General features: G+C 40.2%; 7 protein-coding genes across 10 annotated transcripts; 3 read left to right on the top strand and 4 right to left on the bottom strand.

Annotated features, from left to right (window-relative positions):
* Window positions 1-26,645: 26,645 nt before the first annotated feature.
* Window positions 26,646-35,633, top strand: LOC143119132 (uncharacterized). 2 transcript variants are annotated; one of them, XM_076280417.1, is made up of 14 exons: window positions 26,646-26,841; window positions 28,982-29,041; window positions 30,749-31,039; window positions 31,120-31,443; window positions 32,277-32,339; window positions 32,687-32,833; window positions 33,104-33,223; window positions 33,479-33,565; window positions 33,661-33,732; window positions 33,928-33,996; window positions 34,217-34,294; window positions 34,529-34,615; window positions 34,731-34,838; window positions 35,107-35,633. In XM_076280417.1, exons 1-14 carry the CDS (start codon window positions 26,790-26,792, stop codon window positions 35,244-35,246), a joined length of 1,698 nt encoding a protein of 565 aa, XP_076136532.1. In that variant the 5' UTR covers window positions 26,646-26,789; the 3' UTR covers window positions 35,247-35,633. The 2 variants fall into 2 exon arrangements, with proteins under 2 accessions (XP_076136532.1, XP_076136533.1); XM_076280418.1 differs by having other exon boundaries at window positions 33,482-33,565.
* cfap418 (cilia and flagella associated protein 418) lies at window positions 35,322-40,345 on the bottom strand. Its single transcript, XM_076280419.1, has 6 exons — window positions 40,014-40,345; window positions 39,291-39,411; window positions 39,073-39,125; window positions 38,932-38,997; window positions 38,410-38,505; window positions 35,322-36,386 (listed from the first exon to the last, which is right to left on the bottom strand). Exons 1-6 carry the CDS (start codon window positions 40,139-40,141, stop codon window positions 36,227-36,229), a joined length of 624 nt encoding a protein of 207 aa, XP_076136534.1. The 5' UTR covers window positions 40,142-40,345; the 3' UTR covers window positions 35,322-36,226.
* A 16,476-nt stretch (window positions 40,346-56,821) lies between these two features.
* lag3 (lymphocyte activating 3) lies at window positions 56,822-61,841 on the bottom strand. Its single transcript, XM_076280420.1, has 8 exons — window positions 61,642-61,841; window positions 61,161-61,287; window positions 60,617-60,837; window positions 59,730-59,984; window positions 58,988-59,338; window positions 58,417-58,662; window positions 57,946-58,070; window positions 56,822-57,372 (listed from the first exon to the last, which is right to left on the bottom strand). The coding sequence occupies exons 1-8, from the start codon at window positions 61,694-61,696 to the stop codon at window positions 57,244-57,246; spliced, it is 1,509 nt and encodes a 502-aa protein (XP_076136535.1). The 5' UTR covers window positions 61,697-61,841; the 3' UTR covers window positions 56,822-57,243.
* Window positions 61,842-71,986: 10,145 nt separating this feature from the next.
* Window positions 71,987-74,839, top strand: mrpl51 (mitochondrial ribosomal protein L51). The gene is made up of 4 exons (XM_076280427.1): window positions 71,987-72,115; window positions 72,575-72,670; window positions 72,757-72,864; window positions 74,416-74,839. Exons 2-4 carry the CDS (start codon window positions 72,580-72,582, stop codon window positions 74,610-74,612), a joined length of 396 nt encoding a protein of 131 aa, XP_076136542.1. The 5' UTR covers window positions 71,987-72,115; window positions 72,575-72,579; the 3' UTR covers window positions 74,613-74,839.
* Window positions 74,840-74,930: 91 nt separating this feature from the next.
* On the bottom strand, window positions 74,931-77,063 carry tfpt (TCF3 (E2A) fusion partner). 2 transcript variants are annotated; one of them, XM_076280426.1, is made up of 6 exons: window positions 76,993-77,063; window positions 76,483-76,713; window positions 76,235-76,305; window positions 76,068-76,137; window positions 75,649-75,801; window positions 74,931-75,551 (listed from the first exon to the last, which is right to left on the bottom strand). In XM_076280426.1, the coding sequence occupies exons 2-6, from the start codon at window positions 76,711-76,713 to the stop codon at window positions 75,477-75,479; spliced, it is 600 nt and encodes a 199-aa protein (XP_076136541.1). In that variant the 5' UTR covers window positions 76,993-77,063; the 3' UTR covers window positions 74,931-75,476. The 2 variants fall into 2 exon arrangements, with proteins under 2 accessions (XP_076136541.1, XP_076136540.1); XM_076280425.1 differs by having other exon boundaries at window positions 76,841-77,047.
* A 22-nt stretch (window positions 77,064-77,085) lies between these two features.
* On the top strand, window positions 77,086-83,360 carry ndufa3 (NADH:ubiquinone oxidoreductase subunit A3). The gene is made up of 4 exons (XM_076280428.1): window positions 77,086-77,122; window positions 77,692-77,763; window positions 82,124-82,201; window positions 83,163-83,360. The coding sequence occupies exons 1-4, from the start codon at window positions 77,113-77,115 to the stop codon at window positions 83,252-83,254; spliced, it is 252 nt and encodes an 83-aa protein (XP_076136543.1). The 5' UTR covers window positions 77,086-77,112; the 3' UTR covers window positions 83,255-83,360.
* Window positions 83,361-86,531: 3,171 nt separating this feature from the next.
* Window positions 86,532-101,990, bottom strand: LOC143119142 (BAR/IMD domain-containing adapter protein 2). Of its 2 annotated transcripts, XM_076280431.1 has the most exons (16): window positions 101,477-101,990; window positions 98,450-98,572; window positions 98,106-98,181; window positions 97,287-97,373; window positions 95,935-95,996; window positions 95,118-95,189; window positions 93,555-93,692; window positions 92,114-92,266; window positions 91,443-91,622; window positions 90,718-91,276; window positions 90,346-90,574; window positions 89,855-89,932; window positions 89,047-89,230; window positions 88,153-88,207; window positions 87,695-87,735; window positions 86,532-87,245 (listed from the first exon to the last, which is right to left on the bottom strand). In XM_076280431.1, the coding sequence occupies exons 2-15, from the start codon at window positions 98,495-98,497 to the stop codon at window positions 87,725-87,727; spliced, it is 1,932 nt and encodes a 643-aa protein (XP_076136546.1). In that variant the 5' UTR covers window positions 98,498-98,572; window positions 101,477-101,990; the 3' UTR covers window positions 86,532-87,245; window positions 87,695-87,724. The 2 variants fall into 2 exon arrangements, with proteins under 2 accessions (XP_076136546.1, XP_076136545.1); XM_076280430.1 differs by lacking the exon at window positions 88,153-88,207.
* Between the last annotated feature and the right edge of the window lie 265 nt (window positions 101,991-102,255).

A 102,255-nucleotide genomic window follows, 5' to 3' on the forward strand; every position in this document is an offset into this window, starting at 1 on the left:
GTGTACGTAATCTAGATTTTATACACCTGTGGAAAGGGACCTGATGAAACCCATGAATAGAACCTTTAATCCTTACAAGAGATGCTGTAAAAAAGGGCAAGAATCTCAATAAAGACAATACATATAAAGCCATATGCAAACTTAAAGGAACAGGCCACCCAATGTCAGTAGTAATATATGTTCTTACCTTAACTTTCACGAGTTGAGTCATACCATATGATAAGTTTTGCTATGCAGTTATGGTTGAAATAATAGCCCATCAGCGCATCTCTAGTGTGTGTGCCTCTCTCTCGCTCAGAGGGGAGGGAGAGGCTGAGGGTCGATCCATCATGGATTCTAAACTCTGTGGTGGATAGGATCTACAATTAGGTGTTAACAATACTACTACGCTAGGTCGAAGTACTCCCAAGTGCTATTGCGCCACACATTGTAGTTCTCCGGTTTATTCGCTTGGAAAATCGCCACGTTTCATGTTGCGTGGCCGTAGCATTTCCATCAACTACTAGTGCAACTGTATTTAAGTCGGGAAAACGTGGATGTTTTTGATTACTTCTACGCTTAGTTACCGTCAAAGCCCGCTAGCATAGCAACATGCTAACACAGTCCAGCCGCGCACCAGAGCGTTTGAGTGCACGTACCGACACGGGAGAGGTATGACTCAACTCGTGAAAGTTAAGGTAAGAACATATATTACTACTGACATTGGGTGGCGTGTTCCTTTAAATGGAACTGGTGGTGAGTTCATCCAAGCCCCCTAACTGGGATTTAATATTTTGTACAGTCAGTCATGTCATCTCACTCAAGATTGCTTAGATTATAGAGTTCTGAACACCCGTGTGGCATGTGTTTCACATACAGCCTGGCTGCCACAGATGGTGGGCAATCAGTTCTGAATGACAAGGGCTGGTCATTGTTTTCATGCCATCTCTCAGAGCTCATGGTCACTGAATTGCCAAGGCTGGAAAATATGGATGCATTTATACTTGTAGAGATGAGTCAAGGTCTCTGAAGCCCTAAGATTACCGGTATGTCCATTTTCTTAGCTTATCTGCAGAACAGGTCAAAGATTCTACAGTTTGAAATGGCAAGGGCACGTTTTGAACAGTATCTCCAATTCTCTTTCTGTCAGAGAAATTGAGAAAAATAAGAGAGCATTTACCAGCTATAAAGAGCAACATTTTAACAAAGTTATGTTTTCCATATGAATTATGTATTGCTGATGCCAGAGGACCAGTTAAATGGGAATCATACCCACAAGTGAACACAGAGGCCATCGCTCTAGAGCACTAATATAAAATATTTACTCCGATCATGCAAATGAGCATTTTGTTCAATTATGTAAAAAAAAAGTATGGTTGAGAGGGAAGTGCATGAATCAATAAGGCTTTTAATAGTTTCAAAGGATCAAAGTTTTAACAAGATGTACTGCATAGCGGTACAAAATATTACCACTGCTCACAGCTCTGGGGACCAAATGTTTATTTTCCATAAAAGTCTAGTGGGGCTACACGCCCACCAAGTTGCATTTGCTCTGGTGTGTCGGTGTCCTGGGAATCGTTGATCCAAAATTCAAGAAGTTGACGGGAAAAAAAAAACTTTCAAAAAACTCCTATATGACTAGCTACATTAACGGCGGTCATAATAAATCAAATGGCTTAAAGCACAGTCAGCCATTCTCTAAAACTGAAACCAGCAATAAGGTCTGTTCTTTAAGTCTGAATTTATAGTCTGTCAACACTGTCTGGATTCCACATACCAAAAGCCCTTCTGTCTCATCAAAACAGACTGGAAGCACCTGGGCTCGCCTAATGGACATTTCACCCAATTAAAGGAGCACTGTGGTCTAACCACACATTTGCTGGCAAAGCATCATTTCGAACCCAAACAAAGGATTATGTGATGGATGGAAAAAGAGATTGCAAATGGAAAGATGTGCCTTTGTAGCTGCTAATTTCATAATTACTGAATCATTATCAATATCGTCTACCAGTTAACAGACTAAACATGCTTTTGGATATTATGACAGGCTGACAGAATTTGGATACACTAATTATCTTAATGCATAATCCTACTGCCAGGCATATTTAGATAGGAAGGACTCAGAAGTAGGCATGGGAGCATTCCGCAGATTCAAACAGTAGATCTCAGCAGGGGATTATACAGGATCTGATATCATGTTGGTTTTTGAGTCAGATTATTGAAGAGGCAAAAAGGCTACCCCTTAGTTTACTGCTATCCGGTCGCTGAGGAGAAGTAAATTGGAGTCCCTCCTACATTGCCAATCTAAGCCTCGTTCAACTGCTAATCTTACTCTGCGGGAACTGAGCCATTCAAATGCTACGCCGTTCGCCACGTTCGCACAGGTTGGTGGGTGGGAAGGTACCTCAGCTGTCGCTTCAGAAAACCATTGTGTGAGTGTATATCCTCATGACAGCCCCTCATGAATGCATAATTAGCGACTTGTCTTCCTCAAGTGTGTGTCACAGGCACTTAATGTGCTCACTCACCCTAAGAATGTGAATTGAAGGACAAGTCAAATTAATTGTAAGTTTATGCATTTATATTTAGATTTAGACATACTTTATATTCCAAAAGGTAACAGATTTTTTTCTTTGACAAGGATCACATTTAAAACATTCATACAGATATAAAGAACACACGCACACGCAGAGCTATGTCAGGAGTTGCTCCAGCAGAGTAGCGCCCCCTTGCTCAGTTTTATTAAATGGCACTGGTGGTGCCCTTCCAATTCCTTTTAAAACTTCATGTGCCCCCTTCCATTTTTATTAGTCCACATATCTGCCACCAGCAAGACATGTCCAAATTAGCATTGTTTTTAACCATGGCATTGTTCTTGTCTGGGTTGGCTGCTGATACAAAACTGCCTTTAAGTGTGTAGCTAAGAAAATAAGCTCAAGATTTGTCCCCCATCTTACCTCACTTGTTTTACACTGACATATGGAGCATTTCACTCAACTAATGATTTCCTTGTTGGAGTGTTTCACAAAATCAAGGGTGTGTGCAAATGTTGTTGATGGATCACAGCTGTTTAGATTTTTTATTTGGGAACCCAACAGGTGGCACGATTGCATCCTGCCGTTAACTGTCTTTGTACTCAGACCTCAAGGTGTGCTTTTAGTGGCTTGGATTTATTTTTGCTCTCTCGCAGTTGCTCTTTGGATAAATGGCTTTTTATGTATCGTCCCAGTGAGCTCCAAGAACACTTACACTCTCTTGCTGCTCTGAACTTTTCATTTAGTGAGTGTGTCATCTGCTGTGGTTTTTCCTGTTGACATTTTGTTGTTTACGTTTACCAAGATTACCAAGATTTTCTTGGAACATTTTAGTGATGTGTTTGGACTTGACCTTAAGAATTGTATTATTGTGTCTTTCTTTCAGAATGTCAATTCATTTGTGAAAAATGGTTGAATTTGAGTATTATTATGACTGTTAATAGCCATCCCTCAGTAGCTATAGCCTATAGTAGTCTAAAATCTTGTTATAATGATTATGGTCTTTAAGATGATAATGGTCTTTAAGATGTTCTTTGTTCTTTTAGTTGGCTCAAATACGATAGCTTGCAGACAGTAGCTGACTGTGTTGCATTCAATGAGTTAGATATGGGCACTGACAGAAAGAAGTTTAGAAGCTTAAACAGTTACACAGGATAAGCTGATTTTTTTTGCCCCAATTTGACCTCTTATCTCTCCTTTCCTCTTGTCTGTGGAGGTTTAAGATTCCTGGAGGCTCTTGGAAACAGACACTCTCGTCTCTCCCACATTAGCTTTCATCCTCCGTTATCCTGCCTCCCCTTCTTTGTAGCCAGCTCCTCATCACACACACACACACACACTCACCGCATACAGACTTACACAGACACACACACACACAGCACACAGACATATACAGACACACACACACACACACCGCATACAGACACACATTTACACACACACACACACACACAACACAGACACAAGCGCACGCACGCACACACACACACAGACATAGTTATTTCTTCCTAGATCACCAGCTCCTACCCATCTCCTCCTGCTCTGTTTAGTCTGGGGCCTCTCTGCTGTGACTCCATCATTTATCTGCCCCTCACACACCCCATTCAAGGTGCCAGCATTCAGCGACACCTCAGGCGAAACACTGCTCCTCACACACACACACACACACACACGTAGAACACAGACACTTAAATGCACACACACACACCAGGCAAGACAGACACAGACACAGAGGAACACGCTGTGAGAAGATAGCTTTAAAAATGAATCGCCCTTGCCGAGTAGCCTACGAATGTGTTATTTTGAAGGTTGTGTTTTGGACAATTATTTCAGTTCAGTAGAGAAATGGTCACGCACTGTCAAATAATGTTAAACAACACACACGCACGCAGCCAGGCACGCACGAACGCGCACAGGCAGGCATGCACACACCCACTCACAGCTTGTAAATTCACATATGACTAAAATAACTATTTGATATTTGATTTAACATAGTAGCTAAAGTCACATATAGTGTTTGAAGAAACAAACAAATTGAGGCACTTTTGTATACAAATAAAAAGCCTTTATTAAATACCGGTACTGGTGTCATCATAGAACTGGAAGTCAAATGGATGGCATACATGCTTGATCTTCTGGATATCCGATGCTCTATATTTGTGATAGATTGTGTCCAAACTGATGCTTGAAGATGGGTTGCACGCGCACATGGCAGTGCTGCGCTATGAAACACATTATTTTCAATGGCTTGCATTCTGTCGCTGCGACGAGCAAAGCGCAGCGCAAGCGTCATTTCGCCGCTTTGCCGCTCCTGCGCGTGCCGTGGTCGAAGTTCAACCATGTCCGTGCTTGAAATCATAGGTCTTTTGCGCTGAGCCCTGCAGCAACCACAACAAAAATCTTCAGGACATTATACCTCAAATAAGAGTAACCTAGCGGCGAGCGAAGCGCATGTCGCATGTAATGTGAAATCCCCTTGAGTGGGTGGAAATCAGTTATCATCATCATTAGCAGATTAAAAAGTCTAGTAAAGTTATCATTGCAATCATGAGTTTCAAATTGCAGAGGTCAAGCACTTCAAGCTGAATCTCCTATATAGCAGCGCACAACGGGAGAAACGGGAATGTTGGGGAGGTAAGAGATAAGTGCCATTTTAGGACTGTTCAGTTTTGTCACAAAGTGAGAACATGAAGGCATCCATATAGGGGGATGCCTCCCACACAGGTTATTTCTCATACAAAAAAGGGTAACACTCATCAACTGTTCTCTTCTCTCTCTTTTTTGGGAGAAAGACCCACAAGCTGATGAAAGTAGACAACCTCTCTATGTCTAATAATTCATGAGGCAGGTACAGCTTCCACTTCAAAGAGACAGTGCCTCTTTCAAATGTGTTTTTTTTTCTCTCTCTCTCTCTCTCCCTGTAAATGTCCCTCGTCAACATGTGTATGGAGGCTGGCTTTATGTCTCATTTGTTCTCTCTGTGTTGTCATTCATGCAGCATTAACACATGGTGGAGGCAGGAACACAGTGAAGACAGTGAGATGGCACAAATGTACTTGATTGCCTTACACAACAGAAGTAGGTAAGCTATGTTGCCTGATTTAATACCCCAACAGTGACGAGGCTCGTCTTTGTTCATATTCAATGTTCCTTGTCAGTATTGTGGCTGCTCTTTTGAAATGTCATTTGGGGCTATTCAGCTCTTGAAGAAAAGCCTGATTAGATTTCTTGACAATGCAGACAAGAATGCATCTTGAGTCTCTGTGTCTGTGTCTTGGAGTGGCTGGGACACTTTCCATCTTATTCTCATTTATTCTTCCAACCAGACTAATAACTAGCATTACCATATGCAATATTAAAGCTAGGTGTGATATAGTAAGTAGCCCAATGAAGTGGTTAACCCATAGTGACACAACACAAGCATTCTACTTTACATACAACAGCGATACATTTTGAATCACAGTAGTGGCCATTTGCTATTTCAGATATGTATAAACTGCTTAACCGCTACTACAATATGATGATTGTAGCCTGATAGCACTAGATGCTGCTCTAGTGTAGGCCAACATAGAAACTATAATCACTTAACAATTAAATTGACATCTTTAGTAATAAACATAACTTATTCACCATCATATACTGTACTGTAATTAATGTTCCAACAATTACATGGACACTCAAACGGCACCCAAACAGAAGCACACTACTAAATCAGTTACCCTATATGAAAAAAAAATGTTATAGTTTTTTGGAACAAAATATTAAAGTGATTTTATAGGAATACTATAAATAATATAGGAATCTTATTTGGGACATACTAAGGGCTGTACTGTAAGAACACTAGAGGGCATTATAGATATAACAGAACATCATAGTGACAACCGAAGATTCTAGAACAGAGCTAGATAGATCAGTTACGTCATAGGCATGAAGTACACTCTGAGCGCGACAGGGCGCCATTTTGGTAAGCTCAGCGCAACATTTCATAATACAGTTCCAATTCTATGAGCCCACCTGAACAGCTGTTTTTAACGTTGCCAGCTGTTTTTTTTTTTTATGAACTGCAAGAACTGACAGTGTGAAAGACCTGATTTATCTTTTGGGTAAGGCTATTTGCACCCCTGGTACAATTAGCAGTGTATGCTATTCGTAACCTGGTGCAATAAGAAGTGAATTCTATTCGTACCCCGGTGTACACAGCAATGTGTCCTATTAGTACCCCGTCGGGTACAAATATCAATGTATGCTATTCGTACCCCGGTGCACACAGCAATGTGTCCTATTAGTACCCCGTCTGGTACAAATATCAATGTATGCTATTCGTACCCCGGTGCACACAGCAATGTGTTCTATTAGTACCTTGTCTGGTACAAATATCAGTGTATGCTATTTGTGCATTTAATCTGGCATATTGATCACACAATGTAATATTTCTTTTTATTTATTTTTTTAAAACAAGCAACATGTTTTTTGTTGTTACATATTAACAGAGTGTGAATAGCTCAGCTGTGTAATCACTCTGAATACTGTTTGCATCAATGTACAGTTAGAAGTGGATGCTATTCGTACCAAGGTGTTTATAGTACTGCATGCTATTTACACCCTGGTGCATGAACTAGCTAATTGTTGCAATCAAAACTTCCGTTTGCGAACCGATTTCTTATTCAAATTGCGCGTCTTCTCTCCAGAGACGTTGGTACACATGCACACTCACTCCGCCAAAACGCATCACACGGGAATCGAACCCCGGTCTCCCGCGTGTTAGCCATTGCCTGTCACCACTGCACTATCTGCTTCAACAAGAAGAAGAAGTTCGCAGGTAAACTTATAGTTTAGGGGAGAGTGGGGTGATTGGTGCCAGCGGAGAAGTTGTGCCACCCCCTATTTCTAGGGAACCATATAAAAAATTGGTCATGTGACCACACATTTTTGAAGACTCAGCCATTTCAATCATCCTGCAGAGAAGAGAGCCTCATTGCATGACAGGTAAGCACATTTAAGTTGAAAAAACTGTTTTTTGCCTTTCAAAGTAAAATTTCTATGATCATGTTTTTTTGATTGTTGTGTCAAAACAGTTATAGACAAGTTTGAAAAGATTTCACACATGTTTTAGTGCTTTGGTAAGCTACATTATGAGTCTATACAGCTAGCATGATGTTAGCTCAAATCTGATGGATGATGCATTTTTTCCAAAATGGTGGGGTTGGGGTGATTTGTGCCAAAGGGCCTGGGTTAAGTTGTGCCAGTGACACAACTCACCCCCACTTATAAATAATGTTTTAAACATTTTATTTTATTGCAATTGTGCATTTTATTCTTACATTTTATCACTAAAACTATGTGACAGTCTTAATTTTAGACCAAAAATAGAAATATACCATCATGCCACAGAGTTATAAGAGGAAGACAGGCAGAGCATACTGTATGTATAAGTATATATACTTTTTTGATCCCGTAAGGGAAATTTGGTCTCTGCATTTAACCCAATCGGTGAATTGTGAAACACAAACAGCACACAGTGTACACACAGTGAGGTGGAGCACACACTAATCCCGGCGCAGTGAGCTGCCTGCTACAATGGCGGCGCTCGGGGAGCAGTGAGGGGTTAGGTGCCTTGCTCAAGGGCACTTCAGCCGCAGCCCACTGGTTGGGGCTCGAACCGGCAACCCTCCGGTTACAAGTCCAGAGTGCTAACCAGTGGGCCACGGCTGCCCTGTATGGCGAAGGAGCTGGCAGAACATATAAAGGCACTAGCAGTAATGTTTAATGTTCTAAGTCCCATGAAATGCTGTGAACTTGCTCTTGAGTACGCAAAAAGAAATGACATCGATATCCCTGCCAGCTGGATCAGAGAGGAAAAAGCATGTTTGGTTAAGTGTGCATTTATAAATAAAAAGGGAAAAAAGTAAAAGGGAAGTTTAACAATTATTTCCCAGGAATGCTCAATGCTCATGCAGATAAGAGAAGCAAAATTGGGTACTTATTTAGTTAACTTATCTAAACACAAGGGACTCAAGGGCTCAATAAGGGACAATTTAAGAGATATGCTAATAATACTAATACATTTTTAATATTTTCTAGGATGTGATTGGTTTGGAGCCTTAAAAGCACGCCGTCATTTGTCATGCCGCACTTCTGAAGCAACCTCTGTTGGTAGAGCTACCGCCATTAATAGGCACAACGTGGGGGAGTTATTTGATAACCTAAAGTGATGGACAGGTAATCATATGGCTTTGACATGTCAGCCCCAGAAAGACACTCCTGTGTACAGGACTCTCTCTATCTCTCCCTTTCTCTCTCTCTCTCTCTCTGTCTCTCTCTCTCATACTCTCTCTCACACACATATACTCTCTCTCTCACACACACACTGACCAGGAAGCCTGGGAAGGAGAGGGGGAACATCATCTCTAGGAGAGTTGACATCTACACAACCACATCCAACCACCTAAATCTGCTGTAAACTTCTCTGATCAACAAAACTTTAATCTCATTTCAGGTATGACTTCCCTCCACACAAGATCTACAACATGGATGAAATGGTGTGACAACGGAAAATTACCTTTGATGTGCTCATGTGGCGCAATAGGCTTGTAGAAAACTGGCCTTTGATGTTGTAAAATAACTTTAAATAAACCTTAAATTAATAATTTTGTATTGAATTTGTCTAGCTTTTATAAAACATTACAGTGTCTGAGATCAAAATATACTGTTTTACTTCAATAATCAATGGCACAATTTACCCCAATGCATTCTCTTCAAAGGCACAACTTACCCCGCACCGGGGGCAAGTTGTGCCACAAGACCACTTTTTTTCAGAAAGCTATATCTCTTAAATACTATATTTCAGATCGAAAGTGATTGTTCCCAGAGATGCACCACATCCTGAAATATATGTTCATATTGTAGTTGAAAGCATTGCTATCATGGCCTCCCTTTAAAGTCACTTTAAGTAAAAACTGGCACAACTCACCCCACTCTCCCCTATAGGCCTGAACGTCATATTCACGAAATTTCTGTTAGCTAACAAACTGACGGTTGTATGTGTTCACTGAACAAAGATTATGAAAATAAAACACAACTTTTCCATCTCAACTTTAATTTGAACAGATATTAGTGCTGAAACCGTTCAGAATTCTTCACTTTCTGCTGACTAAAAAAACGAATGTCGGCCATGTTTTTTGGGCACGCGAGCAACATGTTTTTGTTGTTATGTAACAGGGTGTGAATAGCCCAGTTGTGTGGCCAAGGCTATTCGTACCAGGGGTACGAATAGACACCCCGTTATCTTTTTCCAAGTTTACACTGAATAAGGAGAGGCAAATAGGCCTAGCCTATTATTTAGACAGAGAGGCCCTAATGTAGGCTGCACTGGTAAATAGATTACATAAATTCCCATTGAGAGACTAAACTAGGCAAAACTAACTTGGCTAACGTTATATTATCACCATTTTTGTTTTTCTACCTGTAGGCTAAGTTAACCCTTTGTTCACGGCCTGCTTAAACACAGCGCATACAATATTATCAATCACTAATAAGGTCGAGATTTCATTCAAGCCTCTGATGTTCATAACTTAAATAAATGCAAATGGTAGGCCTAGGCTAAACACAGCCATGCTTGACACTAATTATTATTGTTTCCATGCAGTCAAAAACTGAAAAATGGCTTGCCTATGTGAAATGCATATGACCACAGAAGTTCGTTTTCCAAAAATAATTTTACAGGCTTAAAACATGTCCAGATAAATCTAAACGTTGAACTTAATTTGTGCAATGATAGCCTATGTTATAATAGGCTATACACATGCTGGGTTATTTCTGCACCCAATTACTGGGTTGTGGCAGTTTGACCTGTTCTAGAATCTTTGGTGACATCACACTATTCTAGTTATTAGTTATTTTTCATAAGGGCACTCACAGTCACTCTACCTCTGTGATATGTGGTATTTGTCATTTCTGTAATTCCTTCACTGGCTTTTAAATGGAGTGGCTATTGTGCATTGTCCACTCACTTTACCCTTAACTTCACAACAATATTAAAGAAAAAAAAGATAGGTAAGGTACAATGTACCATTGTACCTTGATGCTCGCCGACAGAATTTTAGAGTATGTAAAATGTCCGTCTCTGTAGAGCAGTTCAGCTTGTGGTTGCCTAACAATGAGGTCTGTAATGTTATGTGTTTTAAAGCAAAGGCTTTCTAGACAACTAAACATTGCAGGGAACAAACCATGAAAGCTTAATATTAGTATCTGGTTCTAATTAAAGGAGTGATTGACAGGCTTGCTTCATACACATTCTGACTAATTGGACTGAGAATGTCATAGTGCATTTCATAATCACCAAAAGAACACTCCTTGGAGGGTTGTGGTTAACTGGGGTACCTCAGAGTGCTAATGGGTGTCCATTCCTCTGATTCTATGGCAGCCTGTAGGCAGTCAGCAAGTCAAGTCATGTAAATCTGGATGAATGGCATTAGTATTAGTGGAGATTGTGGAATATTGTACAGTGTCCCCTTATGGGGAAACACTAACAAGCAACATTGTTATGAAGCTGCACTCTAAAAAATACTGGGTTTGGAATCATGTCACCACCATCACCACCCACTGTTGCTGATCAGCATATCAACTGAGTTTAGTTATCCCTGCCTAGATCATCCTGATGTCATTTAGAATAGCATTGTATGGATGGAACATGGTGTGTGTTATTTGTCAGAAATCTCCTTGTAAGTGTCAGAATACCCCACTGAGTCCTTGTTACTGGCATAAATTAGACTCACTCATTCAGCACACTGGATAGAGGTGGCTTCTTTTTTTGTAAAATTACCTCAGATGATGTGTTGTCAAAGGTAGTCTAAAAATGAATTCCTATCTCGTTTGATGGAAATGACAGGACTGTATTTTTTATCTCCCCCTGAGCAATTTCAACAAAATTACAGACCTGACACTGTCCTGACACTAGCTCCTGGTTTTTCAAGATTTGTTAGTTTTTCAATTTTAGGCTAAAATGCTCAAGAGCCCTGTGGAGGGACAGTGCTCTTTGGTACTCTCTTAACCTCCATGCCCATTCCTAATTCCCTCCTTTGACAGAGCCAAGCTCTGAGGAAGAGTTCACATCATTGGGCTCTCAGTGAACCGTGAAACATTTTAGTGCCGGCCTATAATGACTCAACTTCACAAGAAGACATAATTGCATAACATTCTATGATCACCCATCATATAATTGTAAGACCTTTATCATACAATAATTACACAGTAGAGAAACCTAACAGTCACTTCCGGCAGATGTATGCTGGGTTACGATCTGAGTTACACCCTGAGCGGTCTACACTTAAGTGACTGTGCTATTACACTTTTGATGATGATGACAAGACTGCTTAATCTGTCTGTCTCCAACAACCACTACCTGTCAAGAATAATTGCATAAAATATTAGCATCTGTGGAACAATAGTACCAGAAAAGACTGCCTATTCTTGAGAAAATTATAAGATATGAATAAATGAAGAAATGACAAACTAAAATGATAAGATATGAATAAATGAAGAAATGACAAACTAGAACTCTGATTACACACATTACATCTGATTACCGCACATATCACTTAAATTCTGAATTCTACACAATAAGGCCATAATGTAGTTTGAGACATTTTCCATATCTTACAGAATAACTGATGCATAAAAAACAAAAAAGTCAATTAAAAATCAGTCAAGGACATCTTCCTCTATAGTGTTTAAATTAAATGAATTATGGCACAGGGTTTGCTTTGTACTGTTAAATTAAATGAAGGATGGCACAGGGTTTGCTTTGTACTGTTATCTCTTGACAGGATGTTTGTTGCGCTTGTATTTTTTCTAGCAGGTATTCTACCTGATTATTGCTCATTAATGGTTTTTAAAAAGTCCTTATGTGATGTCCTTATTATTTGCAATCAGATACCAAAATGTGTTGCTAAGCAACCTCCTGAGTCAACCAAGACTTCTCCCTCTTCTTTTCTTGTATCAGAATATTACCCACATTTGAACCCAAGTAAATATAATCTTCAGCTCCAGACAACTTGGTCCATTCAATGGCTTGAATTTTTGGGTACACAATAGTACAACTCTGCACTTGCTTTGCAGTAACACAGTTACAACTCAGTGTAGTAACACAGTTGTTACCTATGACATATTTAGCCAGTTGCCTACAATATCTGAGTAAAAGGAGATGCAACATGTCAACCAGGAAGTTGACAAGGTAAACAAAAACAAAAAAAAGGATTTAGCATCAAGTGGTTTTACTTTATGCAGCAATCAGCAATTATGAGCTTTTGAGGTCATCCATCTTAAAATCCCAGGACACATAACAGTTAATGTATGATGTTTCAATTCAAGTTAAACATTGAAGTACACTCATAAATCTATTCTTGTACCAGGCTTTCTCTCATTCCATCTGACAGATACATCTGTTTGATGAAGGCATACCCTGTATGACAAGCGATGTACTCGCCTCAGCATCTGTGTTGCTAGGTTGTCAGGGCAACTGAAGAGCCCTTCCGCTTTATTTTTTGAACACGCTACAAGTAAACCACATTAGGCTGAGAGCAATACAAAGTGCTGTGCCGTGCCATGCTGTGAAGTGTGATGTGCGACTTGTGTCATGCGTCGACACTTGAAGCTTCTTGAGTGAATGAAAGAAATTATTTAAGAAACACACTTTCTTTTCATTTTAAGCTTTAGGACAGCCACATGAAAAAGTAATACCTGTCTGGAATAAAGGTTTTGGAGCACAATGCAAACGTCACAGGAGGGCTGACAGGTTTAGCAAAGCCCATAAAAGTCCTGGCAGGAAGCGATTACATCAACATTTTTTGGTATATCCAGTTTTTAATATTTTTTTCCGAAGTATTTACAACTTAGTGTTAACTAATAATTGTTGCAAACTGGTACTACAAACAAAATATTAGTGAATTCCTGGATCTACATCCTTGTGCATGCTTCCTGCCAGGACTTTTACGGGCTTTTCCCAAATCACGGAAGTAATGTCGACGCAGCGGTATAGTAGCATCCATCAGGCAAGTGTTATTTAAATAAACTCCTGGTGTATTTACAAACTTTTCAATGCCTCGTTTTATGAGTAAAGAACATAGTTGTACTACTGTAGAAGTTTCGTACCATTCAGGGCATTATTAGTGGGGTAATTTACGAGATAAAAGTTGGCACCATTACGACTGCAGAAACTCGTTTCTGACAGCGCTCGACCAGGGTTTGACCAAGGGAAAACAGGTTCTGAGAGGGTGTTTGGCTCGGGGTCATGGTGCAAAGGACCCTAGAGTGAAATTACTCCGAACCATCGCTTTAAGCTGTCTACTTGAGGGGTATGGTTTGCTTGGTTGCTTTTCAGAGGGAAGGTTACTCTGTTGTTGGCTGTGACACAAACAGCCAACAACAGAGTAAAGACAGACTGCGTTAGAAATGTTGGGTATTGCAGGAGTGAACACCAGACTTCATTATAGAACTGTCATTTGATTGAAGTTATTTGCCATGGACACATGGCATGTATTTGGATATGCCAATATCTGCTTTATTTAAGGGTGCTAAACAACACTCATTGAAAAGCACATTTTTAAGGAATGGCTTAAAGGAATTATCCGGAGTAAAATGCACTTTAGATCGATTTCCGGATGATTGGGGGTACGTACGTTGAGTTGACATCAAAATTATGTCATTCGGATGTGTTTTGAGAAAGTTCGATTGTACCGTTTTCAGTCACAACTCGTAGCCTGGAAGTGAGCGGGGCATTTCAATTGCGCCGCTACAAAACGCTATTTTTATACCTCTTCTACAGTTCCAAACAACATAACACTTACGTGGTAGTGAGTAGAGGGTCCCTAAAGCCAAACCGAAGTATCCCGAGGTCTTTATGTGGTCGAATAGAGAGTCCAGAATGAATTTCATCAAGCCAGTACCTTTCCGGGAATGTTGCCATCTTTGCCGCCACCTTGAGGGGAAAGTCCGTAGGAGTCTTATTGCTGTGTAACACGCTCTGGAAATTCACAATTTCGTCGCCGTTTTAAAAAAAAAAAACATAGTCCAGTCCATACAACTTCATTTCAATTTCGAAAGAAATACTGGACTATGTTTTAAAAAAAAAAAAAAAAAACGGCGACGAAATTGTGAATTTCCAGAGCGTGTTACAACACACTCAGCAATAAGACTCCTACGGACTTTCCCCTCAAGGTGGCGGCAAAGATGGCAACATTCCCGGAAAGGTACTGGCTTGATGAAATTCATTCTGGACTCTCTATTCGACCACATAAAGACCTCGGGATACTTCGGTTTGGCTTTAGGGACCCTCTACTCACTACCACGTAAGTGTTATGTTGTTTGGAACTGTAGAAGAGGTATAAAAATAGCGTTTTGTAGCGGCGCAATTGAAATGCCCCGCTCACTTCCAGGCTACGAGTTGTGACTGAAAACGGTACAATCGAACTTTCTCAAAACACATCCGAATGACATAATTTTGATGTCAACTCAACGTATGTACCCCCAATCATCCGGAAATTGATCTAAAGTGCATTTTACTCCGGATAATTCCTTTAATTGGATTCCTCTTACTGTTTAAAGGCTACATGTGTCCTCATGCCATTTGCGTAAAATATGATTCAATATGTTCTAATACTATACTGTAGGTCCATTGAGTTAGTGTTAAAGGAATACGCCACCCCTAGGTGAAATTGGGTCTCTCCCCGCAGTCCCTAGAGTTGGATGAGTGAGCCAAAGCGTTTTATAGCCGACCCAGCCATTGTCCTAATCTAGAAACGGCCCGGTTAGCTTTAGTTTAGCGTAGTCGCTGTAATCCGGCGCTGCCAGCTAGCATGTCGTTGCAAAAGTGAATCAAATAACTCAAGATTTTTTATAATTATTTCTCGTAACCTGTACATTCACATCGAGTACAAATATCAATGCAAATTAACACGAAGGGATTTACTAGACCAATTTAGATTTGGAACTATTTTCAGGCATAGCACCGGCAAAGCACCGCTGCCAGGCGCAAAGACATCACGCAGCATCTGAAAACCCTCAACTTCACGCAATACACCAGTGTTAGTATTTTGAAGTTAGTTTCACCGAAGGACTTTGGTTTCACATCTACTGGGGAAAAATGGCTACTTGCTGTGTGAAGGGCTGCGGTAACAAGCAGAGGACACGAACATAATGTTTCACAGAATTCCAAACCCAGTGGAACGAAGAAATCTTTGGCTTGCTGCCCTCGGCATTCCTGCAACAACTCCAGTGGATATAATCAATCAGTATCGTGTTTGCGAGGAGCATTTCAAACCGGAGGACTACAAAGAGAAAATGCAGTAGGCCTATGCTACGAGAAAAATGCTGTTACATCTGAAGGATACGGCCGTCCCATCCATTTTCAGTACAGAGGCAGAACAGTGTTCATCATCCATGCCTGTAAGTATAATTTCTATCCTTCTTTAGGTTATACGTTGCTAACGTTATAACTGAAACGTTAGTCTGACTCACATTGTCGCTTCCAGTTTTATTGTATAACTTCATTAGGCTGCCGTTTCACCCTATTGACAATATGACGACTTTACCTTTTACCGTTACCTATCAGTCGGCATGGGTTGGCACACTCCACACTCACACCACCTGTTAGTGTTTGCTCTCGTTCGCTCATCCGACTCGCCTTGACCAGTCACAACGTCCTCTCTTCACAGATCCAAAGCTCGCAACTCCTCTTCAGTGAACTCAGGTTCGAAAAGGTAGGGTCTTGGATCTTGGTAGTCAAAGTCATCATCTTCGTCTATCGTGTAATCTTCCATATTCATCGGCATTAGAACTCTTAGAGAAAGCCCACCTGTCAGTGTCAGCCTAGTAGCAGAGAACTTGGTAGTCATGCTGGTGTATTGCCGGAAGTTGAGGGTTTACAGATGCTGCGTGATGTCTTTGCGCCTGGCAGCGGTGCTTTGCCGGTGCTATGCCCGAAAATAGTTCCAAATCTAAATTGGTCTAGTAAATCCCTTCGTGTTAATTTGCATTGATATTTGTACTCGATGTGAATGTACAGGTTACGAGAAATAATTATAAAAAATCTTGAGTTATTTGATTCACTTTTGCAACGACATGCTAGCTGGCAGCGCCGGATTACAGCGACTACGCTAAACTAAAGCTAACCGGGCCGTTTCTAGATTAGGACAATGGCTGGGTCGGCTATAAAACGCTTTGGCTCACTCATCCAACTCTAGGGACTGCGGGGAGAGACCCAATTTCACCTAGGGGTGGCGTATTCCTTTAAAGGTGCCATGTGTAAGAATTGAGGTAAAAATATCCCAAAAAATGAGCTACACGCATCAAAAGAATGAGAAGAAATAAGGGTGATGATGTCATTAAAAAAATGACAAGGTATAGTACTGCAGAGATATCAACCTGAATTAGCATGCTAAATTACTAGCCACAGCCCGACAGGTGTCATAATACCAGTTTCGGCCATGGAAGGCGGTATGCGGGCAACATAACCGCCAGCCAAACTGCAATATACGTGTCTCGGTTGTTACTCTAGGGTAGACCAACTCACTTTCTGGAGGTATACTGCCCCCATCTTTTATGGAATGTGGAGTATGAATTGATTTTTTGGCGGACATTACACATGGTACCTTTAAAGTGCTAATTACATTTGCATCTAATTTGATGGTAAAATGCATAATGTGTGAGACTGGGGTGACCTTTTAGTCCACTTACCACTTATGAGACAGGTGAGACAGGTCTTCAGGTTTTAAAAAAAGTTCCTTATGGTCTACAATTGCAAGAGGCTGGGTGTCATTCTTTAAATTATGGTCCTGTGTATTAGCGACATTGAATATAACAAGTAGGCTATAGCCTCTGCCTCCGGGAAATTGTAGGTTATGTTGGGAATTATGTAGCCAATTGCATCTATGGTGGTAGCAGCAGTAGTAGTAGCAGTAATAGTATGGCTAGTAGCAGTAGTAGTAGTGGTAACAGGATGGCTAGAAGCAGTTGTAGTAGTGGTAACAGGATGGCTAGTAGCAGTAGTAGTAGCAGTAATAGTATGGCTAGTAGCAGTAGTAGTAGCAGTAATAGTATGGCTAGTAGCAGTAGTAGTAGTGGTAACAGGATGGCTAGTAGCAGTAGTAATAGCAGTAATAGTATGGCTTGTAGCAGTAGTAGTCGTGGTAACAGGATGGCTAGTAGCAGTAGTAGTCGTGGTAACAGGATGGCTATTTACTGAAGAAGAGACACAAGTTCATGAGTAGGCAACATTAAAATGAGCCATCTCATTTCTACTGACACTAATTACCCACCCAGGCACAGGCACATTGAGCACTGACAGCCCCTGACCAACCCTCGCAGAGGATTACAGCTATGCTATGCAATAACACACTCTCACACTGTAGCGTAGCTTAGCATAATTCACTAGAAGTGGGTTAGGCCTGCACCAGTTAGCCTAATACTATAGCGTATGCCAGTATAGGGATTTCAGCCATCTCACCATTCCACTGCTGACAACTCAAACCTGTTTTATGCATTTGGATTGCATCTCTAATCCTAATTCGTCCTAATTCGCTCTAATAGAAATCTACATGGTAATACCGTACCATTTGCATTACCTTTACCTGTTAGACCTACTCACTACGCTACACAGTGCTCTATACAGTCGAAAAGAGAACAGTAAATATAGGCCTAGCTAATTGTTTTAAGACCATTAGTCAATACATTTGCCTCTTTGTATTTCATGATTGAATTATTAAATGATTAAAGAGAGAGAAAATTTCAAAATGATTAAAGAGGAAGGAAATAACATAATTATGTTCTTTATTTTATTGATTTCACATCTTAATTAAAATTTAGTGGGCAAAAGCTGAATAAGTAGACACATACAGGCTGAGTTATAAAATATAAAATGCAATGACACATTATATTCACACACATTATATTAACACATTAGAAGAATAAAAGAATACATAGAAGTTAATGCACTGAGTCGAGTCAGAGGCACATGGTTATTGGCTTTGAAGTGGGGAGGGGGTGATAAACAGCTATAAAAGTGGTTGCAAAGTCATTTGGTTGTCCAGCAGTTGGTAATGAAGACAGAATCCAATTGCTGTCAGAATGATTCTCTTCGGATCAACAATTGTTATCAAAATATTTATACTCGCCACAATTATATTGTTCTTCCCAGCAAACACTGTGATCACACACAGTCGACATCAGTTGACAACAACCTGCTGCTAAAATCCATATTCAATACCCAGTTATTTAGTCATGTGCATTCAAAGCATAAATTGCTTGTGTATAATTTGCTTGAGGAGAAGCATACAATTACCAGAGGGTCAGAGCAATGTTTTCCCATGAGGGTGTCGGGGAGAGTCTGAGCACGTGACACACATTGTCTGGTAAGAACAGTCAAATGTTGTGTTTTCCAGTGAAGCCATATTTATTGCACACACACACACACACACACACACACACACACACACACACACACACACACATGCCTCTCATCCAGTAACTACTGAAGCCAGGTAAAGCTATGAATAATGAGGCCGTGAACAATGACACCATGAAGCCGAGGTTTCTACAATAAAATAAAAATAGACAACAAATATATGAAATATTATACAATCTGTACAAATGAAATGTGATACAGCAGGCAGGAATGAAAAGTACTAATGTAGTTTAATTGCACTTAAATTAACACCAAATAAATGATATATCTGATTGCAGATGCAGGCATTATAAATACAATGAAGAAGATTTGATTAAGTTATAACTACATTATGAATTAGACCCAAACCACATTTAGACCCCAGCTGTGGATTAGCGAGAATGTGTCATTATATGTCTTTAAGAATACACGCCACATTGCCAGTTTAACAGTTGCAATGCACTGCAGCCCTCAATAGCCCTCAAAATCTAAGACAAATTATTACTTATCTAAGCATACTTGTACTGAAAGGCGTTTTGGGTATGTAGTTTTGGGTATTTTGGTGAGGAGCTCCCCCTAGAGTGGCGAAATATTTATATTTTACCTTGCCAATCTGGACATATGCAATTTGCCTTATTCACCCGGCGGCCAGAACAAGGCTTAAGGGTACACAAGGCTAAAGGGTACACTTGCCATTACACCTCAGTCCAGCAGATGGTGGTAATGCACTCCGTTTGCAAACTGCCAAAAAAAAGCTCACCGAAAAAGAAGGGTTCGCTGGCCTGTTTGGCAGTTTGCCAACGGAGTGCATTACCACCATCTGCTGGATTTAGGTGTAATGGCAAGTGTACCCTGTAGCCTCGTTCTGGCTGCCGGGTGAATAAGGCGAATTGTTTTGGAGCCGAAGCAACAGGCGAAGACAGTTTCTAAAGAGTTATATCTACTGACCAGGTAATGTTTCACAATTTTCGCGAGATGTGTCTGGGTCGATGACACTTATTGCAAGGCTAATTCTAATGCTGGCAGCTATGCTCTATGGCTATGCTAGGTGAACTCTACGCTAGGTGAACGATTCCAGCTATGCTCTATAGCTAAATGTTACCAGCTATGCTCTACAGCTATATGCTAGGTGAACGATTCCAGCTATAAATTATGGCTATGCTAGGTGAACGCTACCAGCTATGCTCTATGGCTATGCTAGGTGATGCTAGCTAGGTGAAGGCTGCCAGCTATGCTCTATGGCTATGCTAGATGAACGCTACCAGCTATGCTCTATGGCTATGCTAGGTTAACACTGCTAGCTATGCTCTACGGCTATGCTAGGTGAACGCTACCAGCTATGCTCTATGGCTATGCTAGGTGAACTCTACCAGCTATGCTCTATAGCAGGGGTGGGCAAACTTTTTGGCTCAAGGGCCACATTAGGTTTTGAAAATTGGCCGGCGGGCCGCACAACAACCAACCCCCCAAATTGTAGCCTAGAATTTAGTATCAAAAGTATTTGTTTTAAAATATTAATTGCTTAGAAAATACTGCTGATTTGATGCTGTTGAACAAATGTATAAATTGTGCACTGTCACTTTAACGTTTTTAAATTCACGTAATTCACGTTTAAATCTCAATGACCTTCTGCCTGCTCCGCTATGGCTAGTGCTGTACCTATGGCTGTGCCCTCTCACAGTTTTTAAATGGTCAGTAGTGAGAACTACTGTTGCCTTCCTTCATGATTTCCTTTTAAAAGTTTCTTATAAGGAGATATCAATTATCAACAATGACAAGCCAGCTGGAACCTGCCACTCTCTCTCCCTCTCGTGAGTGCAGACGTGTTCCCAATTAAATGGATCGCATCACGTTCACATTAGATCTGCTGCAAAGGCGATAACTAAGAGTAGGCCTATCATCTCTATTTAACATGATGTTTTGACATTGACATGGTAATCGTTCTCTGAGGAGAGTGAAAAGCAGTTTGCATTAAAGCTAACCAACGTCGTCTCTACCGCAGGAAAAAAAATATCGAGCAGCCTGATAACCAACTTAAATGCTGGGTGGGCCGGATTTAAGTGCTTGGCGGGCCACAGTTTGCCCACCCCTGCTCTATGGCTATGCTAGGTGAACAGTTCCAGCTATGCTCTATGGCTATGCTAGGTGAACGCTGCCAGCTATGCTCTATAGCTATGTTAGGTGAATGCTGCCAGCTATGCTAGGTCAACGCTGCCAGTTATGCTCTATGGCTATGCTAGGTCAACGCTGCCAGCTATGCTCTATGGCTATGCTAGGTGAACTCTACCAGCTATGCTCTATGGCTATGCTAGGTGAACGATTCCAGCTATGCTCTATGGCTATGCTAGGTCAATGCATATCATCAAAATAGCTTCAAAGTTGTTATATTAAGGTACAAACTTGCATAGTGATGCTTTAAAACTTGATAAGACATCTTAGAATAAGACAGACTGTCCATAACATTAAGTCAAAATGATCTTACTGAGAAAGCACTAGATACGTGTCTTTATACTAAAAACATACCAACTAAGATTTGTGATCTTAAGTAAGTAATAAGTTAAAAATATATAATACGATGTAATAAGATAACACTTAGATAAACAGTTTTTGCAGTGTGCACATAGAAGGAATGGAGTATTGGCCTGTGCCGCTATAGTAGCCTACTTGCTGTGCTGCCTTAAGTAATAGAGTTATATACCTGTTACAGATATTGCGAAACCCCTTGATTTCTCTGGAGCAGGTGAATATCAGTGAGAAGCTGAGAGAGAGATATAGAGAGAGGGAGCAAAATGAATTGACAGTGAGCCACCCTCTCTGACTCTCTCTGTGTGGATTTATCCAGGAGCAGAAAGCAGACACCAGGGCTGGTGCCTGTCCCCTTGGGTGTCTGTGAAAAAGAAGCCTCGTTCTCGGGAACTCTGACACACCAACACCAAACCACATCCTCCCAGAGATGTGTCTCGTTCCTCAAGGCGGAGAAAAGACCTTGCACTCAGACTTCACAGGGTGGGGGGAGACCTCATGTCTCTCTCTCTGTCTGGGAGAGAGATTCATTATATACCCTTAACTTTAAAGTTATGTCAGGGGTGTAAGTAAGTAAACTCAACACACACACACACACACACACACACACACACAAAGCACACATACCGGTACACACACACAGATTATTTACTTTATATTGGACAAAATATTTCAAATACTTGATCATTTAGTTGACTTAAATGTAAACCTGATTAAAATTGTAACTGACTATGAAGATGATATAGTGCTATAAATGAGTATTATATGAGTGGCAATTGGGGGATAATAACGACCTTCAAGGTAAATACGGATATGGAGTTGTGTACCCGATATACAGAATTAACGGACTTGCGCCGCCTCTATTCCCATAGATTGGGACACTCGGCAGGCAGCCGTTTTCCCTAAGCCTACCTATTTTTTCTCTGATAAGCATTAGCACTATTCAGGCTGTACAGTATAGCCTGAACGATATGTGTCACACTGACACCTTGTCAACAACTTGTCTCCAGTGTAACTTTATATATAGGTCAAGGTCAACACAATATCAGTAGTGGTAGTAGTACAAGGTAAGTGGGTACAATTTTCTGTTGATAAAAAGGGCCAAATAGGCTATACTCAAAATGGAGAAAAAAGATTTGTGTTAAATTTGTAATGCTAGAAACAGAGTTCAAATAGTGGTCAATGGGATTCATATGCTCTATTTATAGACTCATTATTTTGTCATAGTGTGATGCTAATGTTGGTCAGTAAATAAAACAGGTAGAGGTGGAGGATTCTGGCCGCACCCTCAAGCAGCTCTTAAAGTGTGTACATCTGACAAACAAGAAGTAGGCTAAGCCTCCTTTAGTGACAGTCCAAACACTCACAGTATATCTATTTAACAGGCTTAGTCACTCACAGGGTATAATACTAATTTATTTCAAGTTATTTAAAAAACAAAACGAAACAAAAAACCCTTTACTAAGGATATACAGTTACTTGTATGCAGAACTGGTAGCGGAGGCAAGGGAATGTGGCCGGCAAGCACACCAAGATCAGTAGAGAAAAATATTATAACAAATATTAGATTTTTGTTTTTGAGGACGGTCACTGAAGGGAGTTGTGAAACAGTTATCTGAGGCTGCGGAAAAGACAGGTCAATGGCTATGGCTGAGGTCTTCACAGACTACTTGGGGACATATTGTCTGAATTGACTCTGAAATGTGTGAAATGTTGCCGTTTTTCGAATTTTCAATGGATAATGTCATGTTGGTCAAAATGCGCTATGCACTATCCCTGCTGAATAGTCTACCCCCCCCCCCCCCCCAAAAAAAACAAACAAACAAAAAAAATAGCTTGTGTCATAGCTTGTGTCATTATTCAAATGTAGATAGATAGATAGATAGATAGATACTTTATTGATCCCTAAGGGGAAATTCAAGAAATGTGTTGAACTAGCTGTCATATAGTCTGTTTAGCATATACAGTACTGTGACCTGACAGACAACGTCAGGATGTATAGAAAGATGTGGTGCATAGCAGGAGTAGGCTGGGTGAACCCAGCCTGATCTAACGGCGGTTTCTTTTCCGCCCTGCAGCTCAGGCTGGAAACCTGTACATCTCTTTCCCCTGCTTCCGTTACACTTTTGCGGGGGCCAATCACAAACTGGCTTATCCACCTGGCGCGCAGGTTTAAAACGATGACGATAGCGGGAGACCCTGGAGTTTTCGCATCGCTCTGCAAACGTCACCCGGTTTGTTGGTCAGATTGGTGAATGACTATCCAATTACAAAGTCATCTGAACTATGCCCGTTGATCACGCCTCTTGTGCAGTAGAAAATACATAGTGGACTCCCCAGACTAATGTTCAATCTTAAAAGATTGAGCTTGGTCTGGTGAAAGCCAGACTATAGCAGGGGTGTTTTACAGTTTATTGGTCATTTTTCATTTGCACAATGCTGTAAAAGCCTTGGTTTTCTTTACAGTCACAATGTCTGTCAACAGTAAAAACTTTAGAACATATATCCACTGTTTTTCAATCAACCCCCCTCCACACACAATAATGTGTAACTTTGTAGTTTTGAGAAAATAGTGCTGCCTTGAGGCATTGTTCATTAGTTACTTAACAGAGTAAACTATATTGACAACAAGACAAAACAGTTTGACTATCTTGACATAAATGAAGGCATCATGACTTCATTTATGTCATTTTGGCATCATTTTGATTGCACTGACCATTTCGTTGGCATAAATATTTGCTTTTTGAGGCATAAACTAAGGACTTTGAGCAAGATATGCGCTTTTGCAGGTTATCCACTAATTGATTTGAGAAATGTACTAACTGTTGTGCAAATGTTCCTTATGATTCGAGAAATGCACCAAAGCGACTGAGAAAAACTGTAATTACAGTATTCAGACAGCATTCATTAACCTTCAAAACATTCTTACACAAATAATGGCCAAAGACCTGTTTGCGTTGTGAAGTAGTTGGAATCTGAACAAATCTTTATGGCTTTTAACCTTCCAATGTAAAATCAATGATCAAAAAGGGACATCATGTTTTGTGAATGGTACTGTGTGGAATACACCCCTCAACGTAACCTAACATCAGTGAGAGAACATCCTGTGAGAAGCAAGATATTCACAAAGGAATACAGAGAGACAGATAGACAGATAGATAGATAGATAGATAGATAGATAGATAGATAGAAAACTGATTTGAAAAGGAATGTAGCAAATAATTTATGCTGACATGTATGTATTTGATGTAATTTAGAAGACTGGAGAAAACAAGTCCATTTTTATTTTGATGGGTCCAACATTCCTGGTTTTAGTTCGATCAGGTTATGGAGAGGTCCAGCGGAGGGATGCTTAGATCAGGTTATGGAGAGGTCTAGCTGAGGGAGGGTTGATTAACTTCTTGCAGATGATCATCACACCATTGCCCATTAATGCAAATTGTAATTGGATTTTTGAGACCGCAAAACCTCCTACTGTCATCTGTAATGTGAGTGGACATAGCTGATCCTTTTGCCAATTTATACCTCTGTGGTCATTCAAGTCTTCTAAGATGGATTGTCACAGGCAGCGAGGATCCAGGGGCCGCACACATGCCGAACAGTATCTATTTCTACAGATACAGATACACATATTTACAAACAGTGTGTCTTTCTATATGTGTGGCAGCCTACACACACCTCAGTTGGATTTGTCTGACGTCATTCCATCAAATTACCTTTTTTTATGGCAAGCAATGTGCTGTGGGAGCCTGGACTCAAAACAAATACCATCCCTATAGTTAGTATACAACATGGCAAATGGGGACTCCACAAAGCTATTTTATCAGGTGCCAGATTAATACACAGAGAGAACTGAGAACAATCACTGTGGTGCAAAATAACAGGTGCCAAAGCCCCCCCCCCCCCCCAGAAGTGTTACATAATCGTCACCACCATCACAGAGTAGCATATTCACAGCTATCCTGTTTATAATCAACATATCCTGGCACTTTAGTGAACACCTCAAACACAATTTCTACCGCAGAGTTACAGCCTATACTTTAGTATACTGACATGGTCTTATTATCAACAGAACTCTAGCAAAGGTTGAAAGTTTATGTATAAAGGCAGAAAGAACAACAGTGCCCTCCACTGTTAAAGCTGTGAATGTTAGCTGAGCCACTTCTTTTGCTCAAAACGGTACAAGAATCAGTCACCGCAACGCCCTCTCATGAAATGTCAGGAAATAAGTGCAAGCAACAGAACTGCCTGTATGTTAGCATGCGATAACAACTGTCCTATGTTTCTGGAAGCTTAAAAAGGCTGAGATACTTTTTTTGTTCTCGTAAAAAAGTGATGTAGATTCTGACATTTAATTAGGATAGCAAAGTAAATGGCAGGACTTTATACTCGCTCGGTCATTACTATATACTAGGACTATATCGGTCATGTAACATGCCAGTTGGTTTTTGGCCTGACTCCCCAATGGCCAGCGGGAAAAGGACAATTAGATGATACTGGACATCATACTGGAGATTATTCTCTCTCTCTCTCACACACACACACACACAAACACACACACAATTACAAATACTCACACACAACTGGGTTTAATTCAAGGATTTAGGTTCATCCATACCTGTAATGCTTAAAGAAGCAGCAACATCTTTTGGTCTATACTAGCAAGATAATACCAAAATCTGCACAAAACTTTTGTAAGCACCAACAACACATGAACACACGACAATATGGCAGTAAATGCTGCTTTGGTGATACAGGTGGCATCATCAGGGTGCGAAAAAGTTTTCTTATTTTCACAATATTTACAATTCTGACAACGGACCACAACAGAGACGGTGCATTGCCTGGGTGGCTTGTGAGAACAGCATTTGTGTTTGTCTGCCGCCATGATTATAATTAGAAAGTAATCAAAAACATCATTATCAAAAATTATTTGAAGATGAAGGCAAAAACAAACTGCCTCTAATAATTCAATCAATTCAATAATTCAAAAAATGGCAAATTCCAGCATAATGTTGTTTAACTATACTACCCATCACTATTTTAAAACATGAATGTTTTAATGAATGTTTTGACCCTTTCAGAGGATACGTTTGAGTGATTGTGTGTTTGATACGAATATGTGTGAAAGCCCCGGAATGAAAACCACACCATGCAGAGGTGCAGATGCAGAGAGAATGTGTGTCTGTGTGTGTGTGAGAGAGTGTGCAGGGTCACACATTTGCTCATGCGATGACAGATAAGGTTGGTATCACAGAACTGACAAGTAAAAAAGATCAGAGAGGCCATTTTTATGAAGTGGGGAGAGGCTGAAAGAAATGGAACTGCTGACAGCTGTCGTTCTACTACAAGTTTTGGGCGCCTTTCAAGGTAACAGCATTTTATAAGATTCTCATGAGTGAACTTTGGTCAGACAGCTTTGTTAGTGTGTTGCATAGCAAGGACGACCATGGATTAATGGATTAACATATTTCGTATATGTACAGGACCTTTAAATCCATTCCGTACTTCACAAAAGAGTTTTCAACTTATTTTCATCAACGTTTTATCTTACCAATACCTTGCAACTAAATGTTAAACCTTACATTACTATCTGACCCCACCGCACCTAAACATCAAACCACCAGGATTACAGTCACAGCATAAATAAAATACTTAACACTTTACCATCTATATTTACAGTTAGATTCAGAGTTAAACTAAGCCATCTTACACAATACTCTTGTCATGTCAGAGTGTAAGATACAATAGCGCATTATGGACATAAAATATCAATGGTCTTTTTTTAAATGCCAAACTAGTGTTTTTCAGTCATGTAATCAAACACTTTTTTAAGCACTTGCTTAGTAATGACCATTTGGTGTGATGATACACTTGCCTTACTGCCTCCTAGAAAATCACTATTACATTTTACTGTAATAATCATTTATTGTGTTTTTGTGTGTGTTCAAAACAAGAATAGGAGTGTTTAACTTTGTGATAAACTCAATAAAAGTGACAAATACACTCTTAAAATGAATGTGTTGTCTCTATCTAGACAGAGAAATGTGTTAAACAACAACGCAAGTTGTGTTATTTTCAACACATATTGTGTAACAATATCTGGACACAGAGAGTTGTGTTGTTTTCAACACATTTGATTCAAGAGTTTAGCCACACAAAATAATTTGTGGATATATTCAGGCCTATGTTAGGCTTGCCTATATTTTGTTTGTCTGAAATCAAATAATCAATTTTTAAGTAATTTATCTGTTGATCTATCCTCTCCACATTTTACTCAGTTATGAGCTTATGGCCTGTCCAGGAAGCATCAGCGTCCTAATAAATTTTATACTTGAGAATTACACCTATTCCTATTATCTCTGTTAAAGTAACACAACAGAGGAATTCCCTTTTCATAAATTTTCAACGCACCATGTACTGGTTTTGCGCCAAGGGGGTAACCAATTTGTCTAAAACTGACAAAAAGGGTCATTCTCCTATAACAACAGTCTTACAGTACATTATGTATTACCAAGCATCCCAGACGTGCATTGGCAATGTCCATTTTATTGTTGCCATGTGCCACCAAAATGAGTTTAAAAACATCACTTTAAGATAAAAGAACATCATGTTGTAAACGGTCACTCAGATTATTGTCAGGTTATACAATACTTAAAGAACAGAACAATAATTAAAATAAAAAGATAAAATTAAAATAAATAATGAGTACATTCTTGTTCAACACTCAACAAAAACTGTAAAATGTTGAAATTGCTGTTATTTTTATATATATAGTATCCGTTTATTATCTTATAGTCATATGAATTACATTAACAGGGTTGAAATATAATACAGGATTTTAAAAAAGGAGTGTTTTTAACAGTATGGTAAAATAGTTTAATTTGGAGGTCATACAGTTATGCCACATGTTAATACGTTTAAACATGTTTCGTGTTCCGGGTTTGACAATCTGCAAAAACGTAACAGCAACTTTTACAGCGCAATGTTTTTGATGAATTGTATCCATGAAAGACATAATTTAGCAAGTCCGCGTCCTTTTAGCAGTGTTATTGGTGCTATTTTTGGTATATGGTAAGTTTCTGTCTGTTATCTAACTAGTTCGCTATAGTTTCAAGAAAAAAAAAAATTAGACCAATTTCTGTAATGTCTCTTTTTAAAGCAAATACGGTCATTTTCTTTGGAGCCAAGCACACAAGGATTCCCCCATTTTGCCCATAAGAAGGGCTCTCTCAATCCCATCTGTATTCAGTGATGGCCTGTTTGACCCATGAGGCCATAGCACCCCTTGCCCAACACTCCTTTTCAGTCAGATGCATCAAGGGCAAACATTTTAAGATGTATGCACCTTTATTAGACCTATGTGTTCCTGTGCTGAAAAGGGTTGAATAATAAATGCATCTCACAAAGGTCATATATAGGCTACAATGGTCCGCACACAATCGAAAAACTACATTTCAAGATGTCCTCCCGAGTCACTGCTAACACAATCTCATCTTTTCTTACACAGCCCTTCCAACCACAAGTTATCCAGTCCTCCAGTGGAATAATACTGACATTCCGAAGCCAAGTAAGTCCCTGCTTGCTGATACGGTTATAAACTGATGGATGGTTTTTGTTTAGTCTTATTAACATTGCAAGTACAGCGCGACTTCAATTCTGAAACAATATTGGGACATAAATATGTTGTTATCGACAAAAAGCTTATCTTAGCCCATCTGTGAAATCAATCTCTGTGAGATATGGCGTGGGGTTGTTGTGAGTGTTGTTGGCAGAAGTAACTACTTTTTTGGCATTGCTTTTGATTTTGCGAGTATTTTTCAATATCATGAGGATTTTATTACTCCTCAAAGGTTTGTTGTTCAAAAATTGCAAAAAGTCGTTGAATTTGCATGGATTTACAACCCACACACACTCTCTATATACTTCAGTTAGATTCTGTGAATTATGCACATACACACAGATTCTTTATTTGAATCATCCAATCATATGTCCATATTCATATTACCTGAGTGGATATGTTATTGTTTTACCTTTATGGGCAGAGAAAACTGCTAAAGCTGCGTCTAGCTATTCTTTGGAGGGCTACTAACCATCAACCGTTGAATATACTGATGGTTACGATGATCAAACTACAATGACAACACTGACACGCGCACGCACACACACACACACACACACACAGACACACAGGTTGAAATGAATTAGATGTTGTGGTATTTAAGTGGTTGTCAATTGGGGTACAAGTACTTTACTCTAAATAATTCTAATTGTAACACACTCTCATACCTTCACTTTTTACGCTATACGCTCACGCTTTAGAGACATATAAGGTGTACATCCTATGCAATGAACACAAAGAAACACAATCGGAAACACACACACACACACACACACACACACACACACACACACACACACACACACACACACACACACACACACACACACACACACACACACACACACACGGCCCTGCTGTGGTGCAACTGGCTACAGGGCCATACCACATTTGGGTCCACATGCCCCACGGGGACCCGGGTTCAAGTCTGATCTCAGGTAATTTCCCGACCCCACCCCATCTCTCTCTCCTACTTGCTTCATGTAACTCTCTTTACTGTCCTCTCAGATTAAAGGCATAAAAGCTCCCCAAAAAAAAAAAAAAAAAAACACGCACATGTACAGTTAAGTCAAAAATAAATCAATTTGGAAATGAAATCATTACTTGTGCAACTGTGGAAATCGTGAACGCTGCTTTATCCTCCAGAGTCCTGTATCCAAAATGCCAAATGTATTCTCTTCTCGAAGGACTAAAAGCTATTGAGTTTCTGTGTGCAGTTTCTACAACAAACCTAATGTTTTGCTCTACTACAAATCTGAGAACATCCCCCCTACCTCAGCACAACCACACCACATTAAAAAAAAAAAAAAAATTGGTGGCGGAGAATCTAAAAAAAGTTTTCTTTTTTGCTTTCCTCGGTGTCCTCCTTCAACACTGCCACAACTTCACATTTCCACAGGAAGTGAGTCACGGGATGTGGCTCTTGTGCTCTGCCGTGCTGCTGGTGCTGCTTCGCACTGCCGTGTTTTTGCGTACACACAGAAATATTGGCTCACCGCAGAGGGGCACTCACTGTGTGTACACCTGAACATAAAACATCACTACTGCACAAAGATGCACTTTTCCACTAGGTCTATATTTCACCTTATTAACAGCTCTGCATTGTGCAACTTTCTGTGTCAAATGCTACTCTAACAAACTTGTTTCCATGTTCAGGTGAACCTGACCATTTCAATCTGTCTGGCACCTGCGCCGGGGTGGTAATGACTCACACTCACACCCATGGATGGATACCAGCTGACCTCAGTCTGACCAATCGCAGCACTGTAGCCCAACACATATGCAGACACCTGGGCTGTGGGGAAGTGCATGAGGTCAGACAAAACGCAACCACAGTAGTACTCAACAGCACCTGTGCCACTGACTGCGTCTTTGAAGAGCCCAAGCGTCTCCACTGCAACGAGAACACCAATGGCACCTGTTTGAACATCACTGAGATACACTGTAGTGAGTATACGCTTCTCCACAGCACAAAGACGACACTGGTTGTTCTTTATGTTCTTGTTACGATCTCATTTATCCCTCAGCTCACCAAGCTATCCGACTGGCCAACGGCACCAACCCCTGCCAGGGCCGCGTGGAGGTGTACAGCAACAGAACGTGGGGCTCGGTCTGCGACGACGGTTGGAACTTGGCGGCTGGACATGTGGTGTGCGCCCAGCTAGGCTGTGGGTCGGCCCGTAAGGTCACCGGAGAGGAGAGGCAGCCATTCCCGTCCGGTTCCGGGCCCATTCACCTGGACGAACTGAACTGCACGGGGACGGAAAAGCACCTGTGGCAGTGCAGGACCCAGAGGGCTGGACATGCTCACGACTGCGGCCACAAAGAGGACGCTGGGGTGGTGTGCACAGGTAGGTCCTCCGGGACGCTGGGGTTAGTCTGCACAGGTACAGCACTGCTGAGGGCCTATAGTGTGATACTGCATGAGATGGCCAATATGCCTTACAGAGCGTCATTAGCACACAACCAGAGTTTGGCATTTAGTTCATCCTGGCCTCAGTTCACTGACCTCTTTTCTCATGTCCTCCTTAATGTGGCTGAGTGCAGGCTGTTGTGAAATGAATGGATATAAATATTGAATGCAGCCATTTCCAGCTGTCTGAAGCGAGTCTGTAGCCTGAGGCATTTGATATTCAGAGTTAGGTTCCCACACTCTCATTATTCAAAAGTCAGCAAACAGATGGTCTCTTCTAAAGGGCTTATGGTTCAAAGCCATATTTGATCTGGGCTTGTTTCTCAGAAATAGCACTTTGGACGTGCTTAAGTGTAAACCACTGCAGTGTTTCCCATACATTGACTTATTTGTGGCGGCCCACCACAATATCAACATTGCCCACCACACAATGATTTTCCAGGTTGTACTAAATTGTGCTTAAATCTGGTTAGCATCATAACCACGTTGTGCTAATTTGTTAAAAACTGTTGCATTCAAGTTAATTCTGCAAACCTACCACCACAAATGGAATTCAGTTATCTGGGAAACACTGCACTGATAGCACAGAGCTATTTGTTAAGCACTAAGATGAACATAGATTTATGTGTAAAGAGTTCTGACAACAGCAACATATAATGGACAAATATGAATACAAAATGTAAACTAAACTGAATGGAAAATGAAAAAGCAATCATAACAACATCTTAGAGGGCCACATGAACCACAAATCCTTTGCTTTTTGTCACATAGGAGGCCTCCCTCCCCTCTCTATTGAACAGCCAACCACGCGGTCTCCACCCAACTGGACCACAGGTACCGTTTATCCCACTTGTTATGTATATCATATGTAGTATACAATTATTAACCATACTTACACTCTGCCCTACCCTTACTTCTGATCAGCATTCTCACATATACATATATGCCAATCTGCCCTACATGCTCTCCGGTCCTTTTGAAGTATGGCTTCATTAATTCAGTTCTATGTTTACATCCCTTTCATTCACACTTCTGACAGAGACTACTAGTACAGGAACTAAACTGCAGTCCTTCAATGCCCACACCACACAACGCAAAACACAGCCTGGGAAAGTGCTACGACGACAGCACTTGTCTGCAGCATGTTGCAAATGCAAGCCGTTTCCTTTCCCGTCTCATAGGTGCAGCCACCTCGGCCTCCATGGAGGCAGCCCCGGCCACACCCGGACTGCAAGCTGCAGTAGCAGGCTGCATCGTGCTGTCGGTGGCTCTGATCTTGGTGCTAGCCTCCAATGTCATACTCTGTGGGCGGCAGAAGAGGAGAACTGGTGAGATGTCGTTTTATGGCCTCTTTTGTTTTAGACAGCCATTAGTCGAAACTCAGTTGAAGTCTTGTGAAAAGTGATGATAGCATCATGAAGACATCTATGAAGGAAAATCTGCTCACAATTGCATCACAATAATCTGCTCACAATTGCATCATACTGTTTCCGTAAATAGTTCTAATGAAGAACACCTTGCAGCATACGTTCTGTTTTGATGTTTGATGTAGTAGTGGGTTCTGAAGTACTGAAAGGGACATTCTTTTCACCTGATAGCACGTGTGATCCATCAAACATACGATGGTTCCACCTCAAACATTATAAGGGAACGGAGTGAGCAGGAAGAGCCTGATGTCAACCTGCTCAGAGTCACAACAGAATACGGTCCAAATGAAGGTCTGTCCTTGCTTCCTCTGCCAGAAAGAGCCAGAATAGGCTTCACTAACTATCCCAAATGTTAAATTTTTTTATACACATGACCAGTATACTTTCAAAGTGAGATTAGTGGCATCAAATTTGACAGAGCTGAACGTTGGTAGACTATTTTCTTTAACTTTTACACACTACAAGCTTCAAGCTCTACATACGACTTCTCATTTTGTAGTGTACCCTCAACTCCAAAATTTTCTGTTGCACACCGGCCACCGTCAGCAGACGACAGCTCCTCCACCAGCTCCTGTGACTCAGATGAAATGAATTACTACATAAAGCCTATTGGTACCATGCCAAGCGTTCAGGGTAGGTCTCCATTCATGACATACAAAGCATTTAGCATGAAAGAGAGGTTGGCTTTTGGCCAGTAGTATTGCTGAGGTGATTTATTTCCCTTCTAGCTCCCGAGGCTCCACACAGCCCAGGCCCAGTATCAAAGGAAATAATCAATGGGAATGATAAACCAGGAGGCGGTAAGCCTTTCATTCATTCATTCCTATTTCCTTTCTGAAAGAACAGTTATTCTGCTGGTGTGGTCATATAGTATTAGAGAGATTAGACTAAATAAATGCCAATGGTGTGTGTGTAGTACACACAGACTCACACTCTCAAACAGTCACAGTGAACCACACCAACAACCACAGTGGATTTTCCTTTCAATGTTTCAGACTCGGATTTGGAGAGCGGAGAGGACTATGAAAACACAGGCATAGAAATCCACAATCTTTTAAAGTCAGGTCAGTTTTTCACGTACTGTTGAGCTCAGTCACATCTTTTTAAACAGGCCTTTCACTCTGGATATCAATTAAATTCAGTCCAGACCAATATACGGTATATAAATATATATATCTTAATCCCCCGTGTTGGCCTTTGTCGATTTTGATTACTTGACATGTGTTTCTCATTTGACACGTCTGACTGACTGCTAATTAATTGGCTCATTTCTGTTAAAAATAGAGACTATTTTGACTCCGAATGACTTACAGAACCACCCATCTGTCCATGACCCACACAACTTGCAGAGGGCAGCAAGCAGTGAGTATGAAAAATTGTAATAAGGAACCTATTTGACAGCAATTCAATTGTAATTGACTATTAATTTGGGCATTACTTTGCTAATAATTGGCCATACTAGTACAAATTGTTTAGTTAAACATTACCCACATTAAAATTATTAAAAATTCGGTTTTGAGTGGATGTTTTTAATTTAATGGTAAGACCCATAGTTCGAGTCTGGCAACACTGATGATTCTCTTCTTTGCCACACAGCCGAGTCTTTGGGGTCGAGTGGCTCATCCTCTGAACAGGACTATCAAAACATGGCCTTTCACAGGGAGATGACTCTTCCATATCCAGGTGAGATCCATAGGAAGTGCCATGTGTCTCTAGTTTGAAAAAAAAAACCACTTTCCCTGAAAAACCTAAAGATATTTTAGAATATAAGAATGCTTGTTTTGCTATTCTTCACAAGAATGCCAGCCAAGCTCGGAACAACTAACGTCTTTACCTACAAATGAAAACTATAGTGGATTCAATCACTACAACAGGGGCCATATCCCTGAAAGCTACTGTGATCAAGGTCAGTATATCCTGTTGACATTTAATTTGTACTTTTAAGTTAATCCCTTTACATACTGCAGCCATAATAACAAGGCACTGAATGCAGTTATGTTATGCGACAGGGAAGTGAACTCATAGAACTAAGAACTGTGATATTAATTTTCTCACTGTCAAATTTTAAATCTAAGTATGTAAATGGCATACTCTTTCAGGGCCTTAAGATTGAAATATTTCCTAAAATTAACTAAGTTTAAGAATCCTAAATTATCTTTTTGGTCTCTCTCTAGATGACTCTTGTAGCACATCTTCGGGGGATTCCTATGTGAACGTACCGGCAATAAACAAGGCAGACTGCTCCTGTTCAACACACGAAGACCCAGCAGATCAGTCGTCTTCAGACAGCGATTATGACGAGGTGGCCACATGACGCCGGCACTTTAACTTATTATGGACATTTGAAGATTACGGGAGCAGCTGCAACAAAATGGCAGACAAGCACAGCCAGGGTTCCGTAGATAGTGTTATTTATTTGGTCTCCGTCATACGGACACATCTGTTGTTTTATTTACTTCTCATAAACTCTCTCTCACTCACTCATACACAACTAATGCAATGAAAGATGATAAGTATATACAAAAACAAACCTGGCCAATTTGCTCTGTATCTTTGCCCCCCCCCCCCCGCCCCCGCCCGAAGAAATTAGATTACAGGTTTGAAAAAACAAATGTAACACTTAAGTTCTCAAAACAAATCTACACTCACACACAGTCACAGTTCTCAGTGAATAAAACATAAGTTTGGTTGTATACATGTATCTGATCTGTACCTCAACTTATTTGGTCCAGGAATCCATTAAGATGAATTACTGAGCAATTTAACATCCTCTTGCTGAGTTGCTGCATTGCAAGGAGTTATATATAAAAAATGTATTGTACCCTCTATCCCCTACAGATGGTAATTATCATAATACTGTGAATGCGCAATACAGTAAGTAATTCCTTTACATGCACCTTCCTCAGTGAAAGAAACCGTTTCCATTTTTCCTCGTAATGAGCGGCCTTCAAAGCCAGTGTTAATGATACTTTATTATTAGACCGAGGTCTGAATCGGTCGCCTCTTCTTGAAGAAAGAAAGGCTTTCATTTACTGAGAAATATATGGAAACTATGTGAAAAAAGAACACAACACAAAGTGTGCCGCAACGGTAAAAAGAAGACCTGTGCCCAATCACTACAATTCTTTGCTACATAGGTAAAAGACAACAGAAAAAAAAACACACATCTGATGTTGCCAACACATGAAAACTTGAAAGTGCACAGAAAGGGAAAAAAAAAGAAAAAAGACATACACAGACCCGTGTTGAAATGATGCTACACACAAAACGCAGCCTTCTTTTGGGGGTTGAATGTCACGTATCGTGCTTGCCGCAGACCCACTTGAGCTGGGGTTGGTCCCTGAGATCTGTGAGCGCCAGGGCTGAATGCCAGCTGCACTGGCACGCGTATGCCCGCGCTCCCCTACGTCTCCTCAGCTTGGCCCGCAGCCGGTGGCAATCCGGCATATTATTCCTGGAGATTAAAAAAAATAGTAACTAATTAAACTCTCTTCATTGCGCGCACGCACACACACACACACACACACACACACACACACACACACACACACACACACACACACACACACACACACACACACACACACACACACACACACACACACACACACACACACAATAACTGACATGGTCTCATTGTAGCTGTCCAAAATACTTTAATAAATGCAAAAACTCAATACATACAATGATGTACCATAAAATTAGTATTCAATGGAAAATACCAATGGCATTGTTCCTCCAAACAGGGTTATTTGTCTTCCTAACTATCCAGTCTTTTCGTTCAAAAGTACAGAACTTTAGAACTTAGTCATACCAGTTTCATAGGCTTTCTTGACCATCCTCGTTTTTCTCAGGTGTTTTTTTTCCGGACCTGCTCTGGTTGACAGGTTGTCGGTGTGGAACAATTAGCCTGGACTACTTTAAAGCACCTTTTTTACGTGTGTGAGATACTCACTGATGACACAGATAGGATGCTTTGCTTCTTTGTGCAGGAGTGCAAGCAGCAGGCTTGCAACTACAGTCCTAACCCACAACACAGTGTGAGTGATTCATTGTGTCTGAGGCTAGACTAAATAGAGCCAATGAAGAGATGCAGACATGTGGAAAGTGCTATTGCACGTTTATAAAGAAGGCAAGATAAGGCACCAGAAATAGAATTGAAATCTTGAGTCTGTCGAGTCTGGGACATTTAAAAAGTTACGCTTCACAAATGGAGGAGATGCACAATTTCACAAAAGACGTTTCATTACCGGTAAAGATATTCATGCACAGCCATCTGATCACTTATCTAACTCTCCTTTTGCTGAGTGGAAAGGATGTCTGCATGTGCAATGCAATTGTTATTACCTAATAATAACAATAATAAAAAAAAAACCCTGCAATCTGATATTCTACACCAAGCATTCAATGCCTCACAACCAGGCTTGGAATTTCACCATTTTAGGGGCAAGGCCACTTGGCCTTCAGTTGGGCATATTTGGTGGGGGGCACAAAGGCCACATGTCCGGGCACCAAGGCCAAAGGTAACTATACAGTAGTAGGCTATAAAAATGATCAAAGTTGTATTTAGCCTATTCACAACAGTAGACCTGCATCACTGTATGAAACATTACAAAAACATGAAACATGACATATTACATAGAACTGTAAATCATCTGATCATCTTACAGATATCTAGGCTATATTTAACATTTATTTTATATTTGGCCTGTTTTGAAATCATGTATTGAACAATTTAAGCACAGGTCAGCTTAAATTGCCTAGGTGCATGCTTAGCATTTTTTTGATCAGTAAGGCTACTTTCACAAACTCTTAGTCAGCTGTATATCCTCTGATTTTAATATTTACCGATATCTAGGCGATATTTGTAGCATTTATTTTGTATTTGGACTGTTATGAAATCATGTAGAAAAATGTAAACACATTTGTAAATGTAAAGCCCAAATTTGGATGCATGTCGAAATTTGCTGCAAATTCAACCGGATTACTCTGGAACGGCTAACTGTACAGGGGACTGCTTTACACCTTTGTGTTCGGTAAGGTCTGCTGTTTATTTTGATATATGGTTTGTCATGTGTTGAACGAAGGGTTCGTGAAGTATTCCACTGAGATGAATGGGTAGGGAGATAGGCACAGAACCTAGAATTTATGATTCAATTTAATCATATTTACTTGTCTCGCGAACCGTTCACCACAGCAATTAGCAGATAACATTGTTTAAAAGCTGAGAAAAAGCTCTTTCATGTGATGTGATACTTGTGATGTCTGTATGATGAGTAGGCTACTTCGCGAGTAGTTCAACTGAGAAGAATGGGTGAATTTGGATGCACTTTCTTTCTTGCCGTGCGCTGTCACTTTCTCTACTGCGTAAAAGACTAAATTAGTTTGGATATAAATCAATATTGCTTTCCAGTGGTAAGATAAAAGAAAAAAGCTGATATCACGGTGGTTGTGTAGGACAACATGGTACATCTTACCTAAAGAAGAGGTAATCACATGTGGAGTCCCACTCCTGATCATCAAATGAAGCAATTCGAAAATCACAGGAGATGCACCTGAGCTGGTCACATACCCTACGGTACAGAAGGCAAGAAAGGAGGACAACATGGATCCTAAAGCTAAATGCAGTCAGACATGGTGGTATTCATCATAACTTACTGGGCAATGGTCATTTTAGTTTACAATACTATGCAACAATTATGTCACTTACTGAGGTGCTTTCATCAAACAACTAAGTTTGGTATCATCTTCAAATTCATTTTGGTCATGTCATGTGAAGGACAGATAAAAACACATGTCTTTTCCCACCACCAGCCATCCAGGAGATACATTATGCATTACAGTGTTCTAGGTAGGAACACACTGAAAAACTGAAAGAAAACCTTTGCTGCACACAACAGCACAACATTGTTGACTATGTTGCCAAAAGACACCAGTGTGTAGGAATAAGGGAGAGTGGGAGGGGAGTGGCAAGAACCAGATATCTTTCACAGACCTACCTTTGTGAGTTGCTTGTTCCTACACCTGATGGTATGGTACTGCCACCCACAAATACTGGACAGCATCTGTGAAACACATGAACTGTGATCAGACACCACACGCGGAAGGCTCATGCTACGGTCATCAGTGGCATAACCTACTTTCTTTTCTGTGTCACTTGGTCCTTGGGTCCACTTCTGACTGCTTTTCCAACCTGAGAAACGAGGACGCTTTTATAGCCACCGCAAGAAGCATTACGTTTCAAAGTGATATTACAATCCTTCATCCTCAAAGTGTGACCTTTGATCACAGAAAACAGCATCACGTTCATGACAATGAAGGTAACGTTAATAACGTTAACGTATCAACATTAGCCTACTTTAGAACTGGCTGATCTGTTTTTGACATTATCTTCATTGTTGTCGTCAAGTAACTCATCAAGCAGCGTGTCAATGTCGTCGTCGTTTTCAACTCTTCTGGTTACGTCCTGCTTGATTTTGCTTCAAAATAAGAAATGTTAACATTAAACACGTAAATCGCACTTTGTCCACTGTAGAAATAACAACCAATGTAAGTTAAACGTTAGCTAGCACTACTAAGGATTTCTTGTCTGGGGAACAAGAACAGAACAAGAACCCACACCAGTCAATCTGAAACCAAAGCGCGACCAAACGTTAATTCTTCCATGCAAAATACCTTGCCTGCTATCTTACACGTTACTATCCAGACTCAGTCATTTGAAGCAGCCTAAGCCATTTATTGAGGCTAGCTAGTTTTGTGTTACACTAGCTTAGCTTAGCCTCTGACAGGTCCTGGTCTGGTCCTGATATAATGTTAGTAATGTTCACATTAGCCAAGTTTGTTGCAGCATAGAAAAAGAAATTCGGTGACGTTTTATTTTTAAGTTAGCCTTTGTGTCCAGTCTTGCGTTGGGCTACTTTATGATAGGCCACGTATTGTAGTTTAGTGTTCAACGTTAACGTTACACTGTACATAGCAACCGTATGCCTTGCTTGCCAACGCCAGCTTGTTTTCGATGGTAATTTCCCAAGATGACTAGCGTGCGTAGGTAACGTTAACGTTAATTGTAAAGCAAGGTTACCAAGGCAAGTCTTGCTGTTCTTCGGAGGCCTGGTCCACTTGAATGGATTGACCTGGTAATGAGATGTCGTGGCAAAACTTTGCTTCCACTTCGTCGAGCAGTTCATCCAGATCATCTGCCATCATCATTTAGTGTGTGCACAAGCCAGCGCGAGGAAACTTTTGTTGCCACTTGCCACATGACCAGCTTCTGAATAATGTTGAAGGTAAATCCTGACACCTAGTGGGCTAATTGTGTCGCGTCACCGTCTGATGTGAAGATCTTCTTCTTCTTCTTCTTTTGAGTTTTATGGCGGTTGGCAAACCAACTTAACGGTGCATTACCGCCACCGACTGGGCTGGAGTGTGAATCAAGAGATATTGGAACTTAACTAAATGAATAAATAGATTAAGAAGGAAATAAAAGAAATAAAAAGGAAAATAATTAAATAAACAAATAAAAAGAAAAGAAAACAAATAGATTAAATCCTTTTGGCTAAGTCTGTGTCTCTCAGAAACTTCATAACAAAATGATATATATTGCTAGATGATTTCCCTAGTAAACCTTGCATTGTAAAATTATTCTGTTTGACCATTCTGAGAGACTGAGCAAGCTGATTTCTTTCTTGGCTGTACTTTGGGCAATGAAATAAAATATGTTCTACAGTTTCTAAATGACTGCAATGTTGACATTTCCCTGTTGGATGTTTCCCTATTATCTTCAGTGAAGAATTAAGTCCTGTGTGTCCTATTCTTAACCTTGTAATTATACTTTCCTCTCTTCTACTCCTACACTCTGTCCTTCCTATATCCACTTCTGGTTGGATATTATATAAATGTCTCCCTTTGTCCTGATCCACCCAATATTCCTGCCATGTTGATCTTGCATATGTTTTAATGAACATTTTAGCTTCAGATTTGCTAAATGGAACTTGTAATATTTTACTGAGTTTCAGTGTTTGTTTTGCAAGCTTATCAACCTCCTCATTCCCCTTCACTCCAACACCCAAAAAAACCTGATTTTTAAATCCTTTGCATTTAACTTATACAAAACCATATAAATGTTATTAATTATATCATTTCTTATAGATTTCCCAGTTTTCATGCTTTCTAAAGCTGAATAACTATCAGATATAATCACTGAATTATTTAAATCATTCCCCTCTACCCATTCCAAGGCCAACAAAATTGCAACTAGCTCTGTTGTGTATACTGACAAATTATCTGTTAGCCTTTCCTGACATATTACCCCTTTCTTTGGAATATATACTGCTGACCCAGCATGTCCTGTCTTTGGATCCTTGGAACCATCTGTAAATATGAATATATAATCAGAAAAATGCACATTAAGATAATATTTAACAAATCCCTCACTGCTACTTCCTTTGGTTTATTTTTAATTTCCTTGTGAATGCCTAAATCTACATCTGGTATAGGGAAAAACCATGGAGGAATAGGAGGGACTGAAACCGTTGAGCAGTACTGTAACTTATGTAACCCTATATTCTCAGCTTTCACATCGCCAATCCACCCAAAACTTCTGTAATTGGACTTACTATGTTCCCAGCAGTCTTTTAAGATAGCTTTAGCTGGGTGGCTATCACCTTGTCCCTTCACATTAACCCAGTATGCTAACATCAGTTGTACCCTTCTGATCCTCAAAGGCATCTCTCCCATTTCCACTTGCATAGAAGACACTGGAGATGTTTTAAAAGAGCCACTACATATCCTTAGAGCTTGAGCTTGCATGACATCCAATGCTTTGATATTAGACTCTGCTGATGACATATATGCTATACTTCCATAATCAAAAGCAGCTCTCATTAGTGCCCAATATATATTTTGCAAAGATGCCCTGCTTGCACCCCATGCTTGTCCTGATAGACATCGTAGGATATTAACAATCTTTTTACATTTATTAACCATTTTTTCCAGATGAGTCTTCCATGTAAATTTTTCATCAAACCACATCCCAAGAAACCTTATAGTTCTCATTTGCTCAAGAGGTTGACTGTACAATTTTAAAGATACAGGAGTAATCTTATGCTTTTTTGAAAAACGTATGACTTGTGTTTTAGACACAGATAATTTAAATCCCCATTTTTCCACTTCATTAATTGCATCTTGCATTTTTTATTTAACATAAGATTCATTACGGCCTCTAAACCATAATGCTCCGTCATCAGCATACAGGGATTTCCCAATTTTCTGGTCAATATTTGAGAATATGTCATTAATCATAATGTTGAATAACAATGGGCTACATACACTACCCTGTGGAGTTCCATTCTCAACGGTATATACCTCAGAGAATTCTGCTCCTACTCTTACCTGTATTTTCCTTTTAAACAAAAAATCCAAAATCCAATTGTATACTTTACCACCAATACCCAATCGTTGTAATTTAATTAATAACCCTTCTTTCCAACGCATATCATACGCTTTCTCAACGTCAAAAAATACTGCTATTACCATCTCCCTATTAGTCTGTGCTTTCCTTATATCTGATTCTAAACATAATAATGAATCCATTGTATTTCGCCCTTTACGAAACCCACTCTGATATGGAGAGAAAAGGTCATTGCTTTCTAAATAATGGGTCATTCTAACTGTAATTATTTTTTCCATTATTTTACACAATGTGAAGATCTGACCACCTGACTTTTCAAAGTGTTCAAATTCAAAAAGGTTCTACAGGTGCTGGTCATATAGTTAGAATATCATGAAAAAGTTGATTTATTTCAGTAATTCCATTCAAAAAGTGAAACTTGTAAAATGTATACATTCATTCCACACAGACTGATATATGATTGTATTTATAAGTGTTTTTTTTTTTTAATTTTGATTATGGTTATGGTTATGGTTATGGTTATGGATTTAGCAGACGCCTTTGTCCAAAGCGACATATAAATACAAAACAACATAATAATATTTAAAAATGAACAGGGAACAGATTAAAATCTAGGTCAAATATAGTAAGGAGAATAGTTGTAGTACACAATAATATCAATTCAATCAATAGCCTAATAAAAAAAGCAATGTAAAAAAAGGGGAAAGGCAATAATAAAACAATAATGTCAATTCAATCAATAATATAAAAACAATAACATGCTAAGACTACATTAAGGAGAATATCAATAATAAACAATAATGTCAAATTAATTAACAGCCCAATTAAAATAAAAACAACATTATATAAACCATAACACATAAGCGCTTAAACAACTAAGTATATGTTGAATAGGAATGTCTTTAGACCCCTCTTAAACGACCCAAAACTACCACAGGAACGGAGAGCACTGGGCAGTTCATTCCACCAACATGGAACCACTGAAGAAAAGAGTCTGGAATTAGACCCAGTTTTTATGACTGGTCGACACAACATACGCTCACCAGAAGACCGCAGTGGGCGGTTGGGCATGTAAGGCTTGATTATTGAATTAAAATAACTAGGAGCAGATCTAGTTAGTGTCCTATAGGCCAAAGTGAGAGATTTAAATTTAATTCTGGCTACTATAGGGAGCCAATGGAGAGTAACTAGGAGAGGAGTTACATGTGTCCTCTTTGGCTGATTGAAGACCAGGCGTGCTCCAGCATTTTGAATCAGCTGTAATGATCTTGTTACACAAGCGGGTAAGCCAGCTAATAGTGAATTACAATAGTCCAGCTTAGAGATGACCATGGTCTGAACAAGAAGTTGTGTGGAATCTTGTGTCAGATAAGGTCTGATCTTCCTAATGTTGTAAAGCATAAACCGGCATGATTTTGCAATAGAAGCTATATGCTCAGAGAAGTTAAGTCGGTCATCAATTACAACGCCCAAGTTTCGTGCCGATCTAGTTGGGGTCAGTGAAGTTGAGTCAAGCTGGATGTTAATCTGTTGGGGAATAGCTGTTTTAGCTGGAAACACCAAAAACTCTGTTTTTGAGAGATTAAGCTGAAGGTGCCGATCTTTCATCCAGGCTGAAATATCCTTAAGGCATGCAGAAATCCGGTGGGAAACACTAGAGTCATCAGGTGGGAAAGACAGGTAAAGTTGAGTGTCGTCTGCATAACAGTGATAGTCAAATCCATGGGAGCGAATGGTATCACCTAAGGAAGTGGTGTAAATAGAGAAAAGCAAGGGTCCTAATACTGATCCCTGAGGCACACCTGTGGTGAGGGCATGAGACTTAGATACCTGTCCCTGCCAAGACACGTTGAAAGAACGCGCTTTAAGGTAAGATTCAAACCAGTCAAGAGCTTTTCCAGAAATTCCCAGTTCAGATAGTATAGATAGGAGAATGTCATGGTTAACAGTATCAAAGGCTGCAGATAAATCTAGTAGAATTAATACTGATGACTGAGCAGAGGACTTAGCTACTCTCAATGCTTCAGTCACAGACAGAAGAGCAGTTTCAGTAGAATGACCACTCTTGAAACCAGACTGCATAGGGTCTAGTAGATTATTCTGATGAAGAAAGTCACAAACTTGCTTGAAGACCACTTTCTCCAAAACCTTTGACAAGAAAGGAAGAAGGGAGACAGGTCTGTAGTTCTTCACCTCAGTTGGATTAAGTGTACTTTTCTTTAGCAGAGGTGTAACCCTAGCCTGTTTAAAAGAATAAGGAACTATTCCAGAACTGAGAGAAGCATTAAATACATGTGTGACTGCTGGTAGAACAGCGGGTGAGATAGACTGTAGAAGAGTGGACGGGACAGGATCTAATGGGCATGTTGTTGGACGACATCGCTGAAGCAATTGATAGACTGCTTCCTCATCAAGAGGAGAGAAAGAGTCAAATGATGGGGTCGTACTAACACAAGGCAAAGCCCTCCTTATAGGAGCATCAAACTGAGCACTTATTTTAGCAACTTTTTCAGTGAAAAATGTTGCAAAGTCATTTGCTGACAGTGAAGTAGTTGATGGTGGTGGTGGAGGATTGAGGAGAGATTTGAAAGTAGAAAAAAGATTATAACTGAGAACTAATGAAAGTTGTGTCTCCTCATTAGAAAGTCTGATGATACTGTCTCACACACACTCTTTCTCGCAAACACACACACACACACACATAAATACACACACGCACACACACATGCACGCATACACACACACGCACGCATGCACACACACACTCACATCCACACGCACAGACACACACACATCCACATGCACAGACACACATAAACACACACACACACACACACTACGCACGCACATGCACACACAGGCACACACACAGGCAGGCACGCACACATATACACGCACACACACAGGCACGCACATACTAGGTATCGGCAATTATAACGGCCGATAAATAATTACAAATTCAGTAAAGGAAAACCGAATATTCTAGCCTGACGTAGTCATACTCAATTCTAGTCAGAATATGAGTCTGATACTGCTCCATTGGGACGTAATTATGGGGCGTGTTTCAACCGATACAGGGGGGGAATGCCTCTGCACTCAATTAGAGTCAATGCACTCAATTAGAGTGCAGATAGACCTAACCAATCAGAGCAACAAAATAGCTCACCGTGAGGTGTAGGAAGAAAACACACAAACCATCCTTCTTCTCCTATATCCCCTCCGTTTTAAAAAATAATTCTGTTGAACAGTGATATGCTACAAACATGTTAAACAGCTGGGAAAGGCTGTCGCAAATCCCTCGAACAGGTGGTCAATCAGAGATTTCAAACGAACGAGGGAATGTCGCAATGCAACAGCGCTGTTTTCCCTTGATGAAAGTGAAACCACCAGTTTTCCCACATCTCAACTTTGGCCAAAGTTTTCAGAAATAATCGTTTTCAGTGATACAACCTCATTAAATAATATGAATTTTCCATATGGGGTCTTAATGGCCATGTATCCTTCTAGCCACAGCGGATGAAGAGAGGGAAGGAAAAGATTTAAATATAAATATAAATAAAGATTTAAATATAAATATAAATATAAATATAGTGCAAGGCAGTTCAGTGCAATGATAATGTATTAATAACAATATTGTAGTTGTAAGATTGAAGTATTATACATGAGGTAGATGAGCAGAACCAAAGTCCTTTTAGGCAAGTCCCTCCACTCGGCGGCCATATAGCAACGCTTTTTCATCGGGCATCCTATTCAGCAGAAATGCGCGTGCGCAAGGCTTCACGACACCAATCTTGCTCCAGCGGCGAGTTCACAACACATGATTGGGAAGATGTCTTCACAACACAACATATGATTGGCTCAATGTATTCACACCACACCACATGATTGGCTCAATGTATTCACGTCGACGTTTTGCCAAGGAAGGGGTGGAATATGTGTAGACAACGGCCATATTGGCGTTACAAACTAACCCCATGCATTTCTATGGAGGATTTTTTGAGTGCTGTGTCTCCTCACTAGAAAGTCTCTGGCAGAACAGTGTTGACTTGTGTTGTTCAGTGTAAGGGTGGGAGCCGTGGGAGGTGTGCCGTGGAAGGCATACTGTCTCATAACAGGTTTTTAATATATTGCCCATGGGATATAACTGTGCACCCTGCTAAACTAGCTACCCCAAGTCTACAAGATAAAGCAGAAAAAAATAACCTCATCTGACCGCATGGCTCCTGGACTATTACAGGCGATATCTGAAATATAAAAATTAATTAATTGACATAGATAAGGAATTGTGCTGTCTGAATAACTATCACACAGCAAACTGTATTTTAGTACATTTTATTTGAATTGATTTGATTTTGATATGAGTACTCACCTTGAAATTAGATGTATTTCCTATTTTTTTCCATGATTTTGGCTCATAGGGCTTTATTGTCACATGTAGGTACAGTATCAATACCAAGGCCTCAACTCATAATATACTTAGAGGGGGACATGTCCCCACCAATATTCAACTATGCTCAAGATGGTGTTTGGGGTTTTAAGCCCCCAACGTTGTCTTCCAGGCAGCGCTGCCTGGAAGGCCCCAGGGACTTTTTAGTTACAGTCACTGCCTTTTGCCACTAGATGTCCTCATTTGTACCTTTTTTTTTGTCATTTTCGGAAACTGCCTGATTTTCTCTGCTCATGTGATTGAGTGATTACACCTTCGTGATTGGTAATGAGTCAGGAAATTTAAGGAGCATGTGTATGTTAGTGCCCTTGCAGAGTTCTGCTGTGTGCTATCCCTGTCGTAAGTGCCCCTATTTTGAGGTATTTCTTGAAAGTGATGGGCAAATTAAACTTTGGTGAAGCACTGAACCACTTAGAATTTTTTTTTCTAAAATGGTTTCACATGTATACTAAGAATGGGATATCATTCTTTTTACAAATAAAGATTGATGAATTTGTGTATTGTGTATTGGGGAGAGAGTGCTTGGGGAAACAGAGGGTTGTGCTGGGAAAATATGGCACACTCTTTCTTACAGGCCTGGGACTAAGAACAAGAAACCTAATGCCCTCTCGCAGCAGTTCCATTCCGATGGCCCGGAGGGTTCTCCAGAGTGGTAGCCCCAGTTCGCTGGGAGACCACATCTGTTTTTCAGCGGGCCTTGCAAAGAAAGGGGTTAGGTGCCTTGCTCAAGGGCACTTCAGCCGGTCATACTGGTCGGGGTTCTAACCGGCAACCCTCTGGTTACAAGTCCGAAGCGCTAACCAGTAGGCCACCGCTGCCCCCAATATCAATGTCATGTAATGACCTCATAAAAGTGCAAAAGAATAAATGCAGCCTCTGACTGGTGTTGATTTGGTAATTTGTCCAGACTTTTTGTGATCAGAATATTGAGATTCAGGAAGATGGTCCAGTGCAAGATGAGTAATGTGTATAGGTTGCTCATTCACACCAAGGACATACATGTAGTTTTGGTCTCAGCTTTTGTAGGGACATAAACTGGTTGTCCTGGAGATGTACATTTTATGAGGACACGTTTGAATGAATACGACTTCACAACAAAAATAATACGAATGACCGTTTTGGTAGGGACAATTTTGTCATCCCAAAATATTGGTATATAGTGGACATGATCCTATATGGTCCATATCCCTTTAACTGCCTGCTCAACCGTTTGGTAGAGCACACTTTAAGACACCATATCTTACCAAAAAATCCAACTGTTTTCAGTTCAAACATATGGAGCCATATCTACCACTTGAGTACTACATGTTAAGCACAAAATATTTGCTCAGTACCTCTGTAATGTTAAAGGCCACACCTTCTCATCATACACGATTTAAGAAATTAATTTACGCGATTTCGGCCATATTTTGTTATTAAGTTAAGTTTTCAAAAGTAAGACTTTTTTTTCTTCATTATTATGTTAAAATGAAGTGGAATAACACACGTATTAACTTACATTAAAAATATGCATATTTTCATGGTCAAATAATTTTTTGAAAACATGCTCAACCAAACGGTTGAAGTGCCAGTTTATGGTAAAAGTCAGGTCCGTATAGATAATACTAGAAAACATGACAAAGTTTATGAATTAATCATATTAACCATTATATACTGTCAAATATATACTACTACTGTAGTGTAAACACAGCATATATATGTTTAAAAATCATGCATACGCATGACATATAGGCTTATTAGATATGTAATTCAATGCAATTCAATACATTTTGGTCTGTACCATGAAGGAGAAACTGATTCAACTATATAAGCCATATATTTTCTGAAAGCTTAGACCCTCAGGATGTAATCTAACATGACATGAGACATGTCCCACCCTCCTCATTAGTATGCTGCCCAAGCATAATACATTGGGTATTGGTAAATAGTGTATATGGCTAATACCGTTTTGGGCTATCATGTCATGAGGAGGGTGACAAATGGCAAAACCCATGTCAGTTCACATTTTGAGGGCATATGCTTTCAGACAATGTATGGTTTAGGTGGTTTAATTAGTTTTTCCTCCATGGTACAGCCCAAAATGTATCAGCCATACACTTAATTTACCAATACCCAATGTGTAATGCATGGGCAGCATACTAATGAGGAGGGTGGGACATGTTTCATGTCATGTTAGATCACATCCTGAGAGTGTAAGCTTTCAGAAAATATATGGTTTATGAACCAGTTTTTCCTAAATGGCACAGACCTAAAGGTATCAGGCATATACCCAATTTACTAATACACAATGTGTAATGCATGGACAGCATACTAATGAGGAGGGTGGGACATGTCTTATGTCATCTTAGATCACATCCTGAGGGTCTAAGCTTTCAGAAAATATATGGTTTATGGTTAAACCAGTTTTTCCTAAATGGCACAGACCTAAAGGTATCAGGCATATACCCGATTTACTGTACCAATACCCAATGTGTTATGCATGGGCAGCATACTAATGAGGAGGGTGGGACATGTCTTATGTCATGTTAGATCACATCCTGAGGGTCTAAGCTCTCAGAAAATATATGGTTTATATAGTTGAATCAGTTCTGTTTTCATGGTACAGACCAAAATGTATTATATGTACACGTTCTTCACCTAAATCCATAATCCCATTCATTTCAATGGTAAATTGACTTAAGTGGTCTGCAGGTACAGTGGGAATGAGTTTATTTGTTGTTAACATGATTTTTCTTAAACTCTGGGACCAGGGCTACAAGATAATACCACTTTTTTGGGGGAAAAAACCTTTGTCTTTCAGTAAAACACAATAATCTCATGCCAAAGTCAGATAACTGACTTTTACCATTAACTGGCACTTCAACCGTTTGGTAGAGGTTCATAGAAATTGAATTGGAGGGTCCTTTGAAAAAAAAATCACTGATTTTTCATACTACAGCCTGTGATGTGTTGTCTTCCAAAGCTGATTATACACAAGGCACCTTTCTGAGCAGTGTAGCTGAGTATTGTTCTGGCACATTCCCTTTGATATTGGGCAACTTATTTTTCTTGAGAAGTTTAATCATCAGTTGACAAATTAACATGATCATTCAATCGGAAAACATGGACAGTTATGTAAAAAATTGGTCAGGTGGAAATGACAAATAGAGCTTTTGTCATCTGGATAGCAGTGATATGAGAAGCCATGCAAGCAGATAATCGGATCCGTATTAATCTTTTAACCTGCCTATCAGATTCTGTGTTGCTTTTTCCTCAGAAATTCCTGTAAGCTGTAAATGACCGTAAGGCACGCAAGCAAACTTCACCCGGCACATGCCTTTTCTCCAGTACTCGACTTGGATTTAACGTTTAGGGACAGATCATTTGTGATCGTTTAGGGACAGATCGTTTAGGGACAGATAATTTGTGCTGATGACAGCGCATATGGTGGGAGACCAACGGTGTACCCTTTTGATTATTGTTTAAGCACTAAGATAATTATTATATTATATCAATTTAAAACAACATGCATGATATTTATATATTACGCATCAGATACTCCATCGGTCAGGTCATCGATCTTGACCAAGGCACTTCAGAGGAGTTGGTCAAAGGAGTTGGAGTTGGTCCCCAGGCTGGCATGGCTACAACTGGTCCTACATAGTTAGGGTAAATACAGAGGACAAATTTTCCTGGGTACAAGTGCAACTTCATACTCATGATATCTATAAATCTATTGGGAATTCATCAAAACAATGGCATTATGGTTTTGTTAGAATGAACAGACAGACACTTGACCCACTGTCAAGTTAGGTTTTTTTGGATAAAATAAGGGCAGTCACCTAGCCCATATTCAATTAGGGAAATGTTTACTGGGTTCCCCCAGAAAATGTGTTAGTTTTGTTAGTCTTTAATTTCATGCAAGGAAACGTAATGGTCCTTGCACTTGCCTTTTATATGATGTAGAATGTTTGGCGAACGATGATAGAAAACGCGAAGACATTCAAGACCAGATGCCGCTGATCAGACAGGACGGAGTAACAGGCGGATAGTGCTCATAAAAAAATATATTTTGTCCTACTCAGGCTAGGACGCAGGCGTGTGTTGCTTAGGCGGCCGCTGAAAAGTCCTGTGGGAAACCCTGCACTAAAATATTCCAGGTGAAACAGAAACCTCTTAACAACACAGTAGCACAATAAGATTTATATGAAATTATAATGAAATCAGATGTAAATATGATCTCATATGTGTGGTGTATTGACAATGACAGGATCTACTAAATAGCTACTGACTTGAAGGCTTGAATATTTATGCAATTTATATATTTGTATATATTTGTATACATTTATATATTTTTTAAACAAACATAGATCAATACAAGCATACAAGCAACTTTTCTGTCAATACTGGATTATGGTGATATTTTATACATGCATGCAAATCAATCTGCTGTGAAAGGTTTGAGCATTGGTATATTTTTCTTTATAAAGCCATTCTGTGTGAACTGCCTCCTTACTTATGTTCTCTCTCCTGACTCCTAAAGTCACCACCAGAATCTTTGATCATATAGGCAAATCATGTATGACATTCCCCGAACGCGAACTGTCTTCAGTGAAAGTGCCTTTTTTGTTTTTGCACCCTCATCCTGGTATAAATTGCAGAATCATTTTAGATTAGACTGCCTACTAACAATGACACAGTTTAAAAACTAGGACAAAGGACTATTTGAGTACTACACTTTAAAAAACATTGGGTTAAAAACAACCCAATTTCAACCCAACCACTGGTTAAACAGTGGTCGAGCCCAGCACTGTGTTATATCCCCGGAAATTGGGTTGTTCGGTCAACCCAATGAGTTGGGTTGATAGTCTAACCCAAACATTGGGTTATTGTAACAAAACTGTTAGGTTAAACCTACATTATTGTTGGGTAGACTATATTTTTCAACCCAGCATTTATGTTATTTTCACTGTCATATCTGGATTATATTGACCTAATTTATGAGTTATTCTAAATATCTTCTTTTCCTCCTTAATCCAATCACTATTACTTGATAATAATTACAATAAATGTTTGCAAATCATGAATGTTACAATATCATGTTTTAAAATCCATCCAATAGCCATGCAATGAAATAAAACAGGTCGACATACCGGTAATTATTTATTTGACAGTTTATTTTTTAAACATAGCTAGACTAGTCTAAAAAGATACTTCCATGACGGCAGGCAGATTTCACAGTCCGTTTTGGGGGTCACCCCTGTCAATAATAAAAAAGAGTGCATTAATCACTGTTATTTACAGAACTTTATATCAAGACTTTCATGAACCATTTTCAGTGAATTTTTTCACAAATACATTAACAAAAGTTAAACTTTTTTCTCTCACTTTATGTTTGTTTTCCTCTGCATCTCCCCCCCCCCCTTCTCTTCCCTTCTCTCTGGAGACTCCTTCGTCCTGGTTGAAGTGAGTGATCTTGGCTGTGTTGTACAGTTTGTACAGTCTCCACCTCTAGCTCTGGGAACTGCTCTGTTTGGGTTTCTGCCATCAGATGCGCCTATCGCCCAAGCCATGTAACCACTGCACACTATTGCACATTACACACACTAAACACTGGGGGCAGCCTTAACAAGATCCAGCAGCTTTTACAGAATACTGGAACAAAGCACATGTAATCACTGAAACACAATTTAACAAGGATATGTGACAATTAGAAGCAAGATTTAACCAAATATGGGGCAAGATGTGGGATGTAGTGAAGGGAGAGAGCAGGCACCCCACCCGGCCTCGAACCTGGGTCTCCAGGGAACCAAATCTGCCACTTGACCACAACGCCAAAGAGCCAGGTTCATTGGTCTGAAAGTCAGAGCGCATACTCGACTGTAGTGACAGCACTCCTTCACAATTAGAAACAACCTCCTTAAAGCATATAATGGAAAAAGAAACTGAACTATTCCACTGCTGTGGGTTGGTGTGTGAAGCTCTGTATTGCTCTGTACTGATTAGAAAAGAAACTGAACTATTCCACTGCTGTGGGTTGGTTGAGCTGTGTGTGAAGCTCTGTATTGAGCTCGGAGAGGGAGTGGGGTGAGTGCGGGATGGGACCAGAGGTTGTCCTGATGGATGCATTAGAGTCCGACTCCATGGCAGAAAAGTGCAGCAGGAGCAATTAGAGTCCAGCGTTAATATAATGATAATGTTATAAAACAGCAGAGAATTGTATGAAAGCATCTGATACATGTCCAAAAGCATTTGCAATTTGTTCAGAGGAAGGAGAAATTGCTACTATGATGGTCACAAATGGCTAAATGTTGTGGAGGTTGAACTAATAGTTATGAGAATTTTCATTTTGATCTGAGAAAAGCACCAAAGCGACTGAGAAAAACTGTAAAAAAAAGTTGGGACAAGGAATGTTTACCACTGTGCTTACCACTGTGCTGCTTCACCTCTTCAGAGTTTTGAGAATTAAATGTTTTCCCATTCCTGTCTGATTAGGATTTTAGTAGCTTAACAGTATTCTTAATCATGTTTTTCATTTCATGATGCACCTAATTTGACAGGTTTGTACTGCAGACGGGCCATTTTAACACCTGGACTCTTCCTCTATGAGAAATGCTGTTTAAATATGTAATGACATTTTTGATGTTACCCATGAAAATGCCATGGACTTTTAACTAACTTTAAGTCAATTGAGCTACCTCTAAATTTTCTCCAAAACTTATAAAACTTTGCAAATAATGTTTTTTCAACAAATATAACACATTCAGGGGGTCAGAGCATAAAAAAATCAGGTATTCATTTTTTCTATCAAAATAAGGACCACCCTAATATATATACTGTACATCCGCATATTCCAAACAAGTAGGCCTACAGGCGTGTCTTACCATGTAGCTCACCATATCCGTTGGCTTGAACACTAAAAAAATATATGGGTTGCGACTTTATGAACATGGAAAATTGTGGGTCCCAAAGCCAGACCAGTTAAGAACCACTACTGTAGATGATGAACTCCCCAAATACTTTACAATTACATGTTAAGAAGCATTCAAGTTACATTGTTTCACTTTGTGCACACATTTTTACAGAGTGATGAATACCCCTATATCTTTACTTCTAAGAGACCCTGCCTCTCTGGGATGTTCTTTTTCATACCCAATTGTACCCCCGTCCCAACTTTTTGTTGGCATCAAATTCAAAATGACCATATATTTTCCATGAAATAGTCAAATTTGTCATTTTCAACATTTGATATGTTGTCTCTGTCCTTTTCGCAACTAAATATGAGTTTAAGAGATTTGCAGATTATCACATTCTGTTTTTATTTGTATTTTACACAACATCCTATCTATCTATCTATCTATCTATCTATCTATCTATCTATCTATCTGGGACAGCCAGTGAGAACTGGGCAAATATACAAGGGAAGGGATGCTGTCACAGCCTGGCTCTCGGAAGAACAAAGAGAGCCAGCTGCGGGACTTGACCGAGACTTTTGCCTCTTTGGTTCAACTTTGGTCTTCTTTAGTCTTAGCTAAATGCTTCATCTAAGACTCCATAGATACCTCTGCACGAGGGATAATGATGTCCAGGTGGAGGCCAACAAACTCTTTGGCAAGTTTTTGAAAAAAAGGTGTATCCACAGGAAGTTTTAGATGAAGCTTTTGCTCAGGCTCATAAAAATAAAAATAATGTGCTTGCTTAAGTTGAACCAAAGAGGCAAAAAATCCTTCTCCTGCACAGTTTTTGGCCCTCAGTTCTTGGCTGTTCTGAACTTTTACCTTGACTGTGGCACCAGAAGAACCTATAAGGACTAAAATCAAGGCGCAGCTCATTTTTGAACTACATGAAAGAAAATGAATTGTATGAATATGACATGGAATTGTAAGATAGTGGGAATGTCTTCATTTCAGTAAGACTTGAAAGATTTGCAGGTTTCTAGGGTAACATACTGTACTGCCTATGTCAATTGCTAGTAAGCTGCAAAAAAATGCATAAATCATCAGGAAACCAACATTAGTCAGAATCCTAAAGTGAGCAAAATAATCACCAGAAGAAAATGTCTTGAATTTTTGGTCTTCATAACACAAAAGCTTTATGCGAAATTATAATGAAATGTAAATATTGTCTACGTGTGGTGTATTGACAATGACAGGATGCACGTATGTAGTTAAATGGAAACACAGTCTTTTACAGTTACTCAGTAATGTTAACATGTTTATTCATGAAGGGAAATTATTATGTCAAGAGTGGAAATGAGCTTGAAATAGATCTCAAGTCTGCCTGTTCCACCAGTGACAATATGACTCTGACAATACCGGTTTTACTGGACAGTGGAAAGTTGTTGTTTTTTTAGCCCAATTTAAAATAGTCATGCCTTCAACACAGCTGTGGACATTTTGTCTTTAGTTAAATGTCATGACAATGGAACATAAACTGAACACACCCTTCCTCTTGTTTTGTTTTTCTCATCTTCCAGCCCTGCGTACCCAGGGGGGGCTGCCGTCGTGTGGCCAGGCTGGTGCTTCAGCAATGAAGAAATCACCTGCTTCTTGTCTCCAGAACATGACGATTGCTGGGGCGAGCTAGAGAAAACACCACCTTCCATTGACTTCAGCCAAAATGGGCCACAAGAGGAGGACCAGTGTGAGGTTTAGTGGGTATAGACCCCGTAGCTCAAGAAAAAGAAGTAGAAGAAAAAGAAGAAGAGAAGTTTGTTTTAATGCAGACAGCACATTTGTCTAGCCCAGGCAACACCAGACAATTGCTAACTTAACCCTTGTAAGGTGTTCATATTTTTGTTACTCGGCCAATGTTCCCAGGTCTGGTGGACCCACTACATGATTTAAATCAATACAGCCATAACAATTCATGTAAAAATACTTATCAGATGTTTACTTTAGCTCAATTACCAATGATATAGACACCATCTATGGTTCATATTTGCCTTTTACCCCTGTGAGATCACATACAGTATAGAGTATGATCATATGAATGATTTTTGTTTTTTTGAGAGAAAATTAGGAAATTCATTTATAAACAAGGTAAAAAACATAGAAACAAGATTTGTGACCATTATTCATGCTTATTTCTTAGAACTTAATCAGAACAGGTGCAAGTGTTTGAAATATAACAGTTTTGTAACTTTGTGTGGGAATAGCAGGTGCAGAAAAACAACATTCCCACACACATACAACTACACTCAGACACACACACACACACTCACACACACAGCAGGCCCAGTTAGGAGGAGGACACAGTTAAGGTAGCACCTACAATTATTACACTCGGGTCCAGTAGATAAATAGGATTTTTTTTTTCTTTTATCAAACATTGAAAACGGGTCCCACAGACCCAAACACCTTACAAGGGTTGACCAATAATGTTTAGAGAAAAATCTTTTTGATTTGACTTCAGGAAGATGTTATTTCAGAGATGAGAACATCTCAGTTTCTTTTAGTATGTATTTTCACCTGTCTTTAGATTTTTATGAACATTGTGTGCATGCGCATTAAAGCCTTTTGTAATTTCTGTGTATATACTAACATTGTGTAAATATTTAGCAATTGTACATATTGTCTTTGTAATTATATATTGTAATTATTGTATATAAATTAAAACACTGTATATATCTGCTGGTGGTTTTGGTACATCTAATACAACAGAATTACACATAAGCAGCGTATTCTAACTAAAGGGATGACACTACTTTCAGAATACGTTATTATATTGGTCAGTAACTGCACATGAATATTAACCACCTTTATGAGTAAGAATGAATATGCCACTACGCTATATTTCATGGTTGCCCTTTTAACATACTCATAATGAGGGTTCTCATATTCTCTGTCTGTCGGTCTCTCTCTCACACACACACATATACAGAGAGAGAAAGACGGATTATGCTTAAAATTACCCTTGATGCTTAAGAAAAGAGAATTGGACTGAGAAAAGAATGAATGCAAGCTATTTGACTTAATTGACTTAGTGTAACAGTAAAAATCTGATAGCGATATTATATAAATCTCATGATCAAAATCAGAAAGACTGCTTGGTGTCATTTATATATTTACATGTTTATTTTTACACAATATATAATCATACATGCAAATTATATGAATGTTCACTGTCGTAGGATTATACAAAATGTTTTTTATATACATGATGACCACATTTTTGTAATGAACATAAGTATTTACAGAGCTGTTATAAAGCATTTAAAAACATGGCTGCTACATATGTTTGAGCTTTTTGTTTCAGTAAAGAGTAATGATTGGACAAAAACACGCGCACACACACACACACACACACACTAACACGTGTACACACACACACACACACACACAGACACAGTCACACACGCACACACGCACACATACATAGTTACATGATATATATATATATATCAAAATGCTGAGTAAAAAAAGTTCTTATAGATGTATGATAACTCTGATTATAACACATATAATGTTGTCTACTTCAGGACTGTTCTTCCATGGGCTCACTGCTCTTCTTCACGTTTATTCCACGCCTCTCTCTCCTCTCTCGTTCGTTGGCGAGCGAGTGAACAATGTTCTCCAGGGCTGGGTAGGGCAGGATCATTTTCCTCTGGAGGCCACAAATTAACATATATTAGTCTACACAGTCGGCTTCACAGTGATGTATCACTGCTTGTATGTGATTGTTATCCTGCATGTATGTGATTGTTGTTTACAGAGAAGGCACTTTACAGCCCAAGACAAATTTCCCTTTGAGGGACAATAAAGTATCTCTCTATCTCTCTCTCTCTTAACAAATGTAACAAGCTTGATATATGTTAACATATAAATTGAAAATAAATATAATAAATAAATAAAATTAAATAAAACTCAATGTGTATAAGACTATTTCCAGTTGGTGAACTTCCAATTGAGGATTACAGCAAAACGGTCTGATAATAGGATGCATATTGTGATGTTCTTTCATGGTCAATTCAAAAATATTAATTTGACCAAACTTATTATGACTAATATCAAGTTTGTTCAATTGATTTTAACTTCTGTGGAAAGAACTTAAGACAAACTAAAAATGTATATTTTCCTCTTTTTCAACATTCCCAACATTTACCCTCCTTAGAACATACAACGTTCTATAACATTGTTTATGTAAGACACAGACAAAATTCAGGTTGGAATCACTCACCCTTTGGTGGTTCCTGTAGATCTGCAGTGCGATGAGGAGAACCAGCAGAATGAGGAGTCCAAAGCCGATGACCAGCGCTCCCCTGTTATAGCTCTGCTCCTCCGGTCTCCCTGACTCCAGACCACCTACAAAACAGCAACATTATTTATTAGTTATAATTTATTTAATTATAAGAAATGTTACATTGTCTCCACAATACATTATTTGTCTGGAGCTAATGCACTTAATTATTAATGAATTGATCAATACAATGTACTCAAGTTCAAACAAACATGTTGTTAAAAAAGTAGGCTTGTGGATAACGTTTTGGGTAATTCATATACATATTTTTAAATAAGCATGCATACTATATAATAAGCATTTATGTCATAAATATCCATTATTATTTTCAGGTGTTTACTTTTTAACTTTTGTGTACTACAAGTGTACTGCATTACCCACACTTATGTGAAATGAGCCTGCTGTACGTACCCATGAGGTGTAAGTGGTAGGTGACGTTCCCCAGTAACCCTCTCTCTCCGTAGTAACGGCAGACCCACTCGCCCATGTCGTCCTCTGTCAGCTTCAGAGTTTTGTTCTTTCCCACAGGGGTTACTGTGGCCACAGAGCTGTTGTCATAGGTGACACGGACCCACTCATACTTGGTCACTTCTTTGTCGTTGCTCAGCTGACACGTCAGAGTCAGTGGAGTCCTCTTTGTAGATGGGGAACTGAGCACTAGGGTCCAAAAAAAAACAGAGGATGGTGTTTTAGCTAACCATGCACATCATGAATTATAATGAGTACAGACAACTATATATTTTCTATTAAATGTTCATAGTTTATGAGCTGTTAATGAATGGTGTAGCATTTGCCAGCAAAGAAACAAAAATGCGTTAAGCATGTTCACATCCCTTTGATACAATTCATCTCTGCAGCTCACCGTATAAGTAACAGGTTTCATTGCTGATGGTATTTACCTATAACCCTATGGTAATGAGTTACTGTCTGTGTATGAGTATGTAACATGTTTAGTTGTTGATCGTATTCCTCCCTCTCTCACCTCGAGCAGTCACCAGCTCCAGCTCCCTCTTCACCATCCTGCTCTCCACCGTTCCTGAACACACGTAACTCCCCTCATCCCCCAATTCCACACGCTCCAGCCTCGCAGACTGGTCCCACAGAGAGGTGGGGGACAACGGTGGACGAATGAATGACAGCGGGAGAGAGGGAGGCGGGTGACGACGTGAATTGCTGCCAAGACGATAAAAAGAAGAGGAGGAGGAGGACCCCTTGGAGAGCCTGCTCCAGGTTGCGTTAGAGGTCAGGCCCTGGGTGAACACACAGGGGAGGATGGTGTTGGAGCCAATGGCAGCGTACACAAGGGCGTTGTTATTTGAAGGGTGCTCTATGCCTGCAGGCAGAGAAGAGAAGAGAAAGGGGTAGAGAGAGAAAGGGATCAAGGCAATGGAGCAAATGAGAGAGGGAAGGACAAGGGAGGAGAGAGGTACAGAGAGGACATCACATTAGAGGAGAATGACAAACAGCAAAATGCACACTGAAAAAAATAAAACATTTTCAATTTTTTTTCATTACACATAAACTTGACAATTTGCAAATTTGTCAGTGCAACATTACTTGACTGTGTAATTTTGAGTGCACTGATCTTTTTTTTTTACAGCATATGAAAAACAATCAGAGGACTCCCAGAAAACTCCAAAGTGCGATCACAATTGCCTTAAAATGGTAAAACAGTAAAAATATATGCTTCCGTAATGGGCCATTTCTCGTCATTGCCACCGCACCTTTTACTCTGAGGAACTGCGTCGCTTCTGTCGCTTTGCCTCTGTAGTCGACGCGGCACGTCCAGTTTCCTCGGTCACTCTGGGACACACTGGGAATGGGGATGTATGACCACCGGTATCCATTCCCCTTGTAATCCACACCGTTGAGCTTCCATCTGTACTGTTCTGTACTGTACAGCATGTCTGGTTTCGGAGTCACAATGCATTTCACTTGTAGTTTATCCCCTTCTATGGCCTCAGGGAGTGAGAAAGACACTAGAAAGAGAGAGATACAAAGTTATAGAGGTGTACCAAGATGCCATCATCAGCAAGAGTTGCCATTATCAGCATAACTTTGAGCGCTTTGGATTGTACTAAGTACATGTTAAATGCGCTTTATAAATAAAAATGACTTGACTTGACTTGACTTGATAACTTGGATCTGGATCTGTTCAGCCAACTAAATTAACAGCCACTGGATTTGGATAGAAGGCTGGAGGTGTACTGCTGAGCTGAAGCACATCATTTATTATTAATTACAAAAATAATATACCGGTAACCATATTTGGGCCTTGATCTCCACATTTTGTCTCTTCCGCAGAGAGAGAATTTAACTTCTGTCTGAGGACAATTTTGCATTCAAAATGTGCACACAAAAAAACCCTTTTAATAATGCTCATCTGCATTTACATTTATGCTCTATAAAATATTACAGAACATTGAGTATTTATGTTTCTGGGGCAAACTAGCAGTGTTAGTTGTGAGTAGTGTTGCTCACACTGGGGTGAATGTGCCTAAGATCTTGAAATAAGGATCAAGTGTGTCCACTCTCACACTTCACCGGGACCAGCTCGACTCTTCAGCTGCTCTGTGGAGTCATGGCTAACAGACTTCTCATAGACGCTCACCTTTCATGACCCTGAGCATGACTTTCCGGGTTGTGGTCCCGCGTCCTAGTCCATGTCCCTGCACGCTGCAGACGTACTGTCCTGCATCCTCCTCCCTAACGGCATCGATGTACAGGCTGTAGTCGCCAAACTGGGTGCCCGGGCAGTGACTGCGGCGCCCGAGTACTGAGCCACGGTAGACCAGGCCGCTCTTATCCCGACGACACACTGTACTCTCGCCTCTGAGGGGGAAGAGGGAGAGGAACACAGGGGTCACAGGGCTGCTGCTAAGAGGAGGAGGGACTGTTGGAGGGGTTATTATGGGTTATTATTGAATGGGCGGAATAAGGAATAAGAAAGACAGGCAAGTGGGGCACATATTTGTCTTTTCCCTGGAAAAAAACAGAGGGAGAGAGAGAGAGAGAGAGAATAACACAGAAAGAAACTGATAGAGAATCAACAGAAACAGAAAGAGAGAGGGAGAGATATACGGAAAGACTTAGGGTAAAAGACACAGAAGGAGAGACTGATAGGAAAGGAGGGAGGGAGAGATAGAGATACATACCTTTTACCCTTCTTGACCCATTGGAAGGCAGCATAATGAGTTGACTGTGAGTCAGACACGAGACAAGGCAGCACCGCCTGAGAGCCCTCCTGTGCCATGACCTCAAGCACTGTTTCACAGGTGCAACCTGCTCTCCACGGACACACAATGGAAGAATTATGATTAATTATTTTAATGAAGGGAATGACAGTCACTGCAGGGGAGTCCCCATGTCAGCAACGACTGTTTCTGAACAATTCTGTGAATTACCATGCTTTGAAAAAGAAATACATATTTAGAGCAGAGCATAAAAAAATAGTTTCCTAGAAGTAGTTTAAAATAACACATGCTTAAAATTAGTTTCCTTTTACTTTTATATTTCCAAATAAATTTGGTGTCTAAAAATAAATAAATAAATAAACAAACAAACAAATAATAAAATACAAAATATTGAGGTTATTTCAGATTAAATCTTATATTTATTTCTTGTCATCAACCTCACCTGTCACAGCAAGTACAACTCCCAGAAGTATAAACAGCATCTTTAAACTGTGCATACACGTGTGCACTCTCTATCTCAGTGGTAATCTTCAGGCGTTTAGTCCTGTATTTGTCCTCTTTAATTTGCTTTAAGACACCACTTCTGCATCTGTCTCTCTGCCTAATGTTTCTCTCTGTTCCTGTCTCTGAACAACAGAGGTTTGAGGTTAGAACTGTGGTATATATATGTGAGCGTGGGTGCCAGCCAGGATGAAGGTAGTTCCTCTGTGTGAGTCACATGACTTCGAGCTTCAGGGTGCCTGGTGTGGTTTGAGACTCTCAGATTGACGCAAGTCGGAAAACGAGAGAGGTAGGTAGAGAGGGTGACCCACACTCTCCCACGGAATCCCTCTCTATCTCTCTCTGGCTTCTCATAATGTGTGTACACAGTCTGTCACTTTTGGTAATGGATGTACACATATCAGTTATATATATGTTTATGTGAGAATTTCAGAAAGCCTGAAAGTTTTCCGTCAGGTCATATCTCTAAGTCAGCAGATTGACTGGGATGATTTTGTTTCACAGGCCAACAGTGACTGTTGCGTTTCCACAATGTTTCAGTTCTGTATTTATTTCTTTAGCCAGAAGCATCACTTTTCTTGCTGGCTTGCAGGAGCCTCACATTCTCCATTGCGCACAACAGATTCCCCCACAAGGCATTCTGGAAGTCAGTTCTGTTTATAATAGCACATACAAATTTAAATCTTTCTTTCTCATTATTGATCCACGGGTGAATATTCACAAAGATGCTGTCAACATGCGGGTTAACACACATTCCAGTAAAGCAGGGAAGAATGGGGCTCTCAGATGTGGTGTTTCCTGGGAGTATGCTGATGAGAATGACTCAAGCTCTCTCCTCCAGCCTCTTCTTTTTGCTCATGTTGCTTTTTTCCCCTTCAAATCTGCATATTGATGTAGGAAGTCTTTATCTCTGGATCTTATTACTAGAAGCTAATAGATCATGTAGCAAGATAGTGGTGGATTTGGTGTAAAATGGCTTCATTCAAAGATTATTTGAAGCGACCTTCCATCAGTGAAGAGTGACACAGAGACAGACAAACAGTCAGGCAAACAAACTACAGCTACTACCACCGATATAGGTCGAGACCGACCAGCAGTTTTAAGAGAGCTGTAAACATTTCCTCAGAATACCACAAAGCCAGACATGGCTGCCACAGCACACCCACTAAAATCTGGGCCAACGCCATGCATCACACTTTTCACTTCCTCGCCCCCCTGTGTTTGAATCATCTCGGCCCCCTTCACTTCGGCTCTCTCTTTCCCTTTTATCTTTAGATGAGGTTTTGGTGGTGGAGGGGGGACACGCTTAGCTGCTACAGTGATGGGGTCTTTCCTACAGCTGATGTTTTGCTGAATTTGAATTTGACGTGAGGTGGGCTGGTGGTAGCCCCTCATATGGAAAATACACAAATATGTGTGGGTGTCAAACATAAATAGAACATGTATTTAAATAAATCATGCACTGGTTGGAAAATATCACGATTGATTTAAAAAAAAAAAATCTAATATATGCTCAGTGTCAACCACTGACTCTCTTACTTTCTTTCTGACAGTTTTCCTGATAACTGTAATGCGCTGCATAAATGTAATATGTTGTTGTTGTAACATTGGCCTTGCAAAACTAACCGATGACATTGGCCGTGCATGGCGCAAATTTGACATTAGTCGTGCACAGACGTGCATGCTCATCTCTAGATGTTTGCTCAGAGCAGGGTGGAAACCGTGGGATTGTGTTATCTGGGTGACTCGATAAGGACATGGCCTTGTGTTAGTATGCGCACATGAAGACATTGCAGCCTGGTCAGCAGATTCTCCTACGTTTACTGGTGACACTCACCACACGCTGACTTGTCTCTGCACCACTTGAGGATTATACTGTAACTGAAACATCAACATGGAAAATGCATGCAGCCTTTTTTTTCGTGGCATAAACAAGAAAACACATACTACTCTCTGTGAGCCTAAATACTCTACCCAAGCAGGCAAAACAACATATGGAAAATCTGTCAACACCATTCACATGAACAAACATTTTGCATTAACTTGCATCAAATCACCAAAAAACACCACACAGAAATATAATGCTATTTATGATTTTGGATTTTGCATTGGACTGCAAAAAAAAACAAAAAACACATCAAAAAGGTAGTATTTTGTATGTAGGCTTTCAGTGGTGACTGTGTCTGTGTATAATGCTCCCCAAGGTGATATAATTCTAGGGAGCATTGCATCAAGCACACAACCACAATTAGGTCTTGTTAGGTAGGGTTTGACTCAGCCTCAACTAAGACAAAAAGAATGGAACATAAACTGACTCAAAAGTAGATGTTTTGATGGAGAGATTCGGTTAACTCAAAATCTGCATGCAGTTCACTGAAATACAAATGATGTGCTGCAAACTTTATATACCAATCTTTTGGGCTTAAAGAAGACATGAAAAAGTTAGCAGCATGATCAAATAAGTTTATATTGCTGTGTGAGCACCTATTAGTTTACGCCACAATATGTCACTTTATGCATAACCATCTTTGCACATAGAGTGCATAGAGAACAAACTTATGCATGATAAAATAGTTACTTTATTCACAGGGTCACACACGTTCACACATTCAAGGCAACATGCAAAGCAAGTACAGCACAACACATTTAAAAGCTTATTGAGTGCTTCAGGCCGGACCCAAGCAATGCATTTTGGAATGTAAGTAATGCAAATAAATGCCTTGATATAAAGATATGGAAAATTACCACTTATACAGAAATATCACACTTATACCCAGGGAAAAGACCTAGTTCAGTGGCTAGGCTTTGTTACAGTTGAGCCACACAGCATAGACCACTTTTAGATAGATGCTCTCATTTTTTTACATATCTGCTTTTATTGGCAGAAATGAAGCAGAGTGCAATGTGCAATGTTCTCCTTGAATTTCCATTGACGTCAACGTGTGTGAGAAGAACTGACACAAACAAGATTTCATTTTCTTTTAACCTGAAAATAAATTCCATTCAGCTGATCTGCAGAGCCTTACCAACACTGTTTACAGTAAGACCGAAACCATCTCTCTCTCTTTCTCTCTTTCTCTCTCTCTCTTTCTCTCTCTCTGATGCTGTTTTGAACCCAGTCTTCCCCTTCCACTCTGTTTTTATAGCCTGCTGTTAATTCAGTGCTAATGAGCTAATGCCCATTACCGCGGCAAAGTTAGTTAAACGTTTAACATTCATGAGACTAATGTCCATCCAAGTCTTGGATTTCAAAAACAAATTTTGCATGATTTTTATTTATTTTATTTATTTAAATATATATATAAATCTATTATGCTCCCTCATCAATTGACTTGACCTGACGGCATCAGAAAAACTGTGCAGCATAGACCCTAAATGCCACAAGGCTTGGTTTTCAAAAATACCTTTTTCATGTTTTTTTTTATTTATTCTCCCCAATAATTTAAAACTGTAAATCTATTATGTTCCATTACCAATCGGCCGCTTGCCATCAAACCAACTGTGCAGCATAGACACTAATGTTCAAGTCTTCAAAGTTGTCTTACTTTATGTATATTCATGTATGGTTGGAACTAATGATTTACACCCCTTCCAGTTAGTCTATACGAGACTAGTTCTGAACTTAGAGTTTTTTCAAATCTGTGAATAGTGTACACAATTCCACATGGCTTGGCTCCCACCTGTTTACACGATTTGTCATTTCTCTGTTGCTGACATAGTTAGGTGTCAAGTCACCAAGTATCTTGTTTGAGCTGTTTTCGGTATGTATTAGGTATGGTGTTACAGCATGTCCCATCAACAATTGATGGCAATATTAATGGACCCTAACCTTATGGGCTGCTGGCTGGTTGCGTAGGCATTTTGAGCATAATTAAATACTGGGGGGTAAAAAAAATACCAACCAAAAAATAAATTCTTCTCTAGAGAACAAATTTTAAGCCAGGTCTTAGTTTTGTTGCATTTGTTGGTCAGGTCCTTGTTCAAAAAGCTGTGTGGACCTACTGTAATTTACGGAGCCAGGAGGTGTCATTGCAAGATATTTTTGTATATCGATAGAATGTGCGTTTGTAGCAGCCGATAATGTAATAATGTCCAATAACTTAATAAAGACCGTAATAAAGCCAATAATGTAATAATTTGCCAATAATGTAATAACATTTCTGAACCAATGATGTAATAATGTTTTGCCAATAATGTAATAAGTTATTACATTATTGGCTGGTTATTACATTATCGGCTTGGTTGGGGAAAAAAACTATAAAATTGGGTGCGTGTGGAGGGACCATGACGTATTTTTTTTTCTTCAGAAAATTCCACTTTTATTCCCCCAAGTTGTTCTTATATTTGTACCGGTAAATTAGTGGAAGTTACTTTTCTGTTGAGATTGAACTTTACCTCAAACATCTTACCTCTGTTCTGACAAATGTACCATACAGTATTTGGAGAATATTTAGTTTTGTAAATAGGGACAACAACCCACCTTTTCTTATAATTATGAAGCTAAAATATTATGTTACCAACATTATGGAAGTGTTACATATTGATATACAGTTCAGAGTTGCACCCTCAGTTTAATTAAATATGCAACATCCTCAAAGAGACCCTGAATTCATATATACAACATTTGAGTAACTGTGTGTGTTTGCAAACATAGATGTGTTCAACTTCAGTGCCGGAGCAAAATGCAGGTCAGAGATAATTCTAGCCATCAAATAAAAAAATAGTTGTTGTAGAGAGTAGGGGTGATTTTATGTGTGCTGTCAGGTCTTTAAGCAGCTAATAGACAATAACTAGATATACCGCAGAGCGATACAAAAATATAACCACCGCCCAGTCCAGCACATTTTTTCCAGAAAAATAAGTCACGTTTGTCAAACTGTGTTCATTTCCTACGTTGTACCTTTTTTGTGTTTGTAATTGAGTGTGTGCAGAGTGTGTGGTTGTTTTTGTGTATATGTGTGCTTCTGTGTGTGTTTATTGAGTGTGTGTGCCTGCATGTAAGTTAGTTTTTGTGTGTGTGTGTGTGTATGTGTGTGTGTGTGTGTAGGTGTGTTTGTATGTGTGGGTGAATGTGTGTGAGGATGTGTGTGTGTGTATGCATGTGTGTTTATGTGTTTGTGTGCGTGTTTGTGCGTGTCGTGTGTGTGCATGTACAGTGGGCATCGCTTTCAAATGACCACTTCATTCGCGCATTACGCGGCGTGAAGCTGCGTGAAGCTTTAGTACCACTTTCAGCCACTGTGCGTCGCTCTGCCACTGTACATCGCTCTGCCTGCCGTCCCTTACATAATTGTTGCCGAGAGTAATCCCAGCCTACCAGCATAATTAAACATTACCTCGATTTAGGCTACTTGGGTATGGCTTAAGGCTTGACTACACGGTGGTAACGAAAATCAAAATCGAAATTTGCTGTCTACATTATTGTCAGTGTTGGGGTTAACGCAACTACGCAAATCAAAACAGTGGTGTGATAATTGAGCCAGTAGAGAAATAACTGTTCAGAATTAATCTGTAGCCTTGGGTAGGCTTCTGCAGAAAACAATGTTGTTGCCGATTTAATACTATCTGGCGACGTTTTTAACAGGCTACGCAATACAGGCTTAGACAACTATGAGCCACGTTTTGGTTTCGTAAAATTAATTTGCCCTACTTCTTGACTGCAATGTAGTCAATTGACTGCTTGACATGTCATTTTTATTTTTCTGTACAATAAACAAATACGTCTGCTTTATGCCGCAGAATTACATTCATATTTGGCTGACCGCAGACGCGCCACTTCCCTCCCCATATTCCAAGATTAAGATATATATATATAGCCTATACAAAAAGCACTTCATACTATCATAAAAAAATAGTTAAAACGAATAGCTATTTGCAATTTGACAAAACACTGGTCCTCATTTTGCGAATGTGAGGACGATATGAGCCTGTTGCATGTGTAGTGTGCTATTCAACTTTACCAATAACCTAGCCCATCTGTTACAATAATGCATACAGAACTGGTTCCTTCCTTCAAAATACTATAGGGGACTAGTGAATCACACTAGTTTCAGGTGGAGAGAGAAGGAGTGAATGAACCAATTACACACTGGGAGGATGATTACAAGGCCAAATTGAATGAACCAGGTTGGGAATTTAGCCAGCAAATCAAGGAACCACCTTTGCGATAAGTGCAGGGATGGATTACTGCACGGGCCTACCGGGCCCTGGCCCAGGGGCCCAAGAGGTCAGGGGGCCCTGAAGCCCAAGCCTTTGCATAGAATCATTGCCTCAATATCACAAATTTCCCCTTGGGGATCAATAAAGTATCTATCTATCTATCTATCTAACAAATCAGGATGTAGGCTATGAATCTGATTGAATTTAGTATTGGCCATCCCCAAAATGCACCAGAATACAGGAAATCACATCAAACAAATTCAAAATTTTCTGGGGGAGGACCCTCAAACCCCCCCTCCCACATATACGACAATTAGTGGGGGGCCCTTAATACATCTGGGCCCAGGGGCCAGAAAGTTCATAATCCGCCGATGGATAAGTGGGATTTTTAACAACCATGGTGAGTCAGGACCTCAATTTAACATTCATTCAGTCCCTGCCTCAGTCATTGCAAGCGCCTCTGATTTATTAATCACCACTATGTGGATACTGTTTTTAGAATTGATTTAGATTAAGTGTTAGTATAATTTGTATTTTTGTAATTTGTATTTTAGTATATTTTTATATATTGTATGAAGTGTTAGTATAATTTGTATTTTAGTATATTTAGCATATTCTTTATCTTCTACTGTCCTTACTGCTTAGTTGTGTTTTTATATTATATACTTTAATTACTCTTTCTGCTGTTATAGAAAGAATGTGTTTGTGTTGTATGTATGCTGCTGAGACCTTGAATTTCCCCTGGGGATCAATAAAGTATCTATCTATCTATCTATCTATCTATCTATCTATCTTCATGCAAAGGAAAGCATCTCCTGCAGTACAGTGTCCCTGTCACTGCAATAGGGCATTGGGATTGATATTTCTTTGGTGGCTTTTGGCCACAGGGAAGAGTGCCACCTACTGGCCAGCCACCAACACCACTTCCAGCAGGAACCTACTCTTCCAAGGAGGTATCTTATCCAAGTACCGACTAAGCCTGCTTAGCTTTAGTAATTCAGCAAAGTCAGGGTATCTGCTGGTCTGGCTGCTGGCTAAAAACAAAAGGTGAAAGGCATATATGATTCTAACTGTCTCACTGAATTGCATTATGCACACTCAATTCTCACTGGTATCTGCTAGACAACAAGTACCAAAACAGGACTAGTTCATAGATTTCACATGTAAAATACATTTTATACAACCTCACCCCCATCTTGCCTGTTCATAATTCTGAGAAATTCTTGAATTGTGTGCATGTGTGCGTGTACGTGTTTATGTTTATGTGTGTGTGTGTGTGTGTGTGTGTGTGTGTGTGTGTGTGCATAATATGCTTGTGTGTGTGCCTGTGAATGCGCCTGTGTGTGTGCATGTGCATGCATGCGTACATATGTCTACTGTGTGTGTATGTGTCGTATGATTACTGTGAATGTATGTTTGTGCGTCTGTATCTGTTTATGCACATGTGTGCATATGGAATGGTAACCTGGTAACCTGGATCACAGATTACCTGACGGAGCGACCACAGTTCGTCAGACTGAAGAACTGTCTCTCTGACACTGTGATCAGACACACAGATCCCAGATGCACCCCTCCCCCTCCCCTCCCCTTACACCCCCCATCATCACAGGAAAACAAGTGAGCGCTAAACTAAAGAAACTGAACACGAGAAAGGCAGCGGGGCCTGACAGACTGTGTCCAAGGCTACTCAAGGCCTGTGCTGCTGAGCTGGGGGAGCCACTGAAGCACATCTTCAATCTAAGTCTACGCCTTGGACAAGTTCCAACACTGTGGAAGACATCATGTCTCACCCCTGTCCCTAAAAAGCCACATCCTAGTGAGCTTAATGACTACAGACCTGTCGCTGTCATATGTGATGAAGACAATGGAGCGACTCGTCTTAGGTATATGCTCAGACCCCAGGTACGCCATTCACTAGACCCGTTACAGTTTGCATACCAGGAGAAAGTGGGCGTGGACGATGCCATCACTTATCTTCTACACAGGACACATTCTCACCTGGACAAGGGGAAAAGTGCTGTGAGAATCATGTTCTTTGATTTCTCAAGTGCTTTTAACACCATCCAACCCCTCTGGGAGACAAGCTCTTGCAGATGGGTGTGGACACTCACCTGGTAACCTGGATCACAGATTACCTGACGGAGCGACCACAGTTCGTCAGACTGAAGAACTGTCTCTCTGAAGAACTGTGTCCGGCCACCCACAGGCCACTTGGTGACATATTAATTTATTGATATAGCCCCCCATGAACGGAATTCCAAAAAACTTGGCGTGCATTCAGAGGGTGTCATAATGATCCTACACTTCCAATTTCATGCAGTTTTGACCATGTCAGGTCAGAGATACCTGTGATTACAACATCTCATTTTTGCTTTTTCATTTTTAACTAGGTGGCGCTATACATGAAATGGGTGGTTATGGGATGGGTGGACCCCTTATAAGGGTTGGCCCCTTAAAACCAACAAACAAAAAATGTGGTCCTCCTAGGCCCTGCAATTCTCAAGATATTCACAGAAAACTGTGTCTGCCCTACCCTTCTTTCGGGGGGTCCAATCCGGCAAGGAGGCAACGGATCAAAAATGAAAAACAATGGCCCCATGCTATCCTTGTGGGGCTACATGCCCATCAAGTTTCGTGCACCCTGGTCTTTCAGTGTCCTGGGAATCCTTGATGGAATATTACTCATGCGGGGGAAAAAACAGAAGAAAAAAACTCTGACTAAACCTATATGACCGGCGCTTCGTTGCGGTCATAATAATAATAATAATAGGAAGAAAAGGTTGAAACAGTATGGGTGCCTTCGCCTCTTGGCCTCCAATAAGGTGATTATTACATTATTGGCTGCAGTTACATTTTTAATGTTTTTTTTTCTTAACCCAGCCGATAATGTAATAACCAGCCAATAATGCAGCTTACTACATTATTGGCAAAAAGTTATTACGTTATTGGTTCAGACATTTTATTACATTATTGGCAAATTCTTACATTATTTGCTTTATTGCATTAAAATTATTACATTATTGGCCATTATTAAATTATTGCCTGTTATTATGTATGTCATTATACTATGTTGGCACATAGGCCTAGCTTAAAGCCTAGTATTTTGGGACATACACTACCGATCAAAAGTTTGGGGTCACATAGAAATTGGCATTCCACTCCATTATAGACAGAATACCAGCTCAGATCAGTTGCATTGCTTTTCTAAATCAGGGCAGCAGTTTTCAGATTATGTGCTTTCCTAATTGCAAAAAGGGTTCTTGACTTTTGTAGAAAGAAATGGTTGATCTTCAATGCAATATCTACATTGCCCATTATCATTATCATACCATTCATCCAGTGTTCCAAAGGCACATTATCTGTTTACTAATCTGATATCATTTTAAAAGGCTAACTGAGAGAAAAACATTGGAGAACCCTTTTGCAATTATGTAAGCACATGTAATCTGAAAATGCAACTCTCAACTATTCTGTCTATAATGGAGTGGAATGGAAATTTCTAACTGACCCCACATTTTTCACCGATAGACTACCACATAAGTAGGCCTACTAAGACTCCTTAGGCTATACTACTATAGAAACACTAGGCTATAGGCCTAGAGGAAGTAGGCTACTCTACCATAAAGCCAGATCGCAATCTATTAGCCTAAGTTAGTTCTTTTCGGTAAGTGTGATTGAGTCACATTGTAGGTGGAATGACAGAGCTTTTCCATTCATATCGCCCTATTCTCACGTGTAGCCTATCAGTCTTCGGAGGCAGGTGCCCCTGGTCTAGTTTCATAGGCAGGGGACAGATGGTCAGTCATATTTCCCTGAATTTATTTTCCACAACAGCCAGTCATAGTTGGCTTTGGCTATGCTTTCCGACAACAGTTGTATGCATTAACCTCTGTGCAATAGGTAGGCTACAGTTAACGGAGGTTAAAGGTAAACCACATGCTGTTGTTGATTTGGCTAGGTTTGTCCAGCATGTCGACGGGTCAGACTCCCTCCCTGTACAATGTAGCCAGTAGGCTACACCAGAGAATGTCTAATAAGGGCGTAGACGGGCTCTGGCTACACACTGGACAGACACCGCCTACTCCTACGAAAGCGGTAGTAGCGCTCTACGCAATGCATTATGGACAGCGACTGCTAGCTGCGTGCCCTTGCAGCACTTGAGTTGTGTTTTGAATGATGTCTGTGCTAAGAACGATATTGATTTAGTACAATTTTACAATATTTTAACATCAACATCTTTGGTTTGAGGTCCAAAGGTATGTTTCTATTTCTACATCGTATTTTCAAACTGATTGGGACAGCCGCTAAATGTTCAGACCAATGTCAATCCATGGTTCACATGCTAGTTTTAGCGTAGCTTCTAGCTGAATACTGTGGCTGACATAAGGCTCACATGTTTGAAAGTTGTTAGCACGTAGCTGGGTAAGTTAGATGTGATTTTTTTTTTTATTGGTTTGTTGCTCACGAGTTGAACATGGGTTGTATTTTTCCGTAAATTCGTAGAATCTATCACATATCCCTGCCAAATATATGCTGTTCAGATTACTCTACGTTACCTTAACTGTTACGGTTGGTTCACTATTCTGTTTGCGACAGTGAATGCAGTCAGCAAGTTTAAATGTCAGATATATGGGATTTGATGTTCATCGTAGTATGAATGTGTATTACAAGGCTGTATACAGGCCCGTGATTTAACTCACTTGACTATTTCACAGGGAATATGTCTGTCTTTGAGGCCCTGGTCAGAGTTGGACTCACCGTCTGCCACAGATCAGTAGCCCTACAGCAGTGCAGCAGACAATTTTCCACAAGTAAGACCTAAAAAGTTTGCATTAACTGTGGACAGCCATAGATCCAAGCTTGCTGCTAATAACTTTGTCCAATTGCTGCTATTCAGGTATGTGCGCTAGAATACGGATGCATTCCATCCCTGAGCCAAAGGTGGTCGACAGATGGACAGAAAAAAGAAGCATGTTTGGAGTTTATGACAACATAGGGATTTTGGGTAGGTGCATTTGTGTTCATATCATTCATTTATGTTGTTACGGTTGCATTCTAAAACGTCAGCTTGAAGTTTCTTGAAAATGCTACCTGAAATAACTATACATGTGACCAATGACCATATTAATTGTCATCAACTGAATTTCCCATTTCCCCTTGGGGATCAATAAAGTATCTATCTATCTATCTATGTACACCAGTGAGTCAAAAACATTAACATGACTTACTACCTAATAATCTGTTTGTCCTTTGGCTGTCACTAATACATCTATAGTATAAGTAAGTATACTCTTTTGATCCCGTGAGGGAAATTTGGTCTCCCAATTCGTGAATTAGTGAAACACACTCGGCACACAGTGAGGTGAAGCACACACTAATCCCGGTGCAGTGAGCTGCCTGCTACAACAGCGGTGCTCGGGGAGCAGTGAGGGGTTAGGTGCCTTGCTCAAGGGCACTTCAGCCGTACCTACTGGTCGGTGTTCGAACCGGCAACCCTCCGGTTACGAGCAGGAAGCGATAACCAGTAGGCCACGGCTGCCCCCAACCTGTGGCTGTTAAAGCGTTGATTGTATTATCACTCCCAGTCCTAATGAAAGTGGCCACTGTCATTGGGACCTACCCCTTACTGAGTGAAATGGTCACCAACTATATTTAGGAAGCAGGGTTTTCTTGCAGAACATCACCTTCCACCAGTTTGTCTTCCCACACTGTGCTTGTTTTGTTGTGGTTACTTTCCTACAGTAGGTAAACAGTGGTAAACAATGCATATATACCTGACTATCCACATTATGTTGAAGAAAACTAGACTAGTCAGTCCAGGTACACCTTTGCTGCCCATTATCCGGTCTCCAGTTAATGGTTTGTTCCTCCGTTTGGACCAATAGGTAGTTCTGTACCACTGCTGACTGGGAGTACCAAGTAATTTCAGTGATGCTCCAACCCAGTCCTCTGACCATGACGATTTCGACTTCATCAAAGTCGTTCAGATCCTTACTGTGCCCAGACCGGTCTCTTACAGCCTAATGTGTCCAAAGCCTTGACAAGTTGCATTGTTATGAACTAATCAACACTACTTTGTCATGATGTTCTAACTCATTGGTGTACATATCTGTTACATATCTATTATCTATTACAGTGTAAGATAGTTATTCCATTATTTTCATGCAGATTGTAGGATGTAACTAAATTACATGTTTTACCTGGCTGCCACTACACAAGCTTTAGGCTTTCAGGCTTTATAGCTCACAGGCAACAATGAAAAAGAGAGGCTTGAATGTGTGAACAATTCTCCACATTTCTCAGTTGTGCGGTCATGTCAGTGATGGTAAATTATGCGATGGAAAAGTCTCTTGCCTTTTCTAACACTAAATATAAATTCAAGCACTTTCAATGACCATTGTCTATTTTCACAAACATTGAAGGCCTTGATTTCTTATGTAGAATCTTTCAAGGATTTCAAGAACCTGTGGGAACCATGACTTAAACCATTTGTTCACTGTGCACAGCATGAGAACCTCACAAGTCTGCCTAATTTAATGTATTTGTGTTGGCACAGGAGATTTCAAAGTGCATCCCAAAGACATTGTAAAGGCACCTGTCTGGCTTAAAGGTTTCAGTGGTAATGAACTGGAACGCTTGATCCGAAAGAAAAAGATGGTTGGAGATAGGATGATGACAGATGATCGGCACGATCTGGAAAAACGCATCCGTTACCTGTACCGTCGTTTCAACCGCTACGGGAAGCATCGTTAATTATATTTATGGACAGTGTATGAATTGGACTGATGTTTTTCCTCTGCAAGTTTTGTTTTCTTTTCCTATTTTTCTTTCCTGCAGTGTTTTTTTTTTTTTTTTTTTTTTATGTGCAACTGCAATGCGATTTGGTATTCTTCCAGTTTCAACAGAATATTTTGGCAACATTTTCATTTGAAATTCTGACTTGTCCTTAATCTTGTAAATAAATATGATATTCCAAAAGGTGTTGTTAGAAGTGTCAGTATTTCATTTTCATTACTAGCACATTTTCCTTTTCATTACTAGCACAATATAAAATATAGTTCTGAAGGGACATTTAAAGTAGATCTATTTAATTCTCTTATAGGACAATGATATAAAAAAAAATGCATGTAACTGCTTATAGAAGTTACACTGCTGTTTACACTTCTTGTTGGGTCATGTTATGTGGCTACATGCTAACATAGTATAAAACCAGTAAAACTGTAACCAGTAACTATTAGTGCTTTACAGCCAACACAACTGCCACTGATCACTGTCAGGTGGATAACACACAATGTCAAATCAGATTCTACACAAACCCAAACACAAAAGATTCATTTCTGTTTCAAAAATCATTGGACCACTAACAAGCCTGGACATCAGTCACAGTTCAAAAGTTATTTTCACCCTGGGATCTAACTTCTGATGTCCTGGCCTGTGCTGCAAAACTATTTTAAATATCCTAAACATTTGAAAAAATAACATCTTATCACACTAAAATACAAATAAATGCACATAAGATGTCCAGCAATGCATACTCTTTGTATCAAGGGTCCATACAACTTGCAGGACAAATTGAAGGTGGCACATCAGGTCTAGCATAATCTTCTCCTGAAGGGGTTAGTGCGAGAGTGAGTTTGGGCTGGGGAATCCTGTGAATTGTGTATCTGTCAGCATGGAGAGGTCTGTGTCCGTCTGTCAGGGTGGGATTTATGGATGTATTAAAATAAGACATATTTGGGACAAGCTAATCCACTGTTTGATCATGTGGACAACGCTATTTTATAATCACCTGTGCCTCTTTTTCTTTCTCCTTGGGAATGCGATGCCTCTTCTTTTTTGTCCCTGCTGTGGATTGCTGTGGCATAGAGGGAGAACTGGCATGGCCGTTTGGTCTGGCATCTTCCACTCCAGGCAGACATTCCAATGTGGCTCCAACATCATCCTATGAATCACAACAGTAAAAGTCAATACTCTGCCCAGCTGCAGCAAATGTTAATTTATGTTACAAAATGGCAATCCCATGTTTATCCCAATGTCTAACTATACTGTCCAAATATCAGTAGGCTACTCAACCTCTCTAAAACATGACCAGTGATCAATACAGTAACATATTTGTGCTTCATTCATATAAACAACCAAACTAACTAGGTTGTTGGATAGGGATACAAGCATCAGTTAATAGAATTACATGTTCTATGGTCTCCTCACCTCAAGGAGAATAGTTAGCTGTGCATTCCTATAGTCGTCTCCATACGTGTCCAGCGTTTTCATCAAAAACCTGTGAAGAGACGAATAACTGAGACCACCTATTCTTACAGCAGAAACTGAAGAACACAATAATGCAGGAGTTTTAAGCAAGAACAAATCTAGAGCACCTCCTCTCATTCTTTAGTCGCCGGGTTATTCTTTGTACTTGGTGGAGGCGTCCAAGAATTTTCTCATTCACCTGCAGTCAGAGAACATGAGTAAATTCAGACTGTGGGTCAGTGCCAGTAGAGCCATACTCTTGCCAGTTGCATACCATACAAATTGTACACGCTTTTAAAGACTATTCCCTCCTCTCTTACTACAAGAGCCAGGTACTGCTCGGGGATGAGACAAGTAGCAACATCCTCTCACTTACCTGTTCTATCTCTTTGCATCTCTTGCTAAGTGCCAGATATTTCCTCTTGTCAAGCTCTCTTCTCTCCTCTTCGTCTGGCCCTGGCTCTCCACTATCCAGGAGCTCTCCCTCTCCAGGTCCCAGCTCTACCTCCCCTGGTCCAAGCTCAACTCCGTCAGGTTCCAACTCCGCTTCAAGAATGTGTCCTCCAAAGAGAGGGGGCAATGCCAGTCCAGAGAAGTCTTCCATCATCTAACGTGACAATTGATACAATGCCGAGTACATACTTAACGCTGGGATCAAAAATGTGTAAAACACACTATTATAAAGTAAACATGCATATGATTATAAGGTAGGCCTATATGATTATTTTGCCTACCTTTAGCTGACGTACAAGGTTACTGCAAACCACTTCGTTCAAAACAATGCCATATTCCACATTTTAGGATGTTACCATGAGTAAATATATGAGCGTGAATCCATTCAACACACAAATTAAAACGATTTACAAACTTCAGAAAACAAATTAACCTTTCATTTCCCAAGCCGTGGAAATGTTCATTTTGATCATTTCACTGTTGCTGTCGCACACATTAGATCGACCTATCTCACTGTCGCTTAGTTTATACGTCATCACAAACCCGAAGAAACATGGCGGGCAGTAAGTATTAGAAGCTAGCTTTGGCGTTGACTTTTAAGGTGTCATATTTGTGAACAGGCAATGTGCTGTTGCTGAATGTACAGGTTGATGGTACTCACTACACCTTTACAACAAGATCCAACTATTCAGATCGAGCAGAATTGTTTGATATTCCCATCTTATGACGGGTGACCTTGGGCTAGCTCACGTTGGTTAATGTTTCGGCTCATTAGACAGTAACCTTTGCTGCTGTTCATATATATTGTCAGTAATACCAGATAATGTCTGATACATTATCGTACACGTATACTTTATGATCTAACTAAATTTTTGAAATCGAGACAGCCAGGTGCTATCGCAGTAGCATGATTTTTGATGTAACGTTAACATTAACTTGAATTTCCCTAGGGATCAATAAAGTATCTATCTAACAAGCTAACATCAATCGTCAAAACAAGCTTTTTTGGAAATATGTACTTAGCTTGATCCACTCAACATGCACTTAACTGTATCAAGACAGTAGTTTGAATGTGTACTAAATATATATGTTTTAAGACGGTGTTATTAACACATTCTTAATTTCGCTTCAGTCGGAGCATTCCTTAAAAATGCATGGAGCAAGGAGCCTGTAATCACAGCCTCCTGTGGGATCGGATTATTAGGTGAGTTGCCACTGAAAACATTAAAATGATTAATGGGCAAATTTCATGCAAAGGTCATCCTTACCATGGAAAAAAAAAGTTGTGCATACGCAAATAGAACTGTTGTTAAAATCTTCATTTAGGTCTATATTTTATTGTTTGTAACTGATCTGATTAAATTTGATGGAGAATTACACTGTTTTTACATCATAAATATGGTGTTCAACCATACTGAAACAAAATTTTTTTCACATGGTAATATTATACATATTTAAAAAGTGGATAAATGGACCCAAGGTTCAAACAAATTGTGTCATTTGACAAATTCCAGATTGACAAGGGAATGGTAGAGCAATGTCTATGCTCAGCTTGCCTTTGAGAGCACAACTTACATTTGTAAGGCTTTTGTTTTTAAGTCAGCAAGTTCCATGGCCATGTCACATCCATAACGTTTTATAGGAAAAGTTTATGCTACACATAGTGTTGATGCGACAATGTCCATAGTGTCTGTGCAAAGCTGTTTTATATCAATGTAAAGTGTGATGACCAAATTGTGCCACTTTCTTGCTTTTAAAACCTTTAATGGTGCGTTATGGATGTTACATAATGTGAATTTACAAGACTGGAGACTTTATTATACCTCAAAGCCGATAAAACGTCTGTTCTGGTGGCATGTCAGTTTGAACGCATTTCACCTTAGTGTTTACAATTGACATTTCAAAGATTATTAGGTTGATCAAAACCACAGGGAGGCCTTGCCTAACCATTAGCAAAACAAACATAATATTAAAATACCTCCAGTGATTAGCCTAGCCATAGCCTATTTTCAAGTGGCCTAATAACGAAAATCTGAGCGATTATCTTCCTGTAACTGTCATACTGTTGTTATACAGTAACTGGATTATCGTGTTAGCTGGTGAAGATGGCTGACTTTTAGAGTTGAATGTCTCGAGACCGGTCTTGGTCTCGAGACCACTTTTACGTGGTCTCGGTCTTGTCACAGTCTCGCGTCTTTGGTCTTGGTCTTGTCTTGGTCTCGGATCCCTCGGTCTTGTCTTGGCCTCATTGTCTTGGTCTTGCGGTCTCAGGTCTAGTGTTGCATGGTGTATCGATACTAAAAATGTATCACGATGCCTTCACGCAAAAAAACGATACGATTTCCGACATTTTTAGAATCAATACTTTATTAAAATAATAACGTTCTGTGTCTGTGTGAACTGCTGCTCTCACTGCTCCTTGCACGCATCTAGGCAAGTGGGCGTGTCAAGTAGGCAGCTCTGAGTGAGTGAGTGCGCAGCCAACGTCAACATAGTTTTTTGCCGACAGTCCTCGGCCTTGTGGATAAAACAGAAGGTGATATGAAATCTGGAACTACAGATACATCGTGAATAGTGCAGGCAAGCCATCAGGTAAACAGAGGCCCGTTTGTAAAATATGTTTCAAAGTCATTTAAAAGCAGTAGGCTACACATGGAACTTGGCTAAACACCTTGCAGACATATCCTAACATTTTTAAAGAGTTCAAAGAACGACAGATTAACGAATATGCTATAGAAAACACGACTACATGGTGGTTAGTGCCAAGTTCTTCTTTTCTGTTTTAGTCTAGCCTAAGTGAAACGAGTATGGTTCTCTGGGATAAAGCGAACCTTCCTTCATGAATAAATTTTGACGAGACATAACGAGTTGTAATCATTTTGACGAGACATATAACTAGTTGTAATCATAGGGTGCTAACGTGATGAAAGCGCAATGTTCACGCCAGAATAACATTGCCATAACTTGTAAACAATCTATTTCATGTTTGGTCAGTAGGGCCTACTGGTAATATTTGTTATCACATGTCGACTGCGACTGCAATTTGTTCAATAATTATTGCCCAGATGCAATGCGCTAAGCCCACATCATATACCACCAAAGCGTGTTGAGGCCTAATAATAATAGCGGCTTATTACGTGGAAGCAAATCATGTTATCAAAGAAATAATGTAGACGTAATGTAGGAGTGCACACAATTTGCAACAGGTAATGGTGTAGGCCTATCTAACGAAGACCTGAGTGGTTGGAACGTCGTATTTGTACACTGGGCCCAAATAAATCTATCCTTACATTTTTGCCTTTGCAACTGGCAAAGAAATCCCATGAACACGGGAAGGCCTAGGGTAGCCTATACTGTACATCAGATGGCCTAAAGATTAGGCCCCTCTGCATAGCATTCAGTGATTTGCATGCAGTAATTTCAACACTGACCTAGATCTAGTCTAGTTTGGCTATTTAAAGCTACTTTATTGCCAAAACACAACACAATGTAAATGAACTATAACAAACAAAAAAGGACTTAATCACACAAAGTAGGCCAACTATTTTACTGACTAAGAAAATAATAATTATGTAGGAAGTTCAGAAGTTTAGAACCCAGAATTGACCTGCACATTACAAAAGTGCACCAAATTCAACAATGACTCAATACACTTGGAGGAGGTATGAGTCTTTTCTTTTCCAGAGATCTTAGGATTTTCTTGCAGTATCATTTCAGTATCAAGCATCGTGATATTTATGGCAGGTATCGTATCGAAGTCATAATTTTGGTATCGTGACAACACTACTCAGGTCGACATAGTGGTCGGGAGATTTGCAACAAATAATGTCCATGATACAAAACATAACATTCGATAATGCAACATTAAATTATTTTGGGCATCTTCCGGCATCATTAAATTTGCATTCACGAAACATAAAGAAATTTGCAGTCCAGGGGCAAGAAAGAAGCATTCTGCAAAATGCAAGTTTTGCAAAGTCTCTCTCACCGAAACCAGTCTACGAAAACATTTACAGTGAGTGAGCTCACAGTCACACACATTCATGACATGCTCTGTCTCTGCATTGTCCTGTCTGTAGTTGAAATAATACCTTCTTAAATTGAATTTAAACTGGGACTGAACCTCTTACCCCAGTACGCTGCTCCTATTCAGTTGATGCAAGTTATGGTGTAACACTAGCTCACTAGCTGTTTTTTGTTTTTTTTGGTCTCGGTCTCGTCTCGACTTTGTCTTGGTCTTGACTCAGTCTGTCTTGGCCTTGGTCTCGTCTTGGTCTCGGTCTTGATACCCTCTGGTCTTGGTAGTGTCTTGGTCTCGGTTTAGGCGGTCTTGACTACAAGTCTACTGACTTTGCAGCTGGAGTTAACATAGCAACCTCCTTCTGTTGCAGATCTGTTCAGCCTGCCGTTCACGTCTGCTTAACACTGTTTAATTTTAAATGTGACGCGATATGCCAGCATTTGAAGTGTCAGGTCCTCTGTAGCTAATACCCACAGAGTAACTTAAGTAACGGCAGCAATAAACTAGATGTACCGCATAGCGGTACAAAATATGACCGCCTCTCAGTCCTGCATATTCTCTTTGCAAAAATAAGCGCGTGTGTGTGCATGTGCGTGTGTGCACATGTACTTTATGTGTGCAAATCACAAATGAGTGGGTATGGGTTAGGTTGATGCGGGCTCTTAAGACTAACGTACCATAAATATTTTGTCATCTTGATTGCAACGGTTCAGGTAGGGCTAGTTATTTAAGGGAGTGGCCACCAAGTTTCATGTTCCCTGGTGTTTCAGTAACCCGGGAATCACTGACCAAAATTGATGACGGTAAAATAAAAAAATACATGTATTTTTTATATTTTAAATGACTTGTTGTCCTGATTCTTCCTGTGTCTCTTAGTGGGCACTATAATTTCATCGCTAGTTTTTCATGATTACTATTTCAATTGTTTCATATAAAAATTCACTACTTAATTATGTGTTTTATGTAGTTTGTCGAGGACTGGTTCACACGTCACATCCATAACGTGAAACCGTCACTTCCATAACGCCAGTTTTTCCTACATAATGCATTACGAAAATGACGCATAGTTTCAAAAACACTTTTTGTGTTCATTCAAGTCTCCTTCATGCTACATATATCATAGTTTCGGCAGTTTCCTTCAAAATTCAGAGTTTGTAGAAAACCTGTAATCTCTCACAAAAGTGTGTCCATTTCATGTCACATCCATAACGCTGATAAAATGCCTTGTATTCTTAGGATGAAATTGATTATATGAAATTTGAGGATTTCTCAGTATTCAGAGGACAGAGGTTACATTAAAAGTTATGCAAATTAATTCACTGATACTAATTTTGCCCCCACTCTAAGGCATTTTGTTTACCAATATGAGTCCAATTGTCACATCCATAACGCTGGAACTGCCCTAATGTTAGTTAGAAGCAAACCGGACTCCTTTTGATTATTTGCTGTAATAGCATTTTTTTAATGTCTACGTGGATGGCCTGTTTGCATATGAATTTGCCAACGATTGAATATTAAACCAATGATTTTCTTTACTCTTCAGCGGTTATATTTCCATTCGTGAGCCCATATACCAAGTACTCTGGCATGATCAACAGAGCAACGCCATACAACTATCCAGGTGTGTTTCCAGTTACCTAAAAACCACCCACATAAGACTTTGGTAGCAGTTCATGTATCTCTTGAGTTTTTTTTTTTTTTCACAAACTACTGGTCATATTAACATCTTCAACACCTGGAAGTGTGTCCTAAGAATACTGTATGTCATGCACTTTATCAACCATGTCGATTTGTGATGTTGCCACTACTTACACTATTTGTAAATGTCTGTTTTAACTCTTCTATGTTGAGTCTCATTCAAGGCCTGTCTCAAATAATTGTTGAAATGGTGATGCTTAGTTTGGAAAACAACCAATGCACTGTATTATTGCTGGCATGGAGAACATGGCAGGTGTAGAATAGACCTATATAATACTGACACCAACCTCCTAAGCAGTTATGGTGATGTTTAAAGTGTGAAAGCACTCCCTTTATCACGTCTTATTTACAGGGTTCCCACGGGTCATGCCATTTCTGGAATATCATGGCATTTTGTCTATTCCAGCCATGGAATTTTATCATTTTTGGGGCAAAGTCATGGAATAATGGAATATCAGGGGAATTTTGTTGTAGCAGTTTAAAATGTACTTGCCAAAAATAATACATTGATTCAAATATTTCCATGCAAAATTGGAGCATATCTGGTTATTAGCATTACTGCTTGCTTGAGTAGCCCAAATGTATTTATTCAATGGTCATTTATTCATCTCCCAGTCTAAAGAAGTAAAAATATTCTTGAACGATATGTGGCTGCTCTGAAATCATTGGTCATTGGTCAGTATATTGTACAATTAATTATATAGTAAGTCATGGAAATTCTTTTTTTTTTTTGTCAGGGAAATGTCATGGAATTATACTTTTGACTTAGAGTGGGAACCCTGTATTTATGTAACAGGTAAAATATGCCTGACCATGGCCTGATATCTTTGCCAGGAGCTAATTTAACTGATCTCCCTCCTTTCTCCCTGTATGTCCTTGTGCAGTCCCAGTCCGAGATGATGGGAACATGCCAGATGTCCCCAGTCACCCAAGTGACCCCCAGGGCCCAAATCTGGACTGGCTGAAGAAATTCTAAGGTTCCTGACACTGATTCTTGTACAGACCTCCCCATGTCTCACCCTCCCGCTGTCTAAGTGTTATTGACTAGATGATGCTGAATAAATGTCCTTTATTTAAATACATTCATGACTTTGAGTACTGTTGAAGACTTTCCTTATGGGCTCACCTTAGGGCTAGTATGCCTATACCTCACTGTATTTCTAGTTCTGTTGTTTCATTGGAATATCTGCAAATTCACAACAATACTTCAGTAACTGTAACGATTAACATATTTTATTTCATCTTTAAAAACATAACATACATAAATGATGCAATAGAACAGTTCTGTGTCTGACTCTTGGTTAGAGTATTCGTAGTATATGTGTGACCCAGTGCAGGAAATAGCACAGGTCTGTGTTCTAAAAGTCACTGTATAGCTTCACATACATAATTTGTTTTTCTTCCAAAAGTCTCCTATGCATTGTATTGTGAGACAGGAGATTGAAAGTTACAATGGAGTAGTCTTTGAAGTTCAAGTCCGGATTTACCAAAGGTTTGCTGTTGCACAATTCTAACTCTAAATTCATGAACTTAAATGGTACAAACAAGGCATGTTATTTAGCTGAAATGAAAGATGCAATCTTTTGTAAGTTAAAATGCCTGCATAAACATTTTTTTCAGGGTGTATGCTTTTTTATGACCATTTTTATACTGGTATACCTTTAGTAAAGTAGGATGAAGTTCATACCGTGCTAAAACTGCAATCTTCCATCTGACATGAAAACAAATCCAGCATACAGGGCTCTACCCAGAGAGCTGGGTCATCACAGAAAATGCAAATAGGTACCTCAGACAATGAGGAAAAAAGAAATATAAATGTCATCCTTGCACTTTGAGTGCAGTATCGTTATGGAAATAGAGTAATGATGTTTTAAACCTACAAATTTCAAGAGCAAAGCTCAGAATTTCAACTTCCACTTATGCATCTTGGGGAAAACTGGTATACTGATGAAGAGTTTGATTTTGCGTATTTGCTTTGCTGATCGGATGTCAGCATTCTATGGGTGACGTTGGGTGTGATGTCATGGTAGTACAGCTGTCTGACAAACTACCCATGAGGTTTTATATTCTTTCGAAAAATGTTCCTCTGCACTTCTGTAATTAAACAACTTGTGCGTCAACGGGAGAGGACTAATTGTAGCAAGAGAGAGGCGTTTTACCGGAGCAACACAGATGTATAAACTTCAGATTTTATTTTAAAGTGCCAACATAAGGGACTAACGTTTCGACGTTCTGTCACGTCTTCGCGACTAGACTCTGACTCTGACGTGGCAGAACGTCGAAACGTTAGTCCCTTATGTTCGCACTTTAAAATAAAATCTGAAGTTTATACATCTGTGTTGCTCCGGTAAAACTCCTTGTTTTATATTCTTTCTTGGTAGATTTCCTTTGAATCTGCATCTCAGGATTTTCTTTATAAAGTGGAGGCTCAAATGGATGCTGCAAGTTAAAATAAGCTATTTCTTTCTAATGCTTATTTTAATTAAATGCCCTGTTAGCAATTTAGCATATTTGTCAACATTTATATAGCCCATCTTGTAAACTATCCTCCAGAAACTTCATCTGCCCAAGTTGAAAGACAGGAAATAATAAAAAAAAATCTATTCACCTTGACAACACAATGCATGATAAAAGTCGTCTGTGTCCAAATCAATATCTGGCCTAAACACAGCAAACAACGCACACTTATTTCATAGTAGAGGCAATGAAAGGTTGGTTCTAAGTTAAATAATAACTTAGAAATGACTTCTAGCTCTGATACTTATAGTTACATCGGTGACAATGTTGACTCTTAGGGCAAAATTATCAGTTACATTATCAGTTTTAATAATGTCACCATGTCCGCGTAATAGTGTTAGATCAGTTTCAATTCACAAGCCTAATATTTAAACATTTGTTGTCTTACTTTCTGATGCATTTTGGAAAAAATGACCTATAGCAATATATGCACAGTGGATGCCCATGCAAAAGAAAATGGGAAATAAACGGTACAAGTCTCAGCAGATGTTCCTTCAAAATCAAGGGGACGGATTGTAAATTTCACTCATATAAACTCTTAACCTGCTGAGAAGCCTTGCACAATACACTGTTAAACAGTTAATTTATCTCCCTCATGAATCTTACACAGCTTTCCTTGATGGGATAGGAGAGGAAAACACTGATAATGAAGGGTAAATGCGACACAAAGTGGCTAAATATCAATGAAGGAATCTAATCTAAACTCTACTTAGCCTTAAACACTTACTCCTACACTTTTCAACATTCCAGAACACTCCACACTTTCCATTCCATTTGTCACGTCACATCTCCAGCCTTAGCCCTCTTACCCCTAGCTTTTGACCATGGTCTACCTTCAGATAGCCACACACAATATACAGGTGTACATCAGAAGATGAAATATGGTCTGTAGTTTCTTTTCAGTCCACACAGTTGATGAAAACCTATCAGGTCTGACTTATGATGGTGATCTGGAAACAAGCTACGTTTCAACTACAGAGACAGTGGGGGAAAACATAGACTATTGGTGATATCCATCTTAATTCTTGCTTTCATCTTCATCACCACAGACATTTAAAATGTCCAAACATCCCTTTCCAGCCAGATAAAACTGCCTCTTTCCAAATCCATCGACTCACTTCTTTTGCTACCGAGTACCTCAACCATACAAGACAATATTTAATTTAAAAATTGAGTTGGCCACTTTTGACACATTAACAATTTTGTCTTGTCTACCTGTGTAGTTCAAATAATCATTTAAGTTCATTCATTGCTGAACTTAAAATCAACACTTAAAGGCATGAGAAAATTAGCAGATATTATTTGCCTAAAGTAAATTAGCTTATAATCAAAAATTCAGATCCCTATGTGAAAAAACTAACATTATAGGCGACTGATGCTGAGACATTTCAAAGAACATATTTCAGATGCAAATGTATTATGCAGTAATACTTTGTGGTTATGAAGACTGCTATACAATTTCAACTCCTATCTCCATTGCTGTCCCCCTTAGCAAAAGACATACGCTACATTTACAACAAGATTATAGGGTTTATATTAATCATTTACCCATTATGAGCTATATGTTTAAGAAGTGGACACAAAGAAGACAAGTAAATTTCATATGCAACACTTCAGAGAGCATAAGCCTCAGGTATGGAAGTGGCACAAAAGCAAAAACACACACACATACATACATACACACACACACACACACACACACACACACATATATATATATATATATATATATATATATGACTTTCAACAGTTTACCAGCGTTAATGCTATGCTATGCACATTCTGTACAGTCTGACAGACTATTCAGTGCTCCACTCAGAACCTGGACCCCGTTTACAGGGTGAAGAGGCTGCAAATCCGTGCACAATGCCTGTTTATAAACTACTCCTCAATGGAAACAACCATGTTAATGAAACAGCCATACTAAAGTAAGCTTAGGTCGACATAATGACATCTCTATGGCACATTCCAGTGTGAAAGTTGATATTAAAATGAAGACATTATGCGTATATTAGCAAATATTGTTAACCACTATAAAACATGGTTCCTAATAGCTATTCCATAATGCATTTTCATTGATTTTCATTTTCAGGGAATTTTCTAAATTCAAATTTTCTAAATTGGAAATTTGAATGTTAGGAAAGAAAGTAACTTAAAAAATTAGCAAAGTTTTGATGAAAATCATCTCATCATTAAATCATCAATTTTTTTCACACTAACGTAGACACTGCCAGTATTGGACTGTAGAGTGAGAAGCTGTTAGCACACCTGATAGCACCCTAGTCACCAAACAAGCATTTAGTGAGTCATTATTTTATGACTGCTTTATCAGTTTCCAAAGCCCAGCGAGCTGATCCTTCTATAGACACGTCGTGTCCTACTCAATGACTGGTGCCGAGCGGTCGTTGGTCACCGTCTTCCTGAGGCGGATGTGAGCAAAGGGGTTGGTCCTGTGTAAGAGTGGACATATGGGTTACAGCAAATCGGAGAGATGCAAATAGAGTGCTACTTTAAAGGAACCGCATGTAAGATTGTGGCCAAAACTGGTACTGCAATCACTTTCAAATTACTGTAGAGCGGTGAATACCCTCCCCCATGACTGGCAGAGCTGGCAACCGGATCTGGATGCCGAAACACTACTGACTTCGTGATTAGTAGATAGGTGGAGGGTGGCGCATCCGGCCAAAACACAACATGACAACATCAACATCAGTTAAGGGCTGCAACTTCACATTTTAAATGACAATATCCTGGCCGGACTACTGTTGTCAGTGATATAAGTATTTGAAATGAACATGATTTCTTAATGTCTAGTGACATATCAGGGCCATTTTATGATTAATTGAAATACATTTCTTACATATGGTTCCTTTAATGTAAGTGTTTACAGTGTAATTACCTGGTTGGTGAGGGAGGTGGTGAGGCAAACTCAGATGAGATCTATGGTGAGAAGAGAGAGATTTAGACAAACGCTTAGTTGACCTCGGCTACAAGTATTGCAGTAAGTATTCCGGTGACCATTAAGGCCAACGCCCACTGGCGAAGACATTTACGTGTATGGATTTGATGCTCAAGAGAGAGAACAATTTCCTAAACTTTGGTGTTGACGTGCGTCAGATTGCGCCAAGGGGTGTTGGCCTTTAGAGTAACCTTAATCTTAAGTTATATGTGTTAAGGATTATTTATGGACTGGGGGGGATATTGGAAATGTGCCATATAAACCACATCTTAAAAAGCATTTTATCAGTTTAATGTAAATACTGCAATTATCCTACAATTGTGCTGAAGTTACAGTATGCAAAGGTTTCAAATCAAGTCTCTGCTGCTCTTTCAAAGGACTGATTCTAATGATATCACCTTCTACTTTTACTCTGCCCATCTGTTGTCTGTGGACCGCTTTAGCAGCAGTCTGCTGTAGGGGAAAAAAGGAAGCAGAGAGAAAATCTGCCACCTGGGTTGACTTTTACCTCCACAGAATTAAGGACATACAAAGACAGGACTTGTATGGCAATGTGCTTTATCATTAATACATCTGTTAGTGGTAGCTGTCTCTGGTGGATGTTAACACTATCCATAGCTACCTCTAAAATAGCTATCCATAGCTACCTCCAAAATTTAAGACAAGATGTTTAGTGTCTAGAAGATATGAGGAGTTCATTTTATGTCTGTATATCTATGTTGTGAGTCCCAATGTGAATGCCTCAGACTAATCAGAAGACTTCCGAAGAGAAGTCCTTCAAAGGTCCTTACTGTATATCCTCTATGTTGAGTGCAACACCAGATGTTATAGGTACACATTAACATCACATCACATGAAGCATCTTTATTAAGTGTCAAGTGGAGATGGCCATTACAAACTGTGGTTCATTCAAATCATATCACAGGTAAAATTTGTAAAAATCCATATTCGCTTGGGCGTGTAGATTATTTCTGTCCAACATTAAAACGGATACTGATGGAACCCTCAGTCCTTACTCACTTTCACGTTGTCTGTATTCTGCATGTTCTCTGAACGTTCACGGACAAAATGGAACAGCGCTTGAAACGTAAATATGTATTTTTCATATGCAAACATAGCATAAATCAGGCCCTGGGTGAGTGCCCTAGACTAGCGCCATGCTCAGTGCTCACCTGGTTGGTGCCCTAGACTAGTGCCATGCGCAGTGCTCACCTGGTTGGTGCCCTAGACTAGCGCCATGCTCAGTGCTCACCTGGTTGATGCCCTAGACTAGCGCTATGCGCAGTGCTCACCTGGTTGGTGTCCGGGTTGACCATGCTGTAGGGACGGGGCCTGAAGGTGCTGACCCTCTGGGAGGAGACCGAGCCCTCGTCCTCTGAGTCTGGGCTCAGCAGCAGCGGGCCGGACGGAATCAGCTTCTCCAGCTTGTCCAGCTGCCCGGTGCTGGTGCTGTTAACCTTGGACAGCAGGAGAGAGCTGAGGGAGAAAAGGAGTGGGGAGGAGAGAGGAGTGGAGAGGAGAGAGGAGTGGGTAGGAGAGAGGAGGAGAGGAGTGGGGAAGAGTGGAGAGAAGTATAGAGGGGAGGAGAGAAGAGTTTTGAGCCGATGGTTTATAGGTCTTTGCTATGTAAAATAAAAACAAACTGGGGGATGCTGAAATGCGGGGAAGAAAACCTGAAGGAGAATCTACCACCGGCACTGAAAATCCCTCAGAATGAACAGGTATAAAAAAAAAACTACAGGACACCGATTTATGTTCTGCCTGGATCATGGTGCAGCTTTTTATTTAGCCTTTTTTCCCTGATGTACCTTGATGGACTAATGTCAGGGCTGCAATGTAGCTTTGGGCAGTAGAAGAGAGCTGAGATATCCAAAAAGACGACATGGGAGTTTAAAGCCATGATGTGTTAAAATGGATGAAATTCAAACCTGCATACAGTACGTCTTGTCCATGCAAAACAAACCAAAAAAAATCTATAGAGATAAGTGAGTATGACAGACTTCCCATGAATAGGAATGTATGGAATATCACGTTTATGTGTTATTGACAGACTGATGCTCCTCTTGTTTCTTGTTTTTAAAAATGCTCACATATACGTACGTGTTTCCGCACCTTTGCTCCTGCTGATCTGCTGAGCTGGGGAAAGGTTGAGTGTAAGAGAAAGGAAACCAGCCTTTCCTGCAGAAATAAAACAAAACAAAATGTGTAACCTGTAATATACAAAGCTGTTGAATAACTTTGGATTTGTGATAAGGGCTTAGGTTTTAAGGCAGGGATTGGCAAGCTTATCCACAAAAGGCCTCTTACAGTTAACTGCAGTAGGCTGTGAAAATGCACTAAACCACATCTGATTTGGCTCAATCACTATGATTACCAATTAGGGTATGTACTACACAAAATTCATTATGTATGTAAATCATGAATAAAATAAAATATTAATACAGGTATGCACAAGATCACATAAGCATATATTTATGAGTACGAGATTGTGTGAACAAACATAATGTGTATGCATATGTGGTGTGTCTGGAAGTCTGATTTTTGTATGGTGCACATGTGTGTGCGTGTAGTTTAGGGTAAGGGTCCTGTACCGTCCTGTCCGCTCATTCTGGCCATAGTGCCAACCGTCCCTGGGCTCACTGATGAGGAGGATGAGGATGTCTCCTGGGAGGAAGGGCAGCAGACACGACCCCCCACCACCTCCTCCTCCTCCTCCTCCTCCTCCCAGTCCTCCCCCACTAGAGGTGGAAGGAGCGTGAGCAAACTGGGCCTCTACTCGGGTTGGTGGAGACAGAGGAAGCACTCGAGGAAGAGTAGAGCCTGGTTGAAAGAGAGTTGGGGGGGGGGGGTTGTAATGAATGTGGAAGAAAATAATTGAATGTTAACAGGATGAAAGTTTTGGAAGGCTACAGGACTTTTAACAAGTTTTTAGATCCATGTGGATGATGAGGAGGATGCCTTACCCACACCTCCAATTCGTGCTTCACTGATGGGTCTTCTGGGTAGAGGCAGTGTTGAGGTGGCATACACCTCTGTGGCCTTCATCATCTGGGGGTGACCGATGGGCAGAGAGCTGCCAATGCCCGGGTGCCCAGAGGGCACGGGGGTCATGGCCCTGGAGAGAGGTGCACTGTGGGGCAGTGGAGGGCTGTGGGGCGCGGAAGTGAGGCCTTGCATCGGGCTGCTATGTGAGGACGGAGGTCCGGGGCTCAGGGTCAGGACGGGGGGCAAAGACGTCAGCGGACACTGCAGGCTAGAGCTGCTGGAGGTGGTGACATACAGAGGTGCATGCTGGGATAGGGCTGGTCCTCCAGAGCTGCTGGTGCTGGCGGTGGTGGTGCTGCCATTGCTGCTGCTAGGAGAAGTGTGAAGAGGGTCTGTCAGGGCAGCGGTCAGGGCTCGGAAGCTCTGGGGCCCAGGGGAAGTCTGGGACAGGCTATCGCTCTGCGAGGACTGGACGATGCGCTGTTGCTGAGAGCGATCACCATTGAGTAAAGGCGGGACTTCCTGCACAGATAGCCTCTGAGAAGAAACAAGGAGAGAAAAGTGAGAGAAACATCAGACAAATACGGCATGATCACTTTGCTTTCATAAATTACCCTCTCAGTAGGGGAGTTCTGAACATTCTCAAAACAGAATGTGTTCATGTAAGATTCTAAAAGAGAAAGAGAACTTATCGGCATCTCACCTGTTCCCCTGGTTGTGCTGCCCCCAGCTTAGCATGCCGGAGGACCTCAGCTATCCCAGAAGCCCCTGAGGTCTGTGGGGCGGTGTGGCGGAGCAGGTTGAGCGCTCTCTCTGGAAGCTTTGTGGGCTGAGAACACGACTGTTGCCATGAAGACAGTTTCTGAGAGAGGAGCTCCCTCACCTGGTGAAAGAGAAAGCAACATCATAGTGGAGGCCAGACCCCTGGGTAATCTTTGGTAGCCTAGTTTCACACTGAAATGAAACTCCAAGTCACTTGACTTCCAGAAAGGAAGTGAAAGTTTTGTGCACTCCAAATAAGTCCTATTTTACCTTCTCAATCTAATTCCTACTGCCAGGAAAGGCCATGTTTACCCTTATTTACAGTAGATGACAAAACACAGTGTTGACCAGTGTAAATTTCTTGACAAAAAAGTACAGCAGTTTCAAGTTTAAAAAAAAATTAAACCATCTTGACTATCTTACTTATCGAGGTAGCCAGCCAGTGAAGTTATAAGTTAGCAATGGAAACTTCTGAAATTATCAACAAATAGTGATCATTTCAATGACAATAGTCGATACTTAAATTGTATTAAAGTAGCTCTTTGGTCATTTAGGTTCTCACTCTGTCTGTGTGTGCAGAGTGTGGCGGTTTCTTATGGTTCCCTTCCTCACCTTACAGTGGTAGTTGATGAGCAGCTTGGTGACAGCGCACTGCCGATCCACTAGGAAGCAGTACCTCCGCCGCTCCTCCGTCAGGGCCGAGCGGTAACCCACGGCAACCAGCGTGTCCAGCTCCCCCTGTCGTCTGCTCATCAGCTCAACATACTGACAGATTGACAGAAAGAAAGACTAATAAATCTCCATTCACAGATTATACTGTTAGTATAGTAGTATTTTACTGTAAATATGACACTAACATAGGCATAGGAGCATAAGAACCTCCACAGAGCCTAAACTGATATGTTTGCAGCTGGTACTGTTTTACAGATGGAGAACCTATACAGGAACTGATTAAAGGGAAAACATGACATCACATCCTGTCTGTTAAGCCGTGATACCAGGATTTCTATTACAAATGAACTCCCACTCTCCCAACGTAACCTTTTCTTTCAGGGGTTACTCCCTTCCCCAATTCTTTTCTTTCTTGCACAATCTATTCTATTCTTTTCTTTCTTTCTTTTGTCCTTTCTTTTTTTTCTTCTCATGAACACACACACACACATTCTCTCTCTCTCTCTTCTTCCAAATCTCAGCTTTTCACTTTTTGGCCTCAAATCAGCTGAGCCAGATTTCTGGTTAATCTCATCCTCTTTGCTTTGTTTGCCTCTGTCAAACACACACACACACACACACACACACACACACACACACACACACACACACACACACACACACACACACACACACACACACACACACACACACACACACACACACACACACACACACACACACACACACACACACACACACACACACACACACACACATTGACTTCTCATACCACTTACACTTGCCAAACCGGCAGAACCTCTACTATTAACACTCTTGTCAACAGTTTGAGAGAGTTAGCAAATATTACAAAGTTTTACAGGGAGTTTGGCGTTTATGGCCGATGCAATTCCCCAAGAAAGTAATATCCTTTCTCACAATCCAAGATATACAAAGACTGTTCTTAGCTTCTTGGCTTGCCGTTTTACTCAGAGGTTAAGAAAAGGATTCCTGTGCATTGCATTTAAACAGGTGAGTTCAACTGGCCTCAATATCCTTTAACTTTCCTGTAATCAATTATGTGATAGCACACTGGCCTTATCTAGATTAAGACGCTGATGCAGGCAGCATCTATATTCAGGTTATCCCCAAAAAATGAGGCCTCTTCTCAACATCTTCTCATGCCCCAATGAAAGATGGAGAACTCTTGGCCTTCATTTGACTAAAACTGAGTCCACCTTTGTTTCTCTCTTGCTTCTGGGATCAGAGAGAGAAACTTTCTCAGGCTGGCTCGTCTTAAAACTTGTGACAAAATCCTTGACCATGCCCTGACAAAACCACTCGGGGCTGGATAAGGATCAAGGGTCAGAACGACAGAGTTCCCACAATGCCTTACACGTACCTGCATCTCTCGGTCTCCATATTTGTTGGGGTGTCTGCTTCCTTGACTCTTCCTGCGCAGTTTCTTCAGCTGGGATTGGCAGCGCTCGATGGACTCCGCCTTAGACTTCCTCTCGCTCTGGTACTTCTTCAGTGTCGCCTGGAAATGGATATTTTTCATTTGTTTAACCTCTCCTTTATTTTCCCAGGAAGACCCCTTGAAATGATACTGAGTCTTTGGCAACGCCATCCTAGTCAGCAGGGAATGCTAAAATGTTGCTGTAAGACGATAAGCAAACTCCAGGAAATGTCAGTTTGAAAGCCACTGTTGAAATAAGGCAAGGAAAACACATCTGACTGCTTTTGTGTGAACATTAATAAATGTTTCACCCTGCCACCCACCCTTCTATCAAAGTGCAATTGTACATCTGAGAGCAACTAGAAGAGAAGCAACTAGACTACAAAAACAAGTTCAAAAAGGCATTTGACAAAGTGCAATGGCAGATGTTTAGTGAAAGTATATCTGGGAGGTCCTTTCTGTTTGGATTAGGAGTGACACTGTTGTAAAGGCATATGATGTATCCCTGTTGACTTACATCCACTTGATTCTAGTGCAGGACCATATTACCTTGAATAAATGTTGCGATAATGTCACAAATTTACCTCAATGATATATATAACAATTGTTGATAATGTCTCGGATAAGAGAGAGGGGGCAGATATCTGTTTAATCAGTTTTTAAACCTACAATGACATGTGTAATGACATTTCTATTTTGTCTGTCTTCTCTAATGTAACACAAACATTCACAACCTTACATGCATGACTTAATAAATTAATTTTGGTTGGTAAGAGGCCAAAAATGATAGTTTTGGCAAATGTTTAGTCACAATTCTGGCAACAGTCCACAATTCTGGCAAAAGGTTATTTTTTGAGCTCAACAACCAAGCAAAGTACTCCTCTCCCTTCCATGTCCCTTATTGATTGGCTGGAATTTTTAATAACTGTCTGAGCCACTGTTTTTGTCTCCCATCTACAGAGCCAGGCATATGAACACCCAAGTTTGTCATTAGCACGCCACACACATTGAACAGACTGCTGGTCGACCTTAAGGATCAATTTGCTGTTAAAAAGGGTATTGGGTTAAAATCATGGACTGCACCTTTAATTGCCCATGTGCCCTATTGAAATATCTCAACAAATATCTCAAATGTGAGTGGAAATTTACACAAATATCTGAACAACACTACAGAACACACAGAAGATCAAAATGGTAAACTATTTATCGGCTGATTTGATCAAAATGGTAAACTATTTATCGGCTGGTTTGATCAAAATGGTAAACTATTGGCTGATTTGATCAAAATGGTAAACTATTTATCAGCTGATTTGATCAAAATGGTAAACTATTTATCGGCTGATTTGATCTAAGCTGATGCTAATCGGGCCGGGTGGTCAGTCTTTACTTATTACTCTTTCTTACGTAATAATTAAAGAACATCTCGTGACGGCACTAGTTCTTTTCAGAAGTGTGTGACCTCGTTCTGTGAGGGCCAGGGCTTATGTTTGTTTCAGGCACACTTACAGTCAGGTATTTGATGTCCAAGTCTAACTTCTGCTCCAGCTGAGTGAGGAGTTCCGAATGAAAGAGCTTCAGCTGGCAAAATGCAAAACAAACACACACACACACACACACACACACACACACACACACACAAACACACACACACACACACACACACACACACGCACAAGGAGAGAGAGAGAAACAGATTCTTGAAAACTGTGCACTGCATAAACTCATGAAAGATTTGGCTTATGTGTTGGAAAGTCTTTGCAGTATTCCTAATGGATCTCACAAAATGAGGCATGAGTCACCACACATGTGAGCAAATTATGAAATTGCCAACTTACATGGCATATTGGGATTACTGACAATACTCCACTCCACATTGAAATGCTTTTTGCTATAAAAAAAAACTTGCTATAAAATCAAATATTCTGGATATCTGCAATGGAGTTGAGAATATAATCGATTAAGTACCTACTACAAAAACATATTATGGATATAAAAATGACAGCAGTTCAAGAATTACATGATTGCTCAAGAAATAACCATCTAAATTACACAGTACATGTTTGGATTTCATTTCTTAACAATTTGAAGGTATACTATATTTTCACCACCCATTACTACCCACAATAAATCCGGTATTGGATCCAGCCTAGTTTAAGTCTGTATCTTGTCTTGGGTAGGCAGCTGTATCAGGTATAATGTGTTAGCTGGGCAGGCCTGTCTTGTCAGTCCTCCATAGACTGAAGCTGCCATGGTTACCTCTGAGGCCTGAGTGTGAGTGTGTTTAAGACATAAGGGTGTGCAGAGAGGATCACATGACACTCACCACATCCTCCAGCTGGACCTGGATCTGCCTGTGCACTTCTGCCATTTGGAACAGTGTGTCACCTGGAAACACACACACAAAAAGTTACATTCAAAGCTGAAATGAACAGAGAGACAGAGCCACTGGAAATATTACAGCGAGGTCAACAGTCAAGCATGAGAAGGTAAAAAATACCTCTGTTTAGCATTGATTTGGTTAAGTACCATCTTGGGGAGCACAGGCATGGTGGTCTGGCAGGAGAACAACATGCTGTGCTTGCAGTGGAAATGATGATTCTATTGGCATGGCTCCGACAAAACCATCCTAACTTATGTCTCAGCTATCTGGTGTGAGCAGTCCAGCATGCCAATAGAGGAGGTTTCTACTGTCACTGAGCCATGGTAAAAGCAGATGTTTGTCTGCATGTAAACCAATGAGCGTGTGAGTGTGTGTGACTAATCATAACTGTGAGAGCTGAGCTAATATGAATCCCCTGCCTATGAAGTGGCACGGTATGTAAGCAACCTGTCAGGACTTCAAAGAAGGGAAGCAAACAAATGGAACATTAAGGCCAATAATTTGCTCACGTCAAACCACTTATTGTTTGCGGACAATTTGTGACCGATATCAAACGAACCATAGTCAGAAATCTGTCACAAGTCCAACTCTAACTAACCTTCATAAGAAAGAGACATTTTTGGCAGACACCTTATCCCCCCCCCTGCACGCCCCAATTTGTACATTATTTGCTGTTTGATTTACGGTGCCCGAGGCTACCACATGGAGGGAGCGCTCTCCATGGGATCCAGAGTTATAGCCCCAGTCTGGAGAGTGCAGTCTGCATTGATGGGGAGCCCAGGCAGCCTGTGTGCGTCCATTTGTAGGCCGGTTTGTTTTGGGTGTCATCCTGCTGGGCTGGACTGTTGCCCCGGAGCTCCGAGTACCGAGGCTCCCACCAAACTGAACTGCCCAGTGTGTGGGGTTTGGCATGTCTCCTTCTCGTTCTCTCTTTCTTTCTCTCTCTCCCTCCCTCACTCTCTCTCTCCCCCCTTCCCTCTCTCTCCCTCCCCCACTGTTTTCAGCAGTACAATGAGATCATGTGGTGTTGTTAATCTCTCAACAATGTCCCCTCTCTCTCTTTCTTTTTCTCCCTCTCTCATTCTCTCAATCTTACTCTGTCTTTTTCTTGGGTTTTCATTCAACCTTCCTTATCTATCCAGAGCTCTCTTTTTTCCTTCTCACATTCCACACCAATTTTCACTTCATCATTTTTCTCAAGTTTTGTTTTATTTCCTTCTTCACTCGTTATCTCATCCCTCCCTCAGTCTCTCTCTCTCTCTCTCTCTCGCTCCCTCTCGCTCTATTCCTCTTACCCAGCTCCTTTGATCCCTGGCTGTCGCTGGCCAGTTCTCCTAGTTTGACCAGTGCATCAAAGTAGCCCTTGGCAGCCACAGTCACTCCTGTGAAGAAGGCAAAGGAGAGAGTTTAGGACATTCTGTGACTAACATTCCCTTTCAATAAAACCACTTGTTCATCCGAAGTTTTTTTGTGTCAATTTTTTCCCCCTCCTGTCTGTTCACGGGACATCAAGGGCACAAGCAATTTCTAACCACCGTGAACCACATCAACAATAACAGCAATTAAGCCTCTGACTGACTGAGTTAATGACAACAAAAGCTCTCTCAACATAACAACTGTGTAACCAGCAATACACTAACTCCACAATGGCTCCAACACACCATTCTAAATGTGTAATGAGAATTTAATGAGAAAGGATTATGGTATGCTGTACATAAAAAATACAGTATCATACAGTATTCTGCAGTGACACGGAACATCTATTCTATATGTTTAATTAGTTTCCTTAGAATCATCACATTCTCAACCTTTTCTGCTTTAAGGCCCACCTATTCATACTTGTAACATTAAGACCCATTAAAAAAGATCCCAAATTTGGGTTAGATTTTTTTCATAGCTGAAGTCTGTTTTCTTGTCAAACTGAGTGCCTCAAATTAATTACTTTGTTTAATGTCGGAATCAATAATATAGTCTAATACTTTGATAGCTATTTCTTAGTTTAACATACTCTAAAACATTTAATTTCCATTATAGAATAGATAAATATTGTACTCTAAAAATCAGTTCTTCAAGCCATGCAGAGTAAATATTTTGTAAGGTGATGGAGGCCATACCTGCAAGGGCCTTTTCATAATGCTTCCCCATGGCAACAAAGTTCTTTAGACTGGGATTGAACTGGTCCAGGATCCCCTGGACACACATAAAATATACATAATGAGCTCAAAAATGATGAGTGGATGTATTTCGCCTCCACTGTTATAAATCCAAAGTAAGGCAAAACGCTTATTTGGAGGATTTGGCTGCATAATGCTGAATGAGGTCGTTTTTGAGGAAATCATTATCTTACCGTAATAACATGATACTACAGAGTACATTTCAGGAACTGAACTGACCTCTGTGATTTTACTACATAAAATCAGCCATTCAAACTGCAGTGCAGTATCAGACACAACTGTACCTTGTATACGTTTTCAGTCATCTTGTTGACCTCATCAGAGCGAGACATTGCGTTTCCCCTGTTGCGCTGCCAGCAGCCTCTCAGACTGTAATATCAGACGTTATGGTAGTGGATTTGGCACCCCTTAAAATGAGACATCACAGAGAACACTGAGATTATTTCATCTGAAATCTGATGCTGTAATAATTTAATAGATAACACCAATTGATCGACCAATTTAGTATGTCATGGCCATGGACTGTGGGCTGTGCCATATCTGTGTCATGTCATGTATCATTTTCATTTATTTATTTATAAGAACAACACACATTGATTAGCATGTCTGTAAATCTGGTAGTGTTAGGCAGTCGGCTAACTTTCAACTGCAGTCCTTTGTCAAGATGTTGTAATAACCATCAATTGACTTGGCCAGTTGCTTTTAGATGCCAAGTTAGTATCATATATCGTGATAATTCCTCCGCATGAAAGACTTGATAAGACCAACTATATTGTCATATTGGGATATCGTTGATATAGTTACATGATTATGTTTTTACAGGGTCCAAAATTAGCCTCAGCCATTTGTCAAATGTGAGTAGAAATGTACATATAATACATGAGGTTAGTCACTATTGGCAGGTTGCTGAAATAGGCCTATTTGTACTGCACATTAACACAATGTAGGAAATCCCCTTTTCATCAATGTTCAAAGTACTGGGTACCCTCTTAGGGCAAAGGGGGTACCCAATTCATCCAAAACGACTAAAAGGGTCATGCTCCTAACCCACGACAACAATGTTACATAATTCTAGGCGTTCCGGACTCACATTGGCAATGTCAGAGCCTCCATTCTCCCTATCAGTCAGTGTCAATGTAGCCTCAAAATGAATTTGAAGTTGTTATTTTATGGTAAAGGAACCACACTGTGTTACTTTAAGGCCTTGTTTGTCAAGTGTACATGATTCAACATGGAACAGGAAGGCCTTTGAATGTGGTTAGTTATATTTACTATGTTTTAATAGAGTTTGCAGAAAATGTGCTTTGTGATATCTTTATCAGGATATCAGATGACCCTTATCATTATCTGAGATCTTGGTCATATCACGCAGCCTTACTTTTGAAGCATAGTAATAAAACCTTTTTGGACTTAGGAAAACACAAATCAACTCCCAGCAGGTAGTTCTTGTGGTGCTATATCCCTATGCAGTGAACATTTACAATCACTGACAAATGCACTTGCCTGGAAGTCCATTCAGGCTGACAAAACCAGCAGAGCATGACAAAAGCCTTTCAACAAGCAAACTCTTAATATCACACCACATAAACCAGACAGCTTCCCAGACATCAATTAACCCAGCAGCACAAGTGTCTTTTCTCCTTCGGTGTGAATGATGGGAATTTGCAACGTTTCACTCAGTTTCTGATGTGCATTACTTTTAATATTTCAGGTCTTTATATATAACCAGAGATGTGCATGGTCAAACATCATATGTGCCATTACAACACCATGTCCTTGTGAACTTATCATCAGCAATCACTAGTACTATATCATGAGCGCAGTTAAATGCATTGCTGCGAAGGGTTATTTTGACTTTGAGATTAGATGACCCAGCCAGTGTTATTATCAGTGTTAATGCAGCTATTTATTATACTTAGTCAGAAAAGTCTAGTGCCTCTGATGAGAACAATGGCCACGAAAGCCAAGGCACCAAGTGTCAACCTCCTGAACAAACAGCTCGGCCTGTCACACCACTTTCCTCTGGAAAGATCTGCTGGAATATGCCAGCCAAGGCCGAAATTCCAACTGGGATTAAACGATCCGATCTCACACACAACCTCTCCTCCTTGGGTTCACACTTCTGGCACTGTTTGTGTATGCATATGTGTGTTATCTAAGTGCGATTAAGGGGAAACTGTCGCCCATATCAAGTAATAGAGCAAGGCCAAAAGAAAACATTCCCACTCCTCAACTCTCTCTCTGTCTGTCACTCGGACTCCCTCTCCAACGCTATCTCTCTCTTCCTCCCTGTTTATTTCACTCACTTAGACACAGACAATCCATCTACACCCCCAGTCAACCACACACACGCATGCACGCACACACACACACACACACACACACACACACACACACACACACACACACACACACACACACACACACACACATGCACTCACCATCACACAGAGCTTACTGTTCTCTCCCAAACTTAACAGGATGCTCACCAACATTCTCTGTGGTCGAACCCTTTCAGTCCCTTCATTAGCAGGCGCTGATTTTCACATTTACTCTGAGCAGTTCCCTGCTTTTAGAGCAGGGCCCTGTTTGGCCCTGGTGTTTGGTTAAAAGCTCTTCTTTCCCCTTGAACTGAACCTTAGCTATTTTGGTGCTCGGTGGACTGCAATAAATCTCTGAGATTTTGTACAGGTATGCAACCAACATAAATATTTGGGAACAGGGGCTTTTTACGGGGGAAAACATGCTTTATGTGCTCTGGACACTGAATGAGCTGATGAAAGTGCAGAACAAAACTACTTTCACTAAAACCTCACACAATCTCTCAAATCACACATGATTGCAGTAAGATGCCTCAAGGTGAATCTTTCAGCTTTAAGAATTGCATAAAAGTCACAAGCCCATTGTTGTAGTTTATTTTACACATTTAGATTCCAAATCTTAAGGCCTATGTTCTGTGTACTACTAACCATGTCCACTAACCACCTTCATGATTTTAATCTTGCACTTTTCTTGGACTGCTAAAAATGCATTGCAAAAAAAGACCTTAGGCATCATTTGGTAGGCTACTCCTGCAACCTAATCAGTCACAAAGAATGTAATTAAAATGTAATTATGGAAACAACAAAGCCTACAGCAAAGTTATGCTTCAAGTAGCCTACATTAGCCTACGTTAGACATTTCTGAACATGAGCACTGGAAACTAATTCTGAAATTCGCCCCTCACACCACCTGTTGATCTTTATCAAACTGTCCACCGGATCAACTCTCTACAACTACTTGATTCAATACGATTTTCAACGAGGGCTTACCGTCTCTCTGATCATCGTAGAAAAAGACGACTCGTTATAACTCCGTTCGGCTTTGTCTACTTTTTTTTCACTCGGAACGCTGTAGCCTTCCACTTTCCCCCGTCGTTTGAGGGGGTGGATGGTTGAACCCACCACTGCACTAAATCTCAATTCCCCCCCTTCAGTGCCCTCGTTCGCTTTACCCCCTCTCTCTCTCTCTCTCTCTCTCTCTCTCAAGCCTTATTCACTCAAATTGAGGTCAGATTTTTGGTGCCGTTCTGTACCTCTCCTCATTGTTGGCCAGATTAAACTCATGCCTTCACGCTCACACCGCCAGGTCAAAAGATTGTAAAATCGCGGTTAATTCCCCAAGATTTACATTCCCACTTCAATTTGTAATCTGTAGAAAACGATAATTAACGCATGCAACCTCAGTTGTGCATTCTACCTCTCTCCCTCTACCCGGACAATGTCTCCTCTCTTTCCCCCTCACTAGCCCTCTCTCTCCCTCGCTCACTCTCTCGGACTGAATAACAATGAGCTAACGGGACTGAGAGTGAATAGCGGCGCTGGAGAATAATGACTTGAACTTTTTACGCAGAGCCGCCCGGCCCTTTAGCCGCTCATCATTGGACCATATCCGCCGCCCCTCTCCCACTCTTTCATTCACGAATAGAAAGAGCTCGTTCTGGACACTACGCACAACTCTCACATAGTCATTATTAATAACTTTACTTTTCTATGAGATACCCAGACCCAGCTTTATTTCACTACTTTGTACAGCTCACTGACACTGATAT

Source organism: Alosa pseudoharengus, unplaced genomic scaffold (assembly GCF_046254945.1).
Source record: "Alosa pseudoharengus isolate Yale_2024_CS ecotype anadromous, Long Island Sound unplaced genomic scaffold, YU_APseudo_1.1 YU_APseudo_1.1_scf_12, whole genome shotgun sequence".
Taxonomy (NCBI): domain Eukaryota; kingdom Metazoa; phylum Chordata; class Actinopteri; order Clupeiformes; family Clupeidae; genus Alosa; species Alosa pseudoharengus.

Coding starts and splice junctions, on each gene's coding strand:
- ndufa3 (XM_076280428.1), top strand. Junction 77,764..82,123: donor CTGTGGGATCGGATTATTAG/GTGAGTTGCCAC, acceptor TTTACTCTTCAG/CGGTTATATTTCCATTCGTG. Junction 82,202..83,162: donor AACGCCATACAACTATCCAG/GTGTGTTTCCAG, acceptor GTCCTTGTGCAG/TCCCAGTCCGAGATGATGGG.
- lag3 (XM_076280420.1), bottom strand. CDS start 61,696: ATGCACAGTTTAAAGATGCTGTTTATACTTCTGGGAGTTGTACTTGCT. Junction 58,663..58,987: donor GGAGCTGGTGACTGCTCGAG/GTGAGAGAGGGA, acceptor TTTGGACCCTAG/TGCTCAGTTCCCCATCTACA. Junction 57,373..57,945: donor TCTACAGGAACCACCAAAGG/GTGAGTGATTCC, acceptor TGTGGCCTCCAG/AGGAAAATGATCCTGCCCTA.
- tfpt (XM_076280426.1), bottom strand. CDS start 76,713: ATGATGGAAGACTTCTCTGGACTGGCATTGCCCCCTCTCTTTGGAGGA. Junction 76,138..76,234: donor CGACTAAAGAATGAGAGGAG/GTGCTCTAGATT, acceptor GTCTCTTCACAG/GTTTTTGATGAAAACGCTGG. Junction 75,802..76,067: donor AGCTAACTATTCTCCTTGAG/GTGAGGAGACCA, acceptor TGTGATTCATAG/GATGATGTTGGAGCCACATT.
- cfap418 (XM_076280419.1), bottom strand. CDS start 40,141: ATGATGATGGCAGATGATCTGGATGAACTGCTCGACGAAGTGGAAGCA. Junction 39,412..40,013: donor GAACAGCAAGACTTGCCTTG/GTAACCTTGCTT, acceptor CTTATTTTGAAG/CAAAATCAAGCAGGACGTAA. Junction 38,506..38,931: donor GGAACAAGCAACTCACAAAG/GTAGGTCTGTGA, acceptor TCTGTACCGTAG/GGTATGTGACCAGCTCAGGT.
- LOC143119142 (XM_076280430.1), bottom strand. CDS start 98,497: ATGTCTCGCTCTGATGAGGTCAACAAGATGACTGAAAACGTATACAAG. Junction 93,693..95,117: donor TGGACATCAAATACCTGACT/GTAAGTGTGCCT, acceptor ATCCATTTCCAG/GCGACACTGAAGAAGTACCA. Junction 89,933..90,345: donor CAGAATGAGCGGACAGGACG/GTACAGGACCCT, acceptor TTATTTCTGCAG/GAAAGGCTGGTTTCCTTTCT.
- mrpl51 (XM_076280427.1), top strand. CDS start 72,580: ATGTCTGTCTTTGAGGCCCTGGTCAGAGTTGGACTCACCGTCTGCCAC. Junction 72,671..72,756: donor CAGCAGACAATTTTCCACAA/GTAAGACCTAAA, acceptor GCTGCTATTCAG/GTATGTGCGCTAGAATACGG. Junction 72,865..74,415: donor TGACAACATAGGGATTTTGG/GTAGGTGCATTT, acceptor GTGTTGGCACAG/GAGATTTCAAAGTGCATCCC.
- LOC143119132 (XM_076280417.1), top strand. CDS start 26,790: ATGGAACTGCTGACAGCTGTCGTTCTACTACAAGTTTTGGGCGCCTTT. Junction 32,340..32,686: donor TCCACCCAACTGGACCACAG/GTACCGTTTATC, acceptor CCCGTCTCATAG/GTGCAGCCACCTCGGCCTCC. Junction 34,295..34,528: donor CTTGCAGAGGGCAGCAAGCA/GTGAGTATGAAA, acceptor TTTGCCACACAG/CCGAGTCTTTGGGGTCGAGT.